This window comes from Mugil cephalus, chromosome 17 (assembly GCF_022458985.1).
Source record: "Mugil cephalus isolate CIBA_MC_2020 chromosome 17, CIBA_Mcephalus_1.1, whole genome shotgun sequence".
Lineage (NCBI taxonomy): Eukaryota > Metazoa > Chordata > Actinopteri > Mugiliformes > Mugilidae > Mugil > Mugil cephalus.
Window position 1 is genome coordinate 2,458,810 of NC_061786.1, and position 144,179 is coordinate 2,602,988.

At 41.5% G+C, this 144,179-nt stretch overlaps 3 protein-coding genes and 2 non-coding genes across 6 annotated transcripts; 4 read left to right on the top strand and 1 right to left on the bottom strand.

Annotated features, from left to right (window-relative positions):
* The first annotated feature begins 19,328 nt into the window (after window positions 1–19,328).
* Window positions 19,329–19,410, top strand: trnas-gcu. Its single transcript has one exon. It is a non-coding gene; the product is annotated as a tRNA-Ser (tRNA).
* A 574-nt stretch (window positions 19,411–19,984) lies between these two features.
* Window positions 19,985–22,536, top strand: adi1 (acireductone dioxygenase 1). Its single transcript, XM_047610532.1, has 4 exons — window positions 19,985–20,205; window positions 20,503–20,622; window positions 20,806–20,985; window positions 21,884–22,536. Exons 1-4 carry the CDS (start codon window positions 20,083–20,085, stop codon window positions 21,998–22,000), a joined length of 540 nt encoding a protein of 179 aa, XP_047466488.1. The 5' UTR covers window positions 19,985–20,082; the 3' UTR covers window positions 22,001–22,536.
* trnas-gcu lies at window positions 21,487–21,568 on the top strand. Its single transcript has one exon. It is a non-coding gene; the product is annotated as a tRNA-Ser (tRNA).
* Window positions 22,537–22,578: 42 nt separating the features above from the next.
* On the bottom strand, window positions 22,579–53,907 carry trappc12 (trafficking protein particle complex subunit 12). 2 transcript variants are annotated; one of them, XM_047610529.1, is made up of 12 exons: window positions 53,815–53,907; window positions 52,058–53,368; window positions 50,823–50,939; window positions 37,614–37,727; window positions 35,022–35,160; window positions 32,111–32,223; window positions 31,746–31,818; window positions 30,584–30,657; window positions 29,256–29,354; window positions 28,336–28,439; window positions 25,489–25,576; window positions 22,579–24,818 (listed from the first exon to the last, which is right to left on the bottom strand). In XM_047610529.1, the coding sequence occupies exons 2-12, from the start codon at window positions 53,357–53,359 to the stop codon at window positions 24,576–24,578; spliced, it is 2,466 nt and encodes an 821-aa protein (XP_047466485.1). In that variant the 5' UTR covers window positions 53,360–53,368; window positions 53,815–53,907; the 3' UTR covers window positions 22,579–24,575. The 2 variants fall into 2 exon arrangements, with proteins under 2 accessions (XP_047466485.1, XP_047466486.1); XM_047610530.1 differs by having other exon boundaries at window positions 52,058–53,363; window positions 53,815–53,895.
* Window positions 53,908–54,000: 93 nt separating this feature from the next.
* eipr1 (EARP complex and GARP complex interacting protein 1) lies at window positions 54,001–104,094 on the top strand. Its single transcript, XM_047610531.1, has 9 exons — window positions 54,001–54,183; window positions 54,348–54,431; window positions 60,493–60,625; window positions 62,296–62,452; window positions 74,129–74,228; window positions 82,157–82,293; window positions 94,939–95,106; window positions 98,974–99,141; window positions 103,646–104,094. The coding sequence occupies exons 1-9, from the start codon at window positions 54,142–54,144 to the stop codon at window positions 103,818–103,820; spliced, it is 1,164 nt and encodes a 387-aa protein (XP_047466487.1). The 5' UTR covers window positions 54,001–54,141; the 3' UTR covers window positions 103,821–104,094.
* Window positions 104,095–144,179: the final 40,085 nt, after the last annotated feature.

The following is a 144,179-nucleotide window of genomic DNA, read 5'->3' on the forward strand; positions in this document are numbered from 1 at the left end:
CTCAAAATAGATACTTCTCCCATAATGTCTCCTCCAGGGCATCTTTGGTTTTACTAAAAAAGATAAAAATGCTGGAGATAATTCTAGTCCCATTTGCCTCTTGCTCCCCTCCACCATTTGTCACAGCAAGAAAATTAAACAACTTCAGCTCTGTTTGCACTGAAGAAAAGCAATCCAGAAGATTTCCCCTCTAAATCTGAGTCGGCGGCAATACGCAATGTAAAGTGCAGTGTGGAGGCTGGTAAAGTTGCCAATCATCCCTGCAGTGGTCTGGCTGTTGAATAATTATGCTAATGTCTCACGATGGATGTGGCAATCATTTACTGATGTTAAAAATGATACATGTAGCACCTTCAGGGGAGAGAACAGTGCAGTCAAAGGTAGTACCAGCGTGGCAGGGAAATGAAGGTGAAGGGTAACAAATTGTTGTCAGCAGCACATTGAGGATTTTTGTCACACATATATGATGTGGCTGTGAAAGGTTGTGTTGGAAGTCCTGGCCTGTGAGGCGCATTGCTTGCTCGGCAGATTTAATTATGTCAAGGCTAAAGTGACAGTGAAAACACAAGGATTTGGTGGGTCAATCTGTTGTGGGGAGGCTGCTGCCGTATTTCTTGATTACAGTTTGTGGAACAGGATGACAGCTGCAAGTATGAACACTGGCTTTGCCAGCCTTCATCCATGATGATGAAGATGCTCTGTGTAAACCAGAAGGATTTGGTAGAGCCTTACATGCACCTGTCAGGTTCAGGGACTGATTTCTCTCTGGTGTTTTTAAGCACATATTTACAAACACATCCACTGAGGAATTAAGTGTTTCATTAGCATATCTCTATTTTTAAAGCTACAGGTATTTGTTTCTGACTGTCTGAATGTCTTAGGAAGTGAATGTTAATCAGGATAGACTGATGGCCGCTGAGGATTTACAGTGAGCGCAAGTTTCGGATCGCGATGTTTATTCTTTACCTCTCAGAGTGCAGTAAACGAATGTTCCTTCATAAATCTGTCCCTCAATAACACCTAGAATAACACACATCTCAGTGAATGGCATCGTTTTTGAAACACGAAAAGGGAACTGTGAGAACGCTGTGGAGTTAACCTGTAAGGAATCCCTCCTGATGGGAACCTATTGACCTCCTCTACAGGAGAAACCATCCAGTCTATGCTGGAATAATATCACCTGGCCCCAGGTGATTTTGTGCCACATTTCAACAGAAATATATATGTGTATCTGACTTTAACCATAGGACCTTCCTTGTGCCACATGCAGTATTCAATTTAGAAAATACAATCTATTCATTCACTGGAATGTTTATTTTTTAATCTTGCATTTCCTGCGTTCTTCCTTTAAATGTTGTGAAATATTATGAGTCTCCTGATAGATTTGAATATCCTCACATTAAGTTTTGGATTCCCTACTAATATCTTATTTGACATTGCAATACATTTAAATTCGCTGTGATCCACAGAGAAAGGCTGAGCTGTTGTAATATGGCACTACACATCGTGTAGCTGACTGCTAGCAGAACATATCCTCAGCTGTTTCTGCTCAGGCTCATGTCTGTGCCATATGATGGCTAGAGAAGCCAGTGCACTTCTCTCACCAGCCTCTAACCATGGGACGACAGAGCAGTCACTGTTATTGTAGCTGTATGGCTGTGGTTGTTTAGTTGTTGGGTGCACATGCTAAGGGGCTGTGTGTTCACAGCTGACCTAATTGTTTTTTTGTTTTTTTTGAGGGCTTATTGAACTCCTGTGGTAACACATCTGTCATATCTGACAGAAGCAGTGCAGGCACAAATGTCATGTGCCATTGTTATTCTCTGTTGGCTAATGATAAGAGGAGTATTTGCTGTGAAGTCACTGTAGACATTCCCACAGCATTATAATGCCTGAGCAAAAAGCATATCCATATCTACACATTACCCGGCAACTGGAACGAATAAAGTGCCGACCAGCCACAACATCATGACCAGTGACAGGTGAAGTAAATATCATTGACTATCTTGTGACAGTACAGTGTTCTAGTGGGAAAGTTTTGGGCCTGTATGGATGCTTAGACATGTACCACACACCTAGTACTTGCTCCCCCTTAACCTATACAACCCAAAGGCCCCCACTAACAACGTTCTGTTACCCTCAGAAGACCCATGTCCATTCTCTAAGTCACAGCTGTTTTGGAGGCACAAGGGAGACCTACACAATACTAGGAAGGTGGTCTTAATGTTATGCCTGATTGCTGTAAGCGCATAATGCAAAGTATCATCTCCTGTTTCTCTAGGTGCTGGACACAAAACTAGCTCAAAAACACCATGACCACTTGGCTCTGTAAAATATACTGTTGTTATTTTAAGCAGTTTGTGCTCCTAATCTACATATAGAGGGTATGCACGTGAAGTCACAGCAGGCAGTGGTCTCCGTGGTTACGGCCACTGAGTGGCAAAAAGTGAGAGATGAGCATGGCTCATCCATAGGCTTTAATAGCTGTAAAACTAAATAAAAAAACATTGGGAAGAGCTGTTGTGCGATTGACTTTACCGGCAGATTTGAAAAGCAGTTGGAGATATATTTTTAGATGCTCCTGAAAGCCAAAAAACAAGAGAAGTAAATGGATCGCTGCATTAGAAGAACCAACTGGAATCCAGGCACTGAAACCTGGTGTTGTGGTTCACATTTAGTGTCAGGTAATATTAATTTATTCTGTATTTTTTTGACAAAGTCATACCTTAAGTTACTTCTTAAGTTACTTTCTGGAGGGCTGTCAGATAAGTCTGTCGATGTTGTTGGTTTGGCGTAGTTACGGCCGACAATAACTATTTCAGTTCCAACAATAAATAACAATAAAACAATAAATGGAATGTTTGTGATCACTCCTCGTCATCCTTTTAACATCCAGTTTAACTGGCTTAACGTCCAGTATTGTATGGCTAACGCTACTTCTCAGTAAAGCTCTTAGTGTTAGCATCTTTTATTTAGCTACATTTATCATAACTGAAATGAACTAAAACTGAAACTGAGGCTATTCCACTTTTCCAAATAAAGGGGTACTCTAGAAAGCCATGGGAGCTGTGTTGTATAAAGTACCAAAAGGTTATACTTTAGTATATTGTGCAGTTCACGCCACTGACATCAGTTACATATAAATATCAGAATAACTGTCAATGTTCATGGATCATGTGTCCTTCATTTGATCTGATAATCCACATTTCTACCGGTCTCTCTGTATTTACTGATACATTTTGCCATGTTTTTGCCACTCAGGGGGGCGTGGCCTGGTCGGAAGTGACATCAACGCATACCCTCTATAGTTAACACGCACAGGAGTACTTGAACTAAATGTTTTAAGTTCACTTGCCTACAAGAATTTAAACGATTATCTTTTTTAATTTAATAAAACTAGCCTCAAGCTTTTTAACTGAGAACAACGCACATACACCTATACCGGTTTACCAGCGGAAGACAGTTTACACCTGCCAGCAGTGTCCAAAGTTCACTTTTAGACTCAGAGGCTAAAAGTAGTCTGCCAAGATACAAACTGTCTTTTTGTGATGCTTATATGGTTCATTTCAAACCATTTCATCAACAAGGAGATAAGAAGACAAGTTTACAATACAGTAACAAAATAGTTTCTAACACAGCAGCAATAATGTTTACAACAGCAGTCACATAAGATCTGTATAAGATCTCTGTGAAACAAATGTTAAAAGTCTATAAAATCGATGATGCGAATAATGAAAGAACTCAATCAGCTGAAGACAGACTTTTTATTGCTTTAACATTTTGGTACAGATGTTCTCTCACCAGTCGGGATGGCCTCCTGAGACGTTGGAAAATCTACAGGTATTTGATGATTGATGGCTGTTAATCATGGACCCTGTCAGCCAGTTGGAGCAGAGGATTCCCAGTGGCCATGGTAAAACTAATAAAGGTAAATTTGATTCTGGGTGTTGATGACGACAAATCCACAAGTACTTAAATTACCAACAACTTTCTGACATCTTTGCGGGTCTAGGGTCACAGGTCATGTGCAAACTTTGTTAGTAATCCAGTATAACATTATGGGAAGTGGGAGTGAAATATTTATTTCAGAATGAGCTTTTAGAAGCTTTAGAGTGGCCAAGCACACATTGTGATATCCCACAACATTCCACCCACGCACAAGCAATATAAAGGCAAGGAGAGGGTGTATGTGTGAACATATTTTTCACTGATGCAATCTCATATCTCCTCCATTTTATTATATACAGATCAGGCATAACATTAAATACACACAGTAAATAACACTCGCCATCTTCCACCGTCCCCAGCAGGATGCCGTCTGACACAGACACACACAAGGTTTAGGAACAACTCAAAAAAATAAAATGAAGAACGGCACGAGGCGTTGACCTGGCCTCCAAATTCACTAGATCCCAAAGTGATCAGGCATCTATAGGGATGATCCACAGTATTTATTACAAAATGTCAGGAAGGCGGTCATAATGTTGTGCATGATTGATCTATATGGCGGACTGTATTGGGACATGGCTGTAGATCAAGTTCACAGAGCCAGTTTTTCCTGCAGACCCACAGTTGGGCTTGAGGCAGGTTTTTGGTGATTATCTGCCAGCTCTGGCATGAAAACACATTCTTGTATGGTGGGCTGTGCTGTTTATTTGAAGCTGAGTGTTTTGTGTTGTAGGGGTGGGTCATGGCCATGCCATTTTGAAGCTACCTGGATAAACTGTGTGATGATCCAAACTGCCTGTTTTTTCTTGTTCTCACATCACGCTGACCTTCTGTTGTGGCTGAGCCCTCATTTTGACTCATTTTTCAGATGTTTAAATGGCACTTGTTTTTATTTTTAATAACATATGTATTAGACAACTGGTACTCTTCTTTTTACAACCTGAAAACCTGCATTCTGTTGAAATAACAATGACATTTTCCTGCTTTATATTTACTATCTGTTGGAAGGGGTTTAGTCTGAGCTACTAAATTTGAATACAGCTCACGAATCAGATGAAAGGATGAGCCAGACTGGTGTATGTATAGGTTTTATCAACGACGTAGTGACTTTTGCTCTCATTAAACTGTGGCAAGACATCTAGTTTCACTGTGAAATACTATGGAGACATTACTCAACACATCCTCTGCTGAATTTTTTAAAATCCAGTAGTATCAGGCCATGTGCTTAATACTTTGCTGTTCCTGTCAACGGTGATCACTGTTAAAGCTTAGTGGTGATTAACAACTAAGACCTGAGATGGATCCATGGGGGGGGGGGTTGATTGATGTAGAACTTACTGTGTGCCATATTCCCAAGCCTTGTTGAAATGCATTAATGTACAAATAAAGACTAATCTTGATGGTGGAATATGACTCACTTTGGCCAGTTTGTTGTCCGTCTGTGTGGAAGTCGTAAGACAATAGAACGTTCTTGAGGTTCGGGGCTTCAACACACACAGTCTACAATAAAATAATGGATGCTGCGCAACTGACAACATTTTACATTTTCATTTGATACATATCTGTTGAATTTATTGCTAAATGAGGTAACACTGGAGCCTATGACCTGGTGATGAAATTTAATGAGAGTCCATTCAGTCACTGCATTATAAACTGGGTGTCTGGGGAGATGTTCCTGCACAATGAGTAATCCTTGATCCATCACCCGGCAGTCCTTTTGTCAGAAAGAGTAGGCAGAGCTAATATTCAGCCGACACTGTTCTCTGAGAAGTGAAGCACAAAAGCACAGTGACAGTTACGAGTCGTTGCCATAGGGGCTGCCAAAGAGATTCAAACAGACATCTTCAAGATTCCAGCGATCGTGCGTAGTCGTATTGGATAAACCCTGTGGGGGATATTTAACGCAGAATTCCTAAAAGAATGGTAATTGGTCACTAGGCAACCAAATAGTTCTTGGGCAGCTTGAACGCTAGCGCACATAAACACACACGTCATATTTAAAAGTAGGCATAAATGTTTCATTTCACCCACAGACTGTATGCACAAAGCATCCCCACTTCCTTGATTTGGCCAAGCTGATGTGATTTTCCTGGGGATACGGGCAGTGCCATCTTGTAAGTCTGGAGAAAGAGTCTGCGCAGTATGGTCCGAGAGTAGAGCCACACGGACCCGTGTTATCGATGACCCTCCCGCACTTCCCCCACACTCACTCGCTTAATTAATACTGCTCTCTGCTCTACCTCCATCAGTTACAGAGAAATGTTGGATTATATTATTTTTTGCCTCTCTCACGGTCCTAATGGCCTCTTTACTGAGCGGTTTCCGTGGCAACCGCTCAGTAACACAGTATAGAACACTCACCCTGTTTGTATAGTGTTAAATAACTAACTAAAACAAAAACTTGTTTGGCTTGATGTTTCCAGTGCTGATGGCAGTAACATACAGTAGGTGTAGATGTATACAGGAACATTCTGTCAGTGTTCACATTCAACCAAACACTACAAAACCCATTAAATAAAGTTTCACCATTCAACCAGACAATCATCCTAATCGTACAGTATGATGAAATCAACAAAAGAACTTTTCAGGGTGAAGTGGTGCAATATCCTCAACTGACTGGACTAAAGACCCAACAAACAGAGAAGTGGTTGCAGGGAAGGTCTGGAAGAGCCTCACCTGGAAGACACAAGGAGTCTGTGGATATGTGTGGGTCCAGCATTCAGGCAGGCAAACTATTAACTTTGATTTGTCCACAGTCATGATGTATGTTTCAGTGTTCAGATGTGATGACAATTAAATGAAAAGAGCGATTTGTTCACTTTAACGCTTGTGTGTTTCTTTTTTCGTGCACTTGTTCCATCACAGATTCAACATGCTGAACCGACTGAAAAAGCTGCTGACAGGGGTCCAACATGTGTCAAAAGTGTGGGACACATCACAAACACTAGGACCACAGACTCTCACCATCAGCCCCACAACGGCCAACCGTCGGCTTGTTGTGTCACGGCCCAGTAGATCCCCCACACTCTGAATGGCTAATAAGTGAACTGTAAATGAATTAGAATCAACCTAAAGAAAAGAACAAAGTTCGGATTGATTCGGAAATAGCAGATAGGGTGCATGTTGATAGGCTTTTTGTCACACTGATTCTGCTGATTATTTTATTTTTCATTTCTTTATATATTTGCATACACAAATACAAATTAGATGCTGTTTCTCCCACTAATTGATAGTACAAATAAAACAACGATCTTAAAGCACAACATAAGCACCTTGATGCTATGAAAACCAACCCATGCATTTCTTAATTAAAACGGATCAAATGACTTTATGAACTGTACACCCAATCAAAATTACCACTAAATCTGCAAAACTCTTAGCTAAAGCTAGGCAGTGACATCTAATGTGTTAATTGTTTGCAGCCTGCTCTGCTTCCCAAAGTGGACAAAAAATGCTGACTGAGAAAGCCCAACGCACTGTAACTTCAAAATAAATAAATGAGACAGGCCTACAATACAACATTCAAGCAAAGTAAGTAATTAGTCTGCCAACACATGCACTGGAAATGTTCATGGCACCAGCAAATACAGAATGCCCTGCAACTACACAAAGAAAAATTTTTTTTTTTAACATTGAGAAACATAAAGATTCTAGCAAACCCCCTGGTTAGCCAAACTTACTATAATACTCTATATTTGACAGGACTGACTTCATGTTTGAACTCTACCCAGCCATACTTGGTATATCATACAAAGTGTTCCTAACTTGCAATAAACTGGACTTCTCCTAGCTAAATGAACATGAAATCAAAACTTGATTGTCAATTGGAAAATTAACCTCCAGTTTAATTGGAGTGTCCTTCTTAAATGTACTCTGATTTAAATGATATGAAAGTCAGAAGGAACAATAATCAAATAGGTAATGAAAAATATCACACACACACACACACACACACACACACACACACACACTGCCTGCAGTGCCGTCTGTGTATTAAAGTGAGGAGTTGTGTCAGTAATGTAGGTCTGTCCATCTATTTAAGGCTGATTAATTAGAGCACTCTGAATAAGGCCAGAGAGAGGGAGAGAGAGGGGGGAGAGACTACCATTATGAATAGTTAATCCGTGTGCCAGTTCCACAGCCACCACAGGGACTGTGGTGATTTACTGGGCCGGATGACACAGTCTGTTTGTCACACAGTGTGCAAAAATATGCAGCCAGATTAACTATGATTCCAGAATCAATCTGAAATAAATAAATTAAAACAACTTTTCAAGATCAATTCATGCTGAGTAAAATGTGTCGTGAATTTCAGTGAACTTTGCATTCAGTCTACATGAATACTAAACAAAAAATGTTGTCACCTCATGATAGTGACATAAAGAGCTATTAGCCTATTTCACAAAACCATTATTATACTCCATCTTCACAGTTGTTGGTCTCGTGTTGTTAATCAACACATGCTGAAAATGCTGGTACTGATCACATCAATTAATAAATTCATTGTCACAATATTCCATTCAGTTCCTAATAAATTGTCCATTACATCCCATTTTAAATGGCTATGATGGTGAAAACTAACTTTCATGAAATAGCCATTTTTACCTTAATTCAAAAATAAAGCTTCAGTGCTTAGCTTGAGCCAGGATTTTAGTTCTTAAACTTAACCACAGGGAGGGATTTCTTCGAAATAATGACCTGACCTGTTGCCAGGAGGATCAGATCTGTGTTCTTGTGAAAAGCACAAAAAACAATGCACTTATTACTTAAATTTGGAAAAGTTGTTAGAATGGAACCAGCCCAGGATAAGCTAGAGTATATATTGTATATCCTGTGTGACTGGATGTGTATGAGAAATGGTTTTTGATATTGTTGGGACCAAAATGTTTATTTAAGGTAATTTAATGTTGCACTTTATAACGTTTGTGGAATTAGTAAGACAAAAAATAAGAAGCAATAACTGTAGCAGAAGTGTTTTACTTTTCTCTTCAGTATGATTCAAGCTCTAAAGATGCTGGATTCCACAACTTATTAGCCTCTACCCAAGTCCTTCAATCTGACATTTCCACTTTGTAACTCCTGCTTTTTTGTTACAAACATGACCTCTGTTCTCCTTGTAAATCATGTAATGTAATGCCTCCTACTTCTTTAAATAAAACCGTTTTGTTTTGCCCGTTTATTTGAACAGTCCAATACTACATTCAGTCCAGTCTTACATACTTCAGGAGATTGACATTATCTGTGGGTGGCCTAGCTCAAGCTTTATTTAGAAAGGCAGTGATTTATTGTTTTCTTTATTCTTGGGTAAGGGACATATCAAAGTTATACAGGCTAAAAACGCATCCACTCATATAAAAGAACATTGGATGGGAATATATCAACCCATAGGAGCATTTTCTCATTGTCAGGATCAATCTCTTATCATTCCCTCCAAAGCAACCAACCTAACTATTCATTGGACATTTTTCTGGTCTGCCAGCTCGTGTGTTATTTCCATGTTCAATTACCTCTGATGTCCTTCCACAGCTGAGGGATTTCCATGGTTGTGAAGGAGATGATGTTAGCCTCTTTATTTATAAATCAGTCACCCGTCTACCGCTCTCAGTGGGGGAAAGATCTTTATCATTTGTATCGTCCTCTGAGGTTCTGTAGCGGTCTAATAATAAAACATTACTTCCACCTTCTGCCCATTTTCATGGGTAATGTCGATGTTTTTCTTGAGAGGCCTGAAACAGCTGATTAGAGGATTTCTTAGTGTTCTGTTTATCAAACCAGCACAGTGCACCACTTAGCTTTTCACCAGGTGCTTTTTGACCTATTCTGAGCAGGTAGGCAGCTGCACTATACGCAGCCTGATTACCCAGGGTAGGTCTGCTCAGCGGGAAGGTCCTTGTTTTCTACTCGTATGCCGTCATAGCTGTGGTAATTGACCGAAATATCAAAGGAGAAGATATTAGAAGAAAAAAACTGCATGTGCCAAATGAAAATGCCACAGCAGCACCATGTAGTGTCATAAAACACTGTAATTTATCTTCCCACTGACATGGTGCTGATGGCTCTCTGTGTCTGTACTGACCATTAGCAGGGCTTTAGCAGGCAAAGAGCTGACTCCAGAACAGTGACGCTCCTTTAATTTTGGTCCAATGTTTATGTAGACATTATATATACAATGTACCACTGCTGTTTCTGTCGGGAGTCTTTCTTCTCTGCATTTTTGTTGTGTATTCCACCGTGTGTGTGGGCGTGCGTGTATGCGTGTGGGTGGATGCTGGCTTTTGTATTGTCAGTGTGTGAGTGGTTCTGTGTGGGTGCTAGCTGTTTGTATTCGCTGCATGTGTGAAGAGAGGAGGACGAAACGAGCAGCTGAATCTCAGCACAGTCTAACGGCCAACGGCGCACGCATCCAAGAGTATAAGGTGAAAGGCATCAGGATTCAATGATGTGTCTCAGGCTTCCACAACAAAGAGCCGTACTGTAAGCTCGTACTTCGGCCTGTTTATCACTGTCAACAACACTCCCAAATACAGTTTATAATATTATGCTTCCTATTCATAAGCATCTAGCAGCACCAACTCATCATATACAAAAGAAAATCATTTAACATCCTGATGACAGAATGGACAATTACAATCAGTGTAAATGACAAGAGGAATTTATTTTGGGGCAGGGAAGAAGGGAAGGAAAAAGAAGACTGAACATTTTTTCACTGATTTCATGACAGATGTAAAGAGATGATAATGATTAGATTATTAAGACATAAGGTCTAGAAAAGGGGTTTCTTGTCATTCTGAAAGCTGTTGAAACGGTTATCTATAACTGGACTATTTCTATTTGTTTTTAATGTATACATTATAATATCAGTACTAACATAAATATTTGGTTTGGCTGCTTTAATGGCAGCAGCACTCGAGTCGCACGGGCTGCTCAAGATTGTTCAAAGCTGCTGTTTCCCCAGCATCTTCTGTGATCCATAAATGCTCAGTGGGGTTGGTGAGGAAATAGTTTTCCACAGTCCGTCTCCGTCACACAATGTCCACCACAGTACAGCACAGAACAAGACACGTGGTAAAAGACACGCATTTTTAAAGCAGACAAAACACTATCAAACATTTAGTCGAGTCCTCACTCTGACTCTGACCCATTTAGCAAGGCCTTTTGTTAATGGCAGCCCTTTGGTTTTTAGGAGTTCTTCAAAGTTTTGAGGCGTGTTTGTGCTGCAGTTATGAATCTTCTGCATCTTTGTGAAACGAGAGATTTCCAAACAGAGTTCTTCTTACAGTACACACAGAACATACTGTACTGGATGCACCTTGTAATAACTATTAGACAACTGCATGCCTATAGACCCCTTCATGGCCTATGTCACTGCGACGTCACAATGTTAGCTGGAGGCAAAACAGGGGGAAACTTAAACACGTGAAACTATCACTTTCAACCATTAAAATGTCGTCTTACTGTATTTTTTGGTGCCAAAACCGAAAATCAAAAACACTAATTTGAAGTTTTATCACACACCAGCCACTGCCAGTTGTAGACAACTTTGGTTTGGCTTTGGCAATTAAAACAAAGGACTGGAGTGACACAATCAGCAATGGGCACAATCCTTATCAGATAAAGAATAATATGTAATGCATCCCCAGTTTCAGCCTTGATAACATTATGGGTTAGAATAAATCGGGACTGAAATTAAATTAAGTTAATGCTTATTTGGGGGATTCTCGTTACATGTTAATGCTAATGCTAACCGCGAGCTAACGCGACGTTACTTGCGTGTTTCAGGTGTGTCCATGCAGAAGTTACATTTATTACTTTACCCTCCACAGTGGTTCCACTTACCTCTTTGTTGGAGAGACTTCACTTGATGAAGACAGACCAGCCTTCGTCCCCTCTGTGCCCTCCTTTGGTCAAATCGTCCATCCAGTGAATATAGTCCTATCAGTCAGAGTCAACTTTTTAACACAACACTCAAGGTCTCAGGGAGTGAGCATATTAGTTCCAGATTAGCGTCAGTGTATACTCTAAAATATGCGCTTTCCTCATCCATTCGTGCCAGAACAGTCCTTTGAAATATGCTAACCGCCATTTACAAGCTATAGTGTTTGAGATATTTTGTTTTCAGTTAAGCCCCGCCCCTCACAATATAAACTGTGATCATTTGTGCTCTCAAATGAATATATCAAATGCATGAACAGCAATGTATCATCTTAGCACATAACAGATCCAACTGGTATGATTATTTTCTTTGTTTCCAGTCAAAATAATGTACAGTTTGTCCTGTTTCTCTCTCAACACCTCACAATAGCTTCCTCATTATGAGTGTTGTTGTGTCTTTATCATTCCCTAAATGAATCAGATCAATTGATCGATTTTGTCACAGCAACAAAATGAAAACTAATTCTATTGATCATGATTCTATTCCAGCAATGAAGTGTGTACCTCAGCAATGTCAGAAGCTATACCATTCCAGATGCACACCTCCAAGAGTGTTAAAAGTTTATTTAAATTTTGATTCTGCACTCTAATGATATACAGGGTTTTTATTCCAAATCAGTCTACTTTGTCACAAAGCATCTCACCTGGATAATCTGCATCCATGCAAATGATCACTTTGTTTTGCACTAGAAATTAATTGGACGTAGTGCTTGTCTGGCAGCCAAGACAGGCCAGTACCGTTAAAACAAATAATAAATGTGGCTTATAAACTATATATGTCACAAATGTAACATTGAATGTGACAACCAAACTCTCACTGTTTCAACCTTTATAATGTCTGTTAACTAATGAGAAAGATAACTATGTGTATAGGCATATTTATTTATTTCAGTATCTGTATCTGTTTTGGCAGCCTACACCTTTTAATGTTAGCTGAAATTAAGCCATCCAAATCTCCACAGGTTTCATACAACTTTACCTTGAGCTTGGATGCTTTTGTCATAAATAAACCAAAATTCAAGGGAAGTTAAGTCCCTGTGAGTGCAAATCACTATCTCTGAAGCCAGACTGCATTGTGAACTCATTCACAGAGTTGTGAATTAATCGCTTGACCTACATTTAATTTTCAGTCAATGAAAGTGACCCTGTGTGAATCCTGTCCACCATGCAGTGCAGTGTCAACTCATGAGGAAGGTAGACACATTTGTTCTCCTAAAATACAGTATGGTCTTGACTTTGCTTTCAACCATAGCTCCCCGTGTTGGAAGAATGTGCCACAACCTCAATTCAACTGTCTAAATTACGGCGCAGGCATTTTGAGTGGTCATAATGTCAATATCCAAAAATCAAATTGAAACAAAGGCAACTCTCAACTAAGTATAGCTTCTGCATTTCTAAAAAAAAAAAATATATATATATATATATATATAAATAGGAACATTTCTGTTCTGTTAATGCATACACTCTTATCTGTAACTACAGGATTGTTTTGATCATGTTCTCCTTCTGTGATGAAAGAAAGATCAGAGGGTATAGTCTCATGGTGTGATCAGGGGTGGAACTCTTGAAGACCAACCCTGTGAAGACAGGTCTGTATTGCAGGCAGATAACTCAGTCCAGCTTCCATGTTCAACGAAGGATTTTCCCATTTGACATGAGATGGCTCATTTTACTCCTTTTTTAACCATGTACATTGTATGTATATAATGTCTTTTGTCCTTCAGGTCGGTGGATCCTGGAGGAGCGGTCTCTCTGTGTTGAGCCATGCGTTTGTGAATGTTTCTTTTTCTTTCCCTAATGTATAAGTCTGTACATCTGTACATACTGCAGTGATCTGCACTATGCATAACCGACTGATGCCAATATGTACTGTATATGAGGTGAAACCTGGTAAGGGATAGCAATAGATGAAGGCCTCCATAATAATAAGGCTCTTTGTTATGTTAGATGGATAAAATCCAGGACCATTTCCATACTGACAACTTTTACGTTTGCAGCATGACTACAAAAGAACACAAAGCAGTGTCAAATAAAAAAAAAAGAAGCTGAAAATAGGACGATTTCGATGCTTGCCAGCCTGTCTGGGCAAGTGCAGACTGGCTACGTTTGCCATGAAAATGACACATTTTTGCTGTTTCTTTTGTAACAACTGAAGAGAGGAGAGGAGAGGAGATAAAAAGAGAGAATAGAATACAAGCGCTAGCATGGAGAGGAAGAGGAGATCGAGGGTGCCGATTATATAAGACCATCACAAATATCATGGTAAAGACCTGAGAGGGAGCTGAGCTATTTTAAACCTGGGCTAGAGCTCACAGAAAGAAGCAGTGTGGGCTGATATGTTGGCCATCACAGCAAACTGTGCTTGTGTGTGTGTGTGTGTGTGTGTGTGTGTGTGTGTGTGTGTGTGTTTAAAGCGTGTGTTCCCTGTAGAAACCTGGCAGAGAGCAGACTGGGACTTTAAAGACATGTTGCATAATGTGGGCTGGGGCTTTTATCACAATGAGAGACCTCCAAAACCATAGACTGTTAAAAAAAAAAAAAAAAAAAAGGGACAATGGGTCTCTTTCTTCCCAGTCAGCACACTGAGGATAGAATTCAAGGGATACGGCCGATGCCATTTCGCAATAATGTCTGAGAGTGGAACGACATTATTGATAAACTAAAATTCGGCTAATAATGTGCTCTGGTCTACCTCCAAAGACTCTGTGTCCTCTTTCGCTTTCACTTGAGGTAGCCTACTAAAAATGCACTGTCGTTAGCTAACCAGATGTTTACACTATTTTTCAGGTTTATTTTTTCTCACGTCACATTCTCTTGCGTCCCCCAAGTGAGGCGTGCCTCACACTTTGAAAACCACCATGCTAGACTATTCACTGCAGCTACCTAATACACTACCTCATTTCCTCAGGTAAAGCTGAAACTGGCTTGTCCTGAACTGGTGTGGTTCTAACAGCTAATGCACAGTTTCAGAAATCTCGATACATTTTGTACTTTTCAAAACTAAGAAAAGTGTATTCTGCCGTCGACTGTTCTGAGCAGGCTTCTGCTGAACATGGGCTGCAATGATCTTCATGTCAAGTTGCAGTGACTATTTTTTGAACTGTTGTTTGGTTTCAGTAGCCTATGCATGCTAGCCTGCAAGAGGTTGGGTTTCCTGAGGCTTGTATTGTCACAAACATCCTTTGGAAAGCCTCATCATTAAACCATCTCAATAACCTCATTTTGATGGCATTCTGTTTTCAGTATAACTGTAATCGCTGAGATATGTGATATCACGATGATATAATGACTCCCAATCTCTATTCCACCATTAAGAGATGTTCTGGAGCCTTCACAGTTTTTCCATCAGCTCAATGAATGCCCAAACAAATATTTGTTTCCTAATTAGATGACAATGTTAAACAAACAATGTGTCAGCATGACAGGGGCTGCTTGTAGTAATGGATTATCTGTCTGAATTTGCATATTTTTTTCTACTTTATAGAAAGTTTCAGATACATGGTTAGCTGTCAGGTCCTTCCTTTAAAATTTTGGTTGACAATAGTTTTCCTTTTATGCACTTACACTTTGTCAACTAGGCCTCGATACTGTTTATAGATAAGATGGCTTCAATGTTGAGTTGTTGGATGATGCAAGCACAGCAACAGTATATAATATACGATAGACTATATACATTGTGATCATCTTTGATGGTACATTACTGGCTAATGTTTATTAGATTTAAATTTCTTTCAAACCCAACAGATGCAAAAATACTATCGTAAATCGCAAATGTGTTTAACAAAGCCTGAAGATAAAGGTGTATTTATCCAGTAGGACTTGAACTAATTGTAGTGGTTGCACCCTTTTTCATTTCAAACGGATTTTAGCCACTGACCACCCAGAGTGAAAAGACATGCACTACCCTGTCTTTCTGGACAGTTTAGGGTTGTTGTTTTTATTACATTATAACATTAACAACCATCCTTAGACGTAGACTTAGACTTTAATGATCACAGTGGCTTAAAAAATACAAATAAAATATAAAAATTATCTAGTAAATAAGGAAATAATGTAAGCAATATACATATGTGCAGAATGATCACGTGATCATGAACATATTTTAGTTCAGCCGTGGATTCAAAAACATCAGTTTAAGATGTAAGATTTCTGAACTAAACTGGAGCTAATTTCTTTAATGTGGGTCATTTCTTTAATGTTGTGAAGTTTTAAGTGCTGAGTCCACAGGGAAGCTGTCAGTACTTCCCAACTTCATGGTCCCTCTGTGGCTGAACTGAGCTGACATGAAACTAAAGATCTGTGCTATCCATGACTAGCTGCGACCTTACTGAACTCTGCCCCCGCTGACCCCTACACACCAATCCACTCACAACTCTCAACTCCTCATTCCCTCTCTGATTAAACAGTGTTACTCTCCACAGCACTACTGGACTGCCCTGCAGATTCACACTTTACAATCTGTTTGCACAGTACATGTACCAAATATGCACTAGATTAGTAACATTAGGTAGCTACTGCTTATTAGTTATGCACTATTTCAAGCTCACTTTATCTGTATTTTGTCTTGACTAATTTATCATCTGTCATTTCCTCAAGTATAAATGATGTCATGATTCCTGTTTATAGGCTGCTTACTTTTAACACACAAGTCCACCAGTATGTTCAGAGATGGCAGCAGACTTTTCTCAAGAATGTCTCGGTACAGTTTTCCATTCGTCCTCCCCTTCAATTATATGAAGTTTGCCAGTACCATATGTAGAAAAACAGCCACACACCATGATGTTGCCACCTCTAAACTTCACTGTCGGTGTGGTGTTTTTGGGGTGATGTGCAGTGCATTTTGTCCTCCAAACATGATGTGTGTTATGGCATACAAAGAGTTCAGTTTTGCTCTCATCTGTCCAGGCTACATTCTCCCAGTATTTTACAGGCGTGTCCAAATGTTGTGCAGCAAACTTTAAATGAGCTTCAACATGCTTTTTCTTCAGAAATGGAGTGTTGCAGGGTGAGCGTGCATACAGGCCATATCTGTTGAGTGCACTGCTTATTGTTTTCTTTGAAACAATTGCACCTGCTAATGCCACATCTTTCTGAAACTCTCCACAAGTGGTCCTTGGCTCTTGGACAACACTTCTTACAATTCTTTTCACTCCTATGTCAGAAATCTTGTGAGGAGCACCTGTTCGTGGCCGGTTTAGGGTCGAATGATGTTCTTTCCACTTCCAGATTATGGCCCCAACAGTGCTCACTGGAACGTTCAGAAGTTTAGAAATCCTTCTGTAACCAATGCCAACAGAATGTTTGGCAACAATAATGCTGTGAGGGTCTTGAGAGCGTTCTTTGCTTTTACCCATCATGAGATGTTCCTTGTGTGACACCTTGGTAATGACACACCTTTTTATAGACCATTAATTTGGACTGAACCAGCTGATATTCATTTGCACTGACAAGGGGCAGGATGGCTTTCTGATCACTGACAGGTTTCAGCTGGTGTCTTGAATTTCCATGCCTTTTTCCACCTCCCTTTCTGTGTGTGTTCAATACTTTTTCCCTATGTTATTTCACATTATTACAAATAACTTAATTTGTGAACTTTGTTTTTCTTTCTATGTATGGATTACTTGGATTATTGCCAACACCCGGTGAAAATGTCATGTCAATAGCACCTTTAGAAATATGTTTACCATGAAAAATTGTGATGTGTTCAATACTTATTATACAGGCTGTATATGGTCTCACCTGTACATGGGTTTCATCTGTAAATATTGTCCATGTGCTATAAAACAACTTACCATACCTCTTATGTACCACAGTATTTATGTCGCACTTCTGGTTAAATACAACCCTGCATTTCATTGCTCTGTACCTGTACATGTGAAATGTCAATAAAGTTGAATCTAATCTAATCTGAATTTTCATAAGGAACTAACAATTATTTTTTCACAAGTAGATTCATTTCCATATAAAATGCAATCATATTTCCACTCGTATGGAAGCTGATGCCTATGAGTTGTTCCAATACAAGGGTAATATGCCCCTTTATGGTTATCCCTGTAGGTCTATGAGTCAACTGTGCTGCTCTGGTCTGTGTTCAATTTTCACACACTGTTCTGTTTGTGTCTGTAGACCAGCAAATGTTGCCAGCTGATATGACACATCCACATGACGTCTCTTCCCGTTGAGACTGAGGTGTCGGGTTCACCTTGAAATTAAGAACAGTCTGTCTCTGTGGATTCTGTCCCACACACAAAAAAAGTGTCATTTTAATAACCATAATAACCAGCTCCTGATTTTTGCCAGCTTGATTGGTAATTACTCCTATCATGATAGAGCGTAATGTTCATGGCTATCAGACCAGCTCTTTAATCCTGCATTATGAAACACCCTCCAGGTGAACACAGGTGGACTGAGGTCTGTCTCCTGGTGTAGTGTAGCACCCTCTGGTGGTTAAATTGAAATGAGGTTCTGATTTTGAACATGCTTTGAATGGATGAATGCTTACTTTGATTAACTTACATTCGATGGTGGGCAAATTCAATTACATTTTATTTATATTTTTATATATATATATCAATAATTCATGTTGTACAGCTCAAATGCCAATGAAATTATTATTATTCGTGAAAATTCTCACTATATAAATGCATATAATATGGCCACAAAATGGCCCTCCTATTGCCCTTGTATGTCAAAAACTTCTCATAATCCAATAGCACATTTCTACACCCTCCATGCCTAGTAAGCCTATGACCATTAGTCTGTATTAACTGCCACAGCTCAGACACATGTTGCCATAGTAATTCTCAGAAGTGCAAACACTGAAGAGTTCTTGTCTGCCTCAAGATGATACAGAATAACAAGGATTTCTGTGTTACAGGTGATCAGACATTTGAGTGTTTTTTTGGCTCCTGTTTATCATGCCAAATGTTCTTGGACTCATACCATTATTACACAATTCTGCATAGCAACTCAGTCAAACGATTTGAAATGCAGGAAAAATAAACTGGATTACCCTCAGTATACAGAGGTAACATGCAAAACAACCCTTGAGGCCATTGCGGACTGACTGAGTGTAACTTCTGTTAGCTGACCCCTGGAAGCTCCAGAACAAACAAGGGCCGCTGGGTGAGGTACAAAGGAAGCACAGTTCTGCACACCGGTCCATGGCTCACCATCAATCCATTCATGTTTCCAGTGCACTTTCCCCACTGAGCGACACACCAACTGACAAATCAACTATTGATTTAATCTCTATTTAATGAAACTGAGCTGGGACGCCGAAGAGCCGTTTAGACCTGGCATTAACATCTGTCCTGTACAATCCATCTCCATAATCTCTCTATCATTATCCTCCAGAAAATGTAAATCCATAAAGACAAACATAGATAGACCACTACTTCAGTCATTTGTCACGGAAAAAAAAATCATTTGAACCTACGCTGCATCGCGACGAGGTGGCCGAGTGGTTAAGGCGATGGACTGCTAATCCATTGTGCTCTGCACGCGTGGGTTCGAATCCCATCCTCGTCGGCAAAATCCTTTTCTCTCAGGTTGTCTAGAATGTAATGTATATATTATTCTTGTGAGAGGTTTACACAAAAGGTCTCCATTTTAACTTCACCCGCGCCGCACGTTGTTGACCACAGTACAGGTACAATGCTTATGGTGTGTTGTAATCAATCAGTTATATGGATGTTATTATTTTCTATATTTCACATAAACAAACTAACAAAAACGAGTCTATGATCAGTGTCGATACACCTGGGAACACACAGAAGAATGAACATACACACCTTGCAACTGACAAGTTACATGATTCGCCATTGACAGTGTAGTTGTATTTCCCAAATGAAACCACTGGAGAGCAGTATTTACCAGTGAATTCACTCCACCACTGTCAAGATTGCAGCTGTCAACAACAACAAATACTTCCGGCGCAGCTTCAAAATCAAAGAAGACTTGCGTTTCCAATTGTGTTTTCCTCGGGGTCACTTGCGGATTTATTAGCTGTATTAACAGTAACAGAAGGTCCGCTGAGTCGTATCCGCGCGCTTTTTTTAAATCACAAAGCAGCAAGTGCAGGTGAATACCGGAAGTCACGTGACAGGCAACAACAGCAGCAGCAGCAGCAGCAGCAGTAGTAGTCATTTCTCATTCAGCGTGTTCACGTTGTTCACGAGTTCACCTGTCATTATCTCCAGCATGGGTTTAGAAGCCTGGTACATGGACAGTTCTGGCGAAGACCAGAGGAAGCCGCACAAACTGAACCCCAACCAGCCCGTTTCTTTGGACGAGTTAAAAAAGCTCGGCGTTTTCCACTGGAAGGTAAAAGTTTCAACCTCTTCAACTGTTGCCTTCAGGTTTCAACGTGTGCCCACCATATGATTCACAAAGCAGGTCATGATTATTACTGATTATTAGTAACCCATAGTGTGTCGATAGGCCTGAGATTTACCGTTTTCTTCCAAGTTCTGACTTCTGATTAAGTCCTGCAAGCCAGATGGCTCCGCTTTGTGTCTACTAGCACAGTTGTTATTGCACCGGAGAGGCATGAACACAGACTATCCGCTAAGGCGACATCCGAATTTCTTACTGACCACAGTTGTTTCATTGTTTCTGCAGCTGAATGCTGACATATACGAGACAGACCCAGAGCTGGAGCAGATCCGCAAAGACCATGGCTACTCCTACATGGACATCATCACTATTCACAAGGACACTCTGCCCAACTATGAGGACAAGGTAACCTGCAGGTTGTACATACTAAGCAAGCCAGTTTTCTCTTTTTCTTCCGAGATTTTTTGTCAAAGACAAAGTGCCAGTAACTGGTGACATTTGTGCAGCTACTGCTTGGGTGGGATATTTTGTAATTCAACAAAAAACAAACAAAAAACACAATCACCAAGATCTCTTCTGCCCTTTCAGCTGAAGATGTTCTTTGAGGAGCACTTACACCTGGATGACGAGATCCGCTACATCCTGGACGGCCAGGCCTACTTTGATGTCAGGGACAAGCAGGACAGATGGATCCGAATCGCCATGAGCAAAGGGGACCTGATCACCCTGCCGGCTGGCATCTACCACCGCTTCACCCTGGATGAGATGGTACATCTGACAGCATTTGCTAAGAAGTCGCACAAAAATGGAAGACTGGCTGAAACGACTAATACTGAGAGCACAAACTGTATTTCCAAAGAGCCCCATTCATCAGTGCTTCGTCAAATAGGGTCCATGTTACCTAATATATCTTTTAAGTATTTATAAAATGAGTACAGTCTGCATTACACTTTCAACACTGCCATGCTCACATGGCATGTAGGTGTGTGATCTTGACTGGGGCCTGTGAAGCTTTTGTTTGTTGTAGCATTCACAGTAAGTGAACTTTGAAACTCACTTCCAGGATGGTGGCCTCAGTGCTGTAGATTTTCTTTCTAAAAACTCTTTTACAGTTGAAAAGCTTCCACATAAACCAACTCATTTCCCTGAGGCAAACTAACACGTGGCTCACATGTTAGTAGTCATATGTCCAAAAGAAAAAACAGCTCATTCTCCATGCCATACTTAGGTATTAACACACGTGGGCGCTGTACCTCTGTTGTTACATAAGACGAGGTGGCCGAGTGGTTAAGGCGATGGACTGCTAATCCATTGTGCTCTGCACGCGTGGGTTCGAATCCCATCCTTGTCGACCCTTTACTGTTTTCCAGTGAATGTTTCCAAACGAATTACAGTCGTTCTGATAAACTTGCCGCTTTGATTTTCATTTAAGAAAAATATCCACATTATTCAAGTTACCTGCAGATGGCTGCACTTGACTTGACTCGACTCAGAGGCTTTTTTTTTTTTAAATCAAATCTTCTTTACAGCTCATTCATTAGTTTCTGGTTAGCTGACCAGCCGATTTGTTTAAGGCAGGCAATGTTCTAGTGAAGGATAACAACTGGTTAGGTGAGCCTTCATTCAGCCACATTCCGACTGATCAGAACAATGTTTGCTTCCACAGAACTACACTAAAGCCATGAGGCTGTTTGTGGGGGAACCGGTGTGGAAGGCTTACAACAGGCCGGCTGATGACTTTGACATCCGTCAGAGGTACGTGGCTTCTCTGCAGGGATCTTGAGAGAACCCGTACCGCTGCTGCCGACACTACAATCAGAGCTTCCAATGAGATTCTAATCAAAGAGGCTTCAAGTTGAAACTTATTCTTAAAATCTCTCTGTCCAGTGGCAAAGAGCTAGTTGAGAGCACGTTTCTGTAAGAACATTTACACAGAGTTTATTTGATGCTATGATCAGATCACAACATGTTCAACATTGTCATAAATTGCTCAAGTGTATCAAAAGTAGTTAAAGTTATCTTGATGTCTGGCTGCTTGTAGGTTAATGTAACATTATTAACTGTAATGGAACATCACTTACTTCAGCTAAGGATTCCTCTTTAATCACAAGATATACTGAGAAATGCCGTTAGGTGCTGTATGACCTTCCATCAACAATACATAGAATAATTATACAACTATTAAGAACTATTCAGTAATTCCACATTGTAACCCCTCTGAGTCAAAGTCACTTGACCTGTCTGAGCCTTTGGGTTGGATTATCACTGACATAACATATTGTTCTAGTTGAATGGAAAAATAAAGCTGCTGCAATTTCCTGTCTGTTGTGTTTTTCTTGTCTTTCCAATAAACCCGACAGGTTGATTTAAAAGGAGAGATTTATTTAGATAAAACCAGAGCTCTTGTAATATACATAAATATGATCAGCACAATACACAAACAGTGAAGGACAAATCAATAAGACAATTATTTTGATAATCATTTAAAACAAGAAAAAAAATCAGCTTCTGATATGTACAATTTCAGATTTAATATTTTACATTTATGTTTAGTGGACAGAACATAATGCAATTTGAAGGGCTTGTTTATTTTCACTGCACCAGTTAATAACCTGCCAGCTGAAATCGAGTGGTTTTCGACAGTTAATCCAGTATTACAGTTGTCTGCAGAGGAAGAAGTTTTAAAAATACCTCTGTGGAAGTTTATTAGTCTGTAAGCACACTAAAGCTCAGGATAATGCCCATGTCAAGTCTCATTATGAGCCAGCAACTCCCTTAAAACCACTACCAGACTGTAGTGTCATGTACGTCTGTGTTCTGCCTGTCTGTTCAGCAAACCTAAAAATGAGTATTCCAACAACTCCCCTGGTGTTGATTACAACTTGTTTTCTAAAATTTCAAAAGTTTAAAAGTGGATTTGGGAAACTTGTTTCTATCTGCATTCACATCTGCATGCTAAATATGAAACTGTAGCTGTTAGTCGTTTGTCTTAGCATAAATACTGATAACAGGGAAGCAGCTCACTGGGGCGGAGGTGCTGGACTCGGAGCACCACAACCTGCAAGGTGAGAGTCACGTGACCTTCTTAAGGGGAACACAATCAATTGAACCAAAACTCATGAAATGAAAAAGCAAAGGGGACAACATGGTGAGCTGGCTAACCTGCCACATTGGCCTAGTCCTATTTAATTATGACAAAACAATTTAAATGTAATCAATGCAAAATGACTTACAAGGCTAAGAACATATCTTCCCTACAAAATGTATATCCTTTAGGAATAATCACGTGAAAATAACTCGGAGCTAAACAGATTTCACAAAATCCTCCGTATTACAGTTTTTTCCCTGGAGTTCTTTCTTTCAGTGAAACACTTCCAACAGTTCTGCTCTCCGTTGTAGAGATATGCAGAAGAGAAAACAGTGCACTTGAGACGAAAGATACAAAGCATCAACTGAAAATTCCTACTGAACAGGGAATTCAAATTCTGTAAAAGCCATTACCATAGTAGGAGGTGCTCACACAGCTGGCAGTAAACCAGTGAAGGCTGCCGCCACATTAGTGATCAAGGGAAACAGCTCACGAGCAGCAACCCCGCTCCATCACATGACCTTCGCTTTGCAGGTTGTAGTGCTCTGTCAGACTCACATTTCCTGTCTCATTTCAATGGAGTCTCGGCTTAGTTGCCTAGCAACAATTAGTGTGCCTGGTCAAGAAACAGTCCAGAGCATACCCCTATGAAACTAACTTTTCACACCTTTGTTTTGCTACTAATTAAAGAAGATATGTGTTAATTAGACTGATTCAGAGGTGTCGATTGGGGGATTTGTTTTAGCGTTGGAGACAGCTAGGCTAGCACGGCCTCCTGTTTCAAGTATTTATGCTAAGCTATCAGGAGTAGCTTCATATTTACCAGAGGAATGTGGAAATAAATTTAAGAAAAAAAAAGTGTCCAACAATGCTTTTAATCTGTATAAAACATCATCTCTTGCACATCCAGGTCGTTTTAAGAGGCCTTTCCAAAATGTCAATTCACCCGTATGTGTAAGCTGAGGAAATATGAGGATTACAGGGACACTTCAGTAGAAAGCGAGTTGCTGTGCACCCTATGTGCTTCCGTTTAGAGAAATGTGTACTCATGTGTGCCTTCCCGAATGGATTCACTAACAATAAAACCACTCCTCAAATATCTCACGTCAATTTACATTTGGGAAACCATACATTCTGTCACCACACTCTCACAGACGCCACATTCGTCTTCAGCTCTACAGATCGGGTTCTTGGGGTTTTGTACCCTGTCACACAGCAGGAGGCTCCAGTGGTGTGTGCATCCAGCCTCTTCCGGTTAACCTCCTTCCTCTTAGACCAGTTTGAGGCACTGTGTGTTGAAGCTGTCTCCCTCCCGACAGGCCACCGCCTCCAGCAGAGCCTGCTTCTTCTGCGTGCTGCGCGACGACTCCAGCTCATACATAGTGGTCAGGTTGAAGAGGACGCTCTCGTGGAGGTACAGCGTGGGGTCCTGCTGCACCAGGCCTTCCAGCTGGCCCAGCGACTCTTTCAGACGGCCCAGGTAGAGCAGGCACACTGCTGCATTGTTGTTGGCCTGGGAATTCACGGAGGGGGAGAGGGAGGGGGAGCGGGAACAAGGGTTTAAATGTGAACTCATCATTAGCGGCGTCCCATTTGGAATTATGCCGCTTATATTTATTTATTTCGGCACTGTAGAGTTCCACAAATCAGTTCCAAACCTCGACACATAACTATCTGGATGAATCAGTGTTGTTTCGTCGAGGATTTATTCTGCTTTTAGATTAAAAACACTGTAAATACCATTGCATTACTTTTATGATTCATTTTAAAGACAAAAAAGTGCTGAAACTGAAAATGAATGAAAACAAAGAAGCAATGTACAATTATATTCACAGAGGGAATACTCCAACATCCTAGAACTACTGTATCTGTAACTTTCTGTTAAGCAAAGACAGAGTCGATTCCAAGATGCACACACCACTGCCACTAATTAACATGTTGTACCTTGTTCGTTTAATCTGTACACATACAGAAGTGTACAAATCAGTGGAGCAATTTGCAGGTTCCGTTCTATTTTGTGGGGAACAGCTGGATGCGGTATTTGTGTCTAGCTTCCTGAGACTTGACATTACTGTGATGTTGCTAGGTTTGGTCTGCAGAGAAACATGCACCCTACCCTCTGTTAACTAACACTGCAGACTGAGACACCTCACAAAGTGTAGTGGAGCACTGGTAGTACTTACAACAGGGTGTTTAGGGTCAATTTTTAACACTTCAAGGAAGGATGCGTGTGCTTCAGCGTAGTTGTTCTGACTGAGGTAGACGAAGGCCCTGGAATAACAAACACATACATTTGATATAAAAACAGTTCTGTTGCTACACAGAAGCAAAACATGTGCTATGTTAAGGTCATAGTGGCAACATCAGAAAATGTACAAGCATCTACTGTATAGTAACAAAATGTGATATAAAGAGACATGATGGTAAAGCATGAGCATCAGAGTGGCTTGGTAGCCTTGGTTACGTAACCATCACATTCATTATTAAATGTGTCTGGGACCTTTCTTCTTGTCGGGGTTTGTGAGGTCGGGTGCTGATGTTGGGTGATACAGTGCAGCAGCCAAAACCAAAAGCCGTTCTTCAACACTAAAGTGTGATCACCATTTATTTATGGGCATAACCTTTTTGCATGAGGTCACTGGCACGTTGACGAAGAAAACAGTCAAACATAAAGTTGGAAAGGCACATCTGTCTAAATCTGTCTATGAACAAAGGTTGGGCTCAGACTACGCAACTATTAAAATCACACTCGGTTCTGAAATGATGTCTCTATCTTTTCTGTCTCTAACCGGCTGGCCTTCAGTTAGGTTCCTCCATATGAGCTGGGTTCTGCTCAAGGTTTGTTCCTGTTGAAAGGGAGTTTTTTTTTCCACCGTCACCTTCAGACTCTGGAGGATTCAGGCCGGATTTTGTAAAGTGTCTTGAGGCAATTTGTACTGTTATTGACGCTATATAAATTAATTAAATTGAATTGTTGCACAAATAACAGCACAACACACATTACGTGGTCTAAATTATTATTTACATTATTGTGCCAGATCAGGGAGCAATGAATGTAATACCCTACCCCCTACACTAGAAAAGAAAGATGAGAAAATCATTGAGCACATGTCTACTCTTCAGGTGAGATTTGAACCATTTTTGCGGTTTCTTGACAACTGTAACATTAGGTTGTGCCAAAATCATCTGGATTGTAACTGTACAGAAGAACTGCAGTCTGATAGTCCTGCACCAAACCATGGAAAACCAAACATGGACAAAAAGTATGTGGACGGGAGAGTGGACATAGCTTTGGCCATAAGATGTGCTGCACTTTAATTATTTAAACATCTATAGACCATCTGCTGCTTGAAGCTGCTACATTTACAAAACAAAAGTGAATATTGATTATTACCGACTACATTATAATTCAAGCCATGCATTCAGTTCGAACGAAATCTGAGAGAGTTTAAACCATCATTATGGATTAAAATTTGGAAAATGAGTCACGTTATGCTGAAAAATCAACAACTTGCACCAACAAGGTACATAGTACGCACAGGCACACAAACGCTGCTGGGAAAAAAAAAAGTTAATATTGTATTTATACGTGTTGTGTGTCATTTAAAAAAATCCCATTAATCTTCTTATTCATCCCACAAAGTTTAATAATTGTGACTCCAGTGGCAGCTGTGGCTGTTCCCTCATGTCAGCCTGTGCATATATCGCATGTGTCTTTGTGTGACTGTCCTTGAAAATGGTATACAGTGGTCTCATGCAGTCACATAAAGGCTTTTGTACCCTGGCCTTGTTCCTGCCATTCAAACTCTCTGTATTCTAAATGTATTCCTTTTCTCTCAACATGCAGGGTTTAACTCTTGTTAAATCCAACTGTAAAACAGCTGCAGTCACAGGACTAACTACTCTTGGCGACCCACCCTTCGACTGTGATTTTACACGCACTATATAAGAGGACTTAGCCTCTGCTGCATTAACAACTGTCCTGGGCAATCCACACACAAGAGACCAGCTTTGAGAACCTGCCTTCACACCTAGCATCAAAGTGCATCTCCAGCACCTAAGATCCTCGGTTTCATGCTCTATATGAAGCAGAATATTATAACAGCTGCCGTCTCTCATGGCTCTCACGCTACAGAATCACCAACAGCTGTTTGCTGTGTACGCCTCGCGACTTGGGCACGCTCGTTTACTTGTTACTCATTTATCTTCACCCTGACGTCAGTTACAAAACTATAGCAAACCTTGGAGGCTTCCATACACGCCATGACCACTGGTTATAAAGGGAAACTCCTTGATCGCATCAATAATTCCTCAATACGTCCTGGTTGTGTTCACACCTGTACTTTAAGCCGACCACTTGTGACTGGCCCAGGACAGATGTTAATACGAGGTCTGAACAGGGCCTTATATTCAGGTTATACCTACAGTTAAGGAATTCAGGATGTCAGCCAGAAGTGGTACATACCACGGTACCATGTGACAGCCATACTGAAACATACTCATATGAATGATTTCTACAACAGATGATTAACAGATGGTTGACAGACAGGGTGGAACATGACTTTGCTAAGTGTATGAAAACAGATTAATTTTTGCTCTTGAGAAAAATATACAGTGGGATTAGAATCATCTGGAGGCATAACAAAGTGACTGAATATAATACGCGTTAGCTTATTTAAATGACGTATTCTGGTGATTTGCTCAGTACATACAGCGTTTTCACTGATACGCTAGATATAACTGGTATGACTATATAACAATATCAATCTCCTGCTGTTTCAAAATGAGCATCAACACTCACAGTGTGAGCAACACAGGTAGTCACCTGATCGTCGCCTCATACTCCATATCACTTCAGGCCAAAGCTAAACAGGTGTTAGCTCCTGTGCTAGATCACATACCAGGGAGAGGCTCAAACCTGCGAAAAGCCCCGAAGAAGCTACTGTGTCCAGGGAGCAAAGAAATAATCCTGAACGGCATAAAGTTCACACGCTGTACAGAGGCGCTAAAAGCACGACACACGCCCGTACCTGTTCATTAGCACGCATGTGGTGTGACCGAGCTGGCTCCCTTTCATCTGGCAGGCTTTCTCCACATCCTGGAAGTACCTCTCTGCTGTTTTAACGTCTCCAATCTGGCAAAGAACAAAGCGTCAGCAACACTTTAGCCACTGAGCTCTCTGTGTTTATTAAGGCGTGTGTGTGTACAGCAAAATAGGCCAAGAACAAATACTTTAAGTCTCATGTATTAATAGTGACAACTATATATATGTTACTGATGATGGTGCAACAAATATTGAGAATGAATCTGTGTGACATCTAATCACTGAGCCTCAATCAGTTTGTTTCCAATTATAAAATCAAAGTGTTATTAGTTCTGTGACTTTATGACTCATGGGGGTTAAAGTAACAGCAGGAAAACAGCTAAAGCGATTAAAAACTGAGATCTAACGTCATAAATGTATAGTCATGTCATATTGCTTGGGAGTTTTCTTTTTTTTTTTTTTTTTTAATACCATGAGCCCTTGAGAATATCATTCAAAGAAAATTTTAAAATGAAAATTCAAAGTTGGAAAAAGGCACCAACGACAAGCACACAGCAGCTCTTCTGGAACTGCTGTGGCTTTTAAATACCATGGTACTTTTTTGATGTCAGTCTTTGGTCTTAATAAAGGTAAGACAGACTTATTGTGCTTATTAACGACTGTTAGTTGAAGATTTGTAAGTGTGAAATGAGACAATCTCAAACCTATTTGTGTTGGGTAAGGATTTAGTTAGCCCTTTTGTTTTTATACATGTACAAATGTTAAAACTCCAGACAGAATGGGTACATTTTTGAACTTGTTAGCTGTTTTCTACTGTTTCCAGTCTTTATGACAGGCCAGGCTACTCAAACCCACTCAGGGAACCAGGGTCTTATAATCTAGCCATCCATCTGTTAATTTGCAGACCTGCAAGAAGATGCGTCCTATACCACTGAGCAGCTGCACTCTCTGCTGGGGTTCGTACTGGATGATGGAGTGATAGGTCTCCACCGCCAGAATGAAGTCCTGAGGACAAAGACCGGGAGAGAGACAGATTAAAGTTAAAAAAAAAAAAACGAGCTAAATAAAAAGTGAAAGTGAAGAATGGAGTGCAACAGAAAAAAGACAAGTCAGAAGCAAATCAGGTAAAGTGAGGTAAACAGTAAGAGGCAGAGACAGGTGGAGGGCGAGCAGAGGAAAAAAAAAGAGCAGAGTTTAGACATGGAAAGAGAGAGAGCATTAATCAAACATATGGAGTATTAGCGGGGCGATGTGACCCTCCTCCCACCTCCACACTGGGCTGCTACACATCGCTCACCTGGTGACTGGAATGCTGAGCGGGGCGACAGAGAGAGGTCAGATGAGTGTGTGTGTCTAGAGCTAGTGTGCACCAGACTGGAAACAAGGTAAAGAAAGTGTGCACTGTACTTAGGCTTAGACTGACTTTAACGGTCCACGAGGGAAATTACTTGGTCACAGTAGCTTAGTTGCACATAAATGCTCTTAAAAACCACAAATAAAAAGAAAGATAAAATAAAATAAGATAAGATCAAAATAAATAAAAAAAAATATCTGTGTGTATCACACTGGTGAAAACTTGGGTACAAAAATGAAATACAAAATGCAACAAAAACGAAGACTTATTGTTCGATATATTGTACTAAAATATTACTGATATCTTAACAATTATACAAACAAAACAGAGGTGTCATAGGTAGCATGATATTCTGTACTGTCCTCAAATAAATCATAGGTAAGTAAATCCCATGGAATAAAACTATTGTATGTGTAAGCAGGTATTTATGATTTATAGTTAAAAGGTATATCACGGACTGTGAGGACCTTCAAATGTAATTAAATAAGTATTTATGTGGCAACTTGTTAATAAATGAATAAGTAAATAAAGATTACCAAAATTGAAAAATGTGAGCGGTTTGCATGCTGAGAACAAAAATATTGAAACTGAGCGATACTGAACTAAAGCAAATTTAACTCTGAGCAGTAGGTGGCACTGTGTTTCTCTCTGTGGCCTGATCTGAACCCACACCCCATCGTCTCTCTCTCTCTCCCTTTCTCTCGCTCTCTCACTGACCAAGAATCCAATTAGTGGTCAGTCTGTGGGGATTTCACTGTGAATCCTCCACCAGGCTGGCATCAGAGATCTCTGAGACTCACACGCACACACACAGGCAGACACGCATACGGGGACACATTCACTCTAACACGCGGTCGCACACACGCCGTCACACACCTACCTTCATCAGCAGCAAGCAGTTGGCCATGGAGTACATGACCCGGCTGAGACGAGACCTCCACAGCTTAAGAGACGCTACAAACAGGAAGAGAAGAAGACAGACAGGGAGACGGGCGGGGGGTTATTCCTGCATGGGTGACTTCCAATTGTTATTCCACCTGCTTTTTTGGGCACCCCTGTAACATTGTCCTTTTACCCACACTTTCACCCTTCGCTCTTATCCCTCCATCCCTCTCATTATTACTCCCCCTCCCCATCCCGTCCTCCCCCTCTACGCCAGGGTTTATTTTAAGGCGAGGTGGTGAGGAAGACACTGCGGCACACTCTGCTTTCCTGTTTCTACTCAGACAGTGCACCCCGTGGAAGAGCCTGCGTGCACTGCCTATTACTATTCATCGGCGCACACGTGTGTCTGTGTGAGTGCTGGGGAGAAGAGCTAATCACTCAGTAGGGGTCTGATGTGCGAAGGCAAGGCCCTACGTTATTGACTTGACTGTCGACTGTCTGCGTGGGTAGAGAGAGGAGAGACAGAGGACACAGCTATTACGCTGCTTTCAGAAGGGGAGGGGGGGGCAGAATCGGCACACCCTTACACATGCATCAGGCATTTGTACATGCGTCACCCAGGCAATTTTCCTAATTATAGGCGAGCATATTGGTACATTTAGCAAAGCGCTGCTCAGTAGGTTGGTTTCCTTTTTTTAGGTTGACAAATGGTTATTGAAAAAGTTGACAAAAGTCCTATGGATAGAGAAGAATAAGTGATAAAGTCAGGTTGTGTGGGGGTGTGTCTACCCAGAGCTGGTGAATCTGAAATGAAGATGCCTGCCTATTTCCCTAGCACATTTGTGCAGATGTGAGTGGATTGGGTAGGATTGATCTGTATTGATCTGCTTGGCGTGAAGGGCTGGAGAGACCGTTTGATATTCAGTGTGAGTACTGAAGCAGTGAGGTGCTAAACACTTTTAGAGCGCCGCATTGGTGCGTTAGTGTGTGCACGCGTGGCCGAGGTATGCTGCAGTCCTGCACCAGGTGTGCCTCTGCCTCAGCGCTCGTGTGTGCATTACCCACTGGGGCCTATGACCTCACTCTCCTCCCACAGTGTGATGCAGTCTGGGACTGCAGCCAGGTCCACAGCCAAATGTCTATGTGCGCGTGCTTACCTTGCCTGTTGTCTTGCGTTAGGGTAATCATGCTGCCATCCTCAGCCAAGCCCTTCTCCAAATTCTCCACAATCTGTTAAGGGAGGGAGACGGGGATAGGTTGGATTCAAACTTCAGTACGGTAAGTTGTTCTGCTGCCAGCACTGAAGGTTTTTGGTGTGTGTAATAAAAATCTGCATATTCAATAACCCCTTAGATCCAACCATATTTGGCTGTTTACACAGGTGGGCTTAAGGATTTGTATGGCTAATATGCTTTTCTGTGGGTGTGTGGTTCGGTTGTGTGCATACTAGAGAATGTGCATATCTTTATGTCCATCCAGGGGCTATGTTCACGTATGTGTGCGTGCATGTGTTTGTACTAACAGCGAGGCAGACGGTTTTGAGACTGTGCAGGCGGTCCAGGGCCTCCTGGGGCTTGGCCAGGTACTGGGGAAGCTCGGCGTGCAGCAGCCGCATGGAGAACGGTACCATGGAGCCTGGATGAAAGGGAAGGAGGGAGGAGGGAATCAAGAGGAAAACAGGAGATGGGAAGGGGAAAATAAGAAACAGGGTGGGATGAGGACATAGCAGAGAAGAGAGGGAAAAAATAGAGGAAGAGAGAGAGAGAGAGAGAGAGAGAGAGGAAGAGGAAGACACAGAGAGCAAGATGAGAATATAAACCCATCCACCCACACACAGACTGCACACAGCCCTGGAGGCAGGAACCTACAGATGGCATTGAGCTACGTATGGCTGCTTATTAAACCCTCTCATCTCTCTCTCTGTGTGCTGCACAGCTCCATCACTCATCTCTGCCTCATCCCTCTACATCATTCACACCGTCTCTTTCACGCACACCAGCGCACGCACACACACGCACGTACGCACGCACACAGACAGACAGACACACACACACAGACACATCCCTGAGGAAGAGCCTATATTCAGGTGAGTCCCCGGGCTTTGATCAGGGTCTCTTTGATATTGTCATCAGATCTGAAACTCAGCTAGCTGGTCCATCTTCAGCTGCAGCTTCTGCCAGTCTGCATATCTCAATTTCTATCTTTCTAGTCTACCTCCTTTCTATCTAATCCATCTGTGGAACATGAGACACTCTCCTTTCCATCATATATCCCTTTGTCTGTACGACTGTCCGCTGTGACATGGTTTTATCTTCATGCCAACTGGACCGTGCTGACTTGACTCTGTTTAGAAGTGAAGAATCCATAAGACTGACTGTGAATCTTCACATACACGCTAGAATTTCATTTGTGACTGAGAATAAAAACAAGCTGTGAAACCACAACGTTGTACTGACTTCCATAATTTACATTTATAAGTGGCATGGGGAAATTTTGAGGATTAGTGACACTAACTGTTTCAGGGTCTGGTCACATCTACCCAAAGCACCTGTTTTGAATGAGATATCTTGATTAAAAATGAACCAAAGTTAAACTTTATCATTAATCACTGAGACAAGATGGTCCACACCATCCCATTTTACATGCATTACGATTACATAGACTGCAGAAGAAACAAAAAAAAGCATAGACCACAGCTAGGACTGCACACATTTCCCAAAAAAGTTAAATAACAAAAAAAAAACACTTGTTACTGTGCATTCATGCTGCGAGCGACAAGAGCTTGCAGTCTACATCAGCCTCAATGTCGCGTTGCCAGCAACATTGCGGCCCAGTCACTGCTGCAGTGTCACTCAAACTCTTGGTGACTCTTGGTGGGAGTTTTTTTTTTTTTTTTTGGTATGGTGATTTGGGTCAAGATATTGGCAAATGTGCTGCATCACACTTGTATATGTGAGAGTCAGCAAAAAAAATCGTAATTATATTTTAATAGTGTGTAATCTACTGAATTTCTGTGTTTTTATTGGCTTAGAATGGACCTTTTATATCTGCTGTATCCTGAGGGTGAATCTATCTCCAATGAGTGCGCCATACTGCACAAACCATGTTTTTATAGTAGCTCAGCACATACGAACAAAACACTGGCTGTAGAGAGGGCCTTCAGTGTTAAACCTAAAAGTTACATAGGTGTGGCCATCACTGCAGGGTTTCCTCCACTCTTGCAAAAAAGGAGGGGTGCAGGAGTTCTATTCATCTGATTGCAATCTATGACCTCACAGTCAGATACCACTAAATTCTACACGCTAGTCCATATATAATATACACACAATGTAACGTAAGCAGTACTGTGTTTACTAGCATACTTAAAGGGACTGTATTAATCTTTATTATCTTCAGATGAAATTAGAAACAATAATACAAAAAACATCTGTTGCGTTACATATTTGCAGGTTGTAATGTGTTTGAATACAAATTAGAAACAGCTTTTCATTTGGCAAGCCAATTAATGGCAGACAACATTGATTCTGTTTTAAGTTCCAAGTCAGTCCTAATTCTTGAGAGAGCAATACATGGGGCAGCCATCTCTTAAGGCGCTCGTGTGATCACGGGTAATAGGTAGTCGATGGAACCGTTGGACTAAAAAAAAAAGTTCGACTTCTCATGCTAGGCTACGCAACTCATGCCAGTTTGTCTGTGAGCAACTAGTAGGGCACAAAGCGTTTAATATTGAGCAATGGAAAGTCAATCGGTGCTCTCTTTAGAAGGCTGTGCACTGTAGCTTTGAGTGTTTTTTTGTCTTTTTTCTTTGTATGAGTGTGTGTGTGTGTGTGTGTTCAGCTATGTCTCTGCTACTGCCTTCACTGTGGTAGCCCGAGGGGCGAAGCAGATCCAAAGTAATGGGAATACATTAGAGAGCAATTCATGCAGTGTAAAAAGAGAAAAAAACAAAACCAAAGAACTGCTGGAGACAAGTAGAGTTGTTGGAGCTTCTCGACGATATAGTCTGATATCAAGCTCCTGGCAAACTTTCCTTTGAATATTTAATAGGACAGTGGTGGTATTCTTGTATATCCTAAAAAATGTGTGTAAAATGCAAAATCCTTTCGGAAAGTGAGAGCAGACTAATCACACATTCAAAACTCACAGATAAGAGTTTCAGAGTAGCTTTTTAGCACTGGAATGGATTCTACTATTCAACCTTCAGATGGCTCTCTAAGAGAGATCAGCTTTTGCACATGTGAAATAAGAAAAGAGGTATGAGATGATGAAAGACTGTACAATTCAAGGGATCGTTTTGTTAAATTCTCAGATCTGTGTTCAGTGCCGAAAGGGTTCCTCCTACAGAAAATGCCAATAACAATAAGTCCATAAAACAGAAAATAGTATGGGTTAACAGGAGCTGAATGTGCATGTGTGATCTGGGGTATATATACCTCTCCTCCCAGGGTAAGCCGTGGGGTAGTACTCATAGTAGAGGTCTGGTTGGTCCAGGTTGCCAAACGGTTCAAACTCCAGCTCAGCGTTTTGGAAGAGGTTCAGCTTGGTGAGAAGAGCCAGCCGCACAAACCAGAGCTGGAAGACACAAAAACACATCTCCCTCGGTTTATAAACAAGAATCGAAAAACTGTACAAAAGCAGCAAGTAGAGTCACACCATGCAAACAGCCTTATTACAGTCAGAATTGCAGTGCACTCTGCTTGTCATCTGGAGACTGTGTATGTGTGTGCATTTGTACATAAGTCTGAGTGGATATTTGAGGCCAACTTGGAAATTTCCCCTCACGGTGTCATTGTGTCATTGTTTATCTATGACCTGGCTGCCCAATTTGTGGCCTGCAGGTCCAATTATATTTGGCCCGGGCCATGGCCACTGTATAATTTTTTCCCACCGTCAGTGTTCAGTATCTGCGCTCGCTTGTTGAGTTTGCTCTAGGGCTGGGTATCATCTAAATATCCATAGTATCGATACCAAGGCCAGTATCGGTATCGCATCGATACTAGCGTTCTGAGATCGATACTTTTGTTACAGTTTCTCTTCTATACATCCAGTAAATTACTCGTCCCAGAGTAAGCATTGCTTACAATATCACAGTGATAATTATGGTGCATTATTGCATAATATGTTATGGATGAACCTTTCTGTATCTTTGTGTTGTTTGTTGTAAATATACCATTAGGCTAAATAATTTATCTATATTTTGAGAGGCATCATTCTTTCAGCGTTACTGTCGGGCAGTATAACCTCTGTGGCAACTAGTGGCACTCTGCGCCTCTTTGATGGGACACTGACAGACTCACTGCAAAGTAGAGTGAGGCCATAGGTCTTGGTTTGTTTTCAAGACAGGTCAAGAGTTTTACAAATGTATTTAATTTCATTAACCAGAGCAGTTGCACTTTTGTCCATTCTACATGACTTTTTCCCAATGGTTTAAAACAACCAATGCAATAAGTGAAACGTTATATGCTGTTTTATTACCAGCATATAACTGTGCAATGATAATAAATGAACAGTATTCTTATCCAGTGTGTTTAACTGTTACAGTGCAGAGTTAAACATTCACTTTCCCTTGCCAGCTCAAGTTTCAGTGAAGGATGCTGCACTGTATATGCTGCGTAGAGCTAATTCACATCTGGAGGGCACAATCTGTTCCAGGACCATGTTGTGTAAATTCTCATGAGCTTGTGACAGGACACAGGCGTATGGACTTGGACAGGAGCCCAGGCACACGCTGTATCCGGAACTGATTGAGTTGGGGATGGACTGCCTCGCTGTGAGACATCATCACAGAGGGATCCGGAAGCTCCGCGACTGGCATGTGAAACGGCAGGACACCGCCATTAACACTGAGGGCAGTACGACTAGCTGTGATGAAAACATCTTGGTGCAGCGGCATTAGGTGAACTGTTTACAGATTAAAATGTTGAGGGAGCATCTCTCGGAGAAGACTTCAGGAGAGCTGATGACAAAGCCAAATGATGATGTAACTGACCTTCTTATTTGCCCATCAAACACTGAATGATAGTTAGTTGTATTTTAAATTGATTGTTAAATCAAAAATGTATAAATGAAAGAGAAATGTACAAAAAGTAAATCAGTTTCAGGCTGTGCCGCACATGATATCAGAATTCTTTCTGAAAAATATCATAATGATAGGGGGAAAAAATAATAAAAAAACAAGTCTGTCTACACATGAATAATAATATCACACAAGTTTATAGAGAAACATTCTACATAATGTTTTATAGGCAAACTGCAGGTGGTAAAAGATACAAACTGTAATGTATGCTGTTATTTGTTGAGGTGCTGACGTTACAGAGCTTTTAACAATATGCAATTAATTATAATACAACAACAAAAAATAACTTATAAATATTCAACGGGATTTAAAACTTGAACTTTAATGTGTCCGAACATTTAAGACAGTAAAACTAACTGTACAATGTGGCATGTTGCAACGATATGGTCAATTAATTTAAAGTCTCATGTGGAAAGCAGACCACAGGGGTGGCCCCCTTAATGAGCTTATTCAGCCATCCATCATGTGGATAGAACAGCACAAACACAGGCAATGGGGGAAAAAAGATGAAAAAAAAAAACAAAAAACAGGAAGAACGTGAAAGCACAGTATTCCAAAAAATAAAATCAGCAATGAAAAAAATCTTCATTCATTGTTCAATCTTCATTGTCGTGTAATAGATGTCAGTGTTAGTGGTCCTGTCTATCATGTGCACATGCAATACAGTAGAGGACAAATCTCACATCTATCCCGTTATGTTATTCATGTTACTTTAATAAATAGTACCATCAGTTTGAACGAAAACGTAGAAAACCAATTACTGGGGTATTGAATAATCTGTGAAATCGTTTTAGTGGCATATTTCATGACAGTATTCTTCAAGCACAAGAATACAGAAGATGTTTAATTTCCAGGTACGAGCCTTTCTACCACCCACAGAAAAACAAAGATAGGCAGACAGGTGCAAGGCAGAGATGGATGGATGAGGAGCAAGCCACTGGCGTCCTACCTGCAGTGAGTCTGTGGTGTGGGAGGTGGGCTGGCCGGCCTTGCCATATCCCTGACCGTGAGCTGTCAACAACCGGCCAGTCAGATCTACCGCAGCCCGCCAGTTCTTACTGCTCTGCAGGAAAGAGAAGAAAACACGTCTGAACATGACTGCTTTAGTTATTACACATTACTAACAAGACACGCTCCTTGTTTCAAGAATTCAAATACATGCATTGGACCACTTGCTCCGTTTCTAGGGGCGTAACGATGCATCGCAAGACAGATAAAAAATCGATACGACTGTGAGACAATTCCAATCGGCTGAGATGTAAAATTAATCGCAATGCCCCTTTTAAAAAGCAGTAGAGAAAATATAATTTGTAGTTTTTATATATCTAAATATAGATAATACAATAAAAACAAATAATAAAAGGAATCATTTTCAGTCATAATTTGTCTGCAACCTCATTCTGTTAAAAAAAAAATTAAAATACGTGAGAAAATCGGAAAGTATCGGAAATTGTATCAACTCGTGAGTTGAGTGCATCATTTCTCTATCTGTTTTATGTGAAGCATTTTTGCCCAACGTCCCATGTTCTCATAAGAGCACAGAGGTTACAGCAAGTTCAAAGGTTAATTAATTCTGTTTTCAAAGGTTGTAACCTTTTATGTCTATTATGGCAACAGCGTATTCACTCTAGTTCTGGGAATCTGGGAAAATTCTGATTCTAGCAGGTCAACAATCAATCGGACCTGAAACATGTTCTATTGCATTATTGTTATTCTGAGGCTGGTTCTCAAACTGCTCAGCAATAACCAGACTATATTTACTACCCACCATTTTATTTGAATATGAGTTGTATAAATTATAAAGTGCCCTTTGCATAGTGCAACCACAAAAGTCTTTCTGCTAACAATCCTTGGTTTTATAGATAACCAGCGGTGGCACTCTGCACCTGCCAGTGACGACACAAAGTCATGATGATTCGTGAGCGTCCAAAATCTAAATTTACTCATCACAGAGTGAAATTCTGAGTGCCTTTTTAACTGGATTCAAAATGCTGCTCACAGCCCAGGAAAGTTCAATGGCAACAGAAAGAAGAATGGTTAAAAACTTTGAATGAAGTTAAATGCACTTGGATCTGAGATTCTTTTGTCTACGGTCCACGGCCTCTTAGCAACATGGCAGAGTATCAAAAAGGCAAGCATTACAACAGTTTATACCAATTTCTTTTGAGGCAGTGCAGCAGAAATTCAGCAGCACAGTAACTGTACACCTATTAGTTAGAGGAGGCTTGTTAGAATTTCACTGTTCACCTTTGCTACATTTTGCCAGTTTTTCTTCCAATTACATTTGCCGAGAGTTATTTGGCAACCTGTTTATCATCAGACTAAACTATGAAGAGCTGTAACTAATAATTATATGAATCTAATTCCCATCAATTCTTCAGTTTAGCCTTTAGTACAAAATACCGGAAACAGCCCAACAAACCCCCAAACTATTTATTTACAATGACACGAAAACAGAGAAGAGCAGATGTTGTTTGTCAGTGTTTGTCTTATAAATGAAATGGTTATCTAAACTAATCTTTTGCTTCAGGCCGATGTCTCTTACCGATCACAAATGTAATGGCAATGTAACAGGTATGATTACATGACGAGATCCCTAGTGGGAAGAGCATCAAGAGAAAAGGTATTAGAGCAAACAACTTTTCTCAGAACAGCGTAATGTGAAGTGACGAGGCCTCTAATTTACAGGAGACCACTTCCACGACACAATGGATGCAAAAACACGGACATGTCTCACTGTCTTATTAATCAGCTCTCACTGGTGTCAACCTCAAACTGATATTAATGTGACATTTCAAGCTGAAAAATAAACGTCAGTACATGTGAAATGAGGCAGGTGTGTAAGTGCTCATTGCTTCGTAGAACTGCATTAAGGCTGGAGGACAAAGTATCCCCCCCCCCACACACACACACACACACACACAAGCATGGTGGACTGGTGAGGATGGATGCATACACACAAACACACACCTTCATATTAGCAGCATCTGCTTCCACAGGAGGTGGTACAATAGGTAAGAGGGGGACAGAGGTGGGAGGGGGGTGTAGAGTCACCCCACCCCATCAACACACATGACAAGGTCGGCTCGACGATTGGGTCCTAAGTGCTGTGCCATTCATCACAGCCAGGGAGCTAATTAGGAGAGAGGGCTACTTTCTTTCTAGCCATCTTTATCACAAAACACATCACCCCTTCCTTTCTCCTTCTCAGTTGTAGCCGTCCTCCCTTCCCCTTTCATCCTCCTCTTCTCTTTTTCTGCCTTGCTGCCTTTCCCATCTCCTCAGGATTCTCCCATACCTTCCTTCCCCTCCATCTAAGCATTTCCTCCTCTCCTTCCTCTCCCTCCATCTCCATCTCCGCCCTCCCCTTCATCTGACTCTTACTTCTGCCTTCCCTCACTTCCCGCTGTCATTGTTTTCTCATATATTGCTGCTTCCTCAACCCACCCTCCTCCTGCTCTGCTCTGCTCTCCTCTCCTGCCCTGTGCCAGTAGCTGCGCTGCTTCTGAATCTTCATTAGGGGGGGAAATGAAGCTGAAAACGAGGAAGCAGCCTGGATGGCCAAAAGCAGCTGCAGTCACTCACACACACACACACACACACACGCGTGCACACATATCCTGCAGTATGCTAGAGTACACCACTGCCCTGCCACGGGGCATAAGAAGAAGACAGGTGTGCGAATGTGTTTCTAGGTGTCTGCATGAAATTGGTTATATGGGGTGCAGAGGGAAAATGAGAACAGCCAGCAGTGAGCCAGGAGTGGTGTACAATGGCTGCATTCCTCAACGTACACACACCAACTCTTGGAAGAAATCTGGCCCCCGTGTAGTGAAAGAGTGCAGAAGTCAAAGTTGGCCACGGTGGAGCAAAGAAAAATAGGAATACTGGGCCAAAAGAAGATAAAATAAACAGCAGTCGGTAGCAAAATGGAGAGTGAGACATGAGAAGAAGAGAGCTGAGGGCCAGAGAAGCTACAGGGAGGCACCGCAAGGAACGTAAAAAAAAAAAAAACAAAAACAAAAAAGCCCCCCACAAGGTTGGTAAATTTAAAGTCAGCTTCGTAGTCCTTACATAATAATGCAGCATCACTGCTACGCAAAACTTTGTGCTGTGGTATTTTCTCAAAGTGTATGTTTTTTTGTTTTTTTTTTAATTGGACCAAACACTATAGATGTTCAGAAACTGTGGTATGAGCAGTCAGGATAACAGGGTGGGCCTCCATTAAAGACGTGATCCGAGCACCCTCCAGTGTGATAATAACACACATTTCTGATCACTGTCATCTAAAATGTTTGAACCAGAGGTCTGACCTCACTGATGAAAAAATTGAAGAATAATCACGGACCGGACTGTGTTCAAGATGCTAATCTAACATTTAGAATGTGCAGGGTCTTGACTTCAGCTGTCAGCACTGATTACGGTTGATGAAATCTCTTTTCTGTCATTTCAATTTACCTCAGTCAACTCTGGTCTGATGATGTTTATCCATATGCCCAGCATAGAGCAGCAGGTCACCAAACTGCAGCCACACAGTAGGGCATGCACAAGCTAGCCAGCTCAATTCGTGTGCTCACGAAAGTTAATGGTATTTATCCACTGCATACTATATCAGAGGACATGATCCTCCGGTGACAATGAATCCATGGCAATCGATCTGATGAGATAGATGGATTACCATGGTCTGACCTTTACAAAGTGATGGGCCAACCGAATAGCATTACCACGTCTGGAACTACAATGCTGCATGCTACTGAAAAGTACAGGTCAACACATACTGTACATCATTTCAGAGAATATAAAATGCTTTACGATAACTTGCCATGAATTCCCTCATACACACACGCCATGCTGTCACTCCCCCAGGTTTGAATGACTGCAATTAATTAAGACCGGGCCGTGGGATGACAAAAATTTAGAAAAACGTGGTAGGTGGTGATTAATAATTTGGCTCAGCTCAAATGACTCTGCAATAATGCATAATCAGATTCCCTCACAAATCAAATGAGGGGGCATTACCTTAGTGATTTATTGCCACTGACAGAAAATGAAGAGTTGACTATAGCGGCTTTGTGACAGAATTGTATGTAGGGATTCTGCATCCACGTCTTCAGCACAGATGAAAGAAAGGGCTTAAAGAGGAAGAAAAGAGGGAAGTCTGATATGAAGCTGCAGGTTAACGACAGTGTAGTCCTCGAGATTGTCGCCAAGGTCAGTACTCAAACCCACAAGTTACTGAATTGATCAGTAAACAGGGAGGCGAGCAGGATGTGGACAATTAAGCCATTATTGCTCATCATGAACTCATGCACCTATACATATCTTATATGTAATGAAGGCTTACGACATGCTTTTAATATATTATGCAAACAACTTCACTCATTCTAATGAACTAATTAATTTAGTGTAACTTCAGTAGTATTACAGTGCATCACTCAGAGTCCCACATACACCCACTGAGACAAATGTGTGCAATGAAAACGTGCACAGATTACTTGTTCCATCTCTTTTTTTACATATAAACACATACACATAATTAGTCTCGTCGTGAGTTTAAAAGGGGTGAGGCTTTTTAATTGTGTTGAAGATCGGAAGTTCAGTGCGCCAATCCTTTGGTGAGTTTAAAAAACCCCTGCATAACAAAGCCCGATGAACAAACGAACGCCCACTTGTTCTCTCGCAAGACCCAAAGCCTCCAGGCGAGTATAACTTAAAAAGGCTTCCTCTCACCAGCTTTTGTTAACACAGGGAGCTTCAGTGCTTCTTCAATTAAGCCTCTGCATTTTGGATTACACAGAGGGTGTGGGAAAAAAAATTGTAATATGCTAAAATGGCATACCAGCCATTGCAACAGCAGATAACATTACTTTGATGGAGTTGGTCTGGACACTTGAACCAGGGGACAGTTGCAGCCCTCGAGCTGGAGGACGCTACGCATGCTTGATGCACTTATGTGAACTTCCCACAGCAGCCATTTTGTTTCCCAAAGGCAATCACCCAGACTCTTCAAACAGTATGACAGAGAGACAGCTAGACACAAAGCAGAATATATTACACGTTAACTCGTAGCTTGTAAGAGAACTCCACATAACACTCCCAAAGATGGCTCAACAAGTTCCAAGTGATGTTCCTCCGGGTAGCTGATGGACTAGTGGGCTACTGGATTGTGTTTGATGGTTTGGTTGTCAACAATAACATCTCCCATTTTTCTTTTCCTGTGAGATTGATGTTTATGACAGCATTTAAGACTTTTGTGTCCAGCCTGATCTATAATGAATGACTCCCAAAGTACAACACACAAAGCAAGTATTCCCTGATTACAGTTAATTCTGACTGATTTGGGATATAAATTGATTGGCTTTCATCATCAGTTATGGTAATGTGTGTTTTCAAATGTAACTGCTGAGATCTAGGAACTAGGGATCATAGAAGGGCTATAATGACAAGGCCTCTCCGAGTTATTCTTTACAATAAAGGCGACACAAATGATGTGAAGAGCAAAAAATGAAGCATGACAAAAGTGTTCCTGTTGTGCCCAATTGATAGTGTATGAAGTGGACACACCTGCTGGATGACTGATTTTGGAGAGGAACAAAAATACCTGGATGCAATTTCCTTTTTTTGTTGTTTATCATTGTGCACTAGCAAACAGACACATTTGCCTTGTGGGATGATCTGTGCACAACAGCAACAAATAATAAAAAAAAAGAAATAAAATGTAACCAGGACTTTTGTGGATTGAGATGGAAATTTAGTAGGTGATCTCTTTTCCCCTGATACTTCCTCCAGTGCTACTACTGATATTCCCATAATCATTATACTTTTTATTATGTTTACAAAGATAGAAACGTTTTAAAACTCCTATGTAACTCACTCCTTGCTCTACTCAGAACCCTACAGAATATCAGTTATTTGTTAAATATATTTTAAATGTATTGGTGATTGCCTCGCTCCCTACAAAACCTTGAGAACATCCTTCAACTAAAACACAACTGAAGTAATTTTGGTCCAGTGCAAGACCTTCTGACACAAACACTGACAGGCAGAAGAAATCGTGTCGTATTATTTTACAGACTGTGATGGTAGTGGAACGACATTCTGGAATCTAGAAACGTCCTTGAGGAGCAAGGCCTCCACGCTGCTAACTTAATGGAAAAGATGGACCAATTGTTTTTAACAATAACATGGCTGGAACCTTTTATACCCATTTCACTCCATCGTACCACTTTTTGATAATGTACCCAAAGCAGCTGTCAAGGCAAGGAGGGACAGACTCCTGATTCACAGTGTTCTCCATCCTAGTTCTCAACTCCCACATGAAAAATAATGTCTTAGAACACTTCGTCCAACAACTCTTTTACGAAACCTCAGTAGTGCAGCTTCTATCCCTCATTCAATATGGAAGACTGTTCAGATGCTTCTATGGCATTAATGTATTTACATTAGTGATCATACTAACTCCAGTGCAAACATAGCTCGTAGCTGTCCTGTCAGGACAAAACCTTAAAATCACTAGTACACACGGGATATGACAGTCACAGCAGTCAAGCTTTAGACCAGCCCATAGCACAATCACTGTTTCATCTGCTGTTGCTGACAAAGAGCAACATTGTGTTGGGCTTTGTGTGGATCTGTCTAAGGTTTAGTATTAGCCCCACTGCTTTTTACGTCACATGTAACACTATAACGCATTTTAATGCTAATGTGTGCTACAGGTGCCACTGCAAGCCAGGACATCTTCAGGTTACCGACTGATTGATTGTTTAAAGTGCAGATTTCACAGTATTTGAGTGTGTGTGAATGACAGATGTCTACAGTGAATGAACAGTAATATATGTGTATTTGTAACCACATGTTTATAACACCTGCCACTCAGTCCAGAGTTGTAAACCGGAACTAGCACTTCTGTTGGAAGAGCAGCAGGTTAAATTCCTCCTGCAATTGTATAGTAGGTCTGAGCATGCGGCTGTGGCTGACATAAACAGAGCAAGGTGAGAACAACTACCACTAAGGTTTAAACATGCCCTTCAGCAGAACAAAAGCTGACGGTGCATTAGTCAGAGCTCGGCCTGTGAGTGTAACTGGTGGCGGAAATGACAGCTATGTAGAAAGGTTACGATAATGACAAGTAAAGGTTACAGCAATGATATCAAAGTGCGATGCAGCAGCTGGGTCGTTGCAGTGATTATGGGGGTGTGTCTGTCTGACCCAGCCAAGGTGGGTCCCTCTCTCTTTCCCTCTCCGTCTCTCTCTCTCTCAGAAACACACACACTCTCACACACACTCACACGCACGCACACACGCACGCACACTGGCCCTCGGCCCAGACGGCATCACACTGTAGGAGGAGAGAGAAGTTGGAGTCTCTGGTGGGTAGTACAGAGGGAAAGGAAGTGAGAGACAGAGATGAAGGAGAAGGAGGGAAAGAGGAGAGGAAGAGGGGTGATTGCTAATGAGAGAGACAGATGAGGCCAGCCCAGGGTGGTGCTGAGCTAGAAACTAGCTCACTGCTGACCACACCAGCAGAGACAAGAGAGGAGACAAAGGTCACTGGAAAGACAAAGGGAGAAGTAGAGGGGAGGCCTGGAGAGCCAACTAAACTTCTCTCTAGATTATCCAACCTTAATGAGCAACCTTTAAAAATAGTGTAATTCCAATACATTGCAATGGGAAAGAAGGGCATACACTTCAGATTTACTAACACTTCTTTTCACAGATGTGGCCACAGTTTGGTAAATTATGTTGACATCATAGTCACCAAACAATGATATCAGGTTAAAATGTCTAACACAAATATGGAAGACTGTCACATTTGGACTCTGGGTTTAGATGGAATTAAGATGGGATCTAATGGATTGAGGAAATCAGTTGAAAACAAGAAGAGAAAATTTCTTTTTTATAACTATTATAAATAAGCATCATACTATAAATTCATGCTCTAGTCAGATTTACATTACTGCCATTGGAGATGGAAGCCATGAATTCGGCAGTACTTTGACCTGGAAATAAATGTTTGTTAGCCCCCCACAGTCAACAAAAGCCACATCTTACTGATTTGCTGCTTCTGTTGTCAAAGGGGGTTTGAGTCAGGTTTGTAGACCTCCTTTCCTACACGAGGGTTGTCAGTTCTGCACACAACATTTCTATTAAATTTGGGTCAGGACTTACTGATGGCCACTCCACTTGGGGCGGCTGTGGCTCAGTAGGTGGAGCGGGTTGTCCACGAACCAAAGGGGTTAGCGGTTTGATCCCTGGAATGTGCCACAAGCCAAAGTGTCCTTGAGCAAGACATGAGCCCCCAGTTGCTCCCAGTGCACCTGGCACTGGTGTGTGAATGTGTGTGTGAGCGAATGGGTGGATGTGTCCGTGACAGTAAAATATAAAAGCGAGACCATTTACCATTTAATTGACATTGTTGCCCTTAAGCTGTTTTGCCACAACTTTGTATGCATTCTTGAGGCCATTCGTGACAGTGCTTTAGCTCCCTGGCTGATGTATAATTTCGGGTCAGTATATCCAAAATGGAATAATCTGTCTCTAATCAATTGGTTGATAAAATTCAACTTCTAAATACTTCAACTATTATAATAAATGTTCTCACTTTGTGCAAGGCTAACTTCAACCCAGGCCTATGCAGACTTCTGATGTAACCGTATATATTTTATAAATATAAAATATAAAGTATATCTCCCTGAGGATATCGCTACAGATTGTTCTTAGTTCATAATGCTGTCACCATATGGCTACAAAATGGTAAGTCTTACGCTACTGTGTGTGTTTTTGTGCATCTAATGGCAGCGCTCCTCCAGAGACTGAGTGATGTCCTCAATTATTAGATGAGGAGAGAGACACACAAAGAGGAGAGGAAATGCAGACTCCTCTTCTCAAACTCTTGTGTATTTAGTACGTGCGTATGTATGTATGTATGAACAGAGTGTGTGGGGTGGCAGTGGGTGAAGTCTCACTGGCTCTGCAGCATGACTCATTCTGCCAGCTCATAGCAGGGCTCTGCAACATACGCACATAAAGGACGCCACACAGCAGAGTAAAGCTCTATGGACAGACTATTTGTGTCGTCCAAGCAAAAGGCCATACAGGATGATCTCAAGTGGCAACTAAACAGAATATAATACGTTAAAAGTCGGTGGTAAGGGGAAACACATGCCTTAACAACCCAGACATGTACATACAATCGCACACATGCAGCATACGTAAGGTAAGTGATCAGCTGTCCCATATTTCTATGGCACTGATATGATATGATATGATCCTTTTATTGTTACTAGTACAATCAGATGTCTTGACAAGCATCAAGCTCCAGCAAGCTTATAGACGGTTCAGACTTCTGCGTGAATTGTACGCCGTAGCTCAGCGACAGTGCAGAGCAAACCCTATGTCAGCTTCACAGACCCTAGCACCATAGATGACATGAACCTCCCCAAAAATGTAACTACGCAGCACGACGACGCAGACCGCATGAGCTGTGATTGGTCTGCTTGGCAGCTTTCCTCTTAAGTGTTTCCGGCTCTTTCTCCATCTCCGTATTTATTGATTATTTGCATCAATAAAGACGGGACACGTTGAGAAAGGGTCAACTGAGGAGGTTCAGAGGCAGAAGCAGAAATGAAAGTAAACCTGAATGGCAAAAAATACGCTGACTAGCATTTGGGTGGCACAAGCATGAATGGCTCGCACCAGCATTGGCAATGTGGGTAGTTTACCGCGTCTATGTTCCACAGTACTCTGAATGAGCCTTTAATCGTAAAGGCACAGACCTTTCTGACATTTGCAATTCCTTGTGCATCTCTTCTGCTTGCTTGTGCACATCCTCTCATTTTCGCAATTTTAACCACTACTGCCAACTGAGTGATCAACGCCTACAGCAGCTTTGATCTACGCGTATGTTTGATCTTAGAAGTTCACAAATTGGGTCATTCTTTGGTAAGTAAATCATCTGATTACAAGTAGATGGCAGTAAATGGAGAAAACAGTCTGTGTTTCTCATGAGCGGGAGTGACTCAGTCCTGGATTATTATATTAGCAAAGCCTAAACCAAACTAACTTTTTTTTGTTCCTCAGTGGACGATGTAGTGAGTAGAGGTGTTGTCCTTCATCCTTCACCTGGAGGCTGTGGGTTCAAGTCTCTGCGTTGGCAATGATCCGCCTTATTGAACTGCTGCTGAACAAAGCATTGAATCTCAAGAAGCAGCAAGAGAGATGCCCTGTAGCTCACTCTGACCTTTGGACTCCCAGTGAAAAAGATGCCAGTAAAAAGAGAATTTCATTTCAAAGATCACAAGTATTACATTACATGGCTTTTTCTGGTCTTTGGCAATGGCTCTGCACTGAGATGTGCTAATCTGGAGTAAGAGGCATAAGGGGTTTTGCTGTCAAGGTGTCAAGATATTAATAAAAAAAAAGAACTATAGGAGCTTGGCATAGTCTCAAAAGACATTGGGCATAGTTTCACATGTCTCAGTTAACATAAACAATTTTGTAGAGGTGGTGTTTTTTTGACTCTGCTCACTGCAAAGCATCTCTAAACACAGTCTTATTGTTGTTAATAGTGCTAGTAAACATACGTGAAGTAATTAGTATGTTTCCTTAGGTAAGGAAATGAGAATGGTGTCCAATTCTTGTCTTTGATTTTAGAACAATCTTCAGTCTATTTTAGGAATGTTTAGTTGTGTCTGAGTTAGACATGTTCACATCAATGCAGTGATCAGAGCCTGTAAGTTAGCGGATTTTTGTCCCTTAAATTAAGTCCACTACAGTTTTTCCAGTCAGACATGATTACGAAAGCTCTTTGCCCCCGCATGCCCTGACCACATGCATTTTTCCACCCTCTGCTGAGCAAGTTGACTAATGCTATGTTAGGCAATTTGGATGTTCACGAATGAAGCTGATGTTACCACCACTACTGCTTCAACCCAGTGTTTGTGCTCCCGATTTACAGAGCATGAAGATGTAAAATTAGTTTAAGAGAGTAGTGTGTGCCAACTACACAGAAGTTTATGCAACCAGTGGCTAATTCCACCAGCTGCAGATGTTGTTCTTATGGTAGGTCACGGGCAAGAGGAATATCAGATCGCACCCATGACAGATAAAGAATGATGGCTCAGACAGTTTTCCTTACATCTCCCACTGGGTGTAATACCTTGCATTTTTTGTTTATATCTATCCTACAACTATTTCTTTTTAAATTTGTACTATTATTTTGATGTACAACAGAGCTACTGTGGCCATACAATTTCCCTTGTGGATTAATAAAGTTTATCTAGGTCTAAATAATTGATTTTTGGCATCCAGGTCTTTCTGGATTCAGGATTCCTGAGCATACGCAGGTAGTAAGAACAGAATTAGAGGACTGCACACATCTCAGCAGGGTTGCGCAGCATTTTCTTCTTTTGTGATCAAGGAATATGGCTGGCATCTTCTGCTGCAAAAACACACATCAGAAGCCAACGTATGTAGTAAGAAAGTACAACAAATCCCATATTTTAAAAACATATACACTGCAAATTTCAAACTGGAGACGGAGGGGAAACAACAGACTCTTGCCAACCGGACAGAATGTTGGATCAAATCACTTTATCCGGCATGAAAAAAGTAAAGCCAATCCTGCATCCTACACCTTCATCAAAATGAGGACTGCCCTAATATTCACTGAACAAAGCAGGGAAATTGGTAACAGGGTGAGAAGAATGTCAACTAAAACAATCCTGTTATATCATAGAGTTTGTTGCTAAATGACTCATGACTGAACACCTAAATAAATAACCAGAAGAACTTCTTTTAGGGTTATTTTCTTCTTTTCCAGAGTTTCAACATTCATATTTACCTCCTAGAAGAAATCTAATCAGGAAGTGTCAAGAGATTCCCACAGACAGCAGCCTTCCATATACTGAGGTAAAAAAGTGTGGCTTTGCGTGTGCTTAAGGCCAAGCGAAGCCCTCTCCTGCCTCCATATCTCCCACTCACACAACACCACTTTCTTTTTCATTCTTTGCTTGTCATTCCTTGACATCTCTGCTGTAGGCCCGTGCTACCTTTCTGGCCCAACGTCTCTCTCCCTTCTTTTGCCTCTTGCTCCGAGGAGCCACCCACACCAATCAGCAGATCCTCTTTCATATGCACACATTCACCTACACCATATAGTTCAGTTGACTGCAAGCTGAAAGTACCATCTTGCGTGTGTGTGTGTGTGTGTGTATGTATATACGCCAAGTCCAGAAGGCCCTTGAAATATGCACAGCAGTCCCATGCATAATACATGGGCACAGCAGGAGAAAAGAACTTCTGAGCCGAGCGGATCTCCACCTTTCCATCTCCTCACTCCGCCCCTCCCTTCCTTCTTTCCTCTTTCCCCTCTCTCTATCACACTGTCTGCTCCTGCTACTGTGCATATGTTTTAAATAACAACTGTCTGTCAGGGTCATTTGTGGGTCAAAAATTATGATGGAAGAAATGCACCAAGGCTGGAGATAGAACGAGATAGATGGCAGCAGGACAGGAAATAAGGGGAGACTTCACACTCGCAAAGATATGCATGCATTATGAGTGGTACGCGAAGAAATATTATATGGAGAGAAAGGAGACAAACGATTAAGTGTTTGAAGTCAGCTGAGACCTAACCACCTAGCAGTTTCAATGGAATCACTACTCACAGGCTGACTGTCAAAAGGTCAGCCAACCTGAAGACGCCACCGGATGCTAAGCTGTCATAACCTACCGGTGTTATGTCATTTACTTCCACAAAGTGAGGCACTGCTCTTGGAAAGCACAAGTGATGCTTTTTAGCTGTCATACTCAGATTTGTTGAGTGCCCTGACGCAAGACTTAGAAAGTGTATCCTCCTTTATAGATACGTGTGTAAAAGGGTCCGTCCACCCTCAAGATAATTTTAGTGGTGGTTTCCAGGGACTTGCACCTGAACCAGTTGAAGTCGAATCCAAAACATCCATGTTGTGGGGTAGCCTTATTTTTAGCCCACTGAACACAATATAGACGTCTATTATATTCTATTCTATTCTATTGAGGTAAGAACTCCTCCTTTCCATAGAATATAACTAATATCCACTGACATGAAATGAAGAATGCACTAAACTTCAGAAATGAACATTTACTAATTAGTCATACAAAAAAATTAGTGACTTACAATGAGCTGTTTGATGCCAATAAAGGACTGTTCCACGGAGTTGGCCGTGAGCACCTGACGTTTCATGGCTGCCTGCTCTCCAAGGAAACGAAGCATGAGGTCTTTCACAGCATCCCCCTGAATGAAAACACGAATAAATGTGATCCTGATATGTACACTCCAGATATGAGTGCTAACTGCAGAATTTAAAACCAACAGATCAGCACTTGTTATAAAGTGGAGTGGGAACATAAAACGTCTGGACGTCTTAATATTACCACAATCAATAAGAATAACAATGTCTGGCTCTAAAAGGAAGAGGACAGAAAAGCTAAGGACGGCAGAAAATGTTGTCTTTAATCCAGCTTTAAAGTAGATATAATTTGTTTGCTGGAAACTGGCTCTTAGACCAAGATGATGGAAAAATACTTGATTTTTATTCATTTATTCAAGCAGCCATTCAAATACATTCTGAGAGGATAATGAACACAATATGAGCCAGGAGGTGAATGCACACCATAAGACTCAACTGAGTAAATAAGCAAATTGATGTTTCATCTGGGTTGTTATTACGGATAAATGTTGCTGTTGAAGGAACTAAGAGGATGTTAATGAGAAATAAAAACATTACACGGTGACCCAGGAGCGAGGAAAGGCAGGTGTATATGTGGTTACAGACGTCTCTACATTATGTGATGTTCCAGAGCAGGGGACATCTCTGAAAATAACCAGTGTCATTCTGAGACAGATGAAACAATATAGTAGATGCTGCCCATGGCTACGTAGTGTCTTGACATAACAGATATTGTTTTTACCATATTACCGGAATATTTAAAAAATATGCACAACAAAGCTGCGTAAGGCATTATGAAGGAAGTGCCAAGACATACTTTGGCCTAACAATTAATCAAAACCTATGAGCAAGATAATCTATATGATGATTTAGTCACAGAAAAATATGAATATACTCAGATTAAGGCTTCAAAATATCATGTTTTGCTGCTCCTTTGTACTGACTGACACCTGAATACACTAACATTTTAAATAACTCAACTAATGTGGACACTGTTTGATCCATCGAAGGAAAAGAGGTTAAGTGTCAAAGGGGTCATGATAGGCCCTTATGCTCTGATCCAACAAACATGCTACTGTGGTTCAAATTGCTGGAGAAGTTAATACTTTACTACAAGAGGAGGTGCTGCTCTCAATGCTTTCTAAAGATGCATGCTGTACAATAAACATTTTACTTGTCCTACCTGCAGGTTGTCAAACTTGAGTCCGGGCATGGTTAGTCTGTTGGTCTCTACATAGGCTGGGCTGTACTGCTGGGTAGCAACAGAGATTAACACCTTCCTGATCTCCTCACATGGCAGCCAGGCATCATTGCGCCTGTCAACTTCACTCAGGCTCAGAGCTGTAGCAAAAGGGTCATCGCTGCCGGAAAACACAGCCTGGAGTTGATTGAAGGGCTGTGGCTGAGTGACTGGGGTTGATGCAGAGGCTTGAGTTGGTACTGGGACCGTTTGGGAAAGAGGAGGTTGAGGAGGCTTGGATGTTGATTCTGTAGGGCCAGGGCCAAAGACTGAGCTAGGTGTGGGAGCACCAGAGTCCAGAGTCCCTCCGGGAGTGGAGATGGAGGAGGATGTGGAAGAGAGCTGGCGCTCAGGTGTAGGGGCTATGGGTGCAGGGCTAGCACCAGGAGCGATCTCTGCATTGGGGTTGGACACGGAGATGAAGGACGAGGGAACAGTAAATGAATCAAAGAAGTCTGATGCTGGATTGGTCTGTCCATTGTCAGTGAAGAATTTACTGAGACTAGGGCTGGGCTGGCAAACAAAGGGGGTTGTCAGCTTGCTTGGGGTCACTGCCTCATCGCTTCCGCCACCACTCCCCATGCTAAAGCTTGGGGACTTTATCAGGGTGGGCTGGAAGCCATCAGGCACCAGAGACTTCGGCTGGGTTCCATGGCTGAATATTGTGCACACTGGCACAGGCTCATCTTTTGGGCTAGTCCCTTTGGTTGACTGAGGTGCTGGTTCCTCGTCCTTACTACAAGATGGACTCTGTGTGTCAGTTTGAGGTGAAACGCTCATAGTGACTTGCTCTTGCATGTCTGTCAGCTCCTTCGGCTCCCCCTCTATTTTTTCCTGTGAATCTTCTGTCTCCTGTCCCTGCACGGAAACCTTAATCTCTGTTGTATTCTGTCCTATTTCACTTAGCTCCTCTTTGATTTCTGAAGTTTCTCCTTTGTCATTCCCACTCGCATCCAGAAAGGAATCAATGGGAGCCACATCATCCTCTTCACTGTTATTGGGCGAGTCGGAAATCATGACACTCTCCATCATCTGATCGTTGAGCTTGTCCATCGGGCTCTCTGAGGGTGTGGCACTGCTGTCCTCCTGGGGAGTGGCACACTCCCCTCCCAAGTCAATGCTGTCCTCCTGGGGCAAGACATTGTCTTTGGAGGGTGGTTCAGAAGTTGAGTCTTCCTTGCTTACATCTTCCACTGTGATGTCCAAGGTGACTGGCCGCTGGGCTTGAGACTCCCCTGTATCCATCTTACTGCTCTTGACAGTTAAAACACAACAACACAACACGTCAACAGTGGATTACCACTAACCTTCATCCTGTACGCTGTGTGCAGCATATGTCGTTGTCACTTCCTCATTATGAGCAAACGCTCATTTTTATAAGGCCGTATTGTAAGCATTGAACTACAGCTATAATGAAGGACCCCGTTCATCATCTTTATATTTATGATACCACACAGTGCCACTACCCAGGACACTAAGGGACTGTTTGTGTTTGGTGTTGGCTTTATTGCTAATGCTACATTAGCCGGTTGGCTACTGAGCTAGCTCAGTTGAGCAGCTACTTGCAACTGTCAGGATTCACGAATGACTCGGCACATGTTAAAACGATGGAACATGCTACTGCGCTACACCGGACACTGCGCAATCTAACAGAAAGTATGATAAGGAGAAACACAAACAAAAAGACGCTTTTCACTCACCTCACTGCAGTCTGACGGATAAAAAGATAATACGCATGCGCCACACACAAGACGGCTTACATGTACGGCACTCCGAAGCGGACAAACCTCATGTCGCAGTCGTTCTCGATATTCTCGAAGATCCTGTACGTGCTTTTAAAAGCTTACGCGACGTCGCACGACTCTCGTTACGTATTTTATCCACACGCTAAATCTTTTGAATCGCGGAAGTGCGGCCACTGTGGTTTGTTTTGAGCTACGCGTAGCACAACTGGAGTATTATCGAAACATTTTCGTCTCAAAGACAACTTTTACAGAGCAACAGAGCACTGGCATCAGACTGATAAAATGGAGGACGACGCTCCTGTTATTTATGGTCTCGAATTTCAGGTACGCATGTCCATTCATTCTTATTTCCCTGACTGACAGCTGTCTCTATTCTATTCTATTCTATTCTATTCTATTCTATTCTATTCTATTCTATTCTATTCTATTCTATTCTATTCTAGTTGTGACCACATTTTTTGTATTTGTTCTGCTGCTGCACTTTACAGGCAAGAGCACTCACTGCTCAGACAGCTGAGACTGATGCCATTCGTTTCCTCGTGGGCACACAGTCGCTGAAATTTGACAACCAGGTAAGAAAAACAGTTCACAGCTGACACACATCTCATTTGATGTAAGGACGGGTGTAAAGCAACGGAATGTGAAAGGCTTTCTCATGATACTCATTTAGTTCACAGTGGTACTTGTGTCCCTTTGCAACTTTGATTGTCTTTCTGTCAGTAACCCTAGCCTCAGGATTACAGCCTTTACTATCTTTACTACGTGGTATTATTCAGCTGTTATAAATATATTGTCTGCGACTCAAGTTCCCTGCACAATATTTCTCACTAAAATGTAGCATCAAACTTAGTGAAGGTGTGTGAATGTCATTCCAAAGAAATTTCCCTTTCTCAGCATCAAATCCTGCCCAGACTGGAGGTTTCTGGTGGGGCAGTGGATAGAACTTTAACGTAAATCCTGTCAAAAGAAGATGTATTGTCAGAGGATGAGCGGCATTCTCAATGAGGGATACAAAAAAACACTTGGGGTCGACTAAAACGTAGCAGCATTTGGCAGTGGCCAATGGAAAATGTTTATTGATGAATCCAAGTTTGAGAGGAAAGGGAGTATGTGAGGAGAGGAATAGGAGAGAGACTGCTACTGTAATGTGTTCAACCCTCACTGAAACATGATGGCTGCAAATATTGAAGTTTGCTACTCTAGAGTGTTCACAGATGCCACCATCTGATTTGCATGTTTGTGGCAAAGGATGTCTAGTACAGATGGATAATGGATAAAACACACCTCAGAGCTCAAAATAACAAGAAGTTGTGTGTAAAAGAGAGGTCAATATTTCACTATACGTGTATGTGTGAATCTTGGCGGAGTGTCACAGTGGCGTAGTGGTTGCCCACCTCACAGCAAGAAAGTTCTTGGTTCCAACCAATTGGCTGACAGGGGCCCTCTGTGTGGAGCTTTCACGTTCTTCCTACGTGAGTTTTCTCTTGGTACTCTTACTTCCTCCCACAGTCTAGAGACATGCTCGTTAGTTTCATTGGTGATTCTAAATTGGCCATAGGTGTGAGTGTGAATGGTTGTCTTTCTCTCTGTGTTAGCCCTATGATAGACTGGAGACGTGTCCAAGTCCTACTCAGCCTCTCACCCAATAACAGCTGTGCTCCCACCACCCCCCAGAGCACAACTGGTTACACAAAATGAATGAACAATTGAAAGTGTAACTGAAACTTGCTAACTGGCTGCAGTTTGCAAGATGATGAAGGTAGAGGTCAAAGGTTGAATTTTATTTGTTATTAGTTAAAAGTTATGATGAAAAGGACCAAATATAATATTAAAAAGAACAACCTACAAGAAAACTAAAGACGTGCAGCAGATATAATATTTATGTGTGTGCACGTGTGTGAAAAGCTGTCAGTTATGAAGTATAGTCCATTTGGAAGTAATTACTCATAATTGATTAATCATTAAGAAAAATAGTTCATGCTGCAATCCCTCATGTACTGTTCTACTTTGCTCTTGACTTAACGTCATGTTGTCATACCAAAGAATGATTAGATAAAGAGGACACCTTGTGACCTGGGGAAGAATTTTTTCCCCATATTTTCTAAATCAAATGGTTCACTGAAACATCTAAACAGCTGTTTAGGAGATATTTGTTAGATACAGATCTGAATTAATTATGAGATTAAATTAATGGGATGGACAGACTGTATGGACATGTCATTGTAGTGCAAGAAGTGTTTTTTCTGTCAAACTAATTGTCCACATATCGAGTATATATATTCCTCCGCAGAGATAGAAAACTGAAAAAAGAAGCACAGCCTCATATATGAAACAAAACTACCAGAATTACTTATCTTAACTAATTAAACTACCTTAACACAATCTAATAAGCAGTTAATTTAGTTTCGACTGAACCTCTGACTAGGGTGGCACAGTGGGGCAGTGTAACCTACAGTAACGGTGGTCTGAGTTTGAGCTGGTTGGTCGGCTGGGGTCTTTCTGTGTGGGGTTCCCTGTGTGTTCTCCCTTCATCCTTGTGGTTACCTGTCTCTTTATGTTAGCCATGATATGGACTGGTGACCTTTCCAGGGTGGATCCCAAATTTTCTCAACGCCAACTGGACTAGACTACAATACCCCCCTTACCCCCTCTACTGGATTAAGTTTAGCTGGACACACCAAAGCGACATCAACCCCCAGCAACAAAGGACGCTATAGCATAGCCTCGCATCTCTTGTGTCTGGACTAAAAAAATCCACTTGAAAACACTAAGACTACAGAAGAATAAAGACTACAGCCAATGGTTAGCTAGTGCTCTGCGCATGCATAAAAGGAAATAGCTCTGCCAATAGACCAAACCATGCCAACAGTCTGTATTCGTCTATAAAAAGGTTAAACTGTAAGAGCAGGGATTAACTGGGAAGCTAAGAACAGCTACAAGCCACCATACAGAGCTGCCTTCATTCCAGATGACCTTTTGTGATAATGCCTGTGTATACGAATATGAAGATGAGATGAATATGTAAAATGACTGGAGCCACCTGTGTGTGACCTCTTTCTGCAGATCATGTATTGGTTCATTGCACAAAACAACCCAATAAAATGAATCTCCCCTACTGATGCACCCACCGTCATCATCTCTGAATTGGTTGAAGCCAACATCAGGGGTCCGACTAGTAGAAATGTTGCGGGATGCACTGTAGAAACTAGGGTCACAGACTCCCACCAACGGCCCGACACCAACAAACAGCTGATCATCATCCTGTTGAGTCACAGATAGATGACTAACTGAATAATTGGCCTTATTTTTGCTTGATAAATGTCCTCAAAGGCTGTAATTGCAAATTAAAATTCTGTTGGTAGACTAGTTGAATATCACCCAAAATTATCCAGCTCTAAATATGTAATTTTATTATTATAATTTTAATTTTGTGTCAGTTGATAAGAGACATCATTGATACCAACTAACCCTTTCCGCATAACTCCATGTGTACATCTGCGTTTGAGCCGGTCCTCTCTAATTGACAGTCAGAGCTGTTGCGTCCATGTTGTGTATTCATCTGCTGTCTCACTGGGAAGGTCCGTGTGTCTGATTGTCAGTGAGGGGTTTCTACTGTGTGTGTGTGATTGTGTGTCTTTGTGTGAAGGAGAAAGAAAGAGTGCGTGCTGCATGCATGCATGCACATCTTGCAGAGGTCATTACAGAGACAGATGACAGAAACAGTTGGCTCTAAATGGGGGGAGAAATAATTAGCTCTCTGAGAGCGAGAAAGAGAGAGAGAGGGAGAAGTATGTGGGAACGCGAGCAAGAAAGGGAGAGATTTGTGCCTTGAAAAAGTGAGCCTATTTTCTGGCAGACTTCAGTGTGAAAACAGTCTGGCACTGAACACAGACGTGGTTCAATCCAAGTCTTGTGTAGCGAGGCTAATACAGAGCATGTTGGGAATGGTGACAATGCATCCCAGTCGATCTGTGTGATTTCTTATTACACACTGTCAGTAGCTTAATATACTCCTCCTAACACTTTCCCTTCACTCTGGCATGAGCTGAAACGCAAGAACACGAAAGAGATGATCATACTAGTGCAAATCTAATCTTAGTGCAGATATTAGATTTAGTAGTAATGAAGGTGCTTATTGCTCATTTATTTTAGTGCTCTGTTCTCTTTTAATGCCTTTGCTGACTGTGTGATTTTGCAGCGTCTCAAATGTAAACTGACTGAGACAATAGAGTAAAAGCGAATAGAAATGTAAGGTATATTGAGTTCAAGTCTTTAAGAGGCACTAGTCGTGTTGACTGACAGATACTTTTCTGTGACCCTGCACGCTATGCAAATAAGCTCCAACACTGCAGCTACTACACAGTGAGTGAAGGCCTTTAGGATGAATGAAAAGGAGTTACTTTTAAAAACCCAGGTTACAAAAATGAATACAGTATACAGTATACTGGTGGTTGTTCTTTGTTTTTATGTCAAAGAGCACTCAAAGCTTTTAAAGCTAATAGGGATCATTATTCATCTTCCAGCTCATGTTTTTAGCGATGACCTTACACTTGAATTGCGAGTGAAGTCTCTGCATATCATTTTCTACACGGAGCCCACTGTCTTCCTCACACTGTTTTCCGGCCAACGCCGGGTAGCTCAGTTTGTCTGAGTTTGAACTTAAATGAAAAATGTTTTTTCGATTGGCATTTCAGCCCTGATAGCTCCTGCTGTATCCATAAGCCTGCTGGCCTCTCCACCTCCCATTAAGCATAATGCAGGGTGGAAATGTCTCTCTTAACTCGCCGAGCACCTCTCAAATCCCTTAGAGACCAATAGCTGGAATGACAGATCGGAGGGCGCGTCGGCATGGCATTTAAGGCTGCTAACGAGATAAAGCGCCCGAGCTTGGCACCTCTCACCCGCTCGCTACTCCTCCGCCCCGCTTACTGTCATCTGTGCGGCTAAAGAGCTTTAGTGGAGAAGCCCATGAAGTGGGGGCCACAAGCCAGCTTGGCTTTATCCCTCCCTCACCCCCTCTTACCGGTCTCCCTCTTCTCCTCCTCCCTGCCTTGATTCCTCCCACCGTCGGCACATAATTAAAAGCGCTGGGCTGGGTGCCCAAATGGCTGAAAGCTATGAGTCACTCCCCAGGCTTGGAAGAATGAGGGATAAATCACCTGGGGGAGGAGGGCTGGAACTTCTCCCTCCTCTCACACCTGGGATCATTCGGGGGGACCCTATTACTAGACCCTCCAATTACCCTGTCCCGCCGGCCTGAATTTATTTGTACTGCTCCCCCACCACCATAAAATTATAACTTTGCGTAATAATTTTTTGCTTGATGCAGTCCAACCCAAGGTTAATAGCTGCCTAGCTGACTTTGAGGAGGCTGAAGGATGCTACCGCTCTGATGCTCTCACACCTACTCTTTTCATCCTCTTGTTCAGCCTGTAAAAGTAGTACGGCCAAGGGGAGTTGAAGTGCCTAGCAGGAGTTATTGTCCAGCGCAACCCATTAACAGTCCCCCAAGGCGCTGTAAGTGTCTTTCTTATGGGAGAAACCACCATTAATTGTCTGATCAAACCTTGAGACCCTCACCGTTTTACTGCATTGTGGGCCCTGAACTGCATTCAGTTGAGGGCCCTCATAGAATAGATTTCCATCTAATGAAAAGAGTTCAATAAGGAGGAGTTTCTGTTAACTTCATATTGATAGAAGTTGAGCGTGTTTGTTGAACTTAGCTGTTGGTTCTATTTTGCAGTGCAGCCAAGGCCTCCTTCTAGGTCAGAGCAACGTGAATGTATTTTTTGGTGCATTATGGCTCACGCAGTGGACAATGTGTATCTTTTATGAAGTATTTGGTGTGAATTTCTCGAATTTTTGTGTATCAGGTTTATATATATATATATATATTTTTATTTTTTTTTGCTGCGATCGGCAACCTCCACATCTAGATACCTTCTCACTGGTCCTTTGACTCAGCTTTATTAGCTTACATTAGTTTTAATTAACCACCCCCCGTATCTTGAAAAATGACTGCAAGTTTAGGACAAAGCTTGCAAGTAGAGCTGAAGATAATAGTATTGAATGATCCATTAAGACTGAAGATAATGCTACAATCTGTTAATACTGGGGGCAGGTAATGTACTTCTCTACTCATGACTGCCATACTGTACATTACTATTTAGATTAAAACTAGACATATGAAGTTTGGGTACCATAAGCCAAAGATACATTTCCGCATGCTGCCAGAGGTTATCTGCTTCATGCAGGGCCAGCTCCTTTAAGCAGTTCCGGTCTTAAAAAGCATTTCCATGACTTCTGTATCATACTACATGCACCCCCATCACTCCAACATGACTTCTAAAAGTGTGTTAATCGTCCTTTTAAAGGCCAAATCTAGACGAAAATCGTCTGAAAATCGTCTGTGTGAAGTTGAATAGACAAAAAAAAAAAGACAGAACCAAAGCGACTTGTGCCTTAAATTGCATTAACTGTCATATTAAAAGAGGAACATTTTTTTTTCTGGGGGAATCAGAGGAGTGAGTGGAGCTTTGAACTGCAGCTGGTGTGAATGGAGGGAGGTGCGCCTAGTGTTTTTCAGCTTCATCCTCAACACATCTCTCGTCTCTGTGTCTGCTTTTCTTTCAGATCCACATCATTGACTTTGATGATGAGAATAACATCATTAATAAGAATGTCCTTCTGCACCAAGCTGGGGAGATATGGCACATTGGCGCCAGTCCTGCAGATAAGGCTGTGCTTACCACCTGCTATAACAAAAGTGAGTCCTACTGTTTCCTTCTGTCTTTGGCTCCTTTCACTGCCTCTTCTTTCATTGCCTATCTTTCTTCTATTGTCTTTTTTGGGCCAAAAAATATGATCCTCCTTTTCCCCCCTCACAGAATTTCTTGTATGTAATGGCTCCATGTAGGTTTTTAACAGGTAATCAGTCACAGTCACCCTGTCTTAACTGGGTTTAACAGTAGCAGCTGTGTTAAACGTCATATTCAGACTCTGATAGCATCAATACTAATGTGTGGACATAATGACCCACAGGACAGTTTAAGGCAGCCGCTACAAAGCCACTGCCTGGCATGAGAAAATCTTGAAGGTCATGTGCACTTTAGCGGAGGCATCTGTGATTTACCTCTAAATTTTGCAATTCCGTACATGTTTTTAGGTTTGTTTTGCTACATTTATGCAGATTTAGACTTACATTAAAACCCATGAGCTACTGTTGGGCAGTCAAATAACAAAAATACAGTATTTGTTAAGAACCAAGGGCTAGATTAACAATCTTGTTTAATCTCACTTGTCACAAAAGCCATACACTCTAGCTCTGACAGAAATACTATACTGAGAGGTGATACTGATAAAGTATGAGTCATTCAGACAATTATTTAACACAAAGCATGAAATTACATATCTTGGAGTCTGTCCAAAACTTAATCCAGACCAGTATTTTTTGAGACGGATAGCCCTGTATTATGTTATTGAGAGTTCTGTGTGGTTGAGGTTGCATCATACAGGGGCTGACAGCCATGTCAGTTGAGACATGGGGTAGATACTTCTGGGACAGGGTGTATTCTCCGTGCCCCTTCCTCCTCCCTCCCCCCGTCTCTCGCTCTCTGTCAGAGTCGTGCATGCTTGAGATCACAGGATGACAGTCCCTTTGGACAGGCCAACCCGCACTCACTGACAAACACACAGGTGGACTAATCATAAACATGCACAGGCGCATTAATCCAGCGTTCTGCCTCGTGCTGGTCCTCCTGATATGTGAGCAAGAAAAGGCTTTTGTTCACAATGATTGCTTGGCCACTTCCTCCAAGTGCAAGGTTGTCTAAAAGCACTCAAGAGCCTGTGGACTCTCACCACGGTGCTTTTTAATTTGACAAATAGGCCTAACGCCAGTGTTTCTTAGCATAACGCCTGCCCACACACTGTCAATATCTGCACCAAAAAGAAGTTCTCTCTATCTCTCCTCTCTCTCTGATTGGTTATGCTCCCCAGCCTCAAACTTTTGGTCCAATTACTGTATCAGTTCTACATTTACTTCACTGGTTCCAATTAGCAGCTGTGGCTGTGGTGTGGATGTGCCAAAATAACTCTATGATGTGGATTAGGAGGAAAGTGCATCCATGTCACCACATTAACGCCTGTCCATCTCAGACACACACATGCACACAGTTGTATTTCCATCACTTCAGAAGACATTAGAGTTACTTCCTGAGGACTTTCCCTAAACCTTAATCATAATCCCTATCCTCATCCTAACTTTAAGTCTTCACCCTAAAACCAAAGGCACTGTGGCAAGTCCACACAAAGCGATAGTGTCAAGAGATTTATGTCTTCACTGCATGAGTAATGCAAGTAACACACAGCACCATAACAAGCTCTAATGGACTAAATGTGTTTGTGTGTGTGTGTGCGTGTGTTGTCGCTCTCCAGCCAGTGACAGCAGGGTGGTGTCCTGTGCAGCAGTATGGCGGATGCCCTCTGACTGGGAGAGCGGAAGTCATGAGTCACCTGACGACTCCGCCCACAACCCCCAAACCCTGGAGCTGCTCTGTCACCTGGACGACAGCGCCCACGGTAACGCCGCCTGGTAGGTGCTGCAGGGAAACGGTTGCTGTTGATGCACTGCAGTGTGCAACAATGTCTCTGGCTCCTGTGCATGATTGTAAGATAGTATAGCGACCGCATTTTTGAAGATCACAGGATAACTCATACAGATTCATTGAAGATACAAACACAGGGATGCAGCATCTTTCTTTATTGGGACAGTCACATCATTCTTGTGGTTCAGTAGTTAATATAAATATGGCATCACTGTTATAATTGAAATTATTTGAGCAATCTTCATCTTTCCCGAATGTTAGAAAGATGTCGTACATTCCATATACCGTTCTATCAGTAATCTGACCTAACACTCAGATATAGCAATTGCATCTTAACTGTCTTTTTTTATCTCTTCAAAACACATTTTACAATTAAATGATATGATGTGCTGAATTTAGTGGATATGAATCACTAGTATATAGAATCAGACATAAAATGTTAATTAATGGTTTGCTTACCAGCTTTTTCCATCATCTTCATCAGTTCACCAGTGGAAGATGCAGTAAGCTGTTTTGTTTCCTATTTGAGAAATACCACATTGTTTGAATCTGAGGCATATACGAATTTTAATCCCACATGGAATGTGCTGGATGTTCGGTTGTAGCACCAAAAAAAAAAAAAAAATCTTGTAACAGAAGTTTAAACTCTTTCTTATTACCCACAACATTAACAACTTCTTGGATTCCTTCCTCTCTACGGATACTCTTAGTTTAGAAACCAGTGATGTGAATGTCACCAGATTGTTATGAAAGAGGGCCACTTCGTAGATGTTTGTAGATATAATTTGTAGCATCAGGTTACCAAATTTAATTCTTAATATCAGTTTGGTCACACACCATTGGGTTTTCATTACGAGGCATCTTTCAACAGATACAGAGAAAAGGATTAGCTCTTTGCACAATTAGATCTGAGTGAGTCTGACAACCAATCAGAGCCATTTTGTTGTAAGCAAATTCAACTCCACAGCACTCAGCCAACCTGTATGACCACGTCGCTGTTATCCTGTGGTCAATCACCACCTAAAGCCAGCAAAAACAGTCTGATTAGCTTGGCAGGTCTTTGTCGGAACATAATCGGTTCCTAACGAAGTCACACCAACTTTTAACAGTGTTGTGGTTGGCTGACACTCACGCTATTTCATTTGTCTGGGCTTCATTTTGACAGATATCTTCATGGCCAGTATACACCGAAGAAAAGATGATAGCTATTGCATATGTTCCAGTGTACAAAATGGGCGAGTAAGTGGTGTTTTAAGACCGACCTAGACTTCTTACAACCCATTACACTGTTTGAAGTTTGTTTCTATGTGATGCTCCGATTCATACATCACAGAGCCAATTGTGTTGTTCAGAGCAGAATGTACAAACTCTTACCTTATTTCAGTCAGCAGTGCAGTGACGAGCCTTGGCAGAGACTTTGCTGTTTGATTTGCCCATCTCCAATGAAGAGGCAAACAACCTACAGGCAGTTTCAGATGCGATATGTCTTATTTGATGAGATTAGGAATTCTTTCTAGAGTTAATAGGAGCCATGTAGGAAGTAGAGTTAGCACTAAAATTACCCTGGGGGACAGATGGACATGTTGCAGGCCCACAGAAACTGAACTAACTACCATGCTACACACCACTCTGTATTAAGGTTCCTCTGTTTCTTACTCATCATAAGTGTTTCTATTTTCTTTTTTTCATTTTTTTTCTGGCTCAGATTATTGACTGGCCCACATCTCGGATTGTAGTCACAGCCTGATCCCTTTTGTCTTCCAGTCAGAGCTCCTCACCATAGCTCACTGCCTATGACAATAAAAATCAATGGTCATTCCCTCTTTTACTCCACTGTTCATCGCCTGCCTCATGATTGCTATCATTTTAGAGGCGCCAATCAGTTAGCGTGATGCATACTGTAGCAGGTGTCTGTGAGGAAGAGATAAAGATGAGGGTGGAGTGAGAAAGATGGAGAGAAGCTCACAGAGAGGAGTGAAAAGAGATTGAATTTGTGCCACTTGGTGTGTTTCGTGCTTGTGTGTGCGGAGCGGTGGGGGCTTTGTCGGCGCAGCGATATGCCCATGTGCTGGATGTGAGTGCGTGCGTGTCAGAGGGCAGGTCAAGCAAGGCTGCTGGGTAAAGATTGATGGCTCTTGGCTCCACCATCTTAACACCCTGAGAGCTGTAACCCTCACAAGGGCACCACACTGTGTCCACATAGTATATGTGTGTGTGTGTGTAGTGGGAGTCTGGATTCAATGCTGTGAAGCCTGTAGCCTATGCTGTGCACTATTGGCTTCCCTAGATGGATGGCTTTGGTCTGCTGCCCACCTCCTCCATCTCTCTACGACACACACACACACACACACACACACACACACACACACACTTACCCCACTCACTCTGATAATACTGGCAGCTTGCACCAGGCATGTGTGCATGCTTCTGTGCGAGAAGACAAAGAGTAAAGAGATTGGAGTTAGTATTCTTATGAGGCTGATTTTTGTGTGTGTGTTATTTTTTATTATTTATTTTTTTTGTCTGTGTGTGTTTGTTCACCTGCCTGTGTTCTTGTTTGCGTCCACTGTAGCGTGTCTGCCCGTGTGTAGCCTGCCTCCTCCATGCGTGTGTTTTCCGGTTGCTGGTGTCCCTCCACGCCCACTAACAATAACACTTTCTCCTTCCTCCAAATCCCCTCATTGTTTGGGTGGGCAAACATTTGAACCTCCGGCCCATTGTGAAGCGTGCTCTGAATGGAAAATACACCCCCCAAAAAACGGAGCTAAACATATCTCAGGAAAAATGGTGTGTTTATTTTTTATGTGTGCTCTGTGGCTGGGATGTTTTTTTTTTCCTTATTCTACTTCTTGCACTTGGTTTCGATTGGGAGCCTTGCCAGTTGAGTGAATCGATTCCCGTGGAGCCATTTGAGCCAATCACAGCCCTAGGAGGGAATGTTAAAGCGCAAAAGGCTACAAGGTTGATTTTCTAAAGTGGGGTGTGACAGGAGGGGGTAGGAGGTGTTTATGGGTGTGATTTTGTGTGTTTGTGCATACATGCGTGAATGCAGTCATGTGCTGAATTGTTTGAAGGTCTTTCGGTTGAAATTCTGCCTGTGTGTGTGTTAAGCCTCTTTCACCCTGCAGTGTAATACCTCTGTCTCTTCCTTTTGTCTTTGTGTGTGCTTGGTCAGGAAAAAAATGTGTGCGATAGTGTAAACTAATTCTTTTTGTGATCACGAATTTTTTGTCACTGTGTCTCTCAGTCTTTGTCCCAAACAGATTTTGCATTAACATGTGTTTGCATTTGAGAGATTCGATTTCTGACCACATTTGGGGGTGGTGTGGGTCGCGTGTGTCCGCATGTATCAACACTCCTTCGGTAAGGTGAATGCACAGTGCGCCATGTGTTGCATTAAAGCCCGCCTACTCTACAGGGTTAGAGGCAGTGGAGTTTTGTCTCATTTATTCACAGAAAAAACACACAACCGCCCTTATAAATGATCACCTGAAAAGGAAAAAGTGTTGTCTTTTCATTTGTAATGAAAGCCTTTTAAAATACCCTGTCCTAGCTATTAAGTAACCAATAATAAATAAAAATGTAATTATTCAAATTACCAAATTAAATTATTGAATATGAGTACACCGTGTGTGATTCTGCAATTAAATAACATATTGACATGTGGTTAATTATTTGTGCAATTATGTTGCTGTATAAGGAGCTGGGTAGACTTAAGTGTATTTCCTCAGTCTTTATTTACCTTTATTACCTTTATTACTACAGGAGGTTTGCTTTGAGTTTTAACCAGTAACATTCTACTGGGTGGTATATGGGACAGCAGTAGCTTTTTGAATCAGTCAGAGCTCCGTACAGCTCTGTGCACGAGTCGTGTCTGAGTCTACAAAAAAAAATCAGACGAACCCAACAACTTCTGTTTTTGATTACTCAACAACAACAACACCACTTAGAGTGATTCTGATTTTTGTGATAGAAACAGAAAGAAACAGAAAGAGTCTTGGCTTTCAAAAGAGACCAAGACCATGCATGAGCTCCAAAATATTCATGAACAGCATTCGACACCTTGGGTGTGTCCTTAATTTTTTTGCAAAATGGCTGCAATGATATGAGGTTAATCTGCATGTTGTGCAGGTCACAAATATAACTAAATATTGTGTTGATTTTCCAGATAAATAATAACGTGTTGTGTGTGCCAAAGTCCAGACACACACACAAAAAACAGCGCTGGTCTTGGTTCTGAAACAGCAGTAGAGATCCATTAGAGACAGCCGCTGTTAAAATGTTCCACTGTGCCCCAAATTATGTTGGTGTTCATTTGCATACAGAGTGAAACTGAGATTGGATCTGGAGAGCTGGGTGAGGACGCATGTGGAGATACATGTTAATGGCAGGTGTGAACATAGGCACTAGGGATGTGTGATACCACTATTTTACCTTTCAATCCAATACCAAGTAATACCAAAGCTAATATCCTGATACTTTCATGTCTATTTGTGTATTTGAAAATGACTTTTTTACAATGACAATTTGCGAATGTAAGTAGAGTTTAATTATACAATGCATTATCCAACTTTTGATAAGAGTAACACTGAACTGTGTTAAGATGATGGCAGCAATACAACTTGACCTGGAAGGAAACATTTTTTTTTTCCAATTAAACACAAAAACAGTAAAATTGACAAAAATTCATTATTGTATTTTAGGTAAATGAATCTAATTTAGCCTCCCAGCGAGAAGGTCTGGGTTTGAGTCCAGCTCTGGCCTTTCTGGGTGGAGTTTGCATGTTCTCCCTGTGTTCGTGTGGGTTCTCTCCGGGTACTCCGGCTTCCTCCCACCTCCGAAGACATGCTCGTTAGGCTGATTGGTGACTCTAAATTAGTTGTATGTCTCAGTGTTAGCCCTGTGATAGGCTGGTGACCTGTCCAGGGTGTACCCCACCTCTCACCCGATGCCAGCTGGGATAGACTCCAGCAACCCCTGCAATCCTGGTGCAGGATTAAGCGGTACGGGAGATGAGATGAGATGAGATGAGATGAGATGAGATGAGATGAGATAAATCTAATTTACTGTATCTGACCAGCTCTGCTGTAACTCATCATGCTCTTTTCTGTGGTTCATCTTCAAGTGTTTGTTCAGATTTGTGGTGTTGCCACAGTACCTCACAGACTTTCGACACAAGCCTCATGTTCCTTCATTTGCATTTTCTGAAGTGAAGTACCTCCAAACGACGCTGCTCTTTCTGGCTGCCATACTACAGCTTCATTCTTTCTCTTCTGTGATGTGCTGTTGACTACAGATTTCACTTTTTACTTTTTTAGAATTGATGACAGATTCTGTGTCATGAAAGTATTAATGTTTCTTGTGGAAGCAGACTCGGGATGGGTATTTTGATTGTAAAAAAAAACGCGTCTAGATCGGAAGTATCGATATTTCTGGATCGATACTCACATCCCTAACAGGCACTAAAAGCTGGTCACTTGCGATCAGGTTGCCCAGGATAGATGTTAATGCAAGGCCTGAACAGGGCAGAGATGCGTGTGCCTGTCTTAACACAATGAGGAGGCATTGGACTGGAGTTTGTAGCCTAGTGCTTTTATCTGCAGGGCCAGCAGGTATCAGTCCAAAAAATAAATCTTGGTGCAGTTAAGTGGCAAACGCATTAAAGAATAATTCAAGTTTATTACAGTGACTGCCGTTTCGATCTGTATGTCACATTTACAGCTTAGGTTTGATAGCATTTTATCAAATCTCAACACAGTCACAGCCTCATTAATGTGAACAACCTGCAGCCACAACCCAAAATTTAGATGAATGCCAGATGATAAAATGTTGCTTAAACATGATACACTGAAATAACTGATTTCTTAGGATTGACTTTAATGGTCTCTCTGAATAACTTCTTCACTTGTGCCCAAACTAGCTTTCAGAAATCAAGCATTTCTTATGTTAATAATAAAGGGGCAGCACTGAACTAGCACATACTCTCATCCAAAATTTCAAGTATTATATAAAATAAAATAAAAATCACTCAGCCTACTTATGGTCATTGGCTGACCTTTTTTGGCCTGATATACAGACCATCTTGACTAAAGCATGTTAACAAGGTGTGGCATTACTCTTTGTCAGCAACAGCTGAATGTGCCACCGGGGATGTTTGCTGTTCTAATTGGCAAAAGTGTCAGTCAACATAAGTATGTAAAATGCTACTGTTCTCAGCTCCTGTGATGGGAAACTCTGCATCACACCGTAGCATACGCCATTAACTCCTGGGCTCATGTAGTCATCTCTCTGGAATGGCTTTTTCTGATTCAAACATTAAGCCTGTCATATGTCACTTGTTTGAAACACTGCAGAAGTGAGGAGTTTGTGGCCATTGATACTTATATTACACTTGTTGCTTTACTGCTTTGCGTTCAGTTCACATTATCTCTGTAAATCGCTCTGTAAGGGGGGGTAGTAGAGAGGAGTGAAGCGTGTGACCTTCAGCAGATAGGGGGTATAAAGTGAGTCTGTTTTGTGAACTCTTTGCTCATTTTGTCTCTGTCAATGTGTCGTGAGCCCATTCTGCAGATGCTGGATTAAACACACTGAAAGACCAGAGGTTTATGAGTAATAATTTATTAGCACAAATTTCCACTACACTCTATGTTCAAGAATAGCAAGGAAAGAAAAGTTAAAAAAAAATTGATAGAAGACTTATTAGCGTCAAAACTGAATGAATCTGTTCTGTTTCCTTTTGTTTATATTGGAATGCCTCTGTCACTGCCCCTTGTGGTTGGGGTTTAGATGAGTTTGTTAAGCTTTACATAAGCTATATGTTAAGGCTCGCTTAAGGTGAAAAAACATGACCACCTGAACCAACATGGGATTTTCTAATTGACCCAAATACTAAACACATACATCACAAACTCTTCATTGTCATGTGCTTGGTTTGACTTTCAGATAAAGCCGGTCAGAGACTAGTAACTACAAATTTATTTCCACTTTGCAGATGTCTTCAGACTAAAACTGGGACTGGTTTTCACAATCTGTAAGACGCACACATGCATACGTGCACTGTCCTTGGCGTGTCTGCGTTTACGCCTAAATCTTATCCAGAAGGAGGAAAGACACGCACTCTGTTTGTGTTGGCTTTTTGTAGGAGGGGCTGGGATTAAACTCATATGGATGCAAAGCACAGCAAAGTGGGGGAGCGATTTGATGAGCAAGAGACATAGAACGAGACAAAGGGAGAGCGAGAAGTGCATCTCCATTCCAGACTTGGATATATGGGGCCGTAAACCCTCCACAGCTCCCCCGTCAGTATTTACATAGTATTTCCAGAAGCCAGCGTGCCAGCTTGTTTCAGAGCTCAAGGTCAAATACACATAACTTATAGTCTTTAATAAGATTGAAAGGCAATATGAGATACCATACATCAGCTGTCTCCTCCTCTCCCTGTATTAATTGATAATATAGGGAAATGTACTGTGCATAAATCCCAAAGCGGTGAGTGTATTTTAATTGGTCCTATTATGTGCTGAGAGATATGTTTGGGTGTGTGTGTGTGTGTGTGCGTGTGTGAGACATAAGAAGCGATGAGATCTTACATGCTGCAGACTACATGCTACCCGCTAAGCCCTGTGTGCATGTGTCCTCATATTATTCACATTCTGGGGACATAATGTTCCCAGATTTATTTGACTTAGCTTAGCATTTGGGGACAAAAAAGTGATGAGCTTTGTCGTTTCTGTTTCAATTTTCACTTCTCCTTTCAAGACATTATTCATTGATTCATTCATTCATTTTCTGTAACCAGTTGTCCTCTGGAGGGTGTCAGGGGGCTGGAGCATGTCCCAGCTGTAACTGTCATAATTTAGTTCCCATATTTACATGGGCCGTGAAGCAGCCCTGTTGTTCTGCAACTTTTCTCTAAGAGATAAAGCAACAAATATCAGTGACCTCCTTCTGTTCTACAGTTTGACTGATGCTAACATAACATGAGGCTTCATTCGATATCACCTAAAATTCTTAAATATGCAGCTTTCAACTATAAAACGTCTCAGATTTAGCCGTATCTCCTTATTTTCTGGAGAGTTCCTGTTTATTGTATATCAAGGAGGAACTACTTTACATAGTAGATACATCAATATCTACATAGGCAAGTGAGTAATGCATTAACAAAGATTTGCTTGTGACAGAAAGAAGCTTGGTGTGTGTGTGCATGTGCATCCCAAGTCCATGACTTCCTGCTCCTCATGAGGGCAGTAAAAGCTGTCGCTCTGCAGCCATGAATTTACAGTCCTTATAAACCTCCCCCTCCACCTCCTTCACTCCCACCCTCTCTGCTCTCCACCTTTTCTAATGGCACTATGCATATTTGAAACCTGGATACAGTCCAAAAGAAAACTTAAGCTTTGTTTTCCCTGCGTTTCCTTTATCTCTCCCTAACACTCACCTTCTCTCAAACACTAGCGTTGTTGTCGTGGCTTCAGGTTGACAAATGAGTTCAAGAAAATTGACTTGTTTGATTGATGAACTCCTTAAATAAATTGCATCATTTAGTAACCTCTAATGACAGCAGTCTTATTGCTGTGACACCCTCAGACATCCAAACCATCAGCCACACCACTTCTACTCCCCTGCGATATTTTCCATCCTCTAACAAAGATTACACACAGTGTTTCTTTCTTGGGCTGAAAGCTAACACTATTACACCGTGACTGTAATATTACAATTATATAGCAGATTTCCCAGGCCAATGTATTGCCAGGTCTCTGACTGCACTGACATATTGCTTTTAAAGTCTGTAACTCGGAGTTAAAAGCACTGCTTTCTCACTTGGGCTGTGTCTTCTTTTTTATACCAGCTGTGTTTCTGTCTTTATTTAGCTGCTGAATCTATCCCAACTGAGAAGAATAAACAAAAGCATACAAGCAATCCCAGTCCACATCGAGGGAACCACGAAAAACAGTTAGGGCTCTAGCATGTTTGGTCAGGTTAGGTCCCTAAGGCTTCTTCACTTGGATACATACTTAAGTAGTGGAGAATCGCAACTCCAAGAACCATACAGTAAAGAATCAATACTCTACAGACAATAGTGTGTAGGGAGGAAACAAAGTTGAGTATGCAGTCAAAGCTACCACTGCTTTAAAAACAGAGAGGAAAGCATGTACTCCACTGATGTGGAACCAGATTGACAGAATTGGGATGCTGGATTTGCCAATAAGTTCTCTGTGCTAACCAACACCACTTTCACCGCAGTTAATGATTCTGGTGCCTCATTTGTACAGATTTTTACTTACTTCTTTATCAGACATAAATCAAGTTACATGACTTACTGCGCACACAACTAACGGCAAATACAAATTAAAATGGAATTGCAATTACTGAAAATGAGACAATTAGAATATAGTGAAACCTTTTCCCATTGCCCTCTCCAGGTGTGTTCAGACCGATTTACTAAACACAACTATTTGTGGTAAAACATAAAACTTGACACAATCATAAATATCTACTTATAAGTTAAAGTTAGACATGTTCATGTAACATTAAAGGTTTAGTTTTGAGGGGTTTACAGTTTGAATGTATTCATGTACTCAAGCTGATTTGGACATGTTAAATATATAGCTTTGAATCAGACAAAAGGATAAGCTTAAACATGCACATGATGGTCGCGCCCAGCAGGCCCTTGGCCTCACGTGGATTGTCCTTGTTCATTTAAAACTTTTCTTGCCCTTCAGACCCTTTTGTCTCGGCAGCATGTGGAGTCGTTGACATCAAAGGAGGTTCTCTCATTTACCTGTGTACAGAGCAGTTCCAGTTGTTTCCGGCTCCTTTGCATTCATCATTATTCATGAGCCGCTTTGGCAGCATAACTATATATGGTTAAATGTGGGTGTTTAGAGGGCAGGCTATAATCTACTATAATCAAGCTATAATCTACGTGTGCACATTTCCATGTAGACTCTGTTTGGTATTTGTCAAGTCTCTGTCCAGTTTTGCATGCATGTTTGATGGAATGCCATTAAAGAAAATACCAAAGATGACTACACTCATGAGGATTTTTGTCTTCAGTGATTGTACAGGCAACACCTCTGCAGATTTGTGTATCAGCCTTGAGGGAACTGAGGTTCTTGGTGGCTGTGAGTCTGTGGCAAAGGCGTCTCTGATGGCCTTACATGCAAAAAACTGAAGTTAGTTGAGTAAACTGTTAGTGTATGTTTTTTTTCCTCTGTAAATTTACTTGAATATTTGAAAAAAAATGATATGTAGTAGCACCCAGATATGTGGTTTGAAAGCATCTTTTGCACATTGGTGCAAGAAGCCAACATGCATGCGATTGGCTTAGAATTGCAGAACCTCTGGAAGAATTTATTTGGCATATGTACTACTCAACAATTGCCAAGGTTTTGAAACAAGGTTGTTTTGATATCCCATTCCCCTTAATCTTCATGACATGCACTTCAGTCATTTTTGTTTAAGTATCATCATCTTAATTGGAAGAAATGTAGAATGAACCTGTCCTCTTCAGGGGTTCAAATGTAATTGAATACATGATATAAAAGCTGTTTTATGGTCACGTTTGAGATTCCTCCATTGTTTCTAAATCCATAGAAGAAATGTTTTCTCTGTGTTTTTCTTTCATATGTAATTTAAGAATCCCATGATGTTAGGCAGGCTCAGAGACAGAATAAATCAGTCATCTCATTGAATGTGTTGCATTATAGAGACAGCAGACTGCCCCAAAGCTTTTCACAATACTTTGTTTTAAACTTGTCGTGGTGCCCAGTCAGTGTAAGTGTGTGAACACTGAAAGGTGCCGTACTCCCATTCACTTGAATTCAGAGAAGCAAGCCTGTGAACGGAGGTCCTCCACATACTGACAGGATCAAATTTGAGTTTCCCTTTACCTCATAAACACATTCGCGCAAAGCCCTTTACCCCAACTGTGTGAAGTGGAGCAGACAGAGGTTGTACTTGGCAGCCTCCAGGTGTCAGGTTGTGTAAATGTCTGATTATGATCAGCCCATTCCCATAATGCAGAGACGGCTTCTTAGTGAAACCACTGTGAATAAATAAGGGTTAGAAAGCATGGCGCCAGTTTGTCTCGGGCTCCACCCAAAATAACAAACGTTGCTGCAATGTAATATATCATCTACTTGATGTGGAGTGGCAACAAAACTGGTACTTGAAAGGTAATATAAACATGAATATGTTAAAATCGCCACCATTTACATCTCTAAATGTTGTACATAGTGTCATTACAGTTTTGTGGTCTGTTTGGTGTCTGATGAGCATTAAAACACATTAACCTCTGATGGGACTTGCTCAAATCTATGTTGTTTTAATGGTACCTTAAACAACACTCCTCAATAGTGCATTTGCCAGTGTTGTTTCAACACAGTGCTGTCATCTATTATTTTATGTTTTGTTTTTAATGGGATTCAATGGAAGTGTATATTGTACTTAATTTATAGAAATGCTACAATTTTCATCTTGACACTGTATTTTCTGGCACATGATTTGACTATGTTATTGTATCTGTTTTTACCGATCATGTAGAATCTTACACGCTTCGTTCCATATGTCTGTATGCATGTGTATCCTGATTGACTTTGACTTTTGTGTGCATTTGTGTGTTGTTGTTTGTGTACTACATGTGTGTCTTTGTGTATTCGCAGCGTGCTGTGGGAGCCGATGGGGGACGGCAAGCGTGTGATTTCGTTGGCTGATAACCATGCACTACTCTGGGACCTGCAGGAGAGCTCCACGCAGGCCACGGTAAGACACACACAAACTGTAAACCACAGTGCGCACACAGGCACGCACACCGTATCACACAATAGCTAACTCATTATTTGATAACCACCATATCGTCTTGCTGTTATCAGGCGCACACATCCTCTCTGTACAACAGCAGAGTGTCCACTATTCATTCTGTCTCAAACGCTCATACTAATACACACACACACACACACACACACAAACACAGTATCTTATTGGATCTAAGCCTGGGCTCTTTTTAATAATATTCTGGTCAAGTCTATCCGACTGTGATAGTAATGGTCTTGCTTAATAAGTAAGATATAAGTCATTCCATCTCTCTTCATAGTTCACTGAACTAGTGCTGCAGTACTCGCACATTGTGTTGCTCTTGAAACCTACAAAGTAAATTAATATGGCCACGGGAACTATCCCCACGGAATTATCCCCAATATAAGAAGTGGAAGATCTCATTCCAAACAAGTGGGTGAAATGTGTGTAGTTTCTATTTTCTCAGTGATATGCTGTTATCAGTGTGTATCCAACAGCAGCTGAACGTTCCCACATGTTTGCACAGCTTTGTTCAAATTAAATAAATGTAAGTATTGTCTTCCACCAATAATAATATCAAGTTTAGGGGCATATATTTCTTTTTCATTAATTAATTAATTAGTTAATGTAAAAACAAAGTAATGATACCCTTTCTCCACTTCTGGAGCATAGACTGTAGAAAATATGGACTCTTTTCTGCTTCGTCCCATTGGTCAAACTGATGGTGGTACATATATTCAGCAAAGCTCTGTGGTGATGGACCTGACTTAATAAAAACATTGTCGGGTTGAAACAGGAGAAACAAATTGCTGCCACAAAGTGGTCTGCAGAAATGCATATTGATAGCTTTTAATACACTTAAAAATAAAGGGTTCACCGTGCAATGGAATCATCCGTAAATACATGGAATCAATTCGCTTGCAAGTTGGGTCTTAAATGCACTGTGAAGAGGCCCTTCACTTTCACTGTGTGCTTCCAGACTGTCAGGTGTGTGCTTAAAATGCTTATTATGTATTTAAAGCCTCAAATAACGGTGTGCATCAGTTGTGCATGCACATGAGGAAGAGCCAATACAGTAGTTGTGTGTTAACCTATAACTCTGTAGGTTTATGTGTGCGTGTGGGTGTGTGAGTGTGTGCGTGTGTGTGTGTGTGTGTGTGCGAGTTCCATTAGAAGCCATAAGTGATGAAGAATATAGATGAGTCATTAGTGATTCATGCACCCGTTGAGGGATTCACGTAAAGGCCAGCCAGGTCAAACACCTAACAGAAGTGTGTGTCTGTGTGTTTGTGAGAGTGCATGTGTGTTCATTTAATCTGTGTAATGCGCCCTTTCACAAATTGCATTTTGGATAAATGCACACACATGGCTGCTGTCCACTCTCTTTGTCAGTGTGTGCTGGGGCTCTCAATTAAGTGATTATTTATTATTCTTCATTTGCATCTAGCGCTGATTTTCAAGTAATTTCTATAAAACGGCAAATGTCATGATTTTGGTTGTGTGTAAGCTGTTTGAAGTAGAGTATACCTTATGGTCACAGAGGGAGGTACCAGATTGGCTAACCTTGTTTCATCACTGCTGACAAACTGAAAAGTTGTTTAATTGTGTTAAATTATGCTGGGTTGCGCAATTTACATAACTGACAAATACATTAATTAATTTTACAAACCATTTAAAATTGTTCACATTGAGGTTGGAAATTTGATGTGAGAAAATGCATTTTTTTCTTTAATCATCATGATCTGTATGTTTTTCCATTGGTTCCTACAGACAGTGTACTTACCAGAATTATATGTAGAACGAAGCTATCAAAAAAATATGCTCTCGATTATGTGATAACCACCTTATGGATACCAAAATATGTTATAAAAATGCAAAAGGTCTTTATTCCAATAACAATAAATTACAAGAACAGATCATAACATTAAATGATGCCAGTTAAACAGAAGGTAGACAAAAATAGTGCCGCATCATTCTCTAAATAAACCAAAGGAGAATTTGGCCACAGGTTAAGAATGGTGACTGATGATAATTTTAATAATGAATATAATAATTATATGTGCTCATTTCGGACCAATCACAGTCATTATAGTCTGCGTCATGTAGTTAAATTTCTGGAGGTAAAGGTCTTGGTATGGCGTACGGTCCGTTGCCCAAGTCCCACCCACTAACATTAAGGAGGCGTGGCTAACCTATACTGCAGTCAGCCACCAGAGGGACCTCTACATGCTTTGGCTTCACTTTTGAGGAGGTGTCATGTCGTCCATTTTTTACAAGAGAAAATAAAATAATCAAATTTTAAATGAAAAGTTAAAAGTCTTATGTTAACCTAGGTATTTATATCACCAGAGGGCTGAACTGAAGACAACTTGACCTGCCATTGCTTTCAAAGCACAGGCAGAATTAATAAACTTAACAATGACTTCTGTTACGTTTCTCATTGACATCACCTGTGTCAGCTGGCAAGTCAATAACAGTACAGCCATTTAATGTTTATGATCTGGCACAAATGTCTGCTGTCAAAAAAATTGCTTTGGGTTTTGTCTGAATCTAACCTACATTAATTTCAAACAAACACTCCATCCTTTATTTGACTGGGAGTACATTATGGTCGGCCACACAGTGGTATTCACATCTAAACATACTGTATAATTGTGCCCAACAAGCTAAATATGTCCACTGTACATCATAACAGTGGACAATTTAAGCCATTACATCTGCTTGTAAAGGGAATAACTTTAAATGCCCCCAAATAAATGTGGCCATGTTAAAACCTCCATCAATATGACAACAGCACTGTGTTAAATACACAAAAAAATATAACAATAATGAATTGACCATTTCCCGCGTACATAATTTTAAACATGTATTTGTTATGTCTGTGATGTGTGCGCACGCGTGCCCTGCACCGTGACCCCAGTGTGAGGACAAGTGGACCACAGAGTTGTGTCGGGTGTTGATCTAATTATGACAGAGCCACTGGGGGAAAAAAGCGGCTAATAAATCCTGCATCAAGGCATAAGGACAGATGTGAGTAGTAATGTGCACGAACGATATATAATGAGAAAGGAAAGATGGAGGGAGGCTAGAGAAAGAGTGAACGATGGAGGGCCCTGCTGATTGGAAAGATGATGATTAGGAGGGAGAAAGAGCGAATATGGATAAGGAGAGTGAGTGGGCTTGATGAGGAGAAGGGGAATGAAAAAGAGGAGAAAGAGCTTGGCAGCCAAGACAAATTCCTCCAGTGCTGATGAGAATGCTAATCTCCTTCCCTCCTCCCTCTCCCTCTTTCATCCCACTCTACTCTCCTGTTTCCTGTGTCTGTCAGAGGCTGATGTGTTCATCTCAAGCCATGTCCAGCTGCAGCGTGGATGTGTCTTTCTCTCTCGGGCCTGGCCTAGATTAGCTAGCGTGTGCTTACAGCGTGTGTGTGTATGCATATATAAGGCAAGATTGTGTGTGTAAACGTATTATTTGAAGAAAGATTTGTGTGTGTGTGTGTGTGTGTGTGTGTGTGTGTGTGTGTGTGTGTGTCTACATGCTCATGGCTCATCAATTAGACTCACTGGTGGAACTGAGTGAGAACATCTCTACTGGCTCACAGCACACCCACACACCTTGTCCTGCACATCTGCTCACGCAAACACACACACACGCACAAACACATGTACACACTCTAACACACTCCCAGAGTTGGGAGAAAGCATAAATGCATGGCTATTTGACAGATAGCTTTGCATTAGTGCCGCTTGCATCCTAAATGAATACGTCCCCTCGTGTTGTGTGCACTGCCTTGTTAGGGCCCTTAATTTGGTTAGTGCGCTAATAAAGCTGGGAACCTGGGATGCACGAAATCCGGGTTTTACCGTCGTACCGCTAGCATAGCAAGAGTCCTACTGAAGTCTTACCATTAATCATGGATTATACAGAGCATTTGCTTCATAAATAGTTTATTTGAATAATTTGGTGTTTTTTTGTTGGATATTTTGGAAATATGTCATATCCTATGTACAGCTAATAACAGAATATGTTGGTTAAATATTGAGCCTACATTGTTTGTCAATGCCATCTTGCTACAACCAATCGAAGCATTTCCAGATTTAGTACTCCTGCTGATAGTAGGAAACACAGATACATATTGTTCACCTTAGTTTTGGTTGACAGGTCAAATATCCTGTCGACCGGTACATCCAGCCCGGCCTCCCCCTACACTGACTTTGTGGCTATAAACTACACTAGCTCGGTTACTGCTATTCTTCAGTCAGATATACTGTGGCCACTAGAGGGTGCTGTCACAGTAAAATATAACTATAGGCCTATTTTATCAATTCCCTTTTCGGATATTCCTGATCAATGTCAATAAATGTCTGACTGCGCTTGTTCTCAACCTCTGCCAATTTACTCTAGAATTCACATGTTGCATTATTTACATTTAATAATGTTGGTACCATTTCAAAAGATTGGACTGATGCGTCCCTAATTGCATGCTTGTGGTTGAAGATTGTTTTTTTTCCCCCATTATATTGGCAACTGCTACACAGGTAGCAGACCATAGCAGCCCAATCATCCCAGGCCAATAATAGAATGTTGGAGTGGCTGTCATGCATGTTAAAAGCAAGCATGACTGCTCTCAGGTTGCACTCCACTGACTCTAATGTTTTAAGATGTATGTTTTGCTTTGGTCTGTAACTGCTCCTTGTGCTCAGCGACACTAATCAGACATCAAGAATGTTTTAAAATATTTTATTGCGTAATTTTCCATTTTAATAAAGCAAGAAGCAGATGTTTTTAGCTTAGGCGTCCTGACATAATAATGGACATTCACTGAGTCATGGAATTTTACATTGAGGCCACACTGCTACTGAATTTATGGTCCACCCCTGCCTCGCCACTTTTCTTCAGCTCATTTCTTGTGACTCCCTTCCTTTCATCCTCTCTTCCTCTCTTCTACCCACTTTGTTCTCCTTCCTTTTAATCCTCTCTGCGTTTCTTTTTTTTCTCTTTGGCTCCTGCTCTGTTGGACTCTCTCTCGCTCTCCCTCTCTCCTCCCTAGCTGAAATAATGAGAGTGTACCAGGGAGCTATATGGTGACGGGGCGATCGATGATCCTTGCTCCAACAGGCAGAGACGAGAGAGAGAAGGAGAGAAAGAGAAATGGGAGAAGGAGAAAGATGAGGATAAAAACCTGCAGATAGTCAGGGAGCAGAGAAAAATGGAGGCGCGTGATGCTACTTTTTAGATGCATCATAGTTTAAGGGAAAGATAATAATTTCCAAAGTCAGCCTGCTGAATTAATTGGATTCCATTTTAAAGTGGCTCGATGAAGTGATATGCTTTTTAATTCAAAGTCCTTGGAGCATTTTGACTTTGATTAATTTCACCTTCATTGTTGCCCTGTAAAATATATGTAGCAGGTTTGATGAATATGACATGTCGTCTTGTTTGAAAAGCCTTAAATGTTGCAGTTTAACCTGACTGCCTGTCAGCTACACTCCTCATTTTTTGGAATTTGGATGACATCCTGTCAGGTAAATGTCTTTTGGTTAAAAAAGACTTTACAATAAATGAGTTTCAACCAGCCTAAACAAAACTATTTTTATTCAACTTTCACTGATGTTGCTACTGTGCTGTTTGCAGCATTGATAGAAAACTCTCTGGTAATAAATGGAAACAAAGACACCTGTCATTATTATAGAAATGTTAACTCCCTGTGGTTACTATACAACATCAACAAATCACTTATTAACCATCTGTCAATACATTTTCTGTGATGGGGTTACTACCCATTTTTAATAATTTTCATTTAATTCTGTTTAGATTTATTTATTATCTAGTAACCAAACAGCTGAAAGGACAAAATGATAATCTTTGAAAGTAGCAGATTATTTAATTTTCTTTGGAATGCACGAGGAAAAACTCATTGAAGGATGTCAGCTTAGTAGGCGGCCCTGTGAGGATGCATGTGTTCACACCATAGACCGTATAAAGATGGAAAAGGCAACAGCTCCTCAAAAGTAAAGCCAAAGTAGTAGTCTAAATCTAATTCTAAGTCTAAAGCAAGTAGAGCTCCCCCTGGCGTCTAGCCACAGTATAGATCAAAAGCTCCACCAGGGATTAGGCAATGGTATTTGAGCCAAACTACAACGCTAAAATACACATCGAATATTTGTGTGGCTTTTAGGTAGTTGCTATAATGCTGATGCATATTCAAGAGTTAATTTTTATGATAGGTTTTGTTTTAGTTATTTGAGCTATAGAAATAGGCTGTGACTTCATTTTGACTACAAGTTGCCATGCCAACCACTCTGGAGAGTTGGGGTAAAAAAATAAGTACAGTATATAATCCAACATTTCTTTGTATCTGGTGGACGTACAAATGCAAGGAAGTGGGAATGCGTTGTCCATATTTATACAGTATAGACTTTATACAATCTATTGTTGTCACTCTCACCAAAGGAATGTCCCAAAGGTCCCAAGTGGCTTAGATCGCCTCCATGTGTGGTTTACTCTCTGCTCCAGTTTAGTTTCCACCAAATCCTGAGAAAAATGTCTTTCTTTTTAGCTAGTGTTTTGCTAGTGTTTTGTGTTCACCTACCCTGGTCACAAAACCTCAGTCGCTACCCACCTCTTAGGTTTGTTTAATGTTTCATGGTTCAATTGTACACATATCCAGATCTTTTTGAGGTAGGGATGGTTGATCAAACAGGTCTTATAAAGCATGTCATCTTCTTACGTATTGTACCTGACTAGCTACGTCTTTATACTATTTCAAAACAGCTGCAGAAAAAAAGAAAACCACCATAAATCACATTTAAACTGCTGTACAACTTATTTGTTTTTTAACTTGTTGGCATATTGCCTTGGCCTACCACAGGTTCTATTTCAAGTGACGGTTACAGTTGGATGAATGTGTCAATTACTGGTTAGGGCAAAACAATGTGTTTCCCAGAAAACAAAGTAGCCAATGTAAGCGCCATGACTGAATGAAAGAATCACTGTCTTACTTGTGCTGTCTGTTATATAATGCTGGAATATTTGGCTGAATTCAGATGACTTCTGCTGTAATGGGTTGATAAAAGCAGACTCTACAGACCAGTAAACCAAATCAGTTAGCTAAAAGGGGCTAAAAAGCTCTGAGTCTCTGATGCATCACCAGTTCTATATTATTATCTGATCAGTTCTTAATATAGAAATATTCAGACTAGCTCTTACACAGTAGCATATAGAATAAAATTCTGACACCCAATATTCAGGCTTGAAATATCTTTTGGCCAGTGGAAGTAGTGCTTGAGTTCCACCGTCGAGATGTTTTCTGCCACTGTCTCTCCAATGTCCTGGAGATTAGCAGGTATGAATGGAGAAAACACCTTTTTAGGTGGAATTCCATCCTACCCTGACATTTTAACAACATTCAATTGGCCTGCCTTTGTGTGCAGAGAGCACCTGCACTCATGCCCCTTGAATCAGGTTGTACATTAGTGTTGTGCATTACCAGGTTGTAGTGACAGATGAGTTGAAATTGTATGTTCCGTGTATCACAGACTATATGGCAACTCATGTGACTCGTGGGTTTATGTATGACAATTATTCATTATGAGAGAGAGCAGCAAAACGGGAGAGCTTAAATTACACGAAAAACACGGGAAAAATGTTGACAGCTGTGTATAAAATACGTGATCAAGAGTGTGCACGGTTCAGCATGGTGCAAACCTGGAAGTGGTTGGTGTGGTAGTAATAGCCAAAATATTACGACATAGTCATAGTGAACAACTGCAGAGATAATGATTTCTAATGGTGCCTCATTATGTTGATTGAATGCGCTGTGCTGGCTGTCACAGATTTTTGGATGAAATTCACGTCTCAGATGTCAGCTAAGGTGTTTCTGTCCCCTGCAGGTCTCCAGCACCGCCACCCTCGAAGGTAAAGGTCAGTTGAAGTTCACATCTGGTAAGTGGAGCCCCCACCACAACTGCAGCCAGCTCGCCACAGCCAATGACACAGCCATACGAGGCTGGGACCTCCGCACTATGAGGTGAGCTCTGTTACCAAAGGCCTCTCTGAAAATACAATAATCCAATACATACGGTTTTATATTTAATTTCACATACGAGATATTTCTGCAAACCCTGATGTTGATACTTTAATTGTTCATTTTTTAGGGAAGGGCAGATTGTTCAGATTTTATTTCGTTTTATGAAGAACTTGCCTCCAATTTCACTGTATTGATATATTTTTTTTTTTATTTTGGAAATTTGACAAGGTTAGATGCCCCAGTTGATAAAACCACATCTGCTCACTAATAATGTTGCTGCCATTAAGCCCGTGCCAGGAACAAGAATTTAAATGCAGTGCTTTCTTGGCATTGATGGCTGAAATTTTCAAGAACATGTGTTTTGTAGGCTTTGCCACTCAGCATTAAGTCACGCATGCACAGGCACCTGACTTAAAATTAGTTGGACTGCCTACATTTAAATCTGACAGAAGTGAGTCATTTAAGAGACTCTCACAGCTTAACACTTCCAGTGGGTGAACATGTCATTACAAGACATTTCAATGCACAACATAGAAGTGTCTGGTTAATGTGACTCATCATGCTGAGCAAAAATATTTGAGGCTCATCACAGCTTTCATCCTGACCTGTAGTGAAAAGGCTTTTGCGTCATTGTGGGCCCATGTCCTGGAGCCTCACCATTATTGTGAGATATTCAGACTTACTTTTTGCTGCCCTTTTATTTTTTAGCAAAATTACACATATAAAAAATATGCACATTGCTACAGTTCTGTCTCTGTCCAGGAAAAGATGTGAAATACGCCTTCAAGACTGTCCGTCTGACCTAATTTCCTGTGCGGAAACATGAGGAAAGTGGCGGTGTTACTGAGCAGACTCTGAATATCCTCTTGTCTTGTGACATATTTGGTCTGCAGTCATGTGCTTGTTCATGAATTGAATGAACTGCATCCTTCTACTCAGCACATGATGGAGTGCGAGGCGGCGGCACACTAATGTTTCTGCTTGACATGGAGCATGTGTAGTGCCGCACATTAACCTTGTAACTGTAGGTTATCAGCGACCCACCTTACAACCTATACGCGCGCATGGATCGCGTTGTGTGTGCGCTTTGTTTGCGTTTCCTGTGTTTCTGAGGTACTTGATGAGTGAGGTCAGCATGTGTGTTTGTGTGGGCTGTGCTTGAGGAATAATAATCACCTCCCCATCGATTGCGATGATAACAGCAAAGTGCTGTAGAGATTGAAAGGGGTGCTGGCTGAAGGAGAGAGAGAGCGAGAGAGACGGGGAGAGTGAGAATTTATTTACAAGATGCGTATCACAACTAGATAAGATAGTTGAATCACTGATATCACTCCGCAAGCCCCATCACAAATTAAAGAGTTCCCGCACATCCAGTTTTGGCCGTTCTCCTCCCACTGTGCTGTTTTGAAAGATGCAACAGTGCTGATTTAGCCGTCGGCACAAAGGGAAGGCGGGGGCGGCGGTACGGGGCTCGTTAGCAAACACCAGTGTCTAGTATGTGAGTGTACCGAAAACACGCCATTATCTTCTGAAGGGACCGCTGCAAGCCAGCAGAGGGAGCACCATGGCGGGAATTTCAACAAAAATATAAAAAGTGGCCAATGCCAATTGTCACTCTTAACAACTTAACATTTCCTCCTTTGGTTTTCCCTTCAAGATTGGAAAAAGAGTTTCTGTGCTAGTGAGTCATATCAGCCAAATCAGCAAACACCAGAACCCATTCAAACATCTGGGCCTGGAAGAAAACTGTTTTAGGACCTGTTAGGTGGTTGATTCCTCATCTCCTAGTCACATTATACGTGTTTGTTTTTTTTTCTTCAACTTGTTACAGCCCTTAACTGAAGCTGCATGCCTTTTACCATGGAATAAACGTTTCATTGGTGTGTAATTCCTGTGATTTCATAAAATGGAAATATTTTAGATGTGTTGTGCGTCATTTTCTCAATTTTGCCCTAAAATTCAGTCCAGTTTATCTGATGATGTGGTTGGAAATGTTGGTATCACCGCAGTAAAGATGGATATAAAGTTCAGTGGTTTTGACCAGTGACTGTGCAGCTTTTCACAGACTTGTTGACTGGTGGATTGTTAAGGGGTTAACAGATTAGTTGAGCAAGCAGCTATTTACAGCTTCTATAATTATGCCAGACCACTCTGTTGGCCAGTGTTTTGTCAGTAACAAAGGCTAAAGTGAAAATATGGACTGTATGTGGTGTGTGTCAGAGGTGAGGGTGAATGGACAGGTCCATAAAACATTCGATTAAACCTTTTCTTCCTGTTCCAAACCAACGTAAATGTCTCTTTTAAACATGACTGCTCCAGGGCGCGTTGATCACATTTTATTTTTATGGTCATTACAAAGGGCTGATGTTTGTTTCCTGAAGTCAGCATTCATCTTAGCCATCAGTGTTCCTTAATTTGTTCCGGTGAAACTGAGTTTATTGTTTTCACCCAAATCAAACCTTAATCCTGCCCAAATTTAGGTGAAAAATAGGAACAAAACTGAAGGTACGAATGAGTAGAATGACAAGAAAACAATCAGTAACAGTTTTATAAGCCAATGTCTTGCGTTTTGATTTATTGATAGTAACCAAAAATAAGTATTTGAATTGATATTGAGTATTAGATTCAAGATTCAAGATAACTTTAATGATCCCCACAGGGAAATAGTTTTGTCAAAGCTTCTCAAGATGATAAAATAATCTATTAGTTTACCATAAATATCTAAAAAAAAAAAAGAAAAGAAAAGAAAGAAACCAAGGGGATGCCCACAGACAGTTGAACAGCCTGAAGCAGGTGACGTTTGCATTATAAATAATAGGTCTGTGGATCGTATGGTTTCTTTCCATTTGTCCAGTGGGGAGAGATTAACTGAATAAATCTCTGTAACCTTTATGACTCCTTCAATCCAAGGTTTTAGACAGACACAGACATCCACCAAGGGCACAGAGTGTATTCTTTTGTGTGCATGCGTGCGTGTGTGCGTGCGCGTGTGTTCATGTGTGCATGTCCGTGTGCAAGTGTGAAGTGGTTGCAAGTGGAAAAGCTTGCAAGTGTGAATGAGCGGTGAGTCACGTTTGTCTGTGTCTGTTTGAGTAAGTGACTTCGCAAGTGACAAGTGACTGTGTGCCCGCCTGGCTTTGCTCTTTGCTATGAGGACCCTTGTATTTTTGTGTGGCGCCGTGTGCTCGTGCCTGTACATAAATACGACATGCTCGTCCTCATGTGAGTGTCTGTGTGATTTTGTGCACGTGCGAGCGTCCAGTTGGTGGGGCAGCTGTGTGATGGCAGCCTCTCAGCACGCTCCGCTGCCTCCTCAGGTGACCTCTGAGGTGTCCCCTTGCACCTGCGCACACACAACACACACTCTCCTCTCCTCTACACACACACTTAGTCCCAAGGCTTGTCACCCATCCTGCCAGCCCAAACACGCCTGCTCCGCTCTTAAAGAAGGACAGGGAGTACAGCCCAGCAGTAGCAGATGCCTCTAGTCGGTTATCTAACACCCATGAGAGGAGCATGGTATGTACAGCACCCTCTCTCTCAGACGCACAGCACTTCAAAAAATACAAAGATTACACTTCTTATAAAACATATATGGATCCTGTTCTACTTTGTACTGATGTAATATGCAGCATTATGTAAATTATGTAATATTATGCTCCAGTACTGGGGACAGAAAGTGGTGTTTAACGGAAATTCCTGACACGTTTTCCACTTCTTCTTAGCCTGTCGTTTGTAGTGCACCTTTGCTTTTACATTATTCAGGGACTAATCGCGGCCGTATAAGGGCTGCTGTTGTGATTTTGAGGCAAAGTCCAATGCATTAATCTATTTTTGAATGATCTCGTTTTGGCTATGCTATACTGTAGGCACCATTTTGAAGTTCCCCAGATACAACACATGCTAAACATTTTAATACTGAAGAACATGGTGATGGAAAAAAAATTATTTTAGAATTTAGTTTTAACGTGTATCACGTCGGGTTGAGGATTTTAAAGTGTCTGATATTAGCAAAGATAGTTGGGGGCTGATATTACAGATTACTGACTCTACTCTACATACATTTAAAGAAGTCCCAAACTTAACATAACTATTTTTTTTTTCAAAGACTCATTTTTAGTCAATTAATGCATTTATCAAAGCGTATTAATCATCACAGTAGTTATGATTTATGAGGAACAAATACAAATACATCACATTAGTTTGATCTTGCTTCGACCCTAAATGGATCGCGAGGCCCAGTGATGTACCACCAACCAGTGATACCACTGGAAAGGCCAGGATGTCCCCTACATGGCGCAACATCTTTCAGCTTTGTATCTTACATAGTTTATTTAAATATCAATTAGAGACTCATTTCTTCCACAAAAACGAACTACCAGTTGTTGCATCACCCTGTCAGTGCAATTAAAACAAAAAAATAAATGAATAAAAGTTGAAGCCAGCTCAGCTTTCATGTCACGTAGCAACAAGCGTGCCTCCTTGTTGCTTCAAATAGCCAACTTCCATTGAAAATGTAGCGCTCTCCAGCTGCTGGTGTGAGTGCACCATTAGAAGGACCTGTCAGCAGAGTACCTTGAAAAACCGCATTTAAATAGTTGTTTGTCCTTCTTACAATGAGTCAGGCAGCCTTGGAAGCAGTTTTGGGCCCATTGTAATTCAGGAATCATTTTCAGGTATGGATTGATGCTTTGCCAGCCTGTAGTCAAGCTGTTTGGCCATTGTTAAAGTTTCCACTTTGCTGGAAAACTGGAAAACATTTGTGTAAACAAGTGCACTATATTTTCCACTGTAGTAACAATTATGTCAGTAACTTAAATCTCTATAAATAGAACTAATGAATTTTTTTTTGTTAGTTTGTGAAGAACCAACTGTGCACACTAGGGTGCTTTGAGCCTTTGAATAATATTAGGCTAGCTAACAGGCATGTAGTACTAGCCACTGGGCAAATATCCTTTTTCTCCCTCTCCGACTCTCCCTCTCATTCCCTTTTCTTATGTGTGTGTGTGTGTGTGTGTGTGTGTGTGTGGTGTGGTGTGTGTGTGTGGTGTGGTGTGTGTGTGTGTGTGTGTGTGTGTGTGTGTGGTGTGTGTGTGTGTGTGTGGTGTGGCGGAGAGAGAGAAGGGGAGAAGGAGAAATGCCTGTCACCGAAAATGTACTTACTCTGCATCTCCCCTGAATTCCCTCTTGGATCCACAGTGAGGGGCAAGGCGCGCACACACACACACGCACACACACACACACTGAGCTGTGTAATAGCTGTCAGGCCTGCAGCCATACCATGCACTGTAGGGTGCATACTGAAAAGCAGTGCAGTGTTGCAGTGAAGCATGGATTCTCTACACCCCCCCTATGGTGTGTGTTTGTGCATTTGTGTGAGGGTTGTCAGAGAGAAAGGCACAGAGTAAGCTCAATGTGCACATATGAAAAAGAGAATGAGTGGAAAAGAAGGCGAAATGATTGATAGTGGTGCTATTTGCTCCTTCACAATCCGGGTTAAAAGCCGACCGTCTGTCTGTCAGGAGCTAAAAATCATCAAAACCTCCAGAGAACACAGCCTCCTCATCAGACTGTACGTCACCTGACCAACCGCCTTTTCATTCCACCTATTCAACAGATTCGGCAGCTATCCATAATGATAGGGTGCCCAAAGTAAACCATCATTCAAAAGAGTTTCCATCGTATTTTGTTCTCGTATTCAAATATAACACTATTATGCCAAAAGTGTTGCCGATTAAGAGCGTCTTATTTCACATTAAAATACGGGCCATTATGCAAAAGACGTTTCGGAAGTAAGAGCGCTCCGTGTGCCACTGTTGGTTTGAGGGGGTGACCTTTTGAACCCCTCCAGTGTCAAATTGATCATCTGTAACCTTTTCATGCTCCCCAAGTTCTCCCCCTCCCCCCTCTGAAGACACGAAGCAGACATCATATCGTAAACTCTCACAATGGTATGGTCATGACCTTATGCAGACGTCGAAATGAAAGAATGAAGAGGAACAGAAATACCTTCAGATTCTCCCTCCAGATACCAGCCCTCCTCCCCTCTCGCTTCCAACGCCTTTTTGTTCACTCACAGCAGACACGCAGTTGACAGGAATGATGGTGGCAAATGTATCACTTCAAATTTGTTGTAAATTTTCTACTTAATGTCAGACAGAAGTAGACAAAATTCAGATCCTTTCTGTTTCCAAGCAACATCAGTTAGCAGGTTATTTTTATGAAAATGGCAAATTATGTTAAATGACTTAATCAGCTTTACTTAGTGAACTAATCAAGGTAGCGTTACCTTCATACTGTATAAGAGAACTACAGCTAAAACAGTACTGCACTCTTCCCAGTTGTTCGTCCATAAAAGAGGCAAGCTTCACATTCCACAGCTAGGTAGCCTTTGGATTTAAATATTATAGGAGGAAATTCTTTAACGTAGAAATTAAATGCTATTTTTTAAGATTCAAGTCATCTTCACCATCACCCTCACAGGATCTTAATGAAAGCAATGTTTCTCCTAGTCCCACTGTGCTCCGAGATGTATGTACCACCCTCTACTACCACACTACTTCTACTACAGTATATTATGACACACAATACACAGAATAATATATAAATAGAAGTTACAGATGGAAGCTTTAACTGAACAGTGAATGTACTTGATTAGATGATTAGTTTCTACGTGTAGGCTTTAATCAGATGTATGTTTCTCTGCTTTTCTGTCTCTCCCTACCTGATTGGCCTTATAACCAGATGTGTCCCTCTTATGGGCTGGGTTCTGACGATTTATAACTAAAATTGAATTGAAAGTACTGAGCTAATTACAAGTAAATGTACAGTTTTATTCTTTTTAGACTCTTTCAGATTAAACTTTTTCAAAGGCGTGGAATCTGTCCACATGTCTACCATGCATAATTACAGTTGACATGGTTGTACTTTTGCTGTTTGTTGTGATTGCATTATGATTTTTAGAAGTACGAGTACTGACTGCATCTATCTGCCCATCCATCAGTATTTTGCTGCTTCTTAAAGGTTGGGCTGTGGTGTCCCTCTTACAGTCTAAAGAGAAGGAGAGGGAACACAGTGAAATCCAGTGCAGGGAATGTAACTTTTTCACATGGTGTTACGTGGTGTTACGTCTACTCTCACCAACTTTTCTGAGAACTTCATGCTAACCGTGATGATCTCCCCTATCATTTAGGCTGCTTGATGTAATGATCCCTTACCTTTATGCATGGGCAGCTTCCCCCCCTCTCTCCATCCCTCTTTCTTCCGCTCCCTCTACCTGCCTGCCTTTCTCACTTCCATCTTTCTTTCTCTGCCAGCTCCATCTCAAAGCCAGGCTTTAATTTTGATCAGCGATGAAATGATTGCTCTCCTCTTTCGATTTTTCTTTTCTACCCCTCCCTTTCCACAGCAGTTGTCATAGAAACAGAGGAGTGTGTGTGTGTTGTGTGTGCGCGTGAGAGCGGGAGAGGGTTTGTGTGTGACTGTGAGCGTATGCGTTCCAGTCGATCCCCTCAGCAGAGAGATTTATCACCACGAAACCCAGAGAGTGTGTGTGCGTCTGTGTGTGTGTGTGCATTCATGCGTGCCGGTGAGTGTGTGTGTGTGTGTGATGGCCAAATGTGTGCTTGTCTGTCTACCTTTGCAGCCTTATTCTTATACACCTTTATCTCTTTCTGTATTTACACACATAACAGTATTTCAGAGAGTGTGTTTTCCGAGTTTTATGTTTTTATCTGAGTGCGCCTAACAGTGTGTGTAATAGGTCCCCTGTCCCCTCATCAGCCCCCCATCACACACATACTCTCACTCTCAGCCTAGCTGGCTGGGTGACTTTAGATTGAGGGCGTTTGGTGGCTTAGGCTGACCACAACTCTAATCCTCTGCACTCATACAAACATAAACACACAGCTGCACACATACATGAGGTCCCAGGCCTCTCCTCTATTAGCCTGGGCCGAGGGAGCGTATGCGTGTCTCCGCGTGTGTGCGTGCTTGGAGGGGATTTCTCAGAGACACCAGAGAGGGAAAGAGCGAAACTAACCCAATTTCCTGCTCCATTTCCTTTTCACGCAGCGGGCGTGTCCCATTCCACAGCGGGCCGGGTTGAACACCAGCCACCCTACAGCCCGGGGTCACGCCTTTTACCTCAGAGTCACACTTAGGAGAAGGAGGGAGCCCTGTAAATAAATCATGTGGCCCAGCGCAAAATTACACTTGAAACTGCTATTTGGAGAGAAACTGAAGTTCACCAAAAGTTCCAAGTCGACTCAGATCAGAACGCTGCTGGTTAATAAGTGCTCGTGTCAAATATTTAGACGTCATGTATTTATTCTTAGTGACCAGCCATCCAGTGTTGAATAAATGCAATGATTACGGAAGTTTTTTGACCTTTTTAATTAAAATATGTTTCCCATCCATATCCACTCAATAACCCATAATGATTACAAACAGTTTTATACCTCATCATTTAACAGTTTCATTTACGTGAAACACCTAATACAAGTAGTAATATTTAAATGCAAATGGTTTTTGGGTGTGATAACATATCATTGAATCTGATTGTTGTCTAAGAATCAGTTCTTTTATCAAATGATATTTAAGTACAGCCTTCAAAATATGCACATGAGGCTAAGACTATTGGTAAATTATTAATAAATGATTCATATTCAATTGCAAGTGTCGCTGAGGTGCCGCTGTGAAGCTAAAGTGATACAGGGAGATTGTTTTAGATAGTCTTTTGGTCTTCTTGAACGGCTTAATCAGGTTTCTCTTTCCTGATTAGAAAAGCAATGTTAAAAAGTGAAAGACGCAAACACTGTACGGATCGATAACAAAACCAGCCATCTATAACCGACTTTTTATTTTCTGTTTTAAATGCTGCTGCAGTATAAACAATAAATCTGTGATTGCAGACAAATTTATATAACCTCAGAGCCATACTATCCACTGCGACATACATTTCTGCACTTGTTAACCCTGCCTGGTGCAGTCCAGGAACACCCGGCAAAACATTTGCATACACTTGAACTTTTTGAAAAATAAGACTTGATAGAGGAGACACATATCAATTCAGCAATAACTTCGGAACACTACTCCCATATTCAAACCAGAGAAGTTATTCCTTAGCAAGAAAAAAAGTATATCCAAAGTTTTTATACTTTCCTGTTTCCTTCCTGATCTTTATTCTACTTTTGATCAGCTGTTTATATACCATACATTGTTGTGGCAATCAACTCCAGCCTTGAAGAAGTGATTTAATGTCTGTTTACATTTTCTCCTATGAGAATGCAGTGAAACCTCTCTCCAAATTTCACACAAATGAGACCACACCAATCTGGCAAAACATTATGACCTCCCTCCTAATAGGACTCTCTGGTCCTATGGGTTGAGGGGAGGGGCCTCTGTGGATCATCCCACAGATGCTTGATCAGTTTGACATGTAGTGAATTTAGAGGCCAGGTCAACACCTTGTGCTTCTTGTTCTTTTTAGTTGTGTTTAAGTGTGTGTGTCTGTGTCAGACTGCATCCTGCTGGGGATCTCTGCTGCCATCACATGTCATTGTTATGGGGTGGTGGTGCCTGGTCTGGTCTAGGTGGATGCTACATGTCTAAGTAACATCCACACAAATATTAGGTCCAAAAATTCCCCAACAGAACATTGATTGAAGATAGTCAGTGTTGTTTACTTCAACTGTCATTGGTTTTAATATTGTGGCTGGTCGGTGTAAATAGTATACAGCTAGGACACAGCTTGTGGTTAAAAGTATATCCACATAACATGTTGAAGTAACGCCTTATAAGTAAGGTGCAACATGGATTTCAACATGGATCAATATACAAGCTAATTAGTGCAAACCAGTTAGGAATTAATAGAGCAGGTTATTCAGATCATGCATGTATCTGTTCCCATGCTCCATGAACATTTCATGTTTTCAGAGGAACTTATGATTTGCCGGTTTCTGTCAAACTTAATTTGCAAAGAGCAAGGCAACAGTCCAGTGATGGTGACAGCGTGTGTACACACATACACACAGTGTCACACGCAGTCCCAGAGTTGTCTTGACCTAATTGAAGCCCAGCAGTCTGCCCCGGGTCATTCTCTTATACCTCTCTTATTTTAATGAGATTTTTAATTAGCATGTTAATTGCCTAACACGATCAGCGGGGTGACTAGCTAGCTGGCTGGCTAGCTGCTGTTGGCATCCAGCTGGGCCATAGCATCGAGGCTTTACACTCTACTAAACACAACCGTACAAAAGTGAGTTTTGCTAGGCTAGCCTGAAGATGAGTTGGGTGAGCTCTAGATCCAGTTAATTACCAGTTTTTATTCCAGTGGGGTTTTGTCTTGTGATCCTGTTATTTACTTCTCGCTTCTGTATCATGAGCCTTCCAAGACACCTACAGTAAACTAATCATACATGTATACTAGAAAATATTCACATACACATACTGAAGGTAAATCTGTAGAGCTTTTGGTAAGAAATACTGTGTATGTGTCATGTTCTGTGTTCTTGTCATTTGTTACATATTGAAATATTCAGTTGTTGAAGCAATACTGATCAAGGCTATAAACTAATGCATTATAAATATATTGAGTATTTGAGTTTAGTTTACTCACAAAAACCACATACTGCCCCTAAAATAACATTTACCTCTGGAATAAAACAAAGTGAACTAAAAGAATTAAAAGGCGAAAGTCTACATTCCATTATATATTGAATAAAAAGGTAACTTTCCTTTATCATTAAGTCCACATTATAATTTTGATAGCAAGAGCAGTGTCTCGGATCTGTTGCTTTCAGAAAGTTTTGGATATTCCATTTTTATTCAAATGTGTATCATTGATTTATTAAAGTTAGGATTGAAAGTTATTTGATTTATCGTCACCTGCTGCCGATTAATGCGAGAAAGTTGCGCTGCAGTTTTAACGTCACACTGTGCAGGTCACGCAAAAATGTGTTTTTATGGTGATTAGCAAATGTCCTCATGAGCGTCTCATCTAAAGTTGGTGGTAAAGTGGTAAACTGTCACCACCAGTGCATCATATCTATGTTTTTCTCAAAACAGTCATGTCTTCTCTCCAATACCTTCTCCAAGTTCGACTTTTTATTTATCTGATTTTTGTTTACCTCTTTAAAAAGCTACAGCTTGTGATAATGAAGCAGATCACCACTATAATGTTTAGTATTTCTGGCCTAATCGTAAATGTTCCAATAAGACTTAATATGATTTAGATCTCATTTGTAGATTTTTGACTGGTTTGATAAAGTCTCTGGTTGTGATTAACCCAAATCAGAGTTGTTGATGTAGGGGAGACACCTACTTGAACTTTCCCAAAACAGTCCATAACTTCCAAATGTGAAAGCAATCGCTTATTTACTCATCTAATACTAAGTATTTTATATATGCAGTAGGTATATATTTTGGCTTGCTAGATCTTTCATTTGCTTCTGTTTGTTTTCTTTGTTGGTTACTGTGGTGCTATCCAGGAAACACAGGGTATTTGTCAGAGCTTTTCTGGTGAAAACTGAAAATGAGAGGGGAGTTTATGTGCAGTGAAATGAAGGCCTGCAACAAACGATTATTTTTGTATGTTTTTTTGAGTTTAATCTATCGATTGTGTTCTGAGTAGGTGTGTAATCCTTTGTTTAAGCACTAAATAATCAATAGATCTTCCTCTTTTGTTCACACATGGTCATAACATATTTAACAATGATGTCTTAAATCCAGAAGTTAACTTAAGTCAAGATAAACATATCAGAGCAAACATAATACGCAATGCTTTCTTGAAAGAAATACAAATGACACCATCAGATGACGCCACATGAGTGCTGTCTCGTTGTTGTTTGGTCAGAAGGCTGGCAGAATGTCTCTGATTTAAAGACATGTCAGTGTATTCCATGGAAACCATTGATGAATGAAAGCAACGTTAAATAGCTGATCCACTGTAAAAGATCACTGGAACTCATCAGTCTAAGTACGTTCATTACTGATAAAAAATCATAGAAAGAAACATTCTATTTTGTTGTTAATAATGACCATCAGTATAGCTGGATGTGACTCTTGAACTTTTTAAGTATATATTTGTTGGGATGTAAACCAGTGAAAACGTATATTAGATCAAAGGAGGTGGAGGTGGCTGGGAAGATGGAGCGAGACAATGCACAGAGCGCCTCTTCCTCCGACATGTCATTCTGTTAGCTCCTCTCTAGCAGGATCTCAAGGCTGTGCGGTTATGAGGCTGGCCTTTATAATTTACCACCGGCGGTGTCGGCTTCTTTATTGAGCCTGGCCTTCACTGACAGACACAGACGCAGAGAAGGCTTTGATTTAGCCTGGGAATGTTCTGGCTTGTGTGGACCCTGTGAATCACTCTCTCTCTCTCATATCTCCTTTTGTTGTTCTGTCATCCCACCTAACCCCCCACCCTCTTTCCCTTCCATACCTGCCTTATCATTTCTCTCACCAGTTGCTCCCTTTCGTTCTTATCCCTATATCCTATATATATATATATATATATATATTTTTTCTCTCTGTTTCTATGCTTATCTGTGCTCTTCTCGATTTTTTTTTTCTAATCAATTCTCTCTTTTTCTTTGTCCATTTCTCTCTGTATATCCTTTCCTCCTCCTTTCCCTTCTGCAGCCAGATCTACTGTATAGAGAACGCCCATGGCCAGCTGGTGCGTGACCTGGACTTCAATCCCAACCGCCAGTACTACCTGGCCAGCTGCGGAGACGACTGCAAGGTCAAGTTCTGGGACGTTCGCAATGTCCAGGAGCCCGTGAAGACCCTGGAGGACCACTCGCACTGGTGGGTGGATCTAGAGAGAGAGAGAGAGAGAGAGAGAGGCAGGGCGGGGTTGTTGAATGAGTGTTGTCCTTGAATAAGTTATTCTGAATTCACATCAGTGAGCATCCTTCCTGCTGATGTGTCCCTAAATTTCACAATGAATCAGAACATACTCTCATGCTCACATGTTTGGGCTGCATACAGGCCGATTTTAAACGAGCTAATGTAGCAGGATAAAAGTGCTGCTACAGATACAGGTAGTCTTGATGAGTGTATGGGTTAAGATTAGATAACCGAATAACCATCCAGTATTGTTTGAATATTAGCATTCTCAGAGCTGCACTACACTATATGAACAGTCATTGATTATAGGGCTTTATAACTTTTAATGACACGTTCAGCAACCTCCTATGAGTGGTGTTTTTGCTTTTTTTGCAGGGCTTAATAAAATGGTTGCAAGTGCATACACAGCGCCCTCTGCAAAGTGAAGAAAACAGTGCACTTAACAAACGGTGTGAAATTAAGTAAAAGTACGGTTGCTCTTTAAAATCCTGAAACAATCTGAGGGAAAAAATTCATTGTGTAACTATTATGATGTGACAGATGATAAGCTTCAACCTTCCCCCAACTACTACTCTTAAAGGGCACCGTGCTAGTAAATACAACAGCAGACCCTGCCTAAATGGCAGCTATGCAAATCTGTGTTTAGGATTATAAGTGTGCTGGCTGTTGCAAAATTCTCCTGTGAAATACATCTAGAATTTATTAGGCACGTGCATCTGATCAAGTATCAGTTAATTTATATCTGAATGATGAATGTAATGTATATTTGTGGAAACGGTGCCTAGCACTGGGAGTAACTGGGGGTTAAGTGTCTTGCTCAAGGGCACTGTGGCGTGTGGCAGGTTCCGGGAATCAAACTGCTAACCCTCTGGTTATTACACAACCCACTCACAGCCACTCTTTCATGTTAAATATGGCAGTGCCCCCATGGAAAAATCCAGGTCTATGACAAAATGCTTTTTGGAATTTGGTGCTGAGGATCCACTTCTGATCACCCATTATCTCTGGTTGACCTCATGACTGCTCTCGTTGCTAAATGGGAGCAAATATTTGCAGCCTGTTTTCAAAATGTTGCTCAAATCCTTTCCCAGAGAGTTGAGGCTGTTGCTGTAGCTTTTGAATGGTGTTCTGCTGAGACATGCACCTGTTATATTAAGGACTGGCATGTAATAAGTTTAAAAATGTAACACTGATAGTGTTATCTCTTACAGTGTTATGTCCTAAATATTGTAAATAATGTGCTTGTTACCTAGGAACTGTTGATTATGAAAGTGCATTCTATAGTATATCAAGGGTAACGCTGAGTGATTCTTAGTTGGGGGATTTTTTTGTTTGATCTTTTAAACCAATTTTTCCAGTCCTGTGAAGTCCATTAAAACCTATATGACCAGAAGTGGCAAATTTCACAAAACTAGAAAAAAATGTCATGACTGCATAACACTAACTGTTGTTGAGGGAGTATTTAGGGAGGAGTACAGGGCTTGTATAACTCTTTGTCTAACCACAGAACTACAGACACAGAAGAAGAGTAAACTTATATCGGGGTAATTACAGGGTACTCTTAAACTGGAATTGCTGTTTACAAATTGTGAATTGAAGATGCTATTCATCATTTCATTGAATTCAACTGTGTGAATGTGTGAAAACCTGTTTCTATCATTGTTTTTTTTTTGTTTTTGTTTTTTTTTAATGGACAATAGTCTCTTACTTACTATTGGAGGATAATTCAGATACATTCAAGAAAACACAGTAACAGTAATGATAAACATGATGATTACTCCGCTGCACTGTAGACTGGTTTCTGATTGTATTAATGGCTTTATCTCCTACCTAATGAAATGCACTGAACTACTCGTGGTATAATAAAAGTTAGTAATACACCCATTACTAATTAAACAGGCAGCCACTCATTTTGTCATTAACGACTGAACCACAGTGGGTGGAACGCAAAGCCTGTCCTGCTCTGGGTTGTCTTCTGTGAAGCTTCAGGCATTGCTAAGAGCGGAACATAGTGTACTGCAGGTTTGTGTGTGTGTGTGTGTGTGTGTGTGTGTGCGCATGCTTGTGTGTGTGTTTGCGTGTGTGTGTGGAAGACACACACTTTCTCCTGTGTGAGCTGAATAGATGATCAGTGTGTCTATGAGCCAAACTGGGCTACTGCTGCAGCACACCAATCCTTACCTGATAAAGGCAGACACACACACACACACACACACATACACAATGTCACATCCAGACACACACACGCGGATGTCTTTGCGCACATGCACACACACAAGAGCTGACGTTATCTCCAAAGGAAGGATAGACTTGGCAAACATATCCATAACTGTAGATTGTTGCAGATGGGATCTCTACAGATAGGAGATAGGAGTGTGTGTGTGTGTGTGTGTGTGTGTGTGTGTGTGTGTGTGTGTGTGTGTGTGTGTGTGTGTATGTGTGCGTGTACTCGATGTGTTGTCTTTGCGAGGACCAGTTTGAGTATTGGGAGTGAGGACATCACACATCTTCAAAAGGCTGTTTGAGGGTTAAGACTTACTTTTAAGGTTAGGATTAGTTGAAGGTTAAAAATATGGTTGGTGTAGGGCACTTTTCTTGATTGTGAAGATTAGGTTAAGGGGCTAGAGAATGCATTATGTCAATGAATGTCCACACAATAGAAGGCCATACAAGTCTGTGTGTGTTTCCATGCATGTACCACCATTTAATCTGCATTTTTGCAAGGGCTCTCTTTGTATCTCTGTATGTGGCTACATGTTCAAGCATTTCTATAATGCATATGCATATTATATGTGTGTGCACATTTGTCCCATATGTGCATGTATTGTTAGTGAGACGCGTGTGTATTGTGTGTATTTGTTGTGCATGCTGATTTGCTGGAGCGCAGCCAAGATATGGCCTCGGGGCTGCTGGGGGTATTAGGGACTATTTTTTAGCAGGGAAGCGGATTAGGGGAGCGCAGGGAACGGCGTGGCCGAGGCTGATTTTCTGTCAACAGCCTTGGTTATCCCTCAATCCCTCCCTGTGAGGAAACTGGGACCGCACTCTGAGCTGTGCCCCGGGCTCGCAAAGGGAGAGAGAAAGAAGATGAAAAAGAGCAAGACAGGGAGACCGCGCTGACAGTCAGAAATAGAAAGAGAGGCACAGAAAGGGAGGGAAGGTGAGACGGAGTTAACTGAAAAGGAGGGAAACTGAGCAACAAATAAAGCCCGGATCATGGAGTTTATGATAATGATCATCAACTCATTTGAACTAAGCTCAAACATCGACTGCAAGGAACAAAATCCCCATTATTGGCATCTGAATACACACTCAGATAGGCATACTTAGCCATGAATCCGCTGCGTTTTCTGCATGATTTGTGTGGGTATGAGTGTGTGAAAGAGAGATAGATACAGGCGTTTTCTCTTCATGTCTACGTGTATTTCAGCATGTGTGGTCCGCTCACACAAAGAGTCAACATATATGGGGGTTTATATCCCTCACTATAGTGATATCACTGCATTCGAGGCTTGCTGCAGGGTTCATCGCCCACATGGAGTTTTGTTTAGAACATTGTGGTTATATATCGTTAGCCTAATACCATAATTGCTATTAGGCTAAAAGTCATATTTTTCCGGAAAACAAGAGAAAACACAGTTTTAAGCAAGCACACTGGGATATTCTAACAGTAAGTCAAAAAATGACTTGGGCAATTATGCTATTAGGCTAACGATATGTGATTTATGCATGCATAAATGTGAAAGGTACTGCTTATCCACACTGCTGTTCCTCTGCTTAATGCTGAATGAATGAGTGGCTCACAATGTGTGTCTTGCATCTCAGGGTGTGGAGCGTCCGCTACAACCACAGCCACGACCAGCTGGTGTTGACAGCCAGCAGTGACAGCCGCCTCATCCTCTCCAACATGGTGTCCATCTCCTCGGAGCCATTCGGACACTTGGTGGATGACGAGGAACTCAGCGAGGGGGAGGACAACCACCAGGAAGACAAGTAAGAGTAACTGCGAACGGCTGGAAACGGGAACGCTTAGAGTAACCTAAATAAGTAGCAATGACTTTTTTTCCTTGAGGAGTTTAGTTTGAGCTGAGTGAAGGTGTTTTTGCAAGGATGGAGAAGCGTGTAAGGCAGGGCGATATGACTTTAATCTTATTCTTTTTCGGTTTTAAGCAAAATTCATTCATTCATTTCTTTTCCTCACTGCTGTCAACCTTCACATGACGACACCACATTCTTCAATAGCAAATAGAACAACAGATTCTAGTTGTCAGAAGATTAAATAAGACAGGTTTTCACTTGTCACTCCCTAATCATTAGCGTATAATCTTGTTGGAAGTAGTAAAATGACCAATCAGGTATAACATTATGACCACCCTACTAATATTGCGTAGGTCTCCATTGTGCCTCCAGATCAGTTGTGAGTCATCAGAGAAAGGACATGGGTCTTCTGAGGGTGTCCTGTGGTGTCTGGAAACAAAATGTTGTTAGTGGGGGTCTTTGGGTCCTATGGGTTGAGGGGAGGGGCCTCTGTGGATCATCCCACAGATACTTGATCAGTTTGGGATCTAGTGAATTTGGAGGTCAGGTCAACACCTTGTTCTGTTCTTTTGTGTGTGTCTGTGTCAGGCTGCATCTTGCTGGGGATGGCTGCTGCCATCAAGGGTTTGGGGTGCTATGGGGTGGAGGTGCCTAGTCTGGCCTATTCTGGATGCACATTAATCCCAGGTCCAAAAGTTTCCCAGCAGAACACTGAATTGTCACAACATGATTAATGTTATTTACTTCATTTGTCAGTGGTCATAATGTTGTGCCTGATTGGTGTTAATTGGTATCACTTTGTATTTTCACAATCTCATGTCGGTGTCGGTGAAAAAATGATTCCATTGTATTTTGTTTTAGTCTTTTCATGGGATTTATTGGCAGTAAATGAATCTAGAATGGGTTCAATGAAATCAAAAGGTTTCATTTAAACATAAGTGCACATAAATATACCAGACAATTATGAGAAATCTCAGTTAATTTCATCTCTGGTGGTACAGAGGTATGAGCAACTTCATCCTCTGGGTATGTGGTAAGATACGCTGCACTGAGCAAACAATGTAACACTTCAGCTTTTTAAATTCTCTAGAACTAGTGCAGCTTTAAAGGCAGTGGATGGTCATCAAATATTGATATGATCTTGTGGTCTTTATTCTATACACTGCCCTTTGTATATGGTTAATTGATAAATTAAACCGTGGCAATTTTGGTTTGGAAATTCTGGTGGGGCCATGAAGGAAAATCTTACAGTGCAATCCAGAAATATCATAATCAATACCCTCACAACAAAAACACAGCTGGAGAAAACCCACACAACATGCAAACGCCACCCAGACAGGGCCGAGCTGGACTCAAACCTGGACCTTCTCGCTGGGAGGTATCATTGCTAACCACCACACTACTGTGCCAGTGATGACCTATATCATCATATCAATACAACCATCAAATGGCAGTGTTCAGGTTCTCACTATATCACATACTTGAGATCGAAACAATAGACAATAAAATACACAATGCACAGTGGCTGGGCTAAAAGGTTCGTGCCTCAGTGCAGCAATGTTGCCAAGACTTTTAAGTAATTTGGAGGTGTTCCACAATCTACCAAAACTTGGCTTCTTAAAAAAAATAATAATAATAATTTGAAATTGAGTGGTACATGATGCGCTCCCTGCCAGTTATTGATGTTTCTAAACCCATCCTTCACTGCGTACACTTTCAAAGATTAACATGAATGTGATTTTACTCTATTGGATGCACATCTCCCACTCATTTTAAAAATGAACAACTCACGTTCTATGACCTTGATCAACTTAAAATTGCCGGGACAGTGATACTCTTACTTGAATTTTGATGTTTTAATATAATTCAGATATGGAATCGAGGTGCTGAAAAGACACAGGCAGTCAGCTCACATCATTTCATTCCATTAAATCATCTCTGATAAGATTTCTTTAAGCATTATACCTTTCTTGTACATTTCTTTAGTGCCTCGAGGAGCCTAATGAAGCAAACTGAGAGATATTGAAGAGTGTACAAAAACACTCAGTGTATTTTGAAGTGCTTACTTGATAATGGTCCTCCCAAGATTAAATCCGACTGCCTAAATCTTCACTCTCACATACTTTGACACTCTGATAAGAGTGACTTAAAGCATAAAAATATGTTACTACCAAAACACTTCAAGTGTTTTTCTCTGCAGTATTTAGAGTTGATTTCAAAATAGCATGGATATCATTTGTAATGGTTACCATTCAGTGCTTTCCAAACCTGCCGCTGTCCTCCATCCATTATGGTCCCATTCCCCCTCTCATCCATCAACTACCTGCTCTTACACTCAATGACTGGCTCTCATCCACAATTATCAACTCTTCTTCCTAATCACCAGCACTCAACTTTGGTTTTAACCCCTCTGCTGTAGTCATTGACCCCTCTTGTGTGTACAGTAGATGTCCACTCCACAGTGCCTCTTAGACTCTACATCCAGAACCCCTCCGGTGTTTGGATTATTTTCTGACTTTACGGGTTGGCTTTTAAAATTCAGTTCTTCAACAAAATTTAGAAGGGATACATTTCTCCTGTTCTACCAATTTAGTTCGTTTCACCAAGGAGGAATTATTATATCAAGAAATTAAAGAAGAAATAATATGTCTTCGCATGTTATTCCTGCAAATAGTTTCATAGATTCCACAAATTCACAGGAGCTTCAGTAGAAGGAGGAACTTCTGTCATAAAACATGTCCAGTGTCAGAAGTCTAGCTGAGTTTTGAATTAGCCTCACTTTTTTGAAAGAAGAAATGTATTCTACAGGAAGTCTGAATGTCATCTAAGCCTCAGGCCTCTGGACATAGCAGGCATGAGTGAACTGACATCCAATGGCTGGTTTCTAGTAACTCCTGGTAGCAAGACTTATGATTTACTTGTTGAACCATGGAGTTAAGGTAGGAAACGCTAAAATGAATTGTTATTAAACGTTACTTAATGACAAGAAATTGAGTTCTCAAGCTACCAATATTCATGAAACTTCACAAAAACTAATTGTGCACACACAGCACTATTCTCCTTATCCATGGCAGCATTGTATTCATTGTATCTTGCAAAAAGAAGAAGAAAATATAGCATTATGAGACAGTAAGTCATAATCATAAGATGATGTCTGCATTATTCATTTTTGTGAAAGAAATTTCCTTTAGTTGTATACCAATATAAATACTTTTATTTTTACAATTGCGTGGCCTTTTCCTTTATTTTTCATTGAACGCAAAGAGTCATCTTTTGTGAATTTCACTTCCAATTGCATTTCAAGAATGCATTAAACCTGGTTTTGCACTGCGCTGAATGCATACGTTCTCACAAAGCAGAACGACCCAGCAATAAACAACTGAGTCAACTTTCATTGTAAGACTGTAAAAGATGTCTACCGTGGTGTATGACATACGACGGTCTCTTGGCAGTAAAGCGGTTCAGTGGCATGTCCTCTAAAAACCTCCTTAAGGCTGACTGAGGCCAGCCCAGTATTTCTTAGCATCAGTCAAGTGCTCTCACATATACAGTACCCTCTTGTTCCTTCCTTCTGCAATGAATCTATACTCTGTGGTAAGAGTGATTTTATTTTAGGCTGCAGCCCAGAGGGAGTAGCTACTGTCAGCGCCAAACACTTAATGTGTAAAATAAATCCAAATATGTATGTCACCGTTTCCCCTCAGGGCTAGTTACAGCAGTGGGTTTGGGAGGAATTTGGGATGGCAATAACGCTAGATCGTAATTCTAAAAATGTCTTTACTGTCATATTTTTTGTAGCGGTGGGGGAAATGTCTCAGCATCGGTGAGAATGTTTGTGCACAGGAGAAAAAAAAAAGAAAAAGAAGAAAGAAATGGAAAGATTTCACTTTATTTAACAAAAACGCTATGATCTTAACAACATTACGCTTACCTTTTATAAATTGTTCACACTACAAATAAACTGTAATGCTGTTATCCGATTTAATACCGTCTGAAGGCCTCAACCAACACTCTTCAGACTGTTCACTGCGGCGGCAGACTTTAAACTTCTCTTTCTTTCCAGCAAATACCTCTGTCAGTGACTCTCTGAAGGTGTGCATTATTGTCATTATATTGTCCTGCTCTTCTCCATGACAGCTGGAGTTTCATTCTGCCTTCAAGTGTGACCGAGGACAACAGCTGTAAAGTCAGTTTTTTCTTCAGATGTGTCTGCAGCACGCATCAGACAGTGCACAAGCACGTTTGCCTACTTCTGGCGCAGATGGTGGTTGATGACCTGATGATGCTTGTTTCTATGGATACCATCCAACACGATCTATTAGATGTACATCTTCACAATTTACATTAGCTGTGCAGTGGAAATGAGATGAGAACTGTGGCGTAATATTAAAAAAAATCACAGAATGTGGCGCGTCCCTCCTCCTGTAACCTCTTTGCTTTATGTGTGTGTGTAAACTAGGAGTAAGGAGCCACTAAAGGACAGCGTGGTGTCCACCTATGAGGAACACGAGGACAGTGTGTACGCAGCGGAGTGGTCATCGGCTGACCCCTGGCTCTTCGCCTCGCTCAGTTACGATGGACGCCTTGTTATCAACAGGGTCCCCCGCGCTCTCAAATACCGCATCCTGCTCTGAGCGAGGGGAGGGAAGGTGATCAAGTTTGTGGGAATGTTTGTGTGTGTGGAAGCTTGATACTGTATGAGTGCTGCAGAAGACTGTATGTGAAGGCAGCAATGGAAAAGACTTTTTTTGTGTCTTTTTGTGTGTGTGTGTGTGTGTGTGTGTGTGTGTGTGTGTGTGATTTAATTTCACTGTACTACTCATGGTCATAGTGCGAAAACCGTAAAAAAATAAAAAATAAAAACTGTGTGCTCCATAACATTAAAGTAAAAAGACTTCTGGAAAAACATTTGACATTGTGTGTCTCGTAAATGTTGAAACACAAAAGGAAATCGAGAAAATCTTTTTCATAAAGCCTACTGTGACATCTGTATTCTTCTGTTATTTTCTGGCAAAGCAGTCATTGTTAGTTGATGTAAAATTAATGACCAATCACTTCTAGTGCATTAGTGTGGAAATGTTACCGCCGACACTGCATTTAAAAGTTTTACTGCAACTGTGATGAGGTTATTTTAATCAGCAGTGGATGAACGTGTAACGTTCATCTTTATGAGAAAGTCTCACGCTACTTCTAATAACCAGCGTTTTCTCGTCATCAACATTCATTTTGCATCCGCTATCCAGATGCAATCAAGATCACCGGTACAGACATTCAATTGATTAAACTTTATTTTCAATCTTTATCCCAGTGGTGTGATCTTACGGCTTTCCTCGTCCATCTGCAGCAATTTCCAGTGTGGACAAAGTATTTTTGCCATCAGTTAGTCTGATCAGTTGTTTTATTCATTTCCTGGTAAACCTGAATACTTGTTCTTTATTTTTTTTTTCTTTTGACTGCTTGGCAACAGGTTACAAACATCGATAAATTTTATCCCTAAGTTGACAGAGCGATTTTGATTCCGTTTGTGCAGTCATGAAAGACATTAGCAATTTGGCTGATGTTTGTCATTAAATGTTTTATTTTGTAGGGCAGGTCGCACAAAGAATATTCACCTCCTGAAAATGGCAAAATTAGCTAGACTGAACGAAAACTTTGTGGTTTGCAAAACCAAAGCAATGTGCTGAAAGCCGCTAAAATAGTAGAGTGTAGAGTGCTGCTGGTGATAACTGCAGGGATGTTCACTATGAAACTCCTGCCACACACGTGATCCATTAGTGATTAGGTTGCCTTCATCAGAACTGTGGATTTCCTGTTTATTGATCATGGATTGAACTAAAAGTGCTACTTTCCAGTAAAGTCCAATTTAAAACCAACAAGTAGGCATGCACGACATGAAACTTTCAACCTGTGCCGAGCGCAGCTCTTGTTTGTTTTGCATAGTTTTGTAATCCAGATTGTTTTATAATCTTTATTGATGATGTTAATTGATGCTCACCAGCTGCAACAACAAGTGAACTACCCACCTAATGTGGATTTTCTCTTCCTTCACCATCTCATTCTGTCTCCTGTGTCCCTTGATCTTCACCCTCCTGTCTCCTGTCGCCCATATGTCTTGTGCATCCCCCTCTAAATCTGTACACTGGCGAGTTTGGTCAAAAATAACAGTCCTCTATTAATGCAGATGCCATTGTCGGGTCCTTTAATTGCAGCTTAAGTCTATAGATCACACAGTCACATGCTCAAATTCACACACACACACAGTAGTGGCAAGGGAGGAGCGTGGGCTCTTCATTAGCTATGCCAGTCGTGGCAGGCAGTGCTGCGGCTGAATACAGAATATCCTTGTTACCCTGCAGTCAGTTATTGAGAGCAGGCATCAGGGTGGATGTACAGAAGAATAGTGAGTGGTGAAAAGGGAATCGCTGAATCTAGCCCATCTGAACACCCATCACGCCTGTCACAGGCGGCACACACGCGGCGCCCATTGTCACATCTTTACTTTCGTCTGCCAGTGTGGGTGGGGACATGTGAGAACGGCTAGCCAGCGTGCCAGGGCCTAATGTCCAATTAAGTATGTTTCAGCCTAACCTGTACAGAACGACCATAATGAAAGATGTTTGAGTCAAAAAAGCAGAGACGGATATTTCCCCCGTCTTCTGCGCAATATCAGTCAGCTGTTATGAATGCAGCTACGTGACCAATCAGTCAATCCAAATGTTAATAACAGCTGAGTATTTGCATGTGAATTGATGAAGGCACCTCTTTAGTATGCCTGAAAGGCTTGCCCAGGACAAATTACATCTACTATGATGTATTGATTGTCAGTGTGGGGATTTGGATACATTATTGCTGACAGTGTGAACACCAGCGTGCTCTGCTCCTATATACAGTCTATCATGTGTTATTGGCATTTTCCTGGCCGATAACGACTGATGTCAGGTGGTGGGTAAATACGGACGCTAAATGCAGGCATTTGTGTTACCTACAAATAAGGTTTGACTTTCATTTACATTATACACCAACATCTTACAGCATAGTTCCTTAGACAAACACGCAAACATGCTGGGTTACACATGCAGCATACACATTCTTTAGTTAATTCCACAACGATGTCACAATGGTGGGATTTAAATAAATACATTCACAGTCTCAGGCGCAAAATACAAATAAATAAATAAACAAGACCTGCTTATATATACAATAATCACATATTGAATTCATAAATGACTAATGTATCTTGTATAATATACTTAAAATAGAAGCCTATTTTTTCATTTGGAGACAAGCTTTAGAGATCTCGTTCAAAAATGCAAAACACTGTCGAACTCCTATCTTAATGTGTAACTTGTTTAAACAGTGCGTTTGCCCTCATTAAGCTCAAGATCTTCCCATATCCTCTTATCTACATTCACTGGCTTACGTCTTCTGCTTTCAGTATGGAGAGAAATAGAGGAACTGCATAAACTCTGAAGCTGATCATAAACCATACTTGCTGCTTGGACACATCTATTTTATTTCCTTTTTTCCCAGTGAATTCGTACGCCCATTAGGCTCCATCAGAACTGATACTAGCTGTAATGTTTTATTGCCCACATTGCACATGTACAGCAGTCCAGCATTCCATTTCCTTGTGGCGCCACTCCGTCTCCACCAGCTCGTCTCGTTCGCAGCATATTCCCCACCGCTTCTTGCTAGTCACTGCCTTTGATGTGCAGCAACCATGAACATGGTAGAAGAGACAACAAAAGCTCTGCAGCAACTGGATGGCTTTCAAATTACGCATGGCCATTTGATATATTGCTAGGCAAAGCAGTGAATATAGCTGCTAGAAACATCAGATTAAAATATGTGTTTGACACTATTTAGAAAATGCTGAATAAAACATTGCTCCCAACCCTTCGGTGTTTCCTGTGTATACCTCCCAACTAAAACTCTACTTGCATAATTGCTGTATGTACCGGACACGGTGTGCAACATCTTTACTGTTGTGGTGTAGCAAAGCACACGTGAGCCTTGGCTTACTCCACACCAGATCCTCCAGATTTTTTTTTCTCAGGCAGTCTTTAAAATTATAGGCCTAACATTACAGTAATATACTTCAAACGGAGTGCGTGCAGCATGAGTAATCAAACTATTTTAATTTAAATAGAAAATTGGAACGAATATAGAAACACATTTCTATCTCAATATGACGTCTTTAATGTAATAAGTCTATAACGCGATCTGTCATACTCATAAACTGGCACACTTATGTTGATAAGACTGGATTAGCAAAAAAAAAATTATAATTCTCTCAGCTTAATATAACTATGACTTAGAGCTGAACCTTTAAACAACAATATAAACTATTAAAATAACTCCATATCTTATTGAGTCGTACACAAAGCGCAGAACAAAAAACTCAGCAGTGCACAGTGTCAGGTTTTTCAGCAAAAGGCAAAACTGAAACAACCAACGGTCAAAAGAGTGATCATATTGACTCCATTCCTCACACATAAAACTAACTTATAAAGATAAATAGTGATGCAAAGACTCCAACAAACTTGCACAGAAGTTGTAAAAACAGAACTTAATTTCCTTGCAAAACAACACGAGCCACGGAAGCATATGTCGTCAGCAGCATTAATATTCATAGTGACGTCAGGTGCTCAGGTGTGCGGAACCCATGTTGGTAATAGATGATTACTGGTAGAGCAGTCAAGGTCCAATCAAGTATTACAGATTTGAAGCACCCACAGCAGCTGTTCTACAGCAACTGCAAGAGCTGATCTTCACCCAGCCATGTGTCACCACAGGTCACCTGACTGGGGCTCCACACCTTCCAATCATGTGGTTTTCCTCGGGGTTATGACCTTCCTGACCCGGAATAAAAGATGATAGTGTTGTGGCTGCCGGCAGCATCATGCCAGTTAGTGCACTCACTTGGGTAAGCACTATATACAGAGAAAATGACTGAAATATTTATGACAGGGAAATGGGATGTTGTTTTCTTAGGCTGGGATTGACTTGCTTGTGGATGCGCTTTGTGGAAAGAAATATGGACACACTCGTATCTCATGTTCTGAGCTTACGTGAAATGTATGAGGAAAATGCCACGGGGACATATAGAAATGTCTAACATGTAAAACTATCATTTAGTGAGTCTCTCTGTAAATGGCGTTAATGCTGGCAGCTGTTTCTTATTTTATTTTTTACCAAACATCAGGAAATTACATCTTATGCTGGAAACAACACTTCTAAAACACAAGGGCTTGCGTAACGTCTTGAATTGCGGTAATTGTACCTGAGGGTCACACAGGTGTCGTCCTCAAAGGGTGGAGGCGGAATTGGATTCAGCTGCTGTGGAAATGAAATAAAAAAAAAAAAATTAGATTTCATTTAATTATTTATTCATGTCAGCAATGCAATATAGAGCCACCTGGGGTGTTTGTGTGTTTGCGTGTGCGAGAGGGGGTTTTCAGGTGATTATTACCTTTGAGAGTTTGACTCATTTGCATTGAGGAGAATTTATATGACCCCCTGAAATGAAAATTATGCACAAACACGTTGGCCTCTGCAGGAAGAGGAGAGAGAAAGACAAAGAAAACTGATAAGGAGAAGGAGGACTTCTCTGTAGAAGGTGCCCATGGGATGAGAGGAGGCGGCATGAGCAGGAAATGTATATCTTGGATTGTATGCGTCTATGGAAGAGGAAGGAAGCTAGGCAGAGGTGTGTGTAGTCCCTACAGGGATGATGGTGAGCTTAATAACTTCCACAATCGCATAGAAGCAATGTTTATCAGTCTTTTCCAAACGACATGAATCCTGAGCTGGAAGATAAAACATTTTTTTCATTTTTTATAGCAAAAAGTTGCCAACATTGGTCAGAACTCTGGTATTTCTTCCACTGCAGAGAGCAGATTTACAGTGCAAAGCGCCTGTGGGGAACAGAAAATAAACAAACCACTTGAAATGTACTGGGATTTACTGTATTAGGGAGTAGGCCTAGCAAAAAAAGAAAAAAAAAATCAGTTAAATGTTAACCTACTTGTACCCGAGCTGCGGCGTGTTCTTTGTTAGTGTATTCCCAGGCTCTTAGCTCCGTAGCGGCAGAAGTCTCGATGAAACAGGGTCCCATCACTTTTGATGTTAGCTCAGTACGTGCGTGTGTAACTACTTAACACTTGACAACCACTGTGTAGCCGAGGAAAAACTCCAGTGTGCCATAAGCTACTTATTTAGCATCCTATCGCTTCTGGAGAAGATGAACTGCTCTGGAATGTGGTGAACAGAGACTATAAAACCATCTTTGGCTTTATATGACTATAGGAGTAGTCTATATCTGTATTTATGGTATATTTTGAAGGAAACCCTCGCAGCCCAGGATGGCTTTTTCAAACCTCTGATTGATTTGCATAAGTACTCACCATGCGATGGGCTTCCCAACATATTTAATCTGTACGGACCTGCATCGAGTGCATATTAATGCTGATATAAGCCTACACCTTATCAAATGTCTTCACAAAGACTGCACTAAAAAGCCGACAAGTCCCCCATTTTTACTGTCCACCGTGGTATTATTAACACTCTCTGGCAGAGTTGTAGCTTCAGTGCTTGATATCACTCAGCTTTGTTTGGCTGACCAACGTTCCTTTCTTCCAGGGTGAAAGGGACAACAATGGAGAGGTGCTATTGCAGTGCGGCATGTGCCCGGCTCCCCTCTCCCTCCTCATTGTTCTTCAATTACCGAGCAAGCACACGGAGTGGATCCAGCGTTATTTATGGGCCCTTGCTACGACAACGCACATATAATTACCTCTCAAAAGCTGTAATTGTGCTCATTTCTCATGTCCGGCACAGACATCCCCTCCCATGCCCTCTCACCGTCTCCATGGAGATTGAGAGCCAATTGCCACTGAAGGACATCACAGGTCATAGGTTGTACATTGGACTGGAGTATGTGTTAGTGTTGGACAGTGGAATCTAGATGGAGCTGCTTGAACATGCATTGCTGTAAAAAACAGAGTAACGCTAGTGAACGTGTTTGATGAAAAAGTAACTGAAGTGCCATCTTCTGTGGAAGGAGTTGTTTAAAGGCTTTTTTTCAGTTTTACCTTGGACCAAGTGAAAATGTATGCAGCGTCATCCTCGTGCTTCGCTATGTGACTCCTGGGCTTTTGGATGCGAGGCTGATTGACTAATGATTGAAGTGACTGCTGAGTCCGTCACCAGCATCCCCGCAATACAGAGTGACAGTTTGTATGTGTTTGATCAATGGTGCATAGCTTGGGGACAGAGTGGGAGCAGGGGCTGTGGCAACTCTCAAACCTCTTTGTCAATCAAACGGCCCACGAACGGCACCCCATGAAATCCATTAAAACCAATTTAGCCAGAACTGCACAGCTCAGAGCTCCATGAACACTGAACCCATGGTGAATTAATGATGGATTTTCAAAACTTTGGTGGTTTCAGTTGATTGCTGAGTATTATTTCCAAGACCTGGTGTGTCCACATTATTATGTGGCTGTCAGCAAGATATCATTCATCATAGATTCTATACAGTATGGTATTACATACTGTGTGTGTGTGTGTGTGTGTGTGTGTGTGTGTGTGTGTGTGTGTGTGTGTGTGTGTGTGTGTGTGTGTCCTTACGAAATAATGCTGTTGGAGGTAAGAAAATGGACTTATTGTTGACCCCCTTTTCTTTTCTCTGACCAACCGCTGGATCCCTTGTATAAGTTCCTTTCCAACAAAAACTGAGAAACTTAAACATGTCAGAAGTCTATTCATTCACCTTTGAAGTCTGAAATTGCTGATGTGTCAAATTACACATGTAGAAATGCAGGCCATTCAAAAATAGAATAGAATAAAAGCATGGAAAACGCACACAAAATTAAAATGGAAGGTTATGGGTATGGGTTATTGGGTCTGCGCTTCTATGGCTCTTTCCTACCTTAGTGGTACTCAAAGGGCTTTACGGTGTCATTCACCATTCACACTTACACTCACACACCCATAGCAGTAAAGCTGCCATGCAAGGAAGTGGCCTGCCACTGGGAGCAACTTGCCAACCCTGGGATTAGAGAACAATTCCACTCACCCACTTTCATGGCTGCCCAAGCTCCTCTGTTAGTGCGTCTGTCAGCTGTTTAGTAATGGTCAGATTCCATTTAAAGTTCTACAACATTTAAAAACAAGGATATGAGAGCACTGAGCGTGGATGAACACAACAAAGTTACAGGCCCGACAGCTGAACATTGAGGTGAAACCCCTGGTAATGCTCAGCGTACCTGAGGACAGCATAGCATTCAGCTGATAATCCTCTGGCGGTTCAGGACTGTGGGTAGCCCCTCTCATGCTGTCAGATTGCTTTCACATTGTCATTTTCTTCATTGTTATTGTGATGGGATCACAGGCGCCACAACACCCACACCCATCATCACACTCGGTGAGTTTGATCTCAACAGCGCAACTTTGAATTTTTGGGGCTGGGATCGTGTCGACTCATGTTGTGATGACAACAAAAAGTCACAAGGAAAATACTAGTTTTTTAGCTGTTTTAGCTGAGAATACATGTTATGATGAGGAAGTGTAGGGTTTGCCTCCAGACAAAACTACCACTGGGGCACGTAGGAAAGGTTAGCTGAGGGTGTGTGAATGAGTAGAGCTGTGGCACTTTTTTTGCCACACATTAAAAGCGTACATACTGTATACTACATGCTACATGCATTCTGCCTTTTCACACTACATGCACACCCACATGCATGAGTGTCACAGCTCCAAAGCACTGATGCATGTGGATTAGCTACCAAGCTTCAGCAATGTGTGTGACTATGCAATGTCTCTCTGTCCTCCCCTGACCTCTGGCTATTCCACCGTCATGCTGCACACTCTCTCTCTCTCTCTCTCTCTCTCTTTCTTTCTCCCTCTCCTCGCTGCGCGCTCGCTCACATCAGACATGTCATCTGCCGCAGAGCGCTCGGACACACTCATGGGAACTGCCTGACCCAGATCTGTCTTCTCCCCTGTCCAGTTGGCTAGACACACACACACACACACACACTCAGATGCACTTGACATTTGGGTCACTGACAAGACATCAGGTGAGGACAGAGGAACCCAGGTGACAAGGAGAAGCAGTGAACCTTTGCTGTGATATTGCCCCCGTGAGCTCTCTCTCTCTCTCTCTCTCTCTCTCACACACACACACACACACACACTTATCTTCACGCTGTGTTTGCCTGTCAAGCGAGCAAGAATAGCGGCACTCGTTTCTCGGCTCTGAAAGCCAGTGAAGGCCTCACTATTCAGACGGTGGCCTTCCACGGCTCTGGGCGCAGACAAATGTTTTTCTTTCCCGCTTCATATAAGCAGCCCTCAGCACAGCCACAGAAAATCCCAAGAAATCGTGACCACAGGAAGACACTGAGTGGTAGAGGAAGCCCTTGATGTCATAATTTCAGCCACCACTTTATCAGTTCTGATAATAAACCATTGATGAAATCTGAAAGCACTGCATCAATGGGAATCAAATGATCAACTAAAGTTTAGCCCAATTAACATTCTAAATACAATGTTACTAATGATTCCCATTTAAGGTAATGGCAGTTGCATGGTATAGCTATAAGTATTAAGTCAGACATCATTCAACTTTACTAACTGAAACCAAAAAAAAGCCCTGATACACTGGATGTGCGCTACCTGCCAGCAGACTAACCAGCAACTAACTGGTGAATATGTCAGTCTTTCTGAAATAAAAGCCCACAAACAGCACCCCATGAAATCCATTAAAATCAATTACACACAGCTCAGAGCTCCATGAACGTCCAACCCATGGCGAATTAATGATGGATTTTCAAAACTTTGTCGGTCTGAGTTGATTGCTGAGTATTGTTTCCAGGGCCTGGTGTGTCATTCATTATTATGTGGTGAAAAGGGGCTCTCAGCGAGGGATAGTTCAGAATAATTCAGGTTCTGTCCACTGTTACATGATATTTACAGACACACTTTAAAATGTTTTGGTCGATAAAAATAATTTTTCCGTTTCTGCAGAATTGGCTCAAAACAACAATTAAAAGCAGTTAATCTGGTCTACATATGTGTTGGGATAGGTATCTTGACCCATAGTGTTGCCAGTATGCAATTGTTTCCCAGCAATTATAACTAATCCAGTCCCAAGCCCATTTTTTGGACGACTTTTTTTGGGAACCTTTTGGACCTGGCATTCATGTGGATGTTACTTAGACATGTACCACCCAGAGCAGAGCAGACACCCCATAGCAATGACACTCCTTAATGGTAGCAGCCATCCCCGCTAGGAATTATTGGGATTAGTACCAGTGCCAAATCGGCACTTACTGAAATGGTGCCTGTGTTTAAAAGGTGCCGGAACTGGTGCTTAAAGATTGGGAAACATACAAACTTTGTCAAAAAGTGGTGCCTTTTTATTTTTAAGGCATTTTGTGACATGCAAGTTGAATAATATAAATACAAGAATAAGAAATAACCAATATAAAATAAAATTCATAATAAAAACAGGCTGACAAAGACAATACATTTCTTGTCTTTTAAAAAAAATGGTTTGTGTCATCAAGTTCCAGGTGCTACTGCCTTTGCACTGTATCGCCTTTGAGCACTTGTAGGTTGCTGGGCCAGTATTTGAGGTGAAGCCAAACTTTTGACCATGTCACCTTAGGCATTTTAAAGGTTCACATCTATCCATGCAGGTGAAAAACTGACATGACGTCACAGGTAGCGCCGGCACAGCTAAGGGGGCGCTAATTAAAAATTCAGTGGCACTGAAATGAATCACCGCAATCTGCGTTGCTTTTTTGTCTGGTTGCTACCGTTTGCGTCAGGTATCAAGTATCAGCCTGGCACACACACAAAAACTATTTAGGAACAACTCAAAAAACATGAATAGCAGTACAAGGTGTTGACCTGGCCTCCAAATTCACTAGATCCCAAGCTGATCACCTCTGTGGGGCCCCAACCTTTATGAACTAAATTCCCCCACTAACAACCTTCTATTTCCAGACCCCACAGGACGCCCTCAGAACTGCTGTGTCCATTCAATGATGAGTCACAACTGTTTTTGAAGACACAAGGGACACTTACACAATATTAGGAAGGTGGTCATAATGTTATGCCTGATCAAGGTGTCTTTACATGTTTGCTTGTTTTCCAACACCACTGAAGATGAGCTGGTGTCAGTAGCTTCATCAATGAGTCACCATGGCAGCAACAGGCGTGTGCCAGCTCTGTTGTATCACGTTCAAGGTTTCTGCTGTTTGCAGCACGTTGCAGTATGTGAAGGTGTGTTTTCTGCGTTTGCAGCTGTATGCGGCTCCTGTTGCATTCGTCTTTGTATTTCTAGTATTTGTCTTAAAGCTGTACCTGTGTTTTCAAATATACAATGATTTATTTGTTTTTTTTTTGAATTGGCACATGTGTTCTGAAGTTGTAGAACGTTGAGCTTTCGGGGTAATGAAGAACTGTGATTGGTTGTAGCCTAAAACCAATCACCAGTTTTTTTTTTTTTTTTTTTGGCAGTTATATGACGAATCTCTCTGTAGCATTTACTCCAGCATGCCTCTGCTCATTGTTCTGGACAACTATGTGCACACCATGCATATACAGCAGGTCAAAGCCAAATGATCGATCTGTGAATTATGCTGAATGTTGACTGCAGTCTTTTTGGGTGATAGTTTTCTCAGTTTCCTTTGTTTTCTGTCCAGTGGGTTCAGATGTAGGGAGTCCTATGTTCTGCTCCCTCAGCCAGTCAAAATAGGTGAATGGGAAAAAAAATGTCTTAAACTACAAAAATTAGACCATGATTGTGATAAACATTAGAGTTTAATTATTTTACCCTCCAGTATACACTTAGCTTTCTTCTCCCTTTCCATTGCAGCCATGTGATTGTGCATATTTAACCCTGCAATGAATATTTGATGGAATATGTGATCAAACTAAATGTAAATCTGTGTGTGTGTGTGTGTGTGTGTGTGTGTGTGTGTGTTGGGGGGGTGAGGTCTTGTGATGGAATGGTGGGCATCTGATCAGCTGCTTTACATCTGTGGACTGGCCCTCATGGCCGCATGTGCTCACTAAACACCGCCTCCCTCCACGCCAGCCCCCTCGACAATGAATTAGGATTACATTCTAGCAAGAGCCACTCTGAGCTTCATTCATAGCAGTGACAGTCTACTCTCTGAGGTGCACGCTCCTTTATCTGCTGGCCTCTGTGTGTGTGTGCGTGTGTGTGTGTCTCCCTGCCTTCTATAATAAGCCTCAGTCTCTGTCTCACTCCCTCCTGCCTCCCAGTTCCACTTCTCTGAGCGATGCGGGTGGAGGAGGAAGTGACCTATATAGGCTCTGCATCTCTCTCTCTCTCTCTCTCTTTTTCTAGTCTGCTCCAGCTTCCTGCATTTCAACGATGAGTGGTATATGTGTGTTTGAGGGAGAGTGTGTGCGGTGGAAAGCGCATATGAATAATTCAGCAGATGCCTCAACACGACCGCCTTCAATAAAACCATCCCCCTTAATGAGTCTTAATGACAGCCACGGCGTGGAGACAATCAAAGGGTGTATGTGTGTGTGTGTGTGCGCGCTTGTGTGCAGGCAGTGGGTGGGTGGCTGGCTGGGAAGGAAGAGGGAACATCACGCTCAGATGATCGTGCGCATGTGTTGCATTTTGCGTACTTGCCGCACGCTCTCCTGTGTGCGTTTGCGCAGGTACAGAGGAGCGCTGCCTTTGCCCCGGGCCCTGTCAAGGTTGCCCTAGGTAATACTACCTGAGACTTTGAAAAGAACATGAAAGCTGACTTCTCAGCGGGGGGGCCAGAGGAGAAACTTGCTGGGGTGGAGCAGCCGAGGAGAAAAGCAGCAGCATCCTCACCTCCCATCAGCTCTTCGGGCGTGTTTGTGGGTTTGAACTCTAATATTACTTCATCCTTCCTCCTCCTCGCAGTGTTTACAGCTCCTCTTTCATTTTTTCACACTCAGACCACTATATCCATCTGGCTACAGAATCCCATTTCCCGTTGTCTTTCAGTTTTCGGATTTCACATCTGACAGGTTCACGTTCTGCACGTTTTGTTTATATTAATACTATTTTTTCAAAGTATTCAAGTATAAGTGATAAAGCATGATTTTTTTGTTGTTGTTGTTGTTTGTATTTTTGTTCTGTTATTATCATCACAGGCCTAACAGTTTGGGAAATCAGAAGCTGATCAAAGCAACAGTATTACTGTGGAAAGCAAGAAAAATCTAAAGTGTCATAGAAAATCATTTTGAGTTACTTAAAAATCCTTCCTGGTACGTTTGAAACAGTTAGAAAATATGGTGATTACTTTGCTTTAACTATTGAAATTATGTAATTATGCGATTTATTGCAAACAAATATTTTAGATAGAAAGCTTTATTAACGGCCCCAATTCCACGAGTTTTTTTTTAATTGAGACTAATAATTTAAATATTTACAGGGAACGTTTACTTTTTGAAAATGTGGTTGGTTTTTGGCTTTCACTTTTGAAGCATAAAAAAAGCTTCTTCAGTTTTACTGTACTCTCTTTTGCATTGAGTTGACTGCATAAGATGAAAACATATTTATGGTCAGTTGCTTTTGCTCATTTCTGCTGTAAAATGCGACATTTTTAACATGGACAGCAGTGTCTGGCACTTGGGCCTCAGTTTTCTGCCTTAGAGTTTCCCGCTTAGGTTAATGCCTCCTGATTGCAGAAGTTATAAATGACATCCCTAAATCGCTGCTTTACTTTATCTGTGGGAAGGTTTTATTTTAAAATGTCGTCTAAAACTTAACGAGAAGGTGAAGGTGCCATCACCTTTGTCTCACCGCAAGAACGCAAGTGAAAAGAGAACGATTTGAATCAACATTAGAGTTAGAAAAAATACTAATAATTCTTACCCTAACTTAAATGAGACGTGCCTAAGGGCTTGCTACGGTCATGGATGAATGAGAGGATACATTAGTAGAAAAGAGAATTCAAGAGCTGCTCTATAAAACTTCTCTCAGTTACAATGTTTCAAGTCTGTCCACCACATTAAGTTTATCAAGAAAATGAAATCCTATTTCAACTACTAAGAGACAAATCAAGCTAATAAGGACCAGTTTATATTTTTTTGCTTGGCCATTGCCTTTCCTGCAGATAAGTAGAGCAGCAAGCCGATATGAAATCAACTTTGATCTCAAACTCATTTCCACCCAAAATATCACTCCCAGCCCTCTGACCCTGGGTTTTGTGTCTCTCGGTCTGTCTGCTGCAGACAGCGCTACAATGGCTGTTGTATTACACAAAACCACAGATGACCCTGTCAACAGCAACTCAGCAGCAGATGTAGGGGCCACGGCTGGCACGCCGGTGTCACAGCCCAAACAGCTGTGCCACCAGAGGTGGGTAGTCTCCCCAGAAATGATGGATGAGTCGGACAAGTTTTGCACCCCCTTTAGCCCACACAACTTTTGGATCGTTGAGTTTTGAAACAACACTTAAGAGCAACAACAAAGATTATTGTTAAAGTTTTGTGATTAACTTTGCTTTGATGGCACTTTTACATTGTTCGGTCTCTTTCCAGTCAGATTGTGGAATTCGTTTAATTGAACTTATTTAAACAAGGTGATGAGAATGGAAATTAACTTTTGTAGCATTTTACTCATCTACAGAAATGTTTATTATAACAGCTACTGCTGTCTTTGTCCTTGCATTGATATATATTGTTGTAATGTAGGTGTTTTACAGGGATATGAAACTATATCCTTGCTTGGCAGTTTTAGCTTCTAACCCACAGGTAGGGCTCATTTGTGTGGCTAATTCTTCTAGCCACGAAAAAGTTAAATCAGAAAAGCAGGAAGTATTGCCTCCATGTGAAACATATCAGCTGGATGAAACTCGGCCCAAAATGGAGGTCAGATGTACTTTAGTGGAGCTGCAGCCACGAAGGAGACAGATCTGAATAAAACCTCATTTAGCCAATTGCAGCTCCTCCAATGCAAATTGTGCCGTCATGCCGGCACCATGTCAATTAGGAAACGGATGGTGATGGTCGGGTTTCTCATGGTTTAATGCGCACGCCTTCTGCTCCAACTCTGCATCTCCTACAGCCTCGAGAGGAAGAAGCGACACGGAGGAAATAATAGCAAGGGAAATCTCTTCTCCTCCCCTCTTTATCTGCGGCTCAATCGTTTGTATGCACAGCCTCAAAAGCCTGTTTTCCCTCTACAGAAGCCTATCGAAAGCAGCTTGCTGCTAAGGAGATAAGGAATGCTGCTTCCTTGTCCTCTTCAGGAAGCGAGCCTGTGATCGGCACTCGGCCACCTGAAGTGGTGCTGCGGTTAGCAGAACTCTGCTTTGTGTCTTTGACTAAAGATGTGTTTAGCCAACTAATGTCCGCTGTGTTTTCAGGAAGTGCCTGTCATCAAGGTGAACAAGCACGTGAATAGAACCAGATTGTTCATGTTAATGCTCCTCCATTCATTTTATTGGATCTTATTTATTCTTCCATGTACATTATATTTGCTTCTGCCTGTATTTCTTCTTTTCTATATATGTACATATGCAAACTATGTAGTTTTTTTTTTTTTTTTTGCTTTTTGCTTTTTTACTTAAATTTTACTTATATTTCATTTCATTTCATCTATTTTTTAATTATCTTACATCTGTATTTATTTTTACTAGTGGCTCAAGTGTTTTTTATGTGCAACTGAGCTACTGTGCACAAGCAATTTCTCTTGTGGATTCTAAATCTAAGTCTTTCTAAATCTAAGTCAGTATTTCAAAGTAAGCTGCAAATGCTAGGTAGTTACTTGAGTTGTCCTTAAAGCTCCTGACTCAGTCCCTTCTTAATTTATGTGTTACCAGTATATTTTATGATCCAACAACTTTTTTTGTTTTGTTTTTGGGTCTTTGGATTAGACGTGTTTTTGTACATCATTTACATTTAACAAACCGGAGAAGTCTTTATCACAGCAAGTGTTCAATGACACTTCAGCTACACAAACCTTTACCAAAAACTAACCAGTACCCAGCTCTCCCCGTACTGCATGTGATTACTCTAGGTTGTGTACGTCCAATCAAAGTCTTTGCCTATACTGTTCCAAACTAATGAGACCCCTTTTAATTGAAGACATCGTGTGGGGGAAGTTTTTTTATTATTATTTATTCTGGCAGCCATATTGTTGCTCATAACTGCCTTTATCAACACTTCAGTTGTAGTCTGACTCCAAATGTGAGATGATTTAGTGCAGAACTTGTTTATAGAAAAAGCTATTGATCTACTGCACTCTCCAACACCCTCCTTAAAAATTCACAGAGCCAATAAATAGACATAAAACTCACCTGGCAAACCTTTTGTTAACAGCAAACACAACGTGGCTAATGGCTGATGATATAGTGAATCCTGCACTTATTTACGACTCCTTGCGTCGCTTATTAAAAGCAAGGCTCAGGAGCATGAGGTGGTCATAAATTAGCCATCCAAGACGCAAGCATCAGTGCTGGAGACCTTGACGAGCTGTAAACTGCACTGAAATTTATGTTTATATCAATGAGTGTGTTCTACCTGGCAACCACTGTAGTCCTTTGCATTTAAAGTCAGAGAAGACCATGTTAAGTCTTGCAGGGAGCTGTGTCTGATATATTGGCAATATCATCTGTGTTAACCTCCGCTGGAAATAAGTTTCATCTTCCACTGTGAGTGAATAAATAGAAATATCAGAATTCACCGCGGCACGCAGCTCTCCCTATTGCACAAGATGATATCTCCCTCTATACACTGTATTCCAATGCTGTAAAATTCCATTAGCCTGCTAAAATGACTTGTCCTCCTGCAGCAAAAGGTGGCGTCCATTTGCAGATTCTATCACCGACCGGGAGCTAACCTTCGTTTCTCAAAGCACACACTTCCACACACTTGCTCGGAAAACACACACATATGGTTCTGTCCAGCCGAGGCCGTAATGATGTGCAGTGTTCGGATGCTGCAGGAGTTTCTTCAGATGACCAGATGGCTGTAGAGAAGCAGCCTAATGGTGCAAACACCCTGGTGTCCATTAAATACATAGGAACCAGCCACGGTCTGTATCACAGTAATGACCTATAGATAGCGCTGCTACTCCTGTTGCTGCCTGTAATTGCAGTCCTGGTTAGCTAGCACACGCATTCATGGCCATGAACTCCTTTCTCACACCACAGGTCACCATTAACATTCATCCTCTCTCCTGGTCTTAGAGAGTCATATGTGCTGTAGCTACACCTTTGTCTTAATCAACCACGTGGCTATTCGGCCCGCTGTGCAGAACCACAGGACTCATTTCACTCTAAACAATGGCCGTATCAGGGCTTTTAATTCCATTGTTTAATTGTCCCAGTCTCATAATGTCTTGTACGCGCTGACCTCGGCAATGACCTACATATTGTCAAAATGTGACTCATTACGAGCAGAGACAGTTGGAGGCCCCCCACGACTTTGATGGCGCACTCTAGAGGGTAATTGTGTTCCGTATGAACAATGTTGCCTAAAGGGTGTATGCAGTACGGAGGGGATAGCATCGTCGCTGCGCAACTTATGGGATCATATGCAGCACGATAAATGGATTAACCTTTTTTTTTTCCTCTGACAACATCATTCTACGTTGCACTGTCTCCTCTTTTGGATTCCTCCTGCCTTTCCTCTACCCTCCTTCCACAAACTCATCTTCTCTCCCTCTCCGTACCTCTTATCTCTTTCTCTTTATCTCCACATACGGTGCCACAATCCCTCTTTCCGCGTTCTCAACTGCTCCTCCTCACACATGGAAATTTTTACCCTTCAGGCTTAACATTTCCGATTGGACGGATAGCAAAGTGACACGCACGGCGCTGCCTGTCTGTTTCCAACATCCCGGCCTGCCGCCTACACAGGAGACCGGCAGGTTAACGTGATCTGGGGCGCTGAACTCTTTTTTTTCCTTTTTTTTTTGGTGTGGCTGCCATATGTGCGCTCTTGACAGAGAGGGATCATTTCGGAGATGTGCGGCGTTCACCTGAATATGAATGAAGCTTATTCAGAGGGAGTTTCACATCGTGTCGATGAGTCATGACTCATAATGAGGCTGATGGAGGAGAAAGCTAATGGCAGAGAATGCACACACAAACACACACTACCTAGTGTATATTGGACATAGCGTCATGAATATTCACAAACACACACACACACTTATGTGTGTCTGTCGCAGTCACTGCGGGCCGCCGCAGTAAAGTAGGGTGGGGTAGGATTTTGGATTTAATTGTTTTATGGGAGAGTGACAGGCATGGAAACGCACACACAGACACACACACACTCACACACCACCCCCTGTTCCCACAATCCCTTCAGCACAACTCTATGGCACTGAGTGCGACAGTCTATTACAGAGACTGGGTAGGGCCCTGAGGTACACATATGGGAGGAAGATAACACATAGTGGTGGCAGTGGAGGGCTGTACAAACTGCCGACAAGTGTACATGTGTGATGACGGGTGTTGATTCTCTATGCGTGTGTGTGTGCGCGCGTTTAGAGGTGTTAATCCTGCGCCGCGCCGCGCCGACGCTGGCAGCTGTGCAGATGCATGCGCACGCCTCTGTGTTTCTAACCCTCTCTCTTACTATCTCCCCACCTCGCTCTCTCTGCCCACTCTGTGTAAGTGGAGAGAGGAACAATAAGAGGAGTGTGGGAGTAGCAAGGTGAAACTCAGATATGGAATTAAGTATGTGTTATTACTACTGGGACAGCACTCGGAGGCTGCCGGCCGCCGTCAGCCTGCACTCACTATTTTGGCTTGAGATAAAATAAAATACCATGTGTGCAGGGCATTGCTGGTTAAATATTTGCGTGAACAGATTTGGGGAAGAAAGTTAAGAAAGAACTCTGAAGAGAAAATACCTGTGTACACGTTGCTATAAATAGATTTTTACTTGATGGCGCTGAAGTGCGTAGATGGGTAAAATTCCCTCTGGGGGATATTGAATGACTTATACCGATGTTTAGACATTTAGGAGGTTTGATGTTTTCCCTTGGCTATACGGCAACTTTTTTCAATCCTGCGAGCATGAGAGAGCCGGTCTGGGATCATTACCCTGGGCTAGTCCTCAGCATCTTTTATTACAACCTGACAGATTGAAAGAAAACTCACTGGAGATCAGCAATTTTGCAGACAAGACTTCAGATAAAAGGTTTGTTCCAAAAAGGACACATCAGGCCATACACAACACGTGTACCTCGATCGATTATCACATAATGATGGCCATAATGAGCCTTAATCAACATTCTCTTAGCATCCTCCCGCACTAATGTATCCAGCCCCACCCACCATTGCTTGCAGTTGATCAATTACAGAGCCATTACGCTGAATGTCTTGCACCGCTCCCAGCAGCTCTGAACATGCCACGCAGTCCACTTGCTGGTCTCGACGGTGGCCGCAGCAAATGAACTTAGCGAACAATCTGAGGATCAATCCCATCACTTAGCCAATTAGACAATAGGGAGACAGACGCCCATTACCGTAAGAACCAATCGATAGCCGGAGCCAGGAGCAGAGGCGGGATGTCTGGTCCCTTGGTGCCGCCAGGGGTTTGTGTGCAGCTAATGGAGGGGAAAGGGGGCGGGGTCAGGCAGGCGTTTTGATGGACGGCTTGGACAGGGCGCTATTGGCAAGCCTGGGAGGATGTTGACGCCGAGAGCCGGGACGTTGTAAACATGACATGGAGAGCGCTGTGGGGTTGGACAGACAGACGGTGGGATCAATGACAGGGTGTGCAACCAAGTCACCAGTTGATTTTCCTCTCAACACTTTGACAGTTCTCCTTTCACACTTTCGACAGTTTAAGTGGCTGATTTAGAAAGGATCGAACAGTTGGTCAAAATTCATTGTGTATTTCTGCCTTTCTTCGTCTTAAAATCATTTACAAGCTTTTGTTACAGTTTCCATCATAACACACATTATGACTTTTGCTTAGTAAACATTGACAGAAGCTGAAATAAAAGGCCCAGAATGTTAATACCATAGACAAGTTTCATTAAAAGTTTTGGCATAGAGCTTGAAACACTTGTAATTACATGCATTCAAAATGATTTCCATAGAAATAGGTTGTCACATTTCTGAAGACTATTGTATACAAATGGCATTATTTTCTATTGGTGCTGTTGAAACAGTGTTTTAGCACACAGCACCTGGCTTCAGAGCTGCATTCAGAGTAGCATCTGATTTCTGGTCAGTTATAAATCTGATTTGAAAACCACCATGTGCGACCAAGATGGACAAGTTCTGGAAGCACACTGCAGAGCGTGTTAAACTGGGAGATTAAATCATTGTCATCATGGAAGGCAATTCCATACAAACAGCGACTCCCACGAGACCATGGCTGTGATCCGGAGCCCAAGACTCCCTGGAATCTGAAAACAGAATCTCTTGCTACACTTTAGAGATGGAAAGTCCAACTTTTTTCAAGGACTCGGCTCCTTTGGCTCGGCTCCCTTAGAGGAGCCAGCTCTTATGGCTCCCAATTGACTCTTCATTTGGTTTCACTCTGAGCCTTCTATTTCATCCTAATTAAGATTATGAATGGTTTGTGTGTTGATAAGCAATTTTTCATTTGCTGTTTAACTAAAAGACTTATTTTTATGCATTTTTCCGTTATCCAATGAAACTTATATATATATATATTGTTTAATGTTGTTTAATATTTCAATCACAGCTTTACATGAACTACGGAACCACAGCAAACATATTAAATAAATACAGGCCCAAGTCTTGACATTATGACATTTGAGAGGAAACTCTTTAGTGCAGAAATACCAGATATCATGTGTGATATTCCACAATCTAAATGAATGGGAGGACTGAGTCTACACATGTATCAAATATCATTTATTCAGTAATCGGTAGAAAAAAGTAAATCAAATTTCAACCAACCTAAGCTCAACCAAACCAAACCAAAGAAGAGAGCAGCAGTTTAGACACATACATACCAGTCATCCCAGCTTAGTTGTCCGCCATCACTACTAATGAGCCACTCCCCAACCACCAATAAATCTTGGTCTGGAGTCCTGGAAGCAGTCTGTGCTGGTAATTAATCTAATAGTTTATTTTCTCCAGTGGTTCTTATTACCAATATACCACAAGTTAGGGTTAGGCCTGATGAAAACCAAAACACAATATAAAAGGAACGCTTTAATTTTTTTCCCTAAACTTTCATGAAATATCCTAGAAGAATAATACTTGAAATTAAAATGTGAATGACGGATTAAAGGGGAAAAAATATTGCTTATTATTTTTGTGAAGTCTTCTTCAACAACCTTGCGCGCTAATGAGCACCATCTCACACTTCAGTTAAGCCGTGTCTTTTGGTAGCGTTGGCTAGCATTTCTGGTGGAGTTGCAGTATCTTTTAATTTAATTGAAAGGTTATCAGTTGGAACGAGTGGAGTGTTCACAAGCTGGCATCCGAATTTTCCGCTTAGTGTACGTGAAAAAAATATGTTTCTGCATTGTTGGTGTTCGGTATATGTACGAAAGATGTTATAATTCAAATACACATCCAAACGCAGCATGAGCAAATGGAACAGTTTACTGTGATTGTACGGTTGTTTAATGTTTTTGAGTTTGGGTCTTTTTTTATTCTCAAAAGATCAGTTGATCCAGGCCCATTTTAATGGTTTAGCTTAGGTTTAAAGAAAATGTATCAAAATTTCTGGTTAGCGTGCAAACCTGCGTGGTTTTCAGTGCCTTTAACTGTTGTGTTCCTGGTTTGGCTCTTAATCCGCTCAAGCTTTGCTGCATGTCACTCCCTGTTTTCTCTCTAAAGGCAAAAAGGACCTCCCTCCCTCCAAAACTAAAAAATAAAAAAATCCATCCGTACTGTACTCTGCTGTGCTTTTCCCCCCTGAGCTTTCTCCCGTAGCGCTCTGTTTTCCTTTAACACAATTGGACTTGGAATGTGAGCATGTCACTGCATATTGAGTCTGCCCAGACTGCCGAGTTGGCAAAATCCACTCAGACAGCAACAGAGTTATCATCTTTCTATTATCATAAAAGATTAGTGCTCTAAATATTCTGTTACAGGACTCTCATTTTCAGCTCCACCTTCTCGTTACAACGCTCCCTGCCTCTATGCACCACAACAAAGAGCCAAATAGTGCACAATGCTTCTGCAGCCCCACCAAGTCCAAAACAGTGCACCATCTCTCTCCTTCCAAGCCACTTTCAGAGATCATTTCCTCCTTTCATTCACATCATATCAATAATAAGCTTGTCAGTTTCTCCATTTGGATCAAGTGGCTTATAAAAAATGAGGAGGTGCCAGAATTTGGAGGCAAGACCTGAGGTTTCGAAATGTCGCATATAAATTTAAAACAACATTTAAGAAATTCTGAGCATCAGATCCTCTGTTGGAAGTGGCTAAATATTCATTTTAAAGCAAAATTTTGCCATTTTCCTGTAAATCACACAAAACATTTGAGAAGCTTTTACTGTTTTGTTGCACGTACACAAGTATTTATGGTATTCTGGGGGGTTGCCTAGCAATGAGACTCTAATCGCAGTCTGCCTGTCATTCAGTGTACAATTTAGAATTGACTCCGTGCACGGTGGAGAAAACAGTTGTTATGTGTAGGCTGTCTGGTCTTTGCAGGTTTCCATAATCTTCAGGTCTGTTCAGCTGCAAGCTTCAAGTAGCAGTTGGTTGTTGGTTGGGAGGGTCTCTCTCTCTCTCTCCCCCTCTAGCCTCAGGGCAGGATGCCCTTAGGGGCGAGATATCCACTCGGGATTACAGTTGACATCTTCTCCCTCTCTCTGTTTGTCTCTCTGCCACCACCTGACACCCTATCCTCCCACTTTTATCCTTCACACTCCTAACTTACAGTTGAGCTGGCAAAATATTTTATGAGGCCGTATGCTTGTGAATACAATGTGTGCCTCTCGTCAGTCTAGATTACAACAATCATGTTACTGCTGGACCCATGCTCTATCTTTTGGGCATGCTTTACAAACCACTGCTTCAGTCACAACACCTTAACCAAGTCCTGCGCTGAGACTGTGTGTAGGTGAATGTGTGAGTTTGCATGTTTGGAAATGCACGTACAATGTCATCAACATCAAACGCCTGTAGTGTACAACTGTGCAGGCTCTCTGAGTCCGAGCATCTGTTGTGTCTTTAATAAAGGCCTCAGAACAAGTGAGGTTCAACTAAAGGTTTGCGTGTTTAAAAACGTGTGTAAACTCATTGCGCTCACAAAAAAACGTACAAACTAATTTGCTAACAGCGCATGCGCTAAGGGTTGTGTCTTTCAAAGGTGCAAAATAGCACGTTGGCATCCAGTTAGCACGTTAGCCTCAATCAATAGGCAGTATGGGGCGTTTACACGGAAGAGGTTTATCAAACCTGAAAGAAATTTTGCTCATAGACAGTGTCTATATTTAACACCTCTCAAAAGGACATGCAAATGGTTGGTCTTATGTGTAATTGTGCACACGTGGCTGCTGTTGTTGTAGCGTGGAGGAATTCACACATCTTTATTTTGCAATTAAATGTTAGCCCATGAAACACAATCCTTTTTCATTTGGTAAATATCAAAACAGATCAGATGTACCCAGTAAATAATTTGCCTGTTTAATATACGCTTACCATGGTCTCCGATGACTATTCCTTTGTGTGGTCCTCTTGTGTTTGGCAGTCTGTCACTGCACTGTGTCTTATAATTATATTGTGATGTTTGTTTCTCTAACTCCACCTCCATCTTAGTAGATCTTGCTCTCTGGATTAGCTAGGGATCATCCCTATGTTCCCCGGTTCCTATGTTCCCCAGTCACATAGGACCCTTTTTTTAAAAAAGGGTTAGGGTTGGGGACATAGATCCGCTCCCATTAGCTACATCTGAACGACAGGCATCAAGATAATCTTTTTCTAATATATGGTCACAAGGATCCTATGTAGCTGATGTGCGGGTGCTACTCTGTTGGAGTGGTGCAAAAATGTACTTTTACTATTTTTTCTCAGCTACTGAAGTGTCTACAGTGAACAGTTTTTACCAGTTTCATACAAACTGGATAAAAACAGAAGTTGTTTCCAAAATCATTTTATTAGTAATTACATTGTACTCATCAACACCATCAGCAGCTTGGTATCTTAGTGGCTCACCATGCACACACTGCAGCTTTGGTGTTAATATCGAGTGACTTTCAAACTTTTAACCGGCACAACCACAACTCCTAGCTTATGTGCACATAAAACTAGTCATTTGGATTCAATATGGTGATCAGGTAACAACAGCAATAGAGAGAGAGTCAGGGTTAAATATTGTGCTTGTTGCATGTCGTAGTGGGTCTCCAACAGTCAAGTGTTACATTATAAACATTTAAATGAAATTTCTGTGTCATTTATGTGATCCTTTTGTTTGGGATTGAGCTGGAAACTGAACTACAACTGACTGCATCAGCTCTCTGCAGTATCGCCCTCCAATTTTAAAGGAGAATTCATTAGTGAATATGACTGCCTCCTCCTTGTTCTGGCTTTATAAGTCACGCAGAGGGACATTGTGACGCTGCTGAGATGCTCTTTCTTGACTGGCTATTCCGTGAAATGTTGGTAATATACAGAGAGTGAATGTACACATAGGCGAGGAAATCTGTTTAACTTGTGACTGTCCCAGAAGAAAACAAAGTGTGATTTAACTGAAAAGATAAAATGTCACAATAACACATGTAACAGCTTAACAGTACTGTGTCTGACATCAGTGGAACATGGAATATTTCTGAAGTGGCTGTCGTTCAGTGTGTCAAGTAGTTTCATCAGCATTTATTCAAAATTCATCCAAATATTATTTGATTTGATTGTGATTCCTCTGTGTGTGTGTGTGTGTGTGTGTGTCATTTTAAGTGGGCACGGGCCAAACAAACGTCCATGTAAATCCTTCAAAGTAGGGCAAGCAAGATATCTGAAGAGGTTCTGTATGTAAAAGTGTCCAGAGCATGGCCCGTGCATTTAGATGTTCCTGATTCCTCATTGTGTTGGGCAGATATGTCTTGATTGTGGAAAAGGAACCAGTGATTTTTTTTTTTTTTTTAACAGAACCCAGTTCGACTTCACTGCATAGTGTGTGTTTAAAAAAAAACAAAACAAAACAAAAAATTGTCATAATATGAGTCTCTTGATCTGTGTGATTTCAAACCAAATTGAAAGGCACTATATATTCAGAAACACGTGGACAGTCTACAAAAGTGACCGCCGCTGACAGTAAACCAAACGCTGTGATTGAATGTGGAGGGAAAAAATATCCCTTTCTCTCTCCTTATGGCGTGCCCTGATGAAGGCCATACAACGCAACGGTCTAATAAATTTGTTCTATAAACTACAGTTGTTGCTAGAGCCTTGACCTGTTCATGTTTCTTTTTCTCCTCCACACAGCATAGAAAAAGATGCAGCACAAACACATGCTCAATTAACTGCACTCTTTAGTGGCCACAGTAGCTACGACGGAGAAAAGAAAGGAGATGCTGTAAAGCATATGTCGTAACGTTGCGACAAAAATACTGACCGGCTCTTTACAACGAATGATGGGAACCGGGTCGCAGCTGAGAGCTGTTCCTTTTTGTGTTTTTATTTTGCTGTGCACATAAAAGCTCCTTCGATTCCTGGTCAGCACAGAAGTGTTAACGGAATTTCTCATGTGACAAATAAAGTATCTGCCTATGGCTCTTTGAAAGGAACGAAATCACAAGATGCATCTCCTTCAAAAAGCTATAAATCCCAACTCCAATAGGGAGGAGAACAGAACATTCCTGGAGACTGTTCTTCCTTTCCTGTTTTATTGTGCTAAGGTACGTCATTATTGTAATCATTATATATAAGTACATATTTAAACCAGGTCAATGCTTAGACCTAAACCAAACCTTTACCGTAGCATTGTGATGATTGGTTAATTTTCAGCTCAACATCTGTAGCTCACTGATACAGGTCTTAATGGAGGGGAAGGACCAAGAATCTACACAGTTATTTATGTTGGAGGACTTGTTGAAGCTCTTACATCACTGCAACACGAAGAAAAGCTAATCCACTTGAGGTTAGAATAGTAATATTTCAGCTGCTAATTACACAGTGTTTTAAGCTATCTTAGTTATCCATTAGTTATCTTTCTTTTTCATTTTTTAATTAAGCAAATCCACTCTTTCTATGTTCATTGTACATGTCTGTGCCTCAGCACCTAATTTAACCCCCATGCTGGAAGTAGAGGACTCCAAATCAAGAAGCTCTGAGGTAACAGCGTCCAAGTTTAAGCTCCAATCATGAAGACAAATCGGGAAAGGGGGGGGGGGGGGGGGGGGGGGGGGGGGGGGGGGGACCGATGCTGCAGCTGATTACCTTCCCACCACACTCGCGCCCAGTCATCTCTCCCTTTAAACTAGCATGATGCTCCTCCCTTTTCTCATTTCAGCTGCGGAGGGGAGGTGCAGCAGGATGGAGAAAGGTGGGGAAACCGTCTATCAGAGGTGGGCTGAGCCGGGGACACGGCCCATAAGGAGCAGCATGAAGCCCCACAAGTTATTACCCCTGCTACTCGGGCCCATTTTGTCTTCATCAATTCTTAAACTCATAAGACTCCCTGCCTCTCTCCTTTTCCAAATTGTACCATCTATCAAGCCTGGTGCTACTCTGCTACCTCTTCCTTCTTCCTCTCTGTTCTTCTGCGTGGCTTCTCACTCTCGCTGCAGAACAAGGCAGTGCAGCAGCACAATGTCTTTTTTTTTAATTACAGGTGGTAATGGCTAAAGTAGCGCACCACATACCAAAACACGTACTCTTTCTTTCGTTCTGTCTTTCTTTCTCATCCATCCCCATCTCCAACCTTCCCTGACATCTCTTAAATCCTCCCTTCATCCCTCTCTCCAGCCACTTGCTTTTTTATCTCTTCTGTCTCGCTGCTGTTTTCTCATTGTGGTGGACCGACCGGCCCTCTTTCTTTCTCCCTCTTCCCATCTCTTTCTCTCCCTCTATCTAATTATGTGCAGAGACAAAGGCGTCTGATTCTCCCTCCTCCCACTCAGAGCTGTCAGGCCTGGTGTAGGAGAGAGTTAATTTCACACTTACTGCATGCTTTAATTAAAAAGGGGTGAGGGTGGGGTGGGAGATGGAAAAAAAAAAACAAAAAAAACAAGGAGGGATGCATTCGCTCAGTAACACAAAGGGTAGACTCTGCATGTGTGCCAGTGGTTGTGAATATGCATCCTCTGTGTGCGCATTCCTAAGCCAGGTGTGTGGTTTTTATATTTTTAGCCGTGTAGGTGTGCGACTCAACACGTGCAGAGTTCATGTCTCAGCTCCTCAGGTGGATGACACATGTACGGCCTCTCCCTCAACGCCAACATCAGGTTGTATTTTAAGCCAGGGGCTTTAATGAGGAATCAATAGGATTGTAATAGCTTGTAAAGGTGGAGAGGTGTGGGGTACGGCCCCACTCTGTCACACATATACGCACGAATCGCTGCTTTCATCCTGTGCACTGGCAGCTGGAGTACGGTTACACACACACACATACACACATTCAAATACACAAGATCCAAAAACAAACAGGACATGCACAGCGCTAATAAATACACATATGAAACCACCACACCTACACACAAGTGGCACACCACCCCCATCCCTACCATCACTCTCACTGCACCACTTGATAACCCTTGTTAAGATATTGAGATATGGATGATAGTGGTTACGCCTACCATTTTTAAATCAGGTGATTTATCTTCCAAGACGGTGATATGAACAAGACGTGCTCTATCTCACATATCCTTCCCCGTTGGCCAGCCAATGAAATCTTTGGTGATATGATATTTCAAATAACGCTGTTACCCAACTCTTTTGTTTCTCAATTAAGCCTCATATTATTTATCCACCACCACCTACAGATGATACAGCAGTCGCATGATTGTATGGTGGAAAATTGATCTCGTGGCTGTGGTGTTGTTTGTATAATACAGATATGTGTGTTATTTATTTATTTTTTTGTTGTTGTTTTTTTCCATATGTTGTTGGAATGTCCAATGTCAGGCGCACCCCCTGCTGTGATGACTCAGGAAAAGTCTCCTGACAAATAACCCCACACCATAATCCCCAAACTTCACACTTGGCACGATGCAGTCAGACAAGTACAGATCTCCTGACAACATCTCCAATGCTGTAGAGTCCAGTGGTGGCGCGCTTTCCACCACTGCATCCCACGCTTTGTATTGCACCTGGTGATGTCTTGAATGGCTTGGATGCAGCTGCACCACAGCTAATCTGAATTCCACATGAAGTCCAGAGGTATGTAGCCACTGGTTCTGCAGAAAGTTGGTGACCTCTCTGTGCACCTCAGCATCCACTGACACTGCTCCATTACTTTACATGGTTCCCAATCACTTCCACTATGTTATTATATTATATTTGCACTGACAGTTGACTGTGGAATATTTATTTACTTTTATATTTAATTTCACGACTGGACTCGCCGTGCAGTTGTACTCCTATCACAGCACCACGCTGGAATTCACTGAGCTCCTGAGAGCGACCCGTTCTCTCACAAATGTTTGCAGCAGCAGTCTGCATGTCTAGGTGATTGATTTTATACAGCTGTGGCCATGAAAGTGATTGGAACACCTGAAATCGGTTATTTGGATAGGTCAGTAAATACTTTTGCCAATGTAGTGTATATTTTGGAACACGAATATGAAGAAAAAAGGGGCTGGAATTATTATGGAATCGAGTTGTGCTTTAGCAAGGTCACTGTATGTGTCTCAATTATTGCTACTAGAGGGATTGTGTATAAAATATCAGAATCACAGGTCCAACATATAGGAAACATCCTATTATGCTTAGGTTTAGTTGCTCCTCTGCAGATTCTGCACTCACTATACAGAATGACATTGTGTGTTTTGAATAGGTTGCAGCAAGCACATATATACAAGAACATCTCCACACCTTCAAACCTTGCACAAGAATGTGACTGTGAGTAGCAGGCTAGTGTGTACTGTAGATAGTGGGCTGAATGCATGAGCTAAGAGTGAATACATCAGTCTTTGTGTTTGTGGTGCAGGAACAGTGTGTTCTTGAAGCTGCCACATTGAATATGCACATCGAGCGTAGGCTTGGAGTTGCATATCTATCAAATGTTTACCTCTGCTCCATGTTAAAAATGAACTGGAGTACACTGACGAACAATGTAGGTCTTCTTTTAGGAGGTCATTCCAGAACCAGGGAGAGGTAGAGTCCTGGAGCAGAGGACACGTTGACAGATATATGCTAAAGGTCATGCTCAATTTCCTTCACCCCTAGGCTAACTGTCATTCTGAAATAATCAAGAAATATTATTATGGTATGGTCAGCCCAGTTTCCCTTGGAATTAGGACACGTCTAGTACACTGTTACGTGCCAACTTCCTCTGCCAGTGCAGAAAGTATTTTGCCCTCTATTTATGGTGTGGAGGTGGATGCTGCATGAGGACCTCCACATTTCATGGGTTAGAAACAATCTCATATCCTGTCATAGCCCAGTGATAAATGCAATCATTCCTTAATGTTTCATACATTTTAAAAAAATGAATCTGTTGAGTAGACATATGCATATTGAATATTATATAAGAACCGTAGTATTCCTCCGTAGTGTCATATTCCTCTCACAGAGCTCTATTTGAATAGCCGATGTCCTGAGCTCCAGTAAACTACAGGTATAGTCACTGGCAGCTAAAAATATTCTCCAAAAATGCAATATTTTCTCTTGTTTATGAGTGACATTTGACGTGACATTTGATGTAAGAATTCATGACGCTGTGGAGTATCCCTTAGTCATAGTGTAATTTCTACAACTTTTTTTCCTAACTTTTTTAATCATAACAAAAAAAGTGATAAATAATTTTGCTTTTCATAAATAATAAAAATATAGCTGTGTGTAATTAAAGGGTTTCTAGTAGGCTTTCCAGGATATCTCATGACCTATGGCCCCAGACCTCTAGAGTTCCAAAAGCCATGTCCACAGTGTGGTAATTAGACTAAAGTGGATTTGGGATTATTTACTAATAAATAGAAATAACAGAAACATTGAATTAAAAGATATGGTCAACCAACCATTTTTGAGACCTTTCTTGGGAATTTTCTGAAATTAATAACTTTATTATTTATGTATTATTATTATCTATTTAAATGCATTTGTGTGCCATCAAATTATCAATCTAATTTAACGGGACATGTAGTAAATGGTATTTGTATTTTTGGTTTGGGTCTTGGGTGCAAAATGTAGTGAATGTGTATCTGCTGTGGAAGAACAGGGGTCACGAGGAGCCCCAGGGCCAGATAGTGTGTTTATTTGACCATGGTTGATACGGTTGGTCAGGCTTGATTTGTACTTTATCAACAGCAGTTTTAGCATTTAATTAAAAATAAATCAGAAAATGCTGAACTTCCCTCTCTTGCATTTTTATCCATAGAGCAAAGTATACAGTAAGCCCCATGTGGACAGTGGCAGTGGTGTGTGACGACGCATGCTGAGGTCAGATTCATCGTGTCGCACAACTGGTAGCGTAGCCTCCCCTTGCTATTTTGTATGAGCTGCATTCCAGCACAACAGAATAAATGCACCACTGAAGAGATCTGCATCGCACATGGACAACAGCTGCAGCAGCACACCCCCATACCTTACCTATAACACGAGCCAAGCAGTCGACAGATATTAGAATAAGCTCAGGGAGAGGCGTGCTGATTCCAATTAGCAGTCTGTTGTTTCACACTGTGGGCGATGGAGCTTGTTATTCCGAGCATGGAGAGAGTCTGAGGAGCACTGCTCTGTGGCTCCCACCGTGCAATCAGCCTCTATGACTCTTTCGTACCCACCGAGCACTGATTGCTACATTCATCTGACGCTATTCTCACTCTGTGAGGTGCTGCAGAGGTGCATTTGTCTTGGATACCCGTGGAAAAAGGTACAAAATGACCTGACTTGAGGGCTGATGTCATGCCGTTGCTGAGAGCCATATAGCCATAATGATCCTGGCACAGAAAGGGTTAGATTCAGAAATAATCACAGTTTCTCCGCGCAATCATAATTTAGGGTACGAGTACTAATGTTATATTATAGGCAGTAATTATATTCCTTGATTAAAAACCAGGGGATTACAATGGAGGATTCAATTGCAGGCTGATGATGCCGACTCTTTGTTTTGCTCCTTCACTGCTCCATGCATCAAGGGATTTGGAGAAGAATCCAGGTGCTGCATCTAAAATGGGTTGATTGTGCGCTTGTCAAATAATTGTGTTTGGGTGGGTGTGATTGTTCTTCTGAGGGAATCATTTTAACTAAACCCCGCTCTATGACGGCGCAGCTGTTTTATCTCTCAGTTAGTACATACGTTTGTGTGACTTGTCAATATTTGCCAGTATGATTTTCAGATGGTTGTCACAAATCCGGTAATCTATAACTCAGTGTCAGACAAAATTTCAATGTGGTAGATCAGTCAGTGGTGCAACCATTGATTCAAACATTTTTTTTTTAAATAAATAACAATAATATAATAATAAATATATTAATATGAAGGAATCATAAGTTCCAGCTTCGAAGTCCCTTCATGAGAGCATTAATGGAATAGTTTAACATTTTTACAGTTTACACCGTCTTTCTCAGAGTGAGACATCCAAAGCTGACTATACACAGATACGCTGCATAGTGCTTGTTTTACGTTTAAATCGATAGAAACGTCAAAAAGACGCTGTCATTTCAGGTGGAGTGTCACGCTGAAACTATTTCTTTATGTATAACAATTTATCCATCCGCTTGACGATTTGATACAGCCTCTCAGCAGATATGGTTGGTGAGCAGTTTAGAGGTACTAGAAATTTAGAGGTATTTTCTGACCATCTACAGATTCTGATGGTAAGGGACATCAAAGGGTGATGACCCAAATGATGGGACGGGACATTGGGAGCTTAAGTCCCTGCTCCGGGGGTCCTCTGGGATCTTTCAAACATATTAAGACAAATGGCTTATGATGCTACATAAATAAAAAATAATTGCACTCAATCACTGTATGAAAATACAATTCTATTCCATTTTTATTATCTGAACTGAAGACTTCACATTTCTACATCCCTGTGTGTACACACTCACAATGGAGCTCCAACACTGAATAAAGGCTTTTCAGCTTTTTCATTTTGGTCCCGCACTTTACTGTGTCAGGAGGTTCCAAATTAACGCTTCCCTGAATCTTTCCACTAAGGACAATTAACTCAAACCAACACCAGCCCAACATCTATGTAGCTTTATGTAGCGTATCCACGTGCAGCACATACTATACGTCGATCTGCGCTCGTGCAGCCAGATTATGTGTACTTGGGTGACACGTCCGTGTTTTTTCTCTGCTCCCCTGTCTTGTGTGAAATCTGCATATGCAGGCAGATCCTCAGCATTTAATTCAGTTCAGTTTATTTACACTACCAGTCACAAGTTTGGACACACCTCCTCATTCAACTCATTGAGGTGGTGAGTCCAGATTTTTGACTGGTGTATATAGCATTAATGGCAATCCAAATTGTCTCAAGATGCTTCACAGAACCAACAACTGCAGAAAAAATCTTTTCACACGTGCAAGAATGTGTCAGGTATCCTTGTATGTACGTCCGAAACACAATCCACTGAAGTGAAGTAGCAGTCTGTTGTATAGTTAGTATTTTAATGTATACACACAATAAGATCACGTGAGTACTGAACGCTGGCTTGGAGGGGCAGTTGTAGTCGGGCATGGTACACATCAAACGCGCCTAAGATCTCAGAGTGAGCGTCTGACTGTCATGCTGCTTCTGGACAGAAATAACCTCTCAGGATGCCAAGAAAGAAATTGACAAGAGGAAAGGATGGATGAGTAAAAATGAGGAATGGGAGGAGGAAGGCATAGATGAATGGAGGTTGAACAGACTAAGGGAAAGAGGAAGAGCTGGGTGAAATAATGGACAGGGCAGTGTGGAAGTGCCAGAGGCAGGGTGGGAGGATGAAATGCGCTGATGGATGGAGGAAGACAAGTGGATGGATGCAGGACAGGAAAAAGGGAGAAAGAGGAGGGAAGACTTGTTGATAGGCAGGTGGTAGATGGGATGAGGGAAGTATTTAAGGGAGGGTAGGCGGAGATGCAAGGATGTTTCAGAGATAATGGAACAATAGGGTGAAGGATTTTGCTGTCTGTTGACAAATAGATGAATGTCTAAAAGTCAGCATGGGTGACATCAAGGTGAACAGAAATTTCAAAACTAGGTTTAATGAGTATCGAAAAAAATAAACTCCTTCTTATTTTCCTTTTCTCTGTTCCCTTCAGAGGTTGACACGACAATTATTTTCTTCCATCTCGGGCCAATCTTCTGCATCCTTTTCTCTCACACCGACAACCTTCATGTCCTCCTTCACTATTTAAACCTCCTCTTTGGTCTCCTTTTCTAGACCTGTTTGGCACCTCCAACCTCAGCATCTCAACCTGGACTCTCTAACTTTATCTCCAAAACATCTCCCATGAGCTGTCCCTCTAATGTACTCATTCCTGATCCTATCCATCCTGGTCAGACCCAGAGAAAACCTCACCATCTTCAGCTCTGCTGCCTCCAGCTCTTCCTCCTGTCTTCTCCTCAAAGCCACTGTCTCTAAGCCATACAACAATGCTGCCCTGTAAACCTTTCCTTTCATTCTTGCAAGAAAAAAAGGACCCGAATTTGTCTGTTATATAATTAAATGACAAATTTATCCCCAGTGCAGAAAATGTAAATTCGACATTAACTCTGAAGCACATCTGTACGATGGGTATTTTTGCAAATGAGGACTAATCACTCTCTCATACATGATTTCACATCCTACAGATCAGGTGTGACTGTACTGAAATGAAATGATTTTCCCGGATGTTCAGTTTCGATATAAAAGTTTAGGACATTGACTGCATTACACTTTGTTCTTGCTGTTTTTATACAGATAACTGGAACATTGTGTCATGTGTAACCAAAGCGAGGAAGCAGATTTAGTGAGAAGGAAGGGGGGTATGTCCAGAGACTTAATGCACCCTGAATGCTCTAGGACATTACCTATCTGAGTGGGTTGATCCAAATTGCACCCTGTTTGAGACCACGGGAGCGTTGCACCCCCGGAAGACCCCATGGCTCATTGAAAGGGGTCAGAAGCGAGGCGCACCGCTCCATTTAGCAGCCTGCTCATGATGGATGAATGAAGGGAGGGAGGGACAGAGATGAGACGCGGTGCCCCCTGAGCGCATTGGGAGCGAAGTGCCACCAGGGACCTCCTCTTGGAACCGTGAATGGTGGTAATGGGCAGTAATGGGTGGTAATGGGAACGGACACAGGTGGAGTCAAAGGTGATCACACTGTTTTAAGACAGCAATTCCCTATGCGTTTTGGCTCAGTGTCGGTGCCGTACCATTAGAAGGCTTTGTGTGAAGGGACTGGGGACGGTGTTTTAAATGATGAAAAAATATGCAATGGTTAGTTATTACTTTGAAACAGATGCAACTCAGGGGTAAACATGCATTTTATAGGCTTTAAAATGTAAAAATAAATATACATTAAAATACAGTTTTAGAAAGTAAAGTAATATTTATCAAAATTACATTACTTCTTGAAATAGTGACATAAAAGTACACAAAGATATTTGTCTGTGAACGTTCTCAATCATCCAGTCATGTTATGCTGGACTTTCTTGAAGATATTTCGCCACTCATCCGAGTAGCTTCATAACCCAACATAAATTGACTTTTTTTCCTTGTTCAAATTTTTTCTGATGGGTTTTACCCACAGAGTTCCCTATTCCCTTTTACCCTCAACTTCCCACCAGTCCCTTAGAACCGGAGAGGCTAATTGGAGTGGAGTGGAGTGACATCTTTTCAAAGCTCCAACTCCACAAATCCAGCTGCTTCTTTATACACCTTTTGGATCTGTTTGTTTTTTGTTTTTTTGTTTTTTTTTGTTTGTTTTTCCCCCAGAATACAAGTACATATGCATAGAAGAACGTATTCTTTGCTAACTCAATTAAAAGTCCATTTTTATCAGCAAATTTGAATGAGATATCGAGATAATTAGTCCTGGGCTGCATACCCACCAAATGAAGTTTGACTGCGGCACAAACACTAAATAACTCACAGACACATTGCTATGCTAGGAAGGAATTGCTTGGCTCTAAGCCCAGATTTTGACTATATCCAATTTGTTGCTTCTCAACCAGGTCTTGGGGCCTCTCCAATGTTTCTAAAATACATAATTCGACGTTTTTCTCTGGTCCAAGATGCGTCATCCAGCGGTATGAGTAATCAGATAAATGGGAACCATCTCAGAGGAGAGCAGACAACATGGCTGACTGGATCAAAGTCTCATCCTCTATGTACCATGACGCTTATCTCTGCTAGCCTCGCCACCAGACAGGATTGCTAATTTGTTGAGCCACTGGCAAAGTCACAAGGTGACACTGTACTTCTGTAGCTGGAATGAGAACGACTTCAAAATCTGTCAAAGGAGAAAGTGCTGCTACAGTTAATGTGTAACTGTGGCATGCAGGTAGTGTGAACAAAGAATGGCATTTAGCGATTTGTAATGGCGTAACTAATAGCGCCGCTACAGCGCTGTCCATGTGTTTCCTGATTTTCTGAGTTTAAGGCCAAGAGGACACGGAGGAGTGTGTATGTGCCTGGGATTCAGAGAGAGGGTGTGTGTCGTATGTGTGGTACAGAAAGAGGGAGGGATGGAGAGAGAGAGGGGAAGAGAGAGGCGGTGTGGGAGGAAGCAGCTATGCTAGCTCCTAGGAGAGACTGGGAGGGCGAAGGGTCATTATTGACTGAATGAATTTTTAAAGAGGGCCCTCATCAGGGGGTGGGTAGGGCAGCATGCCTCTGTGTGTGACTGGATGTGTGTAAAGTCATACTGAACACTAGTCTACAACATAACAGCTCTATTCTCTCCTCCCTTTCCCCTTCTATTGTGTCAACTTAAATACATAAATGCTCACCACATACCACCTGAAGCCTCACCACTGATTTAGACACTCCCGTGTCTCCATATAGACTCTATAGTTTCCATGCACACCAGCAAGGCCTTATTGATTGCCCTCTTGCACCCTTTAACAATCAATGGTGGACCTGGTTTCAGACGGAGAGCCTTTGGGAGGAAGGAGGGAGGGTTCGAAGGGAGTAAGCAGAAAATAAGAAGCATGGTGGGTGAGGAAAATATTGAAAAGAGTCCTTGGTTCTTTCCTCAGGAGCTGGTAAAAGGACAGGGGGGAGGGGGGTTTACTTGAGGCCATAACCTCCAGCTCTTTGGATGTTGGGAGCGACGCCAGCCTCGCTGTAAGAAGAGCCCAGGGGCAGTGCATGTTTTGTGGGGAGAAAGATAGCGCGAGAAGGGGGTAGGGGGCCACATTTTGTAGGGGGCCGCAGATATGCTTTGCATGCTCACTGACCCTGGCAGATAGCAGACGAAAGAGGGAGGGGGGAGGTATTCAATCATACTAATGAGCGAGGGAGGGAGGGAGGAAGACGGATGAAAGGGGAGGCAGTAAAGCAGAAAAAGGGTGGTGCTGGTGGGATACTTTGGCAGCGCCTGGCAAACACCCTGCTTCCCTAGCACCCCCTTCACTACCTCCCCACCAGCGCAGCATCAATACACACTCTGTGTTTCTCTGTACACACACACACACACACACACACACACACACTCCTGAGAGCAGCCACACTCATTAGCGGCAGCCAGACCCACTGTTGGATGGAGCTGAAACACCAGCTCACAACACCCCCTCTCTCTTTCTTTCATTCTCTACCGGTGTCCCTCGCCCCTTGCTCCCTCAGTCTCCCTCTCTTGCATGTTTCTGTGCTCTCCCCATTTCTGTCTTCACTCCATCCTTCTCAGCCAATTTTGCCCTCTGTTGTTTTCCCTTACCTCTCTTTTCCTTCCTTTCTTCCTGTTTGCTTCCCCAGCTTCTCCGTTCCCCTCTCATCTATTCCTCAGTCATCTCCCCCCTTGCTTCCCCCCTCAGTCTACATTATCTGTCAGTCCACGCTTTCGTTCTTCCCACTTCTTCCTCCCTCCTTTTCTTATTTCCTTCCCTGTCCTTCCTCACCCGTCCATTTGATTCCCTTTACAATCCTCCCCTCCAATCCTTGCACGTCTCTACTCCCGTGGTGGAGGGGTGATTTGGAGGATTAGGCCGGTGGCAGGGTTGTTGCTGTGTCAGTCTAACAGGCAGGGATCTGGACCAGAGCTCAGTCCAAATCCTTTCCTCCACGGCTGCCTGCCTGGCCAACGAATTAGCGGCTTCCCCTCTCTTCCATCTTTCAACTCGCTCGTCCTTTTATTTTTCCATGACTGTCTCCCCCTCCTCCTGTACGTTCTCCATCGACATGCTTCTCTCTCTGTCATCCTGCCGTGTTCCTTGCATATTTCACTGCCACCTTTGTCAATCTTTCTCTCATTATTTACGGTTTCCTTCTATGCCGTGTTCTCAGACGTGCCACAGAGTATTACATTTTGATGCTTCAACCAAGACGCATGATCACAGTGTTTGTGACCAACTGTCACTAATTTTGAGGCGCGGGTCTAACTCTACTGCTTGTTCACTTTCTAACCTCAACTGAGCCCAGAACACAACCTGAAATCCTCAGAAGGGCTTTTTGATCTATTTGTGTTTGTAGAGATAATACAAATACATACAGTGTGGGTTCAATTCAAGTGTTTATCTTCCAAAAATGTCTGTTAAACTATTTATTTGGTGACTGCACCCAAAAAACAAACAAACAAAAAAAAAAAAAAAAAACACACCTTTGAATATCCTTAGCTGGAGTACAAATGTCACCTGTCCTCATAACCTGATCCTTTTTAAAATGTCAGAGGCAAATGCTGTTTTTTAATTGCAGCTCAAGGCAAGTATACAGTCAGTCCTTCTGGATAAGCAGGTTCTTGCCTTAGAGAAGCTAGTAGAAGCTGGTTAGCTCTGCTTTAGTCAGCTTTTCAATGAGATTTGGAAGGTATAATTTTGGCCATCTCTTTAAAAAGGATTCAGACGTCAATTTGTGTTTGCCAAAATCATCCAGAGCTGAGATAAAGCAACAAACAACAAAAAGTGTGTTTTCTTGGAGAACAGGAACATGTGTGAAACTGCGCTGTTGAGACAGCTCCTGTATTGCTGAATGAAAATATGTTGGATTCATATTAATGTGTATTTAAAGACATTTAAATGTGTGGGGGTGTGGGGGAAAATGTGGGTAAAAATTTAAAATATATAACAAAATGTCTAATCAACCAAAGATTTAGCCAAATATACATTTATTCAAACTTTAATGTGGATTTTTCCTTTAGCCCTATTTCCTATTGTTTTACCACAACAACGTGGGCAGTATGTCACAATCTTAGCCTTCGTTCTGAATATTATTCCCAAGACGGTAAACCAAGAATTTTCTGCATGTTCTGCGCAAATTTAAAAAAAAAAAAAAAGAGAATCTGGACATGAAGAGGTGAGTAACAGCATCATCCTCTTTCCTCGTGCGGTACATGCTCAACCATGTACAATAAGATTCAATAGGAAATACAATACAATCCAGAGTCATTAAGTGACTGGAGGACAACCAAATTAGCTAAAAGCATACAGTGTGTCAGTTGATAAATGTTGCAGTGTACTGTTTCTGTATGTTTTTGTACAAACTGCATAAATGCAAGTAGATAAGGAGCCGTCTAATTGTGAATGTCCTGCAGAGTTTTTGACCTGTACTAACACTGTGGAGCTGTTTTGCTGAGTCTGTCCCTGTATAGTTGATCTTGTGCTGGGACATGGGGTGGTGCAACACACATCCCTGACAGTGGTTTCACACTGTACCACTGAACCAGCTGAGCATTAGAGATGGCAGTAAATGCCTTCCTATGCTATTGAGAAAGCGTATATGATACAAGATTAAAACGGCATTAAAGAAATCCGACTTCTAAATGATTTATGAGGGAGATGATGCATTCAGTTCACAACTCTGGATGTAGACATAAGTTTTGTTTAGAATTAAACACCACAGGATTTGTCAGCGGCATTAATTAGGCTGATGATGAATATATTATGTTTGGACACTGTGTAAACTATTTATTCAATCCTTTAATATTTTTCAAGACAGGCATCTGCACAAGAATATATATGTTGTACTGGCAAAGGCAAAAGACACAACAGTGGTCCCATGTTAAGGAACACTCAGTGCCATAAACAGTGGAAAAAGCAGATAGTCTTCCAAAGACCGGGAGAGTTTCCGTACATAATTGCAGTTTTTACCTTTATTTAGTTAATTCCACGTGGGCCTTCATAGTGAGTCAGTTATAACTTTCAGATAAATGCAGTTTGAAAACCTTGAAGACTTTGGACATGGACGTGTGTGTCAGTTAATAGATCAATACAGTACATATCAGTTAATGCTCTCAACATTGTTAAACTTTCTTGGAAGCTTTTAGAGTGCTTTTCAAGAAAAGGTTTGTATCTGATGATGTCATGCACCTCTTCTCAAAGGTAGGATGTGCCACTAACAGAGATTTGTTCACTGATAGCTCTGATTGAATAGGGTTTGACACATATAACAAAGCAAGGGATAATCCACAAACTTGTTGAGTTCTGAGAAGACGTTTCTCCGCTCATCTGAGGAGCTTCTTCAGTTCTAAAGGACTGGTGGGAAGTTGAGGTTTAAATAGGGAACTCTGTGGGTGAAACCCATCAGAAACTTGCTTGACCAGAAACTGGTGCAATTAATTTCCATTAACGACTAGATACTCTACTCAGCTGACCTCAAGCAGATGGGTCCCTCCATATGAGCTGAGTCCTGACAAAGGTTTCTTCCTTTTAAAAGGGAGTTTTTCCTTGCCACCATCACTTTAGTGTTTACAGTGTGATTTAATTAAATTATTGAAAAACTGGTGCCTTGAGCACATCTGTGTACTTTTACATAGGTGAATTTTACTTGAAAGAGAATATTTCCACAGCATTGGTGTTGGTAGCTGTGTGAAATACAATAACAATACAATACAATAACACAAAGGACCACAGTTTGAAGGACACTCATTCTCTTGTTGCTTGTTTTCATTGCTGCATTTTAAGGTATTTAAGGTAGTTGTGACTGTAGACACAGTGTTGTGTTTTCATCCATCTATCTGTCATTTCAATAGTGCGTAACCTGCACTGAAAGAGAGGGACATATTTGAGACACTGTCAGAGCCAGACTCAATTCTTAATAGAATATAAGTCTATATAAGTTTTCAACTGATAGAGAAAAACAAAATACCCATTCATGCAATAGCATAGTCCTATAATCAATCAGAGCCAGCCTGGCCTGGCAGATCTTTGACAATGCATAATCTGTTCCCAACAGAGCAACTCCAGACCAGCTTTACACCATACAACAATTGCAGCTGGGGAAGCTGGTCTGGCTTCCAAGCTAAGGGAGAACACTACGTAATAGCAGTCCACTCAGGTCAGGTTCATTGTCAGTAACTTTGCTGCTGTATGATTAAGCGCAGTGTCTGACTGTGGCCCAGCACTGGAGATAGTTACACTGTCATTTCATGGTGCTCTGTTACTGTCTTTGGCTCACTGGGCCGGGCCCAGGGGAGGGGAGCAGGTTACACTGCTGTCTGAAGGACACCGGGACATTGGAAAACTGTGTGTGTGAGAGAAAGAGAAGAGGATTGAGAGAGGCAACATAAAAAGGGAATGAATTGTGTAAGTTGTTTGTATGCATTTTTAGGTGTCTGACTTCAAATATAGGCACAGTGCATTACTGGAGAAAACAGTTTGTATGGTATTCTGCTTCTCAGACCTAAAAAAATATACAACAATAGTTTTAGGTTGAGCATGACATTGGCTGAGTGAAGTGGAGTCTCTGGCACGCCAGCATTGTGAGTTTCAGGATATAGAGGCAGTCAAATGAATGGAAACCTGATCAAGGCCAGCAACAAAGAAAAAATGGGGCTCTGT

Coding starts and splice junctions, on each gene's coding strand:
- adi1 (XM_047610532.1), top strand. CDS start 20,083: ATGGGTTTAGAAGCCTGGTACATGGACAGTTCTGGCGAAGACCAGAGG. Junction 20,206..20,502: donor TCGGCGTTTTCCACTGGAAG/GTAAAAGTTTCA, acceptor TTGTTTCTGCAG/CTGAATGCTGACATATACGA. Junction 20,986..21,883: donor GCTTCACCCTGGATGAGATG/GTACATCTGACA, acceptor TTGCTTCCACAG/AACTACACTAAAGCCATGAG.
- trappc12 (XM_047610529.1), bottom strand. CDS start 53,359: ATGGATACAGGGGAGTCTCAAGCCCAGCGGCCAGTCACCTTGGACATC. Junction 35,161..37,613: donor ACACCACAGACTCACTGCAG/GTAGGACGCCAG, acceptor TGTGTCTTCCAG/CTCTGGTTTGTGCGGCTGGC. Junction 32,224..35,021: donor GGCTTACCCTGGGAGGAGAG/GTATATATACCC, acceptor CCTTTCATCCAG/GCTCCATGGTACCGTTCTCC.
- eipr1 (XM_047610531.1), top strand. CDS start 54,142: ATGGAGGACGACGCTCCTGTTATTTATGGTCTCGAATTTCAG. Junction 74,229..82,156: donor AGAGCTCCACGCAGGCCACG/GTAAGACACACA, acceptor TGTCCCCTGCAG/GTCTCCAGCACCGCCACCCT. Junction 99,142..103,645: donor GACAACCACCAGGAAGACAA/GTAAGAGTAACT, acceptor TGTGTAAACTAG/GAGTAAGGAGCCACTAAAGG.